The sequence below is a fragment of the Mercenaria mercenaria genome, chromosome 19, assembly GCF_021730395.1.
Source record: "Mercenaria mercenaria strain notata chromosome 19, MADL_Memer_1, whole genome shotgun sequence".
Lineage (NCBI taxonomy): Eukaryota > Metazoa > Mollusca > Bivalvia > Venerida > Veneridae > Mercenaria > Mercenaria mercenaria.
In genome coordinates this window covers 3,077,458-3,201,052 of record NC_069379.1, presented here as the reverse complement: position 1 = coordinate 3,201,052, position 123,595 = coordinate 3,077,458, and the positions used below count along the sequence as shown (strand labels likewise).

The window sequence follows — 123,595 nt, the reverse complement described above, 5'->3', positions numbered from 1 at the left end:
TATGCCCCGCCGAGTGATCAAACTCGCAATCCGTAGACGCGCTCTCCCTACTGAGCTAAGCTGGCTGAATTAAATTGCATAAGCTTTGCTGTAATCGGTATCTTATTTGTACTAAAAAGGAAAGAATAAAATAGCTATACAGCTAAACAGACTAACCAAGTCCGTTTTTAGTCCCCTACTGTTGGAACACCAGAAGGGACTATAGGAATGCACTCCATCTGTCCATCCATCGGGATCCTGCGATAACTCCAAAAATATTGAAGCCAGGTTCATAAAACTTTGTATGTGTATAGATGGCAATATGTAGATTATGCAAGTACATGACTTAAGCTTGTAGGTCAACGGTTAAGGCCACTATGGAAGGTCAAATGAAAGTTGTTTCTGCTCCATAACTTCAGTATGCATGGATGGATGATCTTCTTGTTACACACAAACGTTCCCCATGATAGAACAATGTGTTGGCCCATGGTCTATACTTGTTGGTTAAAGGTCAAGGTCACAGTTCAAGGTCAAGTACAAATTTCTTTATGCTACAGTTACTTTTAATTGCATTAAAAGATCTTTTTGGTACTACACAAATGTTCCCCATGATTTGACTATGTGTCACGCACATGACCAACGGTTGTCGGTCAAGGTCATTGAGGTCGGGTAGGGGACTTCCGTTTTGCCACTGCAATATTTGTTCACTTGTTCGTTTTTTTGATTGGTTGTGTTTTATACTTTAAATTATATTATCCTAACAGCAGTAATGTGTGGTGTGGTGGTTGTAAAGTCTCCCGGTAATTGGGTTTGGTGGTTCAAGGTGGGTTGTGGACTAGCCAGTAGTTCTATCCACATGCTCATCCTTGCCTGAAATTGATGACATTGCCCTCTTCTACAAATTAATCTTTACCCTGCTAAATTTCTACAATGGACCAGTCTATCATTCCATTTGGGCAGTACAATTTCTTATTCAAAGGGGTGTTTACTGAAAATTTACTGACTGAATACTGTGAAATCATGGAATTTCGTGGTTTTGCTCAAAATGGCAATTTGTGGGGATATGAATTTGTGGATTACAACTTTTGAACATAAAGTGAATGGGAATTTTACTTGTTTGTTTGGATTGACTCATCCACAAAAATTAGTCCCCCACAAATATTAATGATTTCACAGTAGTGAACAAGATGTGCATCTGCATTGGTTGCAAAGGCAGAATCACTTGCCGCCAGAAGGCTTAAGGTTAAACTTTGACCTGAACTATATCTAACCGACTTCAAAACAAAATGGATGATAAACAAAACAAACTATGTACACTGGTAATTTTTTACTAGTAATCTAGCTATATGTTACACAATACTGAGACATGAAATTCCTATACATCACAACCTGAAGTTATCACAAATCATGTCAAAAATTTGCATAGGTCATAACCTAAAGTTACAACTGAATTAAGTAACAAGAGCTGTCGGAGGACAGCAACGCTCGACTATTCAACAGCCTTGTCAATTTAATTAATACGAAAGTCGAAAAAGGGGCATAATTTTGTAAAAATGGGAAAAAGGGTTATGGAACCTTCACAGTGCTTATCAGCTCATAAAGTGAACAAGTGCGTGAAGTTTCAATCCATTCCCATTAGTGGGTACTGAGATACCAGCTTACATACAAAACCTTAACCAAGAATTTCTAAGTTGAAAAAGGGGCATAATTTTGTAAAAAAGCAAATAGAGTTATGGAACCTGTGCAATGTAGGTCAGTTTATCACAGTGAATAAGTGTGTGAAGTTTCAATCCATTCCCACCACTGGTTACTGAGATACCAGCTTACATACAAAACCTTAACCAACAATTTCCAAGTTGAAAAGGGGCATAATTTTGTAAAAAAGCAAAAAGAGTTATGGAACCTTTGCAATGTAGGTCAGTTTATCACAGTGAATAAGTGTGTGAAGTTTCAATCCATTCCCACAAGTGGTTACTGAGATATCAGCTTACATACAAAACCTTAACCAAATCGGGACGCCGACGCATGGGTGAGTCCAATAGCTCTACTATCCTTTGAACAGACGAGCTAAAAATGCAAATGGCTATATATAGATTATGTAGGGAATCCTTACATAACTTAAATCCTAACTTGCTTAATAAATTCAATATGAAAAGACACTCGTGTAATATCCTCTATAACCCATTTATAAGACGACCTTTCTATAAGTCAGGGTCCTTTTAATTACTCTAAAATCAGCAGTTCTTTGCACTCTTATATGAAATATTGGCTCGCATACTACACTAGGCAACACAAAAAAAAACAGTTCAAACTCAATATCTTAAACTTACTTGTCTGAAATTTCGGCTATTTCGACAGTTCCATGTTCGGTCCCGAAAAAACATGCTCAAAGTACATTTTAAGTCTAATTTTGATTATCTACAAAGTGAAATGTTGGATCCCTTGGAACTGAGATTGTTACAACTGTAAATATAGGTATAGTGTAGTCATTATTAACTAAATTGATTTGGAGTTGATTATTAAAGTGATTTGCTTCCATAATACAGACTGAAATTTAAATCTCCTCAAAATTACACTCTTTTTTTTTTTTTTTTTTTTTTTTTTTTTTTCCCCCATGAGATGGATTTTATTTATCTTCATGATTTGAGCCACGCCATGAGAAAACCAACATAGTGCTTTTGCGGCCAGCATGGATCCAGACTAGCCTGTGCATCTGCACAGTCTGGTCAGGATCCATACAGTTTCTCTAATTGCAATAGGCTTTGAAAGAGAACAGCATGGATCCTGACCAGACTGTGCGGATGCACTAATGTTGGTATTCTCATGGCGCGGCTCATTTTACTGATTTAATAAAAAAACAATTTCTAATTTTCAAATTAAAAGTACAAATTTGAACATTCCCAAAAAAAAAGGCTTTAGATGAGAAAATGAAAGAGTTAAAAGTAAAAATATCCAAACAAAACCCTCAGCATAATTAACAATAATGTTTGGACTAAACTAGCTGATTCATAGTTGCATGTATCTATTCTCTCTCTCTCTATATATATATGGCAACCAAAAAGAACAACAGACACAAAATATGAAAACAATGACCGCCATGCCTCTAATAAGCAAGTTAAGTACAAAAATGAGAATTTCACTTGTTTTTCTTTGTATTTTATGTTTTTGAAATGTTGGCAAAACGAAGACAATTTATCAAAGGAGCTACCTTTATTTATTTATTTATTTTATTTGGGTTTTATGGCGCACCTACACAGTATAGGTTACATGGCGCTAAACAGGACTACAAATTTTGGTTTCATATCTCATTTACATCGAAATAAAAACATGAGGTATTGAATCCAAATCTGCATACCTGCTGGAATCACCAAGTTACAGCAAAACCAAATGTTAAGACCCTGTAAGTCGCCTCTTACGATCATGCAAGGGTAAGACAGTGGTTCCAATTCTTTTCATACACGGAACCACATGGGGGAATGGAGCTACCTAATTCCACTAGTCAATTTGATTACGTTTTAACAAGAAATAGTTTAAAATCAAACAAGACTTGACCCTTGACAGTTTCTAATGCTTTAAAAGGCATAGTAGGGGACGTACAAGATGTGTATCATATTTTCACTGCATTCTATAATTTACTGTCCATTCTCACACAATAAATACATGATTACACAAGTGAACAATAAATATAGTTTAAACATTCAATAGTTACACATATCACAGTTAGTTAACCAAACTAAATCACCTTCAGAATAATATTCATGTCATCTTGACCAGCTTAAGGTTCTAGTGGGGGATATTTTTGGAAAGTCTGATTTGTTCACTACAAGAAAGACCATAGGATGTCAAAGCATTTGAGCCACACCATGAGAAAACCAACATAGTGGCTTTGCGACCAGGAACCATGCTGTTCACTTTCAAAGCCTAATGGAAGTAAAGAAGCCTTTAGCGAACAGCATGGATCCTGACCAGACTGCACGGATGCGCTGGCTGGTCTGGATCCTAGATCTATAGATACAGATCTGAATTCGGCTACCCCAATCGGTCCTCAGTCAGAGCTGTCAAATGGCAGCAAGTCAGTACATGCGATCAGCTGTTTAGATGGAATAGATGCTATGACTAGTCTGGATCCATGCTTGTCGTATAGCCACTATGTTGGTTTTCTCATGGCGCGGCTCATTTGTCTAAATCGCACTGTCAGATACCCAAGAGGGGCATTCATACATGGTAATGTTTTGAGTTTTCACAGAGTATGGGAAGAAATCAAAAGCACCCCTGCCCCAGCCCCCACTATCAATCATCAACAGAAACAAGGTATGGTGCAATTAAAACAGTGACAGATGCCCAAAAGAAGCAAAAAAAAAAAAAAAAGAAAACAAAGAATACTTTTGATTTGAAATTAGATAAAAATACAAATCACAGATATAAAATATGCACCCTTAAGTTTATCTACATTGTAAGTTATATAAAACATGAAAATAAACCCTACATAACAGAGATTCTATGCAATGTAACACAAACAAATGAGCTACAATTTGAAATACTAGATTAGAGATGGCTTGTTTAATACCATCAAATCATTAAATTTCCATGATATAAAAATTTCATGGTTTCAACTAAATGGCTATTTTGTGAGGAAATACATTTGTAGATGTCAAATCTTTACCCTTAAAAAGCTGGACATGATTGATTCTGCCTTTGTGACCACTGTAGATCATGAACAGCCTGCACCTCCGTGCAATCTAATCATGACTTACACTGTTCACCATTCAGTCAGTATCTTTTTGGTATGCATCCAATTTATAACAGTCAATGATACTGTCCAAATCAATGATACTGTCCAAATTGAAAAATGGACAAGTTCATTATAGAAATTTAGCAGGGTAAGAGTTAAAGGTACTATAATGTAAAATCATTTTTTTTTTTTTTTTTGGCACAAATTTGTGGTTTCGATCAAAACAGCTACTTTTTGGGGTAATAAATTTGTGATTTTAAATTTTGACCTTACCTCAACCCTTAATCTGCTAAATTTCTGAAATGAACTTGTCCATCTTTCAATTTGGGCAGTACCATTTATTATTCAAAGGGGTGTTCACTGCAAATTTACTGACGGAATAGGGATCTTGACCTGCACTCGTCGCAAAGACAAAATAACTTGCCGCCAGCTGGCGAAATGTTAAATGAATGTAGTCTTTACCTGTTTGTTGAGACTGAATTTCAGATTAACTCGGCCACGAAAAAAAATTCCCCCCCCCCCCCCACCACCCCCGCTATTATTTGGTCTTTTGTTACTGATTTTGTGGAATGACATCATGAAAATATGTTCTCAAATAATAATTTGACAGTATAATCACAGCCACACACCAATAGTAAGGAATTTCAGTATGTTTACCTAGTCTGTCATGACTTAATCAAGTCATAAATCCACTTTCCTACGGCAGCAAGTTTGACATTACATTATTAAATCTTAAAATAACATAAAAATCAAGCACTGAATTGGAAGTATTTGTCAATCTTTCTAAAAAGTAAAAGAAATCTAGTAGGTTACTGTTATATTTAGTAATAAATACGATCGTTGAATACCTCAGCAAGTAAAATTATATATTAAAAATCCTCATTATCACTGTCCATCCGAATCGGTGACGGACTTTCAGGATAATCCATCTCATCTCCCAAATGTACAACTTCTCCACGTTCGCTAACATACGACTGTTCAAAACTGTCCATTCCATAACTAAAATCACTGACACGTGACGTCTGCCCGCCTCTCTCTGGTGAAGCATCTTCTTCCTGTTTCGGAGACTGTCTTCCTGTATCATCGTCGTCAAAAGGTGACAGTGACATAATTATCTCACCACCTGGACCTTTCAAATTATCTAATTTGTCTGATACGAGCGACCGATCCTGATCGGTATCAGAATCGGTCCCTCTTTTCTTAGATCCCAATCTCGGAATTCTTGATCGAGGGGCTTTTTCTGGCGACTTTAGTGACGGTTTCAAATCACTGTCATCTCGAGAGTCATCAACGTATTTGTCGTCTGCTTGCGTCCCTGTGGTATCAGCTGAAATATTGAACGATACGTTTTGTTCTCCAATTCTATTAAATGCGTTACTAGTATCTCTTAAAATTCTCTCGTACAATTCATCTCTTCGTTTTTGTGCCTCATCATGTGAATCATTGATGTAGCCGCTCTGATCATGCGAGTCGTTCATCACCGGGTCTTGACTGTAGGAATTACTTAAATACGGTTTTGGTCGTATGTTTCCATTTATGGGCTTCTCTGAAAGTCCAAATGAACCGTTCACATGTCCGTTTGACGAAATGTCGCCAGAAAAGCCGTTAGATTTTGAGAAAGATTTCTGGAAGCTCTGAATGTGATCTCGTGCGTTGCTGTTGAATGGTGAACCCTCTGAATCAAGCCCCGCCATTGTTATCAACTTCCCAAGTCTGTAATAATACACATATAATACAATAATATGTAATATTTATGTGTAATAATACATATATTATACAATAACATTTAATAGTAATGTATAATATACATAATTATTATACAGGGGTGTAACTGTTTCAAGTTATTGCTTATATTTTCATAACTTGTTTCAGTTATCATAAAATATTACAAAGCCCTCCTGTGCCAATTCCTCATTTTGAATGTGACTAATGCAATTATTTCCTGAATCCTTGAACTCTTATCTTTCCAGCTATGCAGTAAGTTTTTTTACCCAAGGCTGATAAAGTTTTATGCAAAAGGTTTAAAGCTATAAAACTCTTAGCATCCCATTATGCTTATCAGGTCATGATCAGACTAAAAGAGAATTTGATTAACCACATATTGCTACTTATTTCACTGTATAGGTCACTTTGTGAGAACAGCAAAAAGACATTTTTTGAATAACTTACCTGAGTTAACTTATATTTTATAACTAATACAGGTTATAAAATGCTTGAAAAAATAACTGGAATAGGTTACATAACTTAAAACAGTTACACCCCTGACTGATAATGTATGAATCTATCTGTTAAAATGTATGGTGGCAATATACTAACAATAGGTTTATTCCTAGAACTCTGCATTAACCCACTATACAATATATGCAAGATACATGTAGGAAGCCACAAAATCTTCATGCACAGAAAAATAAAGAAGTTCACAACTTCACAGTATTAAATATAAAAGTAAAAAAAAAAAAAAAAATATCATTGACAAAGCAAGAGCATTGTTTTTTTCCTGTCTGTTGCGTCTCCATTGTGGCAAAGTGAGCATTTCTAAAGAAAAAATGATTTGATGAAAGTACCTTAAATATTTGTATAAAGTGTATCATTACACAGTATTATTGCATACTTCTGTATAATATTTGTATTTTTCTATTTTAGTCTTACGCATGTTTCAAGATCCGCTGTTTCCATTACACATTGGGGCAAATTTTGTACATTAAACAAGTACATGTAAAACAAGAGCTGTCACAGGAGACAGCACGCTCGACTATATCGATGCTGGATAGTGAAACTGGGCACATCTGAGGAAGCTGGAGCTGTCACTAGAGTGTTTAATGACTCCAATAAGAATGAAGATATTGGACAATAGCTTGAGTCTGTGTCAAAAGTATTAAGTGATAAGAGAGATAAAGAACATTAAATAAGTATAATTCTAAGCAAAAAATGGGATAATTCATGAAATATTGGTGCAAGAGTGATTTTTGCACCTTGTCTCATATGGTGTGGGTGACGATGTGGTATAATAACTTCAAGTTGCAATCAAATCCATTTAGTAATAACTGAAATATAGTGAAAGTGAATCAAAATTAACCTGAAAGTCTAAGTAAAAGGGGGCATAATTCATGAAACATTGGTACCAGAGTTATGGACCTTGTGTCATATGATGTAGGTGATGGAACAACTATTTTAAGTTTGAATCAAATCCATTTAGTAATAACTGAGATAGAGTGAAAGTGCATCAAAACTTTAACCTGAAATTCTAAATAAAAAGGGGAGATAATTCATGAAATATTGGTGCAAGAGTTATGGCCCTTGTGTCATATGATGTGAGTGATGATGTTGAATAACTGTTTTAAGTTTGAATCAAATCCATTTAGTAACAAGAGCTCGTAGAACACGAAATGCCCCCTTTGATGCATCCAGTAATTGCACAAAAAACAGAAATTATTTAGTCACTGTACACAAAAGTTCTACTGTTTTGGGTCAATGTGACCTTGACCTTTGACTTATTGACCATAAAATCAATAGGGGTCATCTGCTGGTCATGATCCACCTCTTATTAATTTTCGTGATCCTATGACCAAGCGATCTCAAGTAATCATCCGGAAATGGTTCAACTGTTCCGGGTCAATGTGACCTTGACCTTTGGCCTACTGACCCAAGATCAATAGGGGTCATCTACTGGATATGACCAACTCACCTACTGGATATGACCAACCTCCCTATCAACTTTCATGATCCTAGACTGAAGCGTTCTTGAGTAATTATCCGGGAACCGTTGTTCCGGGTCACTGTGACCTTGACTTTTGACTTCAAAATCAATAGGGGTCATCTGCTGATCATGACCAACCTCCTATCAACTTTCATGATCCTAAGCCCAAGCATTCTTGAGTTATCATCCAAAATCCGTTTAATAGTTCTGGGTCATCGTGACCATGACCTTTGATCTCAAAATCAATAGGGGTCATCCGCTGGTCATGACCAACCTCCCTATCAAGTTTCATGATCCTAGGCCCAAGCATTCTTGAGTTATCATCTGGAAACGGTTTAATTGTTCTGGGTCACTCTGACCTTGACCTTTGACCTACTGATCTCAAAATCAATTTGGGTCATCCGCTGGTCATGACCAACCTCCGTGTCAACTTTCATGATCCTAGACCCAAGCATTCTTGAGTTATCATCCGGAAACCATTTAACTGTTCTGGGTCACTGTGACCTTGACCTTTGACCTACAGATCTCAAAATCATCTGCTGGTTATGACCAACCTCCCTATCAACTTTCATGACCCTAGGCCTAAGCGTTCTTGAGTTATCATCCGGAAACGGATTGGTCTACATACATACAGACCGACCGACCAACATCTGCAAAACAATGTACCCCTCCTTCTTCGAAGGGGGGCATAATAACTGAAATCAGAGTGAAAGTGCATGAAAACTTTAACCTGAAATTCTAAGTAAAAGGGGGCATAATTCATGAAACATTGGTACCAGAGTTATGGACCTTGTGTCATATGATGTGGGTGATGGAACAACTATTTTAAGTTTGAATCAAATCCATTTAGTAATAACTGAGATACAGTGAAAGTGCATCAAAACTTTAACCTGAAATTCTAAGTAAAAAGGGGAGATAATTCATGAAATATTGGTGCAAGAGTTATGGCCCTTGTGTCATATGATGTGAGTGATGATGTTGAATAACTGTTTTAAGTTTGAATCAAATCCATTTAGTAACAAGAGCTCGTAGAACACGAAATGCCCCCTTTGATGCATCCAGTAATTGCACAAGAAACAGAAATTATTTAGTCACTGTACACAACAGTTCTACTGTTTTGGGTCAATGTGACCTTGACCTTTGACTTATTGACCATAAAATCAATAGGGGTCATCTGCTGGTCATGATCCACCTCTTATTAATTTTCGTGATCCTATGACCAAGCGATCTCAAGTAATCATCCGGAAATGGTTCAATTGTTCCGGGTCAATGTGACCTTGACCTTTGGCCTACTGACCCAAGATCAATAGGGGTCATCTACTGGATACGACCAACTCACCTACTGGATATGACCAACCTCCCTATCAACTTTCATGATCCTAGACTGAAGCATTCTTGAGTAATTATCCAGGAACCGTTGTTCCGGGTCACTGTGACCTTGACTTTTGACTTCAAAATCAATAGGGGGCATCTGCTGATCATGACCAACCTCCTATCAACTTTCATGATCCTAAGCCCAAGCATTCTTGAGTTATCATCCAAAGTCCGTTTAATAGTTCTGGGTCATCGTGACCATGACCTTTGATCTCAAAATCAATAGGGGTCATCCGCTGGTCATGACCAACCTCCCTATCAAGTTTCATGATCCTAGGCCCAAGCATTCTTGAGTTATCATCTGGAAACGGTTTAATTGTTCTGGGTCACTCTGACCTTGACCTTTGACCTACTGATCTCAAAATTAATTTGGGTCATCCGCTGGTCATGACCAACCTCCGTGTCAACTTTCATGATCCTAGACCCAAGCATTCTTGAGTTATCATCCGGAAACCATTTAACTGTTCTGGGTCACTGTGACCTTGACCTTTGACCTACAGATCTCAAAATCATCTGCTGGTTATGACCAACCTCCCTATCAACTTTCATGACCCTAGGCCTAAGCGTTCTTGAGTTATCATCCGGAAACGGATTGGTCTACATACCGACAGACCAACATCTGCAAAACAATATACCCCTCCTTCTTCGAAGGGGGGCATAATAACTGAAATCAGAGTGAAAGTGCATGAAAACTTTAACCTGAAATTCTAAGTAAAAGGGGGCATAATTCATGAAATATTGGTACCAGAGTTATGGACCTGGTGTCATATGATGTGGGTGGTAAGGTGGAACAATTTGAATTTTAAGTCTGAAAAAAATCCATTAAGTAATAACTGAGGTAGAGTGAAAGTGCATCAAAACTTTAACCTGAAATTTTAAGTAAAGAGGGGGATAATTCATGAAATATTGGTGTGAGAGTTATAGCCCTTGTGCCATATGATGTGGATCACGATGAGGAATAACTATTTTAAGTTTGAAACAAATCCATCAAGTAATTACAGAGATGAAGTGAAAGTGCATCAAAACTTTAACCAAAGTGCGGACGCGGAAGGACGCAGATGCCGGATCGAGGAGGACAGCTCCCCATACTTTGTATAGTCGAGCTAAAAACTGTTTAAACTAAGATAATGGCCCAGTTGTTCAAAACTTTCGTTAAATATTTAACGATGATATTTTCGTTAAATAGCTTATGGCTCATTAATTATTTTGTTAAATTTTTCAGTTAAACTGTTTAGTTGTTCAGAATTTTTAACAATAAAAATTTTGTTAAACTAGCAAAGCTTCGTTAAATACTTTGTTAAATTTTTTCGTTAAAAAAATCTGTTGTTGGTGAAATGTTAGTACAATAATTCTGTTAAACTATGAGGTTTAACAATAAATTTAACGCAAATCTTAATTCACCTAAGGAGGTACTTTAAAATGTTTGTTAAGACTTAACGAAGAAATTCAAGAGGCTACCATGTCAAGATATTTTCATAACTGTCAAGTTATGTGTAACTGAAATTGTTATACATGTATATTCACCCAGTCTATGTACGAGTTACGTTAAAAAAATCTGTCTTACCCAGCATCCCTTAGCAAGTCAAGGAATTCGTGAAATTGTTTGAAGGAAGCTTCAATACTCTCAAGGACCGAGTCGTCATCCAGTATGCTGCCACGGGAACGCTTCAATCGGCTGTTTTCTTCACGTAGTTTCTTATTGTCCAATGTCAGCTATAGAAAACACAATATTATTTTTGTACTGTAATAAACCCCAAATTGACAATATAAAATAATAAGCATTCTAAAAATTATTCTGCAAGGTTTTCCTTGAAATGGATCTATTTTCACTGCTGTCAATTCTATAAGTAGGGTAATGGTTGAAAGCAAAAATATTTTAAATGTTAACAGTGTGATACTTGTTGTCTATATACCTAGAACTGTGCAACACTTGTTTTCTACATACCTAGAGCTCATCGACTATGTGACACTTGTTTTCTAAATACCTAGAACTCGACGACTGTGTAACACTTCTTTACTATATATCTAGAACTTATCGACTGTGTGACACTTGTTTTCTACATACCTAGAACTCGTTTTCTACATACCTAGAACTCACCGACTGTGTGACACTTGTTTTCTACATACCTAGAACTCACTGACAGTGTGACACTTGTTTTCTACATACCTAGAATTCACGGACTGTGTGACACTTGTTTTCTACATACCTAGAACTCACCAACTGTGTGAAACTTGTTTCCTACATACCTAGAACTCACCGACTGTGTGACACTTGTTTTCTACAAACCTAGATCTCACCGACTGTGTGACACTTGTTTTCTACATACCTAGAACTCACCGACTGTGTGACACTTGTTTTCTACATACCTAGAACTCACCGACTGTGTGACACTTGTTTTCTACATACCTAGAACTCACCCACTGTGTGACACTTGTTTTCTACATACCTAGAACTCACCCACTGTTTGACACTTGTTCTCTACATACCTAGATCTCACTAACTGCATGATAGACTTTATATCTACATAGTTTAAACAAACTGACTGTGTTATGAAGTTTTTTTACATATCAGAACTCACTCACTGCGTGCCCACAGTTTTCTACTTGGTAGTTTTCTACATAATCTAGCTCACTGACTGCACGACCATAGTTTTTTACATTATCTAGGTCTCATAGACTACAAGAACTTTGTTTTCTTCCTATCCTGAACTCATTATCTACAATCACTAGCGATTTTATTTCCAATTTTGAAAAAGCCTCGCATAAATCTGCAGACATACCCCTTTAAACCAGGTAATTCAATAAGCAGACAACTGGTACTCTGGTTGTGTGTGTGTGTAGGGGGGGTGAAGTTATAACTTCTTGACAACAAGCTACTCTCCGAAACCTAATTTACACCAGCTATAATGTTGAATTACAAGACTGGGCTTGAACACTTTCCAGACGCCATGTCTGGTTTTTCTCTTAAGACTATTTTATCTACAAGTCATTGTTCAGATTAACTCTATTCATTTCTTGTTAAGCGTGTACCAATATTGCTGCAAAATAACCATTCCACATCCTTCAATACTTCTCAAAGCTGCAGACACATTATTAATTCCCTTTAGGAAATGAACAGTCTATTAAAGAATCATGATATTATTCAAATGAAATTACCTCGACAACTTTCTGTTCGGCTTTGTGTCTCGCCAGCCTTTCCTCGTTGATCTGTCTGCGTAACTGTACAATCTCAACCTTAAAATATAGAGCCGAAAATTCATTTCTCAATTCTAAAACACCCAAGATTGAAATTATTTTTCATTTAAGAATGAATTTTTTTTTTACATGGTTCCCTGCAAATTATCAGACAAATACTTAATTTCCTTTTTCCTCACACTTACTACTTTTCCCTGATAATCTTATCAAATAGTTTTCTTAAGAAATTAATTTTTTTCTTGCTTAATTCCAAATTCAAAGCAAACAGAAAAGATAAATATAAGAAAATATTAAAATCTCTTATCATTACAATAGTTTTACCGGTTTCCCAGGGTTTTTTTTCGGCCGTTTTTATAGCCGTTATTGGGCTATATTCCCAATGCCAAAAAGTATGTATTTTTCCCAAAATGAGTGCAAAAATTCCCAATCTACATTCTGAAAAAAATTTCATCAAAATTGCACAACATTGACCAGATTATGGACAATTTTGTAATGGCAGTATGTTAAAGAGGTTGTACAATGTGAAACAAGTGTATGAGAAAGTACTTAAACACATCCTTACCATATCCTATGGGACTAAATATTTCCCAATTTGGAACATTTACACGTCAAAATTCCCAATATTGGGAGTATAGGCTATGTTCCCAGAACAGGAAGAAAAAACCCTGGTTTCCCATTGTTGACCTTAATCCACCCCGTCAACCAGATTTCAGAAAAACCGACAACTGATAGCAAGACAAAATTAAATTCCTTCACATTTTCCAAATTTCCCTGATAAATTTTCAAATTTCCCTGACAATTCTGAAACCTTGAAAACATCTAACATCTAAATTCCCTGACTTTTCTGTTGAGATTTAACCCTGTTTTAATGTAGCTTTTACCACTTCCTAAAACAAGACGGCCCTGAAGACCCTGTATCGCTCACCTGACAATAGTTCTTAGCCCAATAATCTAGTACTTAACTTGGCCTAGATTTTATACTTTTAAACATTTTGACAAAATTACATAAAGGTGAGGTAGAAAGTGTTGCCTCTTGAGTGTTAACAAGGTTTTCCTATTAATCAACCTTAAGTGCAGCAGTTCTTGACCACAGTTGATCCAGTAAAGAATTTGTTTGAGATTTTCTTTAGGGTAATGTTCTAGCCAAGTTTCTAATTAAGATCAGGCTAATACTGTGACCTTTAGAGTGTCAACAGTCAAACTATAGATGCACGAAGATGACAGACACTGGATGATCACAATACCTCAGCGCACATTTTGTGTTCAAATGAGCTAAACAGTCTTAAATTATGTTCCTACTAATAATGAAATCATTTGCAACAGAAAAATGAACTCTTTACCTCCCTCTGAGAGGCAAGTGATTCAAGGTCTGCAACCACTTGGCCATGGGGACCACTACTGCAGGGAATACTGCAAAATCTTTTAAATTCGTGGGCATGAAATTTTGTGGTTTTGGTCTAAACGGCAATTTTGTGGGGATATAAATTCGTGGATTTCAACTTTTGAACATAAAATGAATGGGAATTTTACTTGTTTGTTGGGATTAATTTTCATTGATTGACTAAACCATGAAATCCACGAAAATTAGTCCCCCACGAATATTAATGATTTCACAGTAAGTGATAAGTTTTTACAGAATCCAGGAAGACTGGTTACGTTTATCGACTCCTGTTAACAGGTAATAGTACCTTAATTCCTTTGCCTGTAACAGCTGTCGACAGCCCACTATCGTCAAGCTTCAATCTTTCAAATTCTTCTTGCATCGAGGATTCCGTTTCTTCTGTCTCGTCATCGTCGTGGTGAGTAATGTTGATAGAGGAATAGTTGAGAGAATTCTGTGGAGCATAGTTCTCACTTTTCTCCATCAAGCTGGTGTGTCCAGGAACATGTTCCGGTGGATAACCTCTGAAATAAAAGGATTAAATTCAATTACTTGACAACAGTCAAACGTCTATAAAAACTGTCTTTGGGAAATGAAAATGGTGGTCTTTGGTTTATACTAATTTATTTTAGGTCTATTGTGAAGCAATTTCTACAACTAATATTAATCTTGGCATGTAATTCTTGATGGAATCCATCGCCACAAGGGTTTGAGATAAACCAGTTTCCCTTTAAATGCTGAGCGTCAAGCAAGGGAGCTACTGGTACCATTTTTCACGTCTTTGGTATGATGCGGCTGGGTTTCAAATCCACTACCTTCTGCCCTTGAAGCAAGCACTCTACCACAAGCCTATTGAAGCCGTCTTTGTTGACAGGGGGTCTCTTAACACAGGTAAAATTTACTTTTTTTTGGTTTAACGAGAATAGGAAATTGTGACCTTTATATGCAAATTTATATCAGTGGCCCTTTTTCAGAGAAGGTCTATATCGATAACAGGAATGACTGTACATACATTTCATAATGCAGAAATTATTTTAACCTTTACCCTGCTAAATTTCTATATTGAACTTGTCCATCTTTCAATTTGGACTGTACCATTATCTGTTAAAAGGGGTGCTTACCAAAAAGATACTGACTGAATGGCGAACAGTGCAGATCATGATCAGACTGCATGGATGTGCAGGCTGGTTATGATCTACACTGGTTGCAAAGGCAGAATAAATTGTGTCCAACAAGATAAGGGTTAACAGTTATTTAGTACTTCAAACATGGCATCAATAATGATAATGAATCATACTGCTTTACAAAATCATTTGAGCCGCGCCATGAGAAAACCAACATAGTGGGTTTGCGACCAGCATGGATCCAGACCAGCCTGCACATCCGCGCAGTCTGGTCAGGATCCATGCTGTTCGCTAACAGTTTCTCTAATTGCAATAGGCTTTGAAAGCGAACAGCATGGATCCTGACCAGACTGCGCGGATGTGCAGGCTGGTCTGGATCCATGCTGGTCGCAAACCCACTATGTTGGTTTTCTCGTGGCATGGCTCATTTGAGCATTTGTATCGAGGTAAAACCTTGCTTCCTCAAAGCATATTAGTCCATAAGAATTGAACATTTATATAAACATCCAGGTTGTGGCCTATCAGGTAACCATTAAGACTAGAATTTAATGTAATGTGTTTTTTAGTTTACACCTTTTTATTTCAACTCGACCGGAATTGAAAATTGACAATTCCTTGAAAAAAAGAGCTGGTATTGATGACCACGCTACATAAAACATTTGTTTGGTTTTAAGTCAAATGTCGACTTTCCAGCTTTGATGCTGGAGAAAGATTAAAGAAGCCCTCCGTCTGTTATCTGGGGCATACGTGCACACTTGAGTAGAACCATTGACCTTATGTAAGCCACTTAATGACTTTCTTATATGACCACCAGAGCAGGGCTGATCAAACAGGTGACAGGCAAGTGGTTAAAATTCAGCTACCTGAACTACTTGCAGGCTTTTCAGCATGGCCTTGCGAAAAAGTAGGAAATAAGTAGGAGGTTATTAACATAACCAAAGAGCTATAAAAATAAATAGATTGGCAACTTGAAAGGCATATAGAGCAAATCTCGCCAACCTCCCGTGCCAAAGAACGAGATCTCGTTTACCGGAAGTGGCGCTTTCTCCACGCGCCATTTTGTATGCGAAAGCAATTATTCATCGGTAAAATAATTATCACCATATGACCACGCTTCTTTTGATGGCAAAAAAAAAACGTGTACTTCGTGTCTTAAGACCATTTCAAATTAAACTAATTTTGTTTTAGAAGCAAACATGTATTTTAAATGTAGTTTTAAAGGTACAAATTGTAACTCCATGCTCGCCGATGTTTGTTTTTAGTAAGATAACGCCGAATCACGCTCTGACACGAGCTCACGCGAGATTACAGCCAGTTGCCATTCTGTGTATTTTATACTTCTTTGACATAACATAGTAGTCCAAACCTAAACCAAAACACTAATAAAATGTGCAATCTAAGCACTCAAATGCAACCACTCAGCAGAGCATTAAAGGATAAAACAACTATGCTTATCGAGTTTCCAAAGGTTAAGATATGATTTGGTAGGATTATATTTATTTATTTATTTTGTTGGGTTTGTCCTACTAAAAATGCCTCATATATATTGACAGCTATATTTGTTTTGTTTTGTTGGGTTTAACATCGTACTGACACAATTATAGGTCATATGGCAACTTTCCAGCTTTGATGGTGGAGGAAGACCCAAGGTGCCCCTCTGTGCATTATTTTGTCACGAGCGGGTACCTGGGTAGAACCACCGACCTTCCGTAAGCCAGCTGGATGACTTCCTAACATGCAGAATTCAACGCCCCAAGTGAGGCTCGAACCCACATCAATGAGGGGCAAGTGATTTGAAGTTAGCGACCTTAACCACACAGCCACGGAGGTAGGATTATAGGTATCTTGATATGAGGCAAGGTATTGCAGGAGGCACCAAATGGCCCCAGAAACTGACAGCAACACATCAAGAGACCATCATCTGCAAATCAAATATAACTACTGAAAAGGCTGTTTATTTTTTTCCTATTTATGTAAAGCAAGAAAGTAGGAAAAGCAGGAGGTTTTCATCAAAAAGTAGGAAAAAATGGGAGGCATTTAAAAAAGTAGGAATGCCGGAAGGCCTGTACTTGACCAGGGGAGAGTCTCACCTACATTACACAAAGACTTCATATGCAGATTCAAGCAAATAGTCTGTGACACAACTCTTGACCCTGATAACCAACCTGTATCTGTTAGCACGTGCAGCAGTTCTCCAAGGCAGACCTGGCCCACTTTTTACGTCCTCGGAACTGATTGGTTTCATACGTCTACTCACTCCGATAGATTCTGCTGACCTTGTCCTTCTTCTGGCAGCACCTGGTGTTATCTGTAGAAAAATTCCAAACATATTTCATTTCGTACCCTCAGACGTCTATAAGAAATGTAATTGGTTTCACACTTTTATTGAGACAAATTATTAATGTGTACAATATTAATGGTACTCTCTGAATAGTATTTTATTTTTCTTTCGTTGGGTTTAACAATACTGTAAAAGCAGAACTGTTAGCGATGGTTTAATTTCCGCTATATTCGTGAGGCCTAAATCTTGCAAAAATTAATCATTGAATTAATATTCACCATTAGTATAATTCAAATTCAAGAAGGATACGATTTCTATAATTTCGCAAATATTTAACTGCTTTTACAGTATACTGAAACAATTGCAAAATGTATGGCAACTTTCCATGTTGAAAAAAGACCCCAGGTGCCCTTTGGTACATTATTTCAGACATGGGTGCACACCTGGACAGTACCACCTACCTTCTGCAAGCCAGCCAGATTGTCTTCCTTACATAAACAAATTCTACATCCTTAAACCTGGAATCAAACCTATAGCAGTAAGGGGTGTGAAGAAAACGTATAGCCATACCCTGGATAAAGAATAAATCCATCCCTGGACAAAATTTTTCCTGCTAAAGCTGACCAGGGCAGACAAAATCCTACCTTTCATTTTCTCAGTTATATCTAAATTTTCACTTAATTTCATTTAGAAATTGATAATTGTCATCTTAAAAATTTCAGTTTTTCAATTCCTTTTTTTTTTCTTCTCCATTTTCTTCCACAAAATCAAAGACGGTTTTTTGTCTGTCTTGGTCAAACTGAGCAATCATTTTCCTAATTCAACCTTACCCTGATAGTAGTCTTCCTGCCGAAACTGCTGTTCAGTGTTTTAGTTCTTTTCTTCTTCCCCTGGCTACCTTTGTCGGACGGTTCATCAGCTTTTATCCATTTGTACTGAAAATAGAAATTACAGCTGCAACAATTTTTCTTAAAGGAATACTGTGCTAATTTTTTAAGCAATATTTTTTGTGCATGTGCAAATTTGTACATTTTTGCTAGTCTCTGAAAAGGTTTTGTTTAAATCAAAAATTTCAACTTGTTTGTGATCGATTAAGCAAAGCATGTCTACTAGACTTGAACAAATTTGATAATCTATGTTTTTGTTTTGTTTTGTTGGGGTTAACGTCTCTGCGACACAATTATAGGTCATATCGCGACAATTCCAGCTTTGATGGTGGAGGAAGACCCCAGTTGCTCCTCCATGCATTATTTCATCACTAGCGGGCACCTGGGTAGAACCACCGACCTTCTGTAATCCAGCTGGATGGCTTCCTCACATGAAGAATTTAATGCCCCTAGTGAGACTCATACCTACATTGTTGTCCGGCAAGTGATTTCAAGTCAGTGACATTAACCACTAGGCCATGGAGGCCCCCCGACCCCCACCCCACCATTAAACAAATTATATCTACTAGAGTTAAATAATTTTATGATATCTATTGTCAGCATTTTGTACCTCTGTATCTTGTCCATTACAATTTATCATCAACTGTTCCATAATGGCATGTACCAAGTCACGATCTGTAACATATAGAGAACATAACATATAAAACAAGTCCTTGCTCTATAAATTTGATATATCAACTTTTTCATTTCAAAATGTAAATTTTCCAGATAAAGACTTTCTTTTTTATTCAAAAGTTGATAATGACACAGAACAAAATAATGGAGTCATACATCGCAGTGAAATCATTAAATTTTGAGGCTTGAAATTACACGGTTTACGTAAAAATGAATTTTTCGAGGGGATATGAATTTGTTTTGCGTAAAAAAAAATTGTTTGTTTCCGGTATCCCAACCTACCCTAAATTTTTGGCCCAGCCCTAAATGTTTTTGGAGAATTTTTTTTCAACAAAAAGTTGCAAAACTGCACTTTTTATGCTTTAAACATGGCCAGTGATGTTAGAAATCAACTTACTGATGCTCTAAAGGCATAACCCCCTTATTTGTATTCATTTTTGACACAAAAATAAATTATAAAAAGTCTCCCTTAATAAAAAAAAAAAATCCAAATTTTTTTTTATAAATTTCCGACCTACCTACCCTAATTTTTTTGAGCATGTTACCGGAAACAAAGAATTTTTTATTAGGGCTTGGTAAATTCTGAACATAAACTTTTTGGATAAGATTGATATTTTCATATATCATAGTCATTTCATTGTTTACAGCTTACTATGTGCTTCTTAACAGGATATTTTAAATTATCAAAATGAACTTACAAGAATCTTTTTACAAAAAAAAAATCTGTAACAAAGTTATTACTTTCACACATTCTAGAATGACATCTAACGTTAAGATTAGATGAAGCACACAAATATTCACCACCCTTCGCTCGAACTCATTGTCGGGTCCCAGCAAAATTCCTGTACAATATTATATTGTTCAAATTTGGAGGGCTCTAATTCGAACAAATTTTGCCAGTCATGTTAAGTTCGAGTGAAAAGAGTTTGTATGAACATAATAACATTAAGTACATAGCTTCTACACATTTTTTACATCTTAGCAAATACTATTTAAAATTTCTATCAATTCACTCTCTTAACAGTCAGAAAGTGTTTTTTTCCATGAGACAAAATAAAAAACAACAACAAACAAGAGGGTCATGATGACCCTGGATCGCTCACCTGAGCTCAATATTAGCTACATGTTTCAAATGTTGAAAGGGGACCACCCAAGGATCATTTCTGTGAAGTTTGGTGTAATTCTGCCCAGTGGTTTTCAAGAAGAAGATTTTTTTAGAAGATGTTGACGGACACACAACGCACGACAGACGACGGACATTGACAGGTCACAAAAGCTCACCATGAGCCTTTGGCTCAGGTGAGCTAAAAACAGTTCAACAGAGTTTCTGACTGCCATTTAAACATTTGTTAACATTAATTCTTGTTTTGTAACATGCAGCTAAACAGTAATAAAATAAAAAATTAATTAGCATATAATAATTATGACTGTTTAAATGACGTAAAGTTTAACAAAATTGTAACTTTTAAAGTAAAGTTTCATAGTTATAAAGTTTTCCAGACCTTGTAATTCAATCCTTAACCCTTAGCCTGCTAAATTTCTAAAATGGACTGATCCATCATTCAATTTGGGCAATACCATTTATTATTCAAAGGGGTGTTCACTGAAAATTTACTAACTGAATAGCGAACAGTGCAGACCATGATCAGACTGCACGGATGTGCAGGCTGATCTTGGTCTGCACTGGTCGCAAAGGCAGAATCACTTGCCGCCAGCAGGCTAAGGATTAACGAAACTCTACACTTTGCTAACAAATACAACCTTTATTTCGTTGTTGTGTCAAAAATAAACCCTAAAGTTATAAAAGAGGCCAGCAGAGAGAGCTTCACATGTATCGGTACTATACACCCGGCATGTTAAAGAACCAGGCTGTATATTCGCAAAGAGCAAGGCTAAGTTAGCCATAAAGGCTTATTTCTAATAGATTTCTTTGTCTCTATTCTGGGGGCTATGCCTAACTCTGTGCCTGCCTATCTCCAGATTGCTGTGTCAGTACTAGCAGATGCGATTTGCTGCCTGTGGTGAGTGGATGCCTGTGGTGAGTGGATGCCTGTGGTAAGTGGCTGCCTGTGGTGAGTGGCTGCCTGTGGTGAGTGGCTGCCTGTGGTGAGTGGCTGCCTGTGGTGAGTGGATGCCTGTGGTGAGTGGCTGCCTGTGGTGAGTGGCTGCCTGTGGTGAGTGGATGCCTGTGGTGAGTGGCTGCCTGTGGTGAGTGGCTGGTGAGTGGCTGCCTGTGGTGAGTGGATGCCTGTGGTGAGTGGCTGCCTGTGGTGAGTGGTTGCCTTGCCATTAAAGCACCTATAACGGTGTTTTCGTTAAAAGGGTGGAATTCCAGTCTGGTATACTATACAACATAATTATATAAAGTATATTAATCCTGGAAAAGCTGTCTTGTGAAAAGCATATCCGTCCATAATTTATTGAAGTCAAACTTCATTTACTCAAACTCAACGGGACCGGCAAAATATGTTCAAGCCATCAAACAAATTACATTATACAGGGATTTTGCCGGGAACAGATGAGGAGTTCCACCGATGGGCGGTGTTTGATTTTATCAGAGTCTGAGCAAACGAAGTTTGATTGCAATTATTTTGACTAAATTTAGGTTTGAAGATTTGTGGTCAATACAAACACATGATCCAGATGTTTCAAAACAGTAACAGTCTGAAAAACTTTATCATTACATGCAAAATGTAAATGTATGAATATTCAATAACTTATATACCCAATAACGGATTCGTCTTTTTCTCTACAAAGGAAATGTACAAAAACCAAATTTATGAACAACTTATTGTAACAACTGTATGCCTTACCAACTTTAACAAATTAACATTTTTTGTTAGGAAATGACATTCAACTTTTTTTCTTTATTTTTTGCATTCTGGCTGGGTTTAACATCACCCCATCACAAATATAGGTCATCTGGTATTTTTTCTAGAATAGCAAGGTGAAGGACAATCTCAGGTGCCCTTCCAAGAATCATTTCAAGCACTGCTGGGCACAAGAAACACTGACCTTCTGTAAGCCAACTTACTGAATATTTTTTCACGTGAAAGAATTCTACTTACTAATCCAGGTATACTATGGAGGTCACTCTCTCAAAAGAAAGGAGAAATACATAAAATGAAGGCGATGATTTTGCAGATATACAACATTTCAGAACATAAATTAGGCCATGTTTACAATGCCTTACTAAGGCTCTATGATAGCTTTTCTACAGTCACAAATTTTCCATGAAGTTTCATCCAGTTCTATGTACTGCAAATCATTTCAGTTATTATTATAACACATTTATATAGCACTCTTTTCATGCACATGTACACATTCAAAAGTGCTGTTGACAATTACGTTTGTGTCAACAGTGATGCTGCAAAGAAATTATTTCAGTCTGATTTAGCGTGCTAATAAATACTGAGTAACAGTTATTGTTGAATGTCATGAGAGTGACAAAATTAAGTTAAGGTTTTATTTGAAGGGAGGTAATAATTTAAATTATACGCCCTGGTTATTCTGACAGTAATATCTTGCTGTTTACACTGAACCTCGTTAGCAAGCAAACAATTTCACATTTCTGCATAGCGACAGCATTTATTAATTCAATTTTTCAAGGAATAATTGTTATAAAATTCCCCAGGGTGATGGACTGAAAAATACAGCCATTAAAAATAATTGCTAACAGTGTGTCACAAACACAAATTACAAATTACACTTTTTCAAAACATGACATTTCCTCCCCTGGGTTAAAATCGGATAAATGTAATTATGCAAGGGTTCCATTATATTCTACTCTTTATACTAGAACATCTATTAAGTGATTCCTCAGACACACATTTGAAATTTGTCTACAAATTGTTTGTCTGGTTATGGTTTAATGCCTCTTTTCTACAGTAATTATCTGCCGATGGAGGAGGGATATAGTTTTAGCATCGTTGCTTGTCTTTCCGTCCATCTGCAGCCATATCTAGAAAGTCACCAGGTTTGGAATATTTAAATAGAACTTCATATATACATGTTCACCACTATAGGGAAATGCAGCCTGTCAAGTTTCAGAGTGCCCAAGTAACACCAGAGCTATGGCCCTTAATAGTTTCTAGTGTTAACTATATAGGGTACTATAATAAACATGGCAATTTCTGCTTCATAACTTGTGACGTATTTGACCTAAAACTATGAAACTTGTATTAACATTAGATCACCACAATATGGAAGTGCACACTTAATTTCGTAACTTCAGAGTTACTGTCCTTTAACTGTTTAAAAATTCCACATATATTATTTGTACATTTGTACATCACCTTTTCCTATTTTCCATCAATATAAATTTTATTTATTCATTATCAACATGTGTAGATTTATACTCTCATCTGCCCCCCACCCCCTCACCCCCCAAATGTTTTTTCATTCCTTTTTTTTTCAAACTTTCTATGAATATTTATCAACATGCAAATTTTACCCCCCACCCCACCCCCTTGTTAACGACCCCTCCCAGGGGAAAATACTGTATAACAGTTATTTTTTACCTGCTGCTAATTTTTACTCTTTTTTTTTTTAAAACTAAATCAGATTCGTCAATATTGGCCTCGTATAAATTCACCAAATAAATTCGCCACATAAAGACAAGTAAACTGGTAGATCTTGTGATTTTGTAAATTTTAAGTCATTTAAAATAAAATAATGTGTTTTTACCCGTTATATGGTATCTTCTTACAAGGACAAGATTATACAAAACACATAGTAAATTAAACTCTTCAAAGTCTTAACAATAAAAAACATTTCAGTTTTTCGCCGATGGTGTTTGCACCAGAAATTTGCACTGTATTTAGTGCGTTTTATTTGACCTGGCTTATGCAATTAATGGTAATCACAAAAAAACGAGCAAAACAGGTAGAGCTACATTGGTTACAGTGTAAGGTAGATGGCCAGTGAATAAGAAATCAGGTTGCCAAGTATACTACATATCCTGCACAATAATGCAGTGGACCATCGCGAAACTTCGCCCCGCCAGATTGATTAAAATGGACTATTATATAAAACAACAAAAATATGTTACACAACAGCATGTTATACACAAACACACTCTGTTGATCATATTCCTAGCAATTATTTACACTATAAAAACACATTACTGCACATAACATATAAAGATTTTTCTTTTTTTTTCGGACAAAATAACATGTAACTGCACTTAGCTTTTACTATTTTCAACATTTTGTAATAAAAGTTAACCTCCCTTAAAAAGCCACCAAAACAAGAGGAAAAGTAATTCAGATTATTTAATTTGGAATCTCTAGCAATTACATTTCTATTCAATTCAACATTTTAGTATAGACAGAATTTTTTTCTCTCAGGTTTACCCATTTATCACTTAAACCTTGTTCCACAGACATTTCCTGAATTCATAATATTTGTTTGATTCTTGCATTACACCGATTTTTATTTAAAGAAATAATTCATAGCAAAACCGTGTTTTAAAACTACTGATACACAATGGGCAGTAATAGATGTTAGGCATATTAATTTCACAAGGAAGCAGCCAGAGTGAAATCATTCTACATGACATATAACCACCTGAGTTATGACGTTCATTTTGTATGAACAGCAAAAGGAAAGGCGACAAAGTTATGACAATGTTGCTTTGTGATAACGGGCCCCTGCTTTTTCGACATCTACATTTAGTAAGGAAGAACCTTCCTTAGATGACATGACAGTTGTTCCATTTGATGAACAGACTTGCCAGGAAGCTAATTTTAATGTTAAATGCAACAAAATGCAATTGATAATATAACAATGTTTACAAATGGAAAAAGAACTATAATGTAAATTTTAAATATTTTAAGGACGTATGCTAGAATTTGGTGTGAAAATTTTCCCAATAACAGAATTTCTTCAAACTTTGGATATTGAAGGACAATCATCTAAGAAACAAAAAAATGCAATAAAAATCATAGGTCACCGGTATCGAAAAAGAGTTATCTGCCCTTGAAAACGTCATTTCCCCCAAAAAATATTATTGGGAAAATTTTCGCCCATCTCATATACAGGGAATTCTAGCATACGCCTTTAAGTACTCTCTGTAGGTGATTTCATTATTTTCTGTTCTTTTTTTTTTCTAGAAAGCTATGCTCACGTTTAGCTACATTTACATCCGTAAAACGCAGAACTGTATAACTAGAGTATTCAAACATACAGAAATTGTTTATCACTACCTTAACCCTCACCATGACGGACATGACTGATTCTGCCTTTGCGACCAGTGTAGATCATGATCAGCCTGCACATCCATGCAGTCTGATCATGGTCTGCACTGTTTGCCATTAAGCCAGTATATTTTTTGGTAAACATTCCTTTTAACAGTTAATGGTACTGTCCAAATTGGAAGATGAGCAAGTTCATTGGGTAAGGTTTAATATATTAATTTTTCAATTTTTCTCTATACCATTCTTGTTTTAAGGAGTGGCTATTAAGAGAGTTTAACCGTACTATTTATTCTCTGACAACAAAACACAGATTATACACCATTTCACCTGACCACTTACTCATAACATCTAAAATATCAAAACAAAACCTCAATTATAACTGCTTATATTGCAGCTAAAACATTTTTTTTTATGTGAACAAAAACTGTACTAATTTCCTGTTAAATCCTATTTATGATAATACATTTTTAACATATTTGTCAAAGAATCGAAAATTATTCAGTATAGCAGAAAATATTATTAAATCCACTGTTTCTGATTACCTCCCTTTATGGCTCTAACTGTTCAAGTTTTGCTTTTCCAATCATATACTTAAGCATAATATCTGTAACAGCTGCTTTATCTGTTTTCAGCAAAAAAAAAACCCTCTAAATGTCTGAAAGTGTATTCCAATACATATCTGTCACTTCTTTAACAATGTTATCCCGTCAGTGAAACCTTTAAGTCAATATTCTGCGTTTCAAAATTTTGTGGTTTCTGTATTCAAAGGTAAAAAAAAAATATTCCTAATTAAATTGGTATTTTGGTGATGACACTGAAGAATATTTCTCAATTACATCGATTTCTTTTTTTCTTTTTTGGATAAAATTTGGAAGTAACCTAGAAATCTTCCTTTTCTTTTGCTACATGTAATATTGTTTCTATTAATACCTTATGAAATTTATATAACACTAATTCACCGTGTCAGAAAAGAAAACTTAATTAATGAGAATTTATTTATATGAGGAAAAAGGTGACTGACGTTGATTCTGACATTGGTCTGTACAAATTCTTTCTGCCAAATTACAATTCATTTGTGTTACTAACAAAACCCTTGTCTAGTTGACTGATTCACAACATTTCAATAACCTCACAGGAAACTGTAAACCAGACACATTTTATTATTCCCGATTCAAATTTGTCGGGAAATCATTGGTTTCGAATTACATACAATTCAGTCTCCACATTTTATTTACCAATCACTGTTATTAGGAAAAGCAATAATTATCTCTCCTCAATCAATCAAGAATAAGACAAAATGTCGGATATTTTTCTAACATAAAATCACCCACCATTATTCCAACCGCTTTTCTATATTAACTTACACATTTTTCTAGAAAACCCAGACCTATAAATTTTGCTTCTTCATTTTTTTCCCATCAACAGCATCTATAAAGCTAGACATAAAGATGTCTGTTTTTAAAGACACTTGCTGCAGTTTCTTGTATGAGAGATGGGGCAAAAATTTCCCAATAACAGAATTTGTTCAAACATTGTATACATATGAACACAGTTTCATGTTAAAATGAAAAATGCAAAAACAAACATAGGTCACCATGTTTGTTTAAGAGTTATCTGCCCTTAAAACGATTTTTCTTCAAATTTGCATATTCAAGGGCAGATAACTCCTGAACAAGCATGGTGACTTTCAATTTTTTCCCCGCATAATTCTGTTTCTAACGTAACACTGTGTTCATATACCGAGTTTGAACAAATTCTATTATCTGGAACTTTTTTATCCAAAAACTGCAGCAGACATTTGTACGTCCTTAAGTTTGGTTCAATGTCATTTTTGGACTGGATTTCACTTATATTATGACGGGAGATAAACATGACCAATGTTCCTGGATTCTGTCACCCACTACTGACTTTGATCTCTGCAAGTACTGGAAATATTCCTACCAGATCAGAAGATTTTAGGATATTAAATCTTATCATATTTGAGAAAAGAATTTACCAATTAAAGGGTTTCTCCTCACATCGAGAACCACCAATGTTGTGTTGTACTTGAGAACATCTAGCAGTGCTTTAGCACCATTGGAAGAAATACCATTGCCCTGCATGTCAAGTGCTGTAAAAGAAAGATATGTAAGAGATACTATTGCCATAAAATGCTGAAATGAGCCAAGCCATGGGAAAACCAACATAGTGGCTTTGCGACCAGCATGGATCCAGACCAGCTTGCACATCAGGATTCATGCTGTTCGCTGACGATTTCTATAATTGCAATAGGCTTTGAAAGCAAACAGCATGGATCCTGACCAGACTGCACGGATGTACAGGCTGGTCTGGATCTATGCTGGTTGCAAATGCACTATGTTGGTTTTCTCATGGCGTGGCTCAAATAAAAGTTGCACAAGGGAAATAATTATGCCGTTATAAATTAGTTTTGCTGGGTACTAAGCAGTATGCACCAAGATTTTCTAGCTTTTATGGTGGGAGATTTCCAGCCATCTTGATGGCTTCTTTACATGATGAACTGAGTGAAGTCTGAAAACACAACAGTGAGGGGGAAACGATTCCACATATGCATCACTAACTGCTTGGTTAGGAAGGCCACTCAGTCAAGGACAGGCAGGAATTTCCTGAGAGAGAAATAATGTTACTAGCAAAATTTAATGTTGAAAAAGAGGAAAAGAATGTTGCTCAAAGGTATGACCTTTGACTCCTTAGTGTGACCTTGACCTTGAAGCAAGCCATCCGTAATATGCGCTCTGCATGTAGTATTGATGTGGTGACAATTTCTGTCAAGTTTCTTCGAAATCCTTCAAGGGGTTCAAGAGTTACAGAGAAATTGCTAATGAACGGACGGATGGACACTGGCATCATAACATAAAACGTCTTTGGGCGTATAAAAATGTACTATAGGGAAGAGGTACCTTTTAACCAGAGATCATCTTTGAGTGCTTCTGCCAAGAGTGCTGCCCCCTGATCACCCATCATAGGATTGTTGTTGATCGTAATTCTCCTGATACCTGGCATTCTGTCGAGGTCCGGCCTCCTGTACCGTAGACTGTCACGCCAAGCTTCATTGTGTCTCCTGGTTCCCTGGTGCTGAAATAAACAATAAACAGTGTGAATCTTAATACAGATGGTTCTTTTTTTGTGGGGGGAGGGAACATTAAAGATTTTATTCCCTTGAGAAGAAAAAAAAAAATTATGTACATATCTGATTAAAACAATTCTTCTTCTCATGATTTAATGTCAATTTCCCTAAGAAAGCAGACCATTGGTATTCGAAGGCAAAATTAACATACAGTTGAACCTGCTTATGTGACCACCTGTATTAAGCAGCTGCTTGCCTCAAGCAGACAGTTGACTTATTTTCCACATTGATTTTAGTTCTATTTTTAACTTGTCTTAGCAGCAATCTACATTTAGTAGCTAGATTGTGTTGCTCGCTTGACTGAGGCTGCTTTATAAATGTTTTGCCTGCATCTCCAAATACAGTAGCGCTTTTGAAAGCCTCTAACCTGCGTGTTTCTTTTTCTTTGTATGGTTTAACCTTGCACTAACACAAGTATCGGTCACATGGCGACATTCCAGCTTTGATGGTTTTTTGATGGCACCTGGGTAGAACCACCGACCTTCCGTAAGCCAGCTGTAACTCCAGGAATCATTTCATCACAGGCTGGCACCTGGATAGAACCACCAACCATCTGTAAGCCAGCTGGATGGCTTCCTCACATGAAGATCTCAACGTCCTAAGTGAGGCTCGAACCCACATTGGTGAGGGGCAAATGATTTGAAGTCAACGACCTTAACCACTTGGCCAAAGAGGCGCCCAGACCTGCTTGTATTATCCAAATTTGTATGATCATTTTGAAAAATAACAGTCTCTTCGATATAAATAAAAAAAATATATTTATTCAGGGGAGGTTACCATGAACCTTAACTCCCATTGAGAAATCTAAACTTGTTGTTGTGAAATTTCACAGAACCCAACAAATGAACAGACCAATCTAATAAAGTGCAGACATCCTTTTTTATATGCAGATCACTCCCTGGGTAACAGTTCTGACAGATCAACACTAATTGCCTAACTCTAGGAAAACAGTTCTGACAGACATATACTAATTGGCTAACTGCAGGCTATCAAGTGGGACAGAAGAAATAATTGCCTCTTTTGCAACCAGACACATAGACTGTGTGTGACAATGTCATGATCAAAGCATATAACAAACTAAAGCAGAAAACAAATAAACTTTTCTTTTTCTTCAAGAGCATGCATAACTAAGCCCAGTATGTGTTGAGTCCACAGACAGTCATATTGGGTTACAAGGCAATATGTAACCAGTCTATGGACAGCCTTATTAGGTCATAACTAACTATTCCAGTAAGTACAGAGTCTACTGACAGCCATATTAGCTAGGTCATGAATAACTAGCCAAATAAGTAACTAGTCTATGGACAGCCATAATTATCAGGTCATGAATAACTGGTCCAATACGTAACTAGTCTATGGACAGCCATATTAGGTCATGAATAACTAGCCCAATAGGTCATGAATAACTAGTCCAATACATAACTTGTCTATGGACAGCCATATTAGGTCATGAATAACTAGTCCAATACGTAACCAGTCTATGGACAGCCATATTAGGTCATGAATAACTAGTCCAATACGTAACCAGTCTATAGACAGCCATATTTGGTCATGAATAACTAGTCCAATACGTAACTTGTCTATGGACAGCCATATTAGGTCATGAATAACTAGTCCAATACGTAACCAGTCTATGGACAGCCATATCAGGTCATGAATAACTAGTCCAATACGTAACTTGTCTATCGACAGCCAAATCAGGTCATGAATAACTAGTCCAATACGTAACTTGTCTATCGACAGCCATATCAGGCCATGAATAACTAGTCCAATACGTAACCAGTCTATAGGGCAGCCATTTCAGGTCATGAATAACTAGTCCAATACGTAACTAGTCTATGGACAGCCATATCAGGTCATGAATAACTAGTCCAATACATAACTTGTCTATGGACAGCCATATTAGGTCATGAATAACTAGTCCAATATGTAACCAGTCTATGGACAGACATATTAGGTCATGAATAACTTGTCCAATACGTAACCAGTCTATGGACACATATTAGGTCATGAATAACTAGCCCAATACATAATGGCTAATTATCATGACTGAACTCAAAGTCTAAGGCAAAATGCTCTTTATGAAAATCTGATTAAAAGCATCATTTGTTATTATTTCTGGGTATTTGTCACAAATGTTAATTAGGGCTTAGTTTGGTGACACAGTTTTTATCTCAGTATAAACTCATCAATAATGGCAACTATCCAGTTTGGCCTGCCATAAACTACCACTGCTGCCTTCAATTATATAAGCCCAAAATGCTTCTAAGATTTCAGCTTTTATAAATACAGTAAAAATCAACTTCACTCTAATCTACAAGATGATCAAAATTCTCACGTTATTCAGAGAAAATATTATTATGGAAAAGAGCTGAGGATCACATAATTTTTATACTTTTTATACCAGATTTATATAGTGCCCAATTCAAAGGTGCTTTACATATAGCAAATGCAGCCACACCCGAGGCATCTTCACTTGAGTCAGCAGCATTTGCTGAATCTACATTTCCAGCAGGACGTTTTTTCTGTAATTTTCTTGCATAGAACAAGTTAGCATCCAGGAGCAGTATTGACTTATACCATGAATCAAACACTCCAATTACCCCTTCATTTAAACAAGCTCTCATCATTCCAGTTTTATCAATATTTTCTTTCCCATTGCAATGCCATATTTTGAAGTAATACTTTCGTCAATAAAATCCATTAGTTGTTCAAAGTAAACAGGGCATTCGTATCAATTACGTCCAATCGGACCACAGTTGAAAACCATTTATTTGATTTTTACCAATTTATTTTCAATTACAGCGATGCATTCAATTTAAACTTTGATTAGAGAGCCTTTCATAAAAGGGATTGTTTTATAACTGAGATAGCATTATCAAAACACAATGAAAATATTCCGCCATAAGAGCATTCATTTAAAGTAATTGGATCTGTATAGACAGTCGGAAGTTTCCTTGCATGCACTTATTATCATTTTGATATGGCTATTAAAGAACAGGGCTTTCTGAACTAGTTGGTGTAATGAGCAAAATGTCCAACTGTATAGTGCTGTCAGACTGGAATATCATGCCGTAGACATGCGACATGATACCCCACTCAGACTCATTATACTGTCACTTGGCTGACCAGTCCTAGTTCTATGCTGCACACCAAGCGAGGAAGCTACCATTTTTTTAAGTCTTTGGTATGACATGGCCACTGAGGTGAAAAGACTGACTTCACATACTCGAAGCAGGTGGTCTACCACTGGGCTACCAAGGTGGCTAACAGGTACATGGCACATACACAACTTACATGGCACGTACACTATTTACATGGCACTCACACTTACTTACATGGCACATACACAACTTACATGGCACGTACACTACTTACATGGCACTCACACTTACTTACATGGCACATACACAACTTACATGGCACTCACACTTACTTACATGGCACATACACAACTTACATGGCACGTACACTACTTACATGGCACTCACACTTACTTACATGGCACATACACAACTTACATGGCACTCACACTTACTTACATGGCACATACACAACTTACATGGCACGTACACTACTTACATGGCACTCACACTTACTTACATGGCACATACACAACTTACATGGCACTCACACTTACTTACATGGCACATACACAACTTACATGGCATGTACACTACTTACATGGCACATACACAACTTACATGGCACTCACACTTACTTACATGGCACATACACAACTTACATGGCACTCACACTTACTTACATGGCACGTACACTACTTACATGGCACTCACACTTACTTACATGGCACATACACAACTTACATGGCACTCACACTTACTTACATGGCACGTACACTACTTACATGGCACTCACACTTACTTACATGGCACATACACAACTTACATGGCACTCACACATACTTACATGGCACGTACACTTACTTACATGGCACTCACACATACTTACATGGCACATACACAACTTACATGGCACGTACACCACTTACATGGCACTCACACTTACTTACATGTTAGGAAAAAGAGACCACACTCCCTAGCAGCATGTTTTTTCATAAATCAAAATCAAATGAACATTACTGATTGAGCTTTGTTAAAAGAACATTTTCAATGAACTTATTTTGAAACCTGGTCAATAGTACTGTTTCTGATCAAGGTTAAACTTTCTGTTACAATAGCAACCAGAGTTAAAAATTGTAAAGGATCGACTTCTTAAAACACTTTGAAAGCGGACCACCAAAGAGTTCCTCCAACTTTCATTAAAAGCAGTATCAAAAATGGTGTTCAAAGAAACAGTTGACATCCACTGATGACAGATGAATAGTAGACTATGAATGGTGAGAGATGAATGGCGAGAGATAAATGCAAAACTCTGCCCTGGAATTTTATCACTTCTGTTTAACAAGTTTAATTAATCTAATGCAGAAAGACACACTATTATGATTTGTTTTTACAAGGTGTTATGTTTTTTTCTGTTGAAATATCTAAATTTCTTGTGTTTTTTTCCAAATACAGACAAAGTCAGACCAACAAAATGTCTTCTATACTTTCTTCATGATGTGAAATTCACCAGTCTATTAAGGTGATGTCACTTTTTGAATTTCCGGTGAATAACAAAAAACCAAAGAATATTCAGTTCTTTCCAAAAACTGTTATATTATGATTCAACCAAATAGTTTCCATTGTCTACCAGAAAGGAACAATTCTTATATCTTAATACTGAGATTTTGATACCTTTATAACAGACAGTAAACTAAAATAATAGACATTCATATGTGACGTCGGTGAGCTCAACAAAGCAATTTCAAGCACATATATTAATGTGGAATGTAAAGTAAGTTACACACTACAATATCCGTCCAAGATACTTTCAAAAACAATGCATTTGCAGAATAGAGAGATAAAAGTAATTTTGACAGCTCGTGAAAACTAATGACAAATTTTGACAGGTATATGATGACTCATGACCTAATTAATTTTTTTCTGTTATTTCTAACTTCCAGTTTGATTTTCATAAAATGGGTATTCTTTATTGTAGCTTACATCTCGTACATTAAAACAATAAAAGAATATATTTTTACCTCACTGTCGTTTTGTCTATCCATCTCTCGTAAGAATTCCTATTGTTTCAGTCATTTGTCAGTAATTAGAGCAACTCACAGTGTTGCAATCATACAAAACACATCCCTTATTTTCACATAGATATTGAGGATTTATCTAATGAGCACATGTATTGGAAACACAATTTCAATACCGACTGTGTATTGTAATAATGCTAAACTATCTCAGCCGTGACATCTCCTTAACTTAGCTACACAAACAGAGCAGCATGATCAGTCACTTTTGACAATAAACGGAACATTCTGTCATTAAAATATAATGGAATCAAATTGTCTACTGGTATATGTCTAGCATTCCTCACAGAGCTGTTGCTTCAACCATACAAGATTGTTATACTCAGTTAAGAGTTAGGTCCACGTTTCAGAGAAAAAAGTTTGAACATAACACAAAATCATAGAAAGAATTGTTTTACATGAAAACAAAACAGCAAAATTAAACGGTATATAAAACATGTATATTATTCTACAAAACCATTTACTCATATTATGTATTGAATTCCGGAAAGGGCCTGCATGAAGGGGCCATACTTCTAGACAGTTCAGCGCCTTTAAAAACTCAACATTTTTAAAAATTTGTTACAGTCCATAAAATAAACAAACGTGTTTGTAAACATGGATGGATCCAAATGGAAGGGGAAGAAGCATTTTATAGAAATATACTGATGATGCAAAATGCAATACATATCCGTAGCCCTGACCAACCTAATAGACCGGGCCAGTCTATTTTATAAGTATAAAAATTTCTTTACAAATGGCATTATCTTTTAGATCATTAATTTTTTAGTTGGACAGATAAGTTGTTTGTCAAAATGTTGTTCGTTAACTAATAATACCTGTTGTTTTGTGGTGTACTGCTAATTTACCTCAACAATGCCAAATGAAGACAAATGTTTTATTTTAAACTAGAACTGTTCAGTTTCTTGGCATATTAATCTTTCTCAAGACCAAAACCATCTCTAAAACATACATTTTAGTGTACTCCAGGTGTCACTGTCTCCAGACTGCACTGTACTTGTGATGCTAACTTGTCATTATAACCATCTATGAGTGGGTGGGCTGTTGTTAGCCATATATAGTCAAGATTCATTTATCTATAACTGAGAGAGATACAAATACCAATATTTCACTTCATATCAAACAATGACCATCTTTAGATAATGAAGTTTTCATGACAACATCACTTGTGTATTGAACTTATAGCTTACAAGAGGATTTTATTGGATTACTATAATTTCCTTCTGAGTAATGGTCAAATGTGTGTGTGCTTGGGTTTAATCATTCAGTCTTTTACAGCAATTTTTCAGTCATATAAATGAAATGACCTGTATCTACTTGTAGCTGCCAGCACAATGCCCAACTTTCGAGAGCTGCCTAACTGGAATATCACGCCGTAGGCACGTGACAATTGATACCCCACCCAGTCATATTATATTGACATCAAGCTGACAAGTCCAAGTGTATGACATGGCCAGGGATCAAACCCACAACCTCCTGCACTTGAAGAAGACACACTATCCATACATGTGATAAGTTCAGAATCCCAAAACTGGAGGTTTGCCATTTTTCAGCTGGAGTTGGGGTCTCAAAACTGGAGGTTTTTTTAACGACATAATTTAAGCGCGCGGACACATAACTTCAAGGCAAAATCCAACATTTTTGGCCACACAATAATGTATATAAGTCTACACCAGAAGAAACAATCCTCATAACTCTTGATTTGAATTTTGACAGTTATGCCACTTTTTTACTTCATTTTTTTTTTTTTGTTAAAGTTTTATATAATGTCTAATATCTCTGTTACATTCAAAGCTATTGACTATTATGCTCCTTTTACTGGCAAAGCTTTAATTGCCCCTTCTACTGGCAAAGCTTTAATTCAGAGTCAATCACTGAGAAAAGTCGAGCATGCTATCTTACAGAAGCTCCCTCTTGTTCTAACTTTAATTTTTTTTAACAGATTAAATTTGTAGAAACAAAGTCTCAATTTAGGTCTGAAATGAAGGTGAACATGCATTTACATTATCCTACTCGAGGACTTAAAAAAACGAAGCTCTAAATTGGTCTGAACACAACTCATAAATTAAGTAAATTCCTTACCCTACCCACTTTCGTATAAAAATACTGACGATTTTGACATGAAAAATATAAAACAGAAATGCATCAACATGTATTTACTCTTACCAAGATAATGCAGATTGATGTTATCAAATAAATGAGTGTGTGTTTTCATCCAATTTTCAATGAAATAAGTCCGATTTAGTAGCAAATAATTTGGTAAACATTGGAAGAAAATGGCGTAACTCCATAAGGGGAAATAAAACTCCTGTTCTAAAAATAGTAATGGGTTGGTTTTTCCAACAATTATTTAGATCTATGTGATTTTATTACCAAGCAAAATTTTTCTTTGAATAATCAAAATTCATTTCAGTTAAGAATTATTTCTTATGACTGAGAGTTTTTTGCTTCAAACTGGTAAAAAATGGAGCTTAATTGGCATTGAGAATGGGCAGATATTCGGCCCAGTGAGACAGGTGGAAAAGGCCCTGCTTGTCTATAATCCCTTATCAAAACAAACAATTAATAATTCACCTGTGAAAAACAACTCTTTCCTCCAGCTACATGTGTGTCAAACATAATACACAACAGTCGGTGACACTTTGATTTACTGTGTAAACATGTTTGGCACTCCTCGGTAATTATCAACCCAGTCATAATATTGGTTTTTTTTTTTTTTTATTTTTTTTTTTTGTTTTGAAAAGCGGGAGAAATATGGTTTTGGTCGGGAGACGGGAGGCAAGGTGAAAAAATCGGGATTTTGACCCTCCCGCACGGGAGATCACATGTATGCACTATCACTACGCTAATGAGGTGGAAAAAACTCTTGTTTTAAAAATAACTAATATCATATAAGCCCAGTTTTGTCTTTTAAAGCTTTTTCTCAGTAAAAATTGCTGTCGACTGAAAATTTATACTTCTGGATACTCACTAAGTCAGCCAATAGCTATTCATAGCTAATGCTGCAATGTTGACACCGGACTACAAAGTTGTATTTGTATTTTGTATCAATTTTTATACATGTTATTGTCATTTTATACTTCTAAATTATTCTTATATCATGAGCTACTTTCTAATCATTGACAATCTGACAAATAAGGCCACTTTATAGCATCAAAATACAGGCAGTTGATCAACAATAGCTGTTCTCTTTGCTCAAGACTGGCAATAAAATCCAATAAAATAGTAATGCATCAACAGTGGCTTCTAATGGAAGAATAATCCTTGTATGTGATACATGACTGACAAGTAAAGTCACAGAGTTTCACAATAACTAATTTCATATCACAGTGCAACAGAACAGTCAGACAGAACACAGTCAAACAGAACAATCGTCAGTTACATGGACACAGAGAATGAGTAAACAGGACATTTAGTGTAGGAAACGAAGACCAGTTTGTTGGACCCTACCAGTCTACGTCAGTAAACAGTGACTTTTATACACCAACATATCCGTCAAGGACTGTAGTATATTAATCTGAAATTCATTTTGGCCAAAATGGTCGGAGTCTCCAGAAATCCAAGATGGCGTCCAAGATGGCCGCCAGTTTTGAGACAAGGCTTTAATATATATCTTTCATCGATATCTCTCACAGATTAAAAGATAGAAGTACCAATCTTCTTTTGTGTACATTGTCACTATTATGCCCTTTATTTTGATGTATAAAGATATTAGTTATAGTTCCAAGGTCAAGGTCAAATTCAAGGTCAAACTTAATTTTTGGGAAAATATGCGACTGTGATCTGGGTATTTTCTTTTTTATGCGAAAGCTTCCATGCTAAATTGGTGAAACTTTACACTAAAATGTAGACTGAAGTATGTTGTTTACAAAAATGTATTAGTAATGTACAAATTTTAGTTTCTATGGAGATATCCCAGATGGCGGACTACATGTCTGTAGCAAAAAATAACCACATTTATACCAATTGTTTAGTAAAAAGCTCTTGAGTAACACCATCTTAGTATTTATTATAGATTTTATGTTTTCATTTTGTAAGACAGCAAAATTAATGATTGTTCTACAGTAACTGCTAATTGGAAAGTGCGTTTGTTAAGAAAGAAATGCTTTGAATGCTTTTAGTTAAATTTGAGGACCTAAGCTCGAATGAAGACTAGGTATACAAGGTCGGAACGGAAAAACAATGTATAATCAGAGACCTAATTAGGTAATTCAGTACCTTATAAAGTGTGTTTGGACATGTACTACAATAAATTCTAATATTTAATGTGTTGATAGATATATACTTGTTCACAGTTTCATGATAATTTTATGTAATCAGCTACAGTTCATTAAGGATAATGCGGCAGTCACGCAACGCAATATTTACTTGTTTTATAGTTAAATTTAGGTAACAAAACATTCTGTATATCCATTGTATAATATATTTATGTCATACAATGTATATCCAGCATGTTCTACAATCTAACTCTAGCATTAAAATTTTGTCAAAACGAGAATACAATGAATGACGTGACTGTCACATTATCCTTAATGGTATGTACATCGAGCATTGTTTAACAGTTCTGAAATGTTGTAAAGCTGCAAAACATTAAAAGTGAGAATACGTTAGTGATTTTAAATTTCTTTCTATCGTTTAGTTCAAATTTACCAACACAATACAGAATTTAGTATGTGATGTTTTGTTTCTATTTTAGTACATGAGTTGTAATACACATATCAAATGCTTTTACTCGTCAACAGATACCGGGTAAATTTTTCGAAATGCAATAAGCTATTTTCGGGCTGATAATCAACATTTATTTACCCAAAATATTATATCCGGATACGATTACACTTTTCTCCAGTTTCAACAATATATTTTACAAATTGTGATGATACGGAGACATTTAGCAGCAATTGGCAGTATCTGACATTGAAGTTTACGGTTAAATTACCTCTTATTTAAATCTTTTCATAAAAAAGTTGTTTCGTTTCGTGAAAGCAGCCAAACATAGACGATCTACTTTCAATTTCAAAAACTACAAGGAAATACAATTTAATGTTTCGCCGATTTGTTTATTTCTCGAAAAATAAGAATTAAAATCATTTTTTATATCAGTAGTAACTAAACAAACCAGTAAGAGCTTCTTCTTCCGATAATTTATCCATTTACTCCACTGCAAAATTCAACCCACGCAAAGTTTATAGAAATCATACGATGCGTGTATACGTTCAATGTGGGAGAATTAAGGCTGATCGGCTATGTTACCTAACGCATCCAGACGATTCAGATTTTGTTTTTAAAAAAAGCATTGTGTGCGTTTCTGTAATTTTATATACGTTTTTATACGCTTAGAAATTATTAGACATGCGTATTTGCATTATTTCTATACGTAATTTACGCTAATACGCATCTTATCTGGAGCCCTGTGGAACTATTTTTTGTCTTTCGCTGGATGTTACGCAAGCTTTGTAAGCCTGCGCAATTCTTAAAATGCACATTTATGCTTAATGAGTTACATTCGAGTATTGCACAATTACAAGTCATAAATATGACAGATTACATCGTATATTGGTCATAGCAAAGGGAATTGACACAACTTAACTTCATTCATGCAGTGAACTGTTTGAAATTTGAGAAATCTAATGGAACTACATCCCTTCACGTGTTATCCGGTCCATTTAGAGAATCGCTGAACAGCAAGGACTCGTCAAAAGGCTTTCAGCCTTTAGCCGACTCAAAAATGCCTCTCATACTGTGATAGAACAGTAATCACACAACTTCATTAAGGCACGTGGAAAAGTCAACCAAAGGCTTGATCAATAAAAATCTATTTATATAGCGTATCGATCTATTGTGAAAAAGACAAACATAACTCTGATAATCCGTTTTTATCGTTACGTTTATAAAACAAATACTTCTACAGCAAAATTAAGTAACCGTGCAAGCGAAAATACACGCAAATAATGCCTTAAACTTTATTCTGCTGGCTATTATCAAATGTTACAAATAAAATCTGGAAAGTAGATCCCTCGGAAGCACCGAAAACAAGGCAAACAGTGAAAATTGCAGACTCGGTTTGATTGAGTCTGTTCATGAGCAGTAATAATATATATGGAAAATGCAACACTGCCCACGCCCCCTAGCACCGGCTTAAGCAGTATTCAATCTTCAAATCTAAATGGGTTGAAACCAATGATCCCGAAGGACCAGAAAATATAACAACACTGAGATGAAGTCGGGGCGACTTTTTACGGCCGCCACACAGCACTTTACACCCACTGTTGTGAAGTAAATAAAATCTGGAAAGTAGATCCCTCGGAAGCACCGAAAACAAGGCAAACAGTGAAAATTGCAGACAAGCCACACCCCACTACAGAAATTTTGTATCAATATGTAAAATATTTATTTAAAAATATAATCATTAAATGTTTCCATGTCAGTTACAATTACTTTTATCAGTACTGTATGTTCTCACCAAAATACTGTCGCTAATGTCCAGTCTTAGTCTTAAGTTTTAAATATGTATACATTTACATGAAAGTATGTAACAAATGATATGTACAAAATTTTGTGAGTAACATGAAAAATAATGGTAATAAGATGAGTTCTTAGTTATTTTATGTCAATTTGCTAACTAAAATTGTCACGTGTAAAATTTATCATCATGTACCCCTAATACAAATTTAGTGGCGTGTATACACCTTCTAGCTAATAATTAAAATCTTAAATGTATATTTTATGACCAGTATTTCAAAATATTCTAGGTATACAACCTCGACATATTTCAGTTTAATTTGTAAATGCAATGTACCGGTAGTAACTTGTCTGTGACTGTGACGTAAAGTAAACATATCTAATTAACGTACATGTTGATTTTCGTGACCTCGTAGGTTGGTGGATACCACTTCGAATTTACCATATCTGTATCCCCCTACCAGCAGTGGACAACCTTATTGATGTTTAATATTGATATAATTGTTTTCTTTCAATTAGGAGTTTTTATAGGGTGAACAATCGAAAAAAAGGGTATTAAAATGCAAATATTACACGCTTTTAATAATATTTTTGACATAAAGGTGACCTTTGACCTTGAAATTGACCTTGACCTGGAATATTTTTTATATGTATGGATACGATTGTCAAGTGATGTTCGATATACACACATTTAAGATAAATTTATTTACAATATTTAGACAAATAAATAACCAGTTACAACACGTATATTTGACTACTTTCCTCATATTTTGGCGGCCATCTTGGACGCCATCTTGAATTTCTGGATTATCCGACCATTTTGATTGAAATGAAATTTTGTTTCGTATTCTGCAGACCCTGACAAACATTTTGGTATATAAAAGTTACTGTTTACAGACGTAGACCAGTTGACCCCCAAAATAAGCATGATATGCTGGTTCATTTCCTACACTAATTACATTTCAAGAAGACATGGACTTTTAAAGAGGAAATCATTACATGATATAGTGACAAAAATTTCCTCTTAAACTATTAATGCATTTCAGAAAACACTGCAATTATCTAAAAGGTAAGTCTTTTCTACCTTTAATATGACAATAAAAGTTATATGTAAAAAGTATAACAGGTGTAGTAGTACAAAAATATTTTCTTTTTCATTAAATATCACCACCTTCTTTTTCCATTAAATCTCACCCCCATCCCCCATCCCCACAAAAAAGAAGAAACAAACACAAAACACATACAAAATGAAACAAAGAATATGCAATGTTTTGTTTCCTTTTAAACTATCAGTAGTAGTACTTTGTATATATACAGTCAGACTGGTGTTAAAGACCACCTCTGAACAGAAACCACCAGGCTCTAAAGACCGCGTATTTTGTTTCCGATCTTAACATTTACAGTGTATTTTAACCTGTGAATAAAGACCACCTCCCAATAAAGACCATATTTTGGCTCTCCCAAGGGTGGTCTTTATAGACAGGTTTGGCTGTATTATAAAATACATCATTAACGTATATATTGCCTAAGAGAAATTTAACAGGATTATTCATGACCCTTAAATTTGATTTAATGCCCATTAAATGTTCAGGTTCTGTACGATTTCATCTAAAATTTGCCAAATGAATCTGCCAAAAATTTATTGGGAGATAAAATCTAATACTGGGCATAAAAACATCAACCAGTAATTAAATGACAGTATCTGAATGATTTTTCTAATTTACAATGCAAGGGATATATCAAAGATTCAGAAAAGTACTATCAATGCTACAAAGATAAATCACAATTTTTTCAGATTAATATAGTGGGAATATAGAGAAACAGAAATTTCCTGTATGCAGCCAGTCAAGGAAGCAACACAAGCTGGCTGCTTAAGACAAGTTACCTGAAATTAAAACAAAATTCAATTAAGGAAGTGAGCTTACTGACTGCTTCATGCAGATGCTGCTTAATAGAGATGCTGCTTAAGCAGGTTCTGCTGTATACAGAAATACATTCATCTAATATGGTAATGCATTTTTAGACTAAATTACTTGAAGCTATGATCTGAAATTTGACTTATCACTGAAAATGACTGAAGTGACAATTTTACACATTTTTCACTCTTTTAAAATGTGTTCATGTTACCACAATAGCAGTTCACTTTTGAAGCCAAAAAAACCCCCCACACACACCCAAAAAAAAGACAAAAGTTCAACAAGGAAAATAACATTGAAGGAACACAGCTACCCATACAGTGCAAATAAAATAATTTCACATAATATTGACTGTCCATGAACATTAATACAACAAAAAGTTCCTTTAATTTTTCAAAGTTTAAAGAATACATAATGTTTTGCTATATTATTATCAGCAATTATCATTACCCATCTAAAATTTTCAAATATTAAAAAGCCCTCACAGCATTAACAAAGGAATATCTATATCATCAAAAACCAGCCAATTGATTCTGCAATTGTTGTTTTCTTTACTCACAACTCTGGCGATAAAATCCAATAACAAGTATCAACAGTGCTTTCTGATGGACAACCAATACTTGTATGTGATACTTGATTACAAAATGACAAGTAAGGTCTCGGAGTATCACAATAATAACTCTTATCCACAGAGCGATGGACATACTGAATGGTTAAACAATACAAGCAGATCAATCACAACAATTGTGTAGTGGACAAATATTTACAAAATAAGAGTATAATCTATTAACAAGAATACACTTAGTTTATTTTATGTCAAGATACTGAATTTTAAAGTAAAAACATTTATTAGGTATTTTGTTAAAGGAATTACATTTACCTGACTTCAAAATAACATTCTTACATATCGGAATTATCATCAACCAAAAAAGGTAAGCTGTGTTAATAATATAATTTTTTTTATAAATCTCATTTTTTTTTTTCAAAACATTTTCTAGTCTCTTTCTTTTTTCAAACTACACCTTAAAATTCAAAAAAAAGATTTTTTTTTATAAAAAATCATGTTTAAATAATATGACAACTAGGTGTGAATCATTTTGCAGGAAGAAGTTCTTTTTACTTAGGAGTTTATATCCAACACTTTATCAGAATTGTTACTAAAATATAAAAAACATAAAAAACTGGTAATGTTTAAAGTCATTTTTAAGTTACATGGCAATCACCATGTAAAGACAAATCATCATGTAAAGACATGGCAATCACCATGTAAAGGCTTTATTCATCATTTAGTTCGAAACACTACATACTAATTTTTTTTTTTCAAATGACTAACCCCCCCCCCCACCCCACTCCCCCAACACCCCAATTCCCCATACACACACTTCCGCTTCAATTTAAGAGGTAAGGTTGAAAGACGAATGTAACTGGCAAAGACTTCTGCAATATTTGTATGATATATTAAAATAACTGGAATGCTCCTGTAAACTAGGTTTTGCTCTACCATTTTTGAGATATTATTACATACAGTTCTCACTTTTGAATATTTTCTTCATAATAAAAAATAAAATTTCTTTAAAATTGAAATTTTACTACAGTCAAACATGTATTAAGCAGCCACCCACTGACTTAGCAACATAATCTGGCAGCTTAAGGCAGGTTCAATTTAGAATAGGAAGTCAGTTAAGGAAGTTAGTATACTGACTGTTTAAAACAAGTGGCTGCATAATACAGATGGCAGATTAGACAGGTTCAACTATAATTTTTTTCAAAATGTACTTATCGAAGAGCTGCCCTTTTCTGCTTCTGTTCCGTCTTAAGTTTGTGTAAAGTGAGTCTAGCGCTTCTTATATATAAATACATTATATAATATATATTCATAATTTTATCATGACATCACAGTACATTAGGGGTTCCAACTGACCAATCAGAGAGCTGCATTTTCGAGTACCTGCCAGTTTCCGCTTGGGTATATCAAAGTATATTTACAATGAACATAATAGTCACTTTAGAAATAAATATCACATTATTTTAGAAATCAAATTAAGATTTTTCACTGCACATGCCCCAGATGATGCTACAAACAACAAAATTTTGAAGATTCATTGAAATATTATTTCGATCTAAAACCTTTATTTTAGTTAAAATTTTGAGATTTTACACAAGGTGTCAATGATAAAGTCCGAGTAAAATGTAATCAATGCCCAAGTAAAATAAGTATCATTCCGCAATGTTTTTGACATGTTAAAATTATGAATAGATAAATACATTATATATAGTGCAATATGCATAGAAAACATCAACTTTATTTTTTACCCTTAATTTCTTTATTGATTTACAATTACATGTAGTGATAATACAGAAACAGTCTTATAATTAAAGTTTGTTGCTTTTATATACCGGTAGTGCTTTCTATTCAGTATTTTCAATATTATTCAGTAACCGTCCCCTGAGTGAAATAATGCCAATAAATGGAAAACATGAGTGTCCACAACTGTTTCTTTCATTATAGGAAAAATCCCTTATCGAATCACAGAAATAAATTGTCTTGGCGAGAAACAATTCTACAAAACATGATGCTCTTTCTCGGATAATTAACACTTGACTACCCTCTGGGAGAAAAAAACAATTTAACTGGAACTGAACAATCAAAGATGACAGAACCAGTTAAACAAGGCTGTAAATGATTGTGTTCCACTATACACAGCGGAATAAAAGAAGCCTTCCTGAGTCATATCATGGTTCATAATAAGAGCACCACCATGCGGAGCATTATAAGCCCAAAGGTATGACTTCTGACCCTTAAGTGTGACCTTGACCTTGAAGCAAGCCATCCGAAACTCTGCACTTCATCTCAATATGGTGAACATTTGTGCCAAGTATCTTTAAAATCCTTCAAGCATTTCAAGAGTTACAGAGTGGACATGAAACAAAGTCGTATGACCTTTGACCCCTAAGTGTGACCTTGAACCTAAAGAAAGCCATCCAAAATATGCGCACTGCACATTAACTGGATATTGTGAATATTTGTGTCAAGTTTTTTCGAAATCCTTCAAGGGGTTCAAAAGTTACAGAGCGGACATGAAATTGCTAACAGACGGACGGACTGATGGACACAATCGTTATAATATATAATACGCCCCCTTCTGGTGTATACAATCATTCCCCACCAAAAATCAAGCACTTTTTAAGGTTCAAAATCTCCAACTTAAGCACTTTTTTCTAGCATTATATTTCATCCAACATAGGTGGAAGCTGATCAGAGTACATGCCCCTGAAAACTCTTCACAGGCAATTTTTTTACCCAAAGAGAATCGTTCTCAGGACAAAAATGTGACAATTTTACTTGAAAGATGATTGTGTGATATTTTTTGTTTGCAATTTTTTCTTTTAGACTCCTTTGATAAACAAAAAAACACATAAAGCACTTTTCAAGTTTAAGAACACAAAATCTAATAAGCACTTTTTAAGCATTTCAACAGTTCTTTCGACACTTTTCAAGGATCTGGCCTGTGCTGAAAACAACAGCTGCCAAAGGTCAGCAACTCTTGACTATTTAACAGCCTTATTAACATGTTCAACATATGTCAGATAATGAAGGAGATTGTAAAGTTTAATCTGTTTCTTTAAAGCATACTGAGATACTAACCTACCTACAAAAACATGAACAAAAATTGCCAAGTTGAAACAGGGGCAGAACACTACAAGAGAGTACATTTTTGAAATTTCAGTTCATTCCCACAATGCTGATGAATGGATGAGTACAATAGCTCCACCCATTCTTTGAATAGTCCAGGGAATAAATGAAAGTACATCAGTCTCATTTCTTAAATAGGTCTAAAAACAAACTTCACGGACACATTCTGTCTTGATACTGTTTAAGTGTTACCATCAATTCTAGGCATTGTCGTTATTTATTCAGACGTGTTTAATTTTTTCCTTACTTTTTCTGCTTTTTAATTTCCTGTTTTGTCGGGATCTGTTGATGAGATTACAAGAACGTTTTCCGTTCAATCTGTACAAATGTTTTCATCATGCGCTTGATTAATAAAATACCAGGCATTATTTTGAAAACCTCGTACAAGAGACCTGAGACTTAATGCTAATGTGGATGACACAGACAACAAGCTTGACTATCTGAAGTCCTTCCTCCTAATACAGTTTATATACAAAAGCTTTAACAAAATTTTGTAGCATAATAATTTGCTCAAATGTAAGCTTTATGAAACTTGCCATATAACATCATCCCATGAAGCAAACGACACATGGATAATCTGAAAACGTTTGAGCCGTATAGTGCGTTTGCGACCAGTTTAAGCCAGTGCTAGAGTGTGTGAGAGGTGGTGCACATTTCATTACCTCTCATGAACAGACTCAATCAAACCGAGTCTGCTATTATTCTTCTTAGTTGTGTTCTATGCTTCCAAAGGATCTTTTTACAGATTTTATTGCTTTTTTTACCAATCTCAACACAAATTTCAATCACTGTTTCACTGTGCTGAGTCATTATATCCATTCTATGCCAATCTTGGTGGAAATGAACATGCTGAAATATTTCATCCAAACTATGGGTGAGTAGCTTTAAATGTGAATATTTTGCCAATAAACTAAGAGTGGGACTAGAACAATCTCATTAGGCAGAATACGTCTGCTTCTGAATAAGACAGTTTTGGACTGATTCCGTAATTTGTAGGTATCACGCAATGTCTGTCAGTGCCAGTCTGGGATTTTAAGTCACAATAATAATGCATAAAATTCTGATTCACACTGCTTTTTATACCACCACAAATGAAGTTATATAGGTATATAGGAGTGAGCTTGTCTTCGGTCAATCGGTCTGTCTGTCGGTCAGTCCGTTGGTTTTCATGGTTTCCAGAAAAACTCGTGAAAGGCTTGACAGATCTGAATAATTTTTGGTACACAGGCGTAACATCATAAGATACAGGTCAAGTTCGACTTTGGCTATAAACCACCAATTTTTTAAATTTTTTATGTCCCCTCTCCAACTTAAAATTTGCCATATTTCTGTGACAATGCAGTATCGTGGGGGTATTATTTGTCACTCCTGTGTCAGTTCTAGTTTTTCTTACTGTTGGTATGTTACATTTTATAAACTAAACTGCAAATTAGTTTCAAATTTCTAATTAATAGGAAATATAAAACTTTCAAAAAATACATTATATATTATAACCAAAACTACATTCAAACATATTTAGCATGAAGTACTTCCCAAACTCCAATTTTATATTAAACAAGAGTGGCATACTGTCACAAAATATGCCCGTCATCGAACTTGGCCTAATTCAAGGGCAATAATCCAAGAAAGCCTGTGGCGATTTAGCTGGTTATCAAACTTGGCCGAGATATTATGCCCACAAATATTGTCAGCAAGTTTAGTGGAGATCAGATGTAAACTGTTCGACTTACAGACGGACATGCCTAAAATCACAGATTTTGAGTAATTTAAGGGCCATAATCCAAGTCTGCCTGGGGCTTGGCTGGTTATCGAACTTGGCTGAAACATTATGCCCACAAACATTAGCTGCAAGTTTGTGGAAGATCGGATGAAAACTGTTTGACTTACAGAGCAGATAAGGCTAAATTTGCAGATTTCGCGTTAATAATCCAAGAGTGCCTGGGTTGATTTGGCTGGTTATCGAACTTGGCTGAGACATTAATTAATTATGCCCACAAACATTATCTGCAAGTTTGTGGAAGATCAGATGAAAATTGTTCGACTTTGAGAGTGGACAAGGCTAAATTTGCAGTTTTTCGAGTAATTCAAGGGCCATAATCCAAGAGTGCCTGGGGCAATTTCGCTGGTTATCAAACTTGGCCAAGAACTTATTAATGCTCAAACTAGCAAATGGTTTTCCATACCAGCTGTAAAAAGCTTAAAATGACTGAACTGAGAATGTGATTACTGGAAAAGCCAAAATTGCAGACTGAGGCATAAAACATGTAATCAGTTGAAAATGTGGAGTTTTAGCATGCCTTTACTACCTGAAAGAGAAAACAGCACTGACTACATTAATAAATAACAAATTAGCAACAGAATTTTTGACAATTTGCTGATTAGAAATTGACGAAATTTGAACTAATGGGTACCTTATATGCTACAGGCATATAAAATATGCATTATTTCATACCATATTCTGCTGGTGCAGCAGAAATTCAAGAAGAAAATTAAGTGATGATTAATTACACTGCGTTTGTTCCACCGGCTTCATTTCATTCAATTAGGCAGGAAACAAAGTGAAATGAGTCACGCCATGAGAAAACCAACATAGTGCATTTGCAACCAGTATGGATCCAGACCAGCCTGGTCAGGATCCATGCTGTTCGCTTTCAAAGCCTAGTGCAATTAGAGAAACAGCATGGATCCGGACCAGGCTGCGTAGATGCGCAGGCTGGTCTGGGTCCATGCTGGTCGAAAAGGCACTACGTTCGTTTTCTCATGGCGCAGCTCAAATGTTCCTGAAATGTTATATTTCTTCAAGGCATTGATGAAAAATATATAAAGAAGAATACATTTTTACTAGCTTAAGAATTTTCTATGCATTTCTTCTGACAAGCCAGTTCAGTTTTTAGTGTCACTACAATTAAGTTGACATGCTACAAGGAAAACTGTTTCCATGGCAACAGAGTCACTGTCCTTTCTGGGTGAAGTTTTAATTTGTTTTTTGTTTTTTTCTCTTTTATTGTTCAGAAAACCGATTATAGGCCCATCACAATGTATTACATGGCATATCTTATTTCTCCACTGACAGTTAAATAGCTTTGCACTGCCATTTAGCCAATGATTTATATCTTTTTCTTAATTAAGAAAATTAAATGTAAGCTCACTGTACAGGTATTTTAACCCTTACCTGATGCAAAGCTTCTATAATGAACTAGTCCATCTTTCAATTTGGACAGTACCATTAACTGTTAAAAGGGGTGCTTACTAATAAAGATACTTTCTGAGTAGTGAACTGCGCCGACCATTGATCAGACTGCATGGATGTGCAGGCTGATCTTGGTCAGCACTGGTCGCAAAGGCAGAATCACTTGCCGCCAACAGAACAAGGATTAATATTCCGGCTTTCTGTTTCAATATTTTAGGAAGTTGATTTGTTATCAGAGATTTGATAATTATAATAAAATAAATAGGAATTAATATAAAAAAAGCCTTTAATTCAATTTTAAATTTCAATTTTATGGGGAATTTTGTTGAAAAACTGCACAAACGAAAGTACCACTACCATGACCCATGCTTTCATAAAGGCAGCAAAGCTTTTGTTCTCTCTTGTTTGTATGTAAGCTTATTTATAGTCGCCATCGGTAACCCATGCTGGCGACTTCTCCAGAAGACTTAAGTAATGTATTAGTATGAGGATAGTGCAAGATACAGAACACACTCCAATTCCAGAAACTTCCCTGGTTCTTTAGGGTGCCAAGACTGGTGTAAAGCACATGATATAGATGGGACTCTTATCCAAATGTTAGTAATTTTTTGTTGGAGGAGCAGGGGCTCGAACTAATGATCCCTGATTTCATAGTCAAACAGTGTTACAACTGGACCACTGTGTCCATTCTATTTTTTCCTCTCTATACTTGCAAGGGAGCAGTTTATAGTCCCCTTCCCCTCTTTTTTTTTAAATCATGCGTTTTTTTCCCATAAAATTGACTTACATTACAATTTTATTCCCTTTTGCCCCAAATTTTACTGTGAAATCATTTAATTTGATAAGCATTAAAATTTATGGGCCACTTGTGGGGATAAAAAGTGATGGATTTAAGCGCTTTAATTGAACATAAAATGAACTGGAATTTTACTACTTTAATTAATTGGGAAAAAACATTCTTGATTTAACTCAACCAAAAAATTACATGAAAATGATTCCCACACATCTTTCCATAAGTAACATGTACAAGCCCCTTCCCTTCTTAGCAATGAAAGAAGAAAAAAAACAAGAACCTGCAAATGTTAATCATCGCAGCAAGGAAGGAACTCCTAATTTCCCATCAAGGAATGCAAATCAATTTTTTCATTCAATCATATTTCACAGTAACTAACTGTGAGCCATCTGTTCACAAGACATTGACAACCTGACAAATTTGGCATCACTTAAAGACAAACTTCTCCAAATTATTAATAGTCTTGATATTTTGGTAGCAATTTTCAACCACAAATAAGTTACCTAATATTGTCTCAATATGCTTGACAAGAGAGTAAATCATTATGTAGGGTGCACTTTATAAAACACAAAACTGCTAACATCTATTATTCACAAAAAGTTGGAAATGAATTTGCATGGCTCTTGTTGCATTTGGTGGGTTCATTCTTTCCAGATAGTCTACATTCTGAAATCATGAATATTTCAGGGGAGCTTAACTGTGAAATCATGATTTTAAAGTGAAATAATGAATATTTCAGGGATGAATATTTTGGGGGAGCTTACTGAGAAATCATGAATATTTCAGGGGAGCTTACTGTGAAATCATAAATATTTAAGTGAAATCATGAATATTTCAGGGATGAATATTTCCAGGGAGCTTACTGAGAAACCATGAATATTTCAGGGGAGGTTACTGTGAAATCATGAATATTTCAGGGGCGCTTACTGTGAAATCATGAATATTTCAGGGGCACTTACTGTGAAATCATGAATATTTCAGGGGAGCTTACCGTGAAATCATGAATATTTCAGGGGAGCTTATCTTCTGCCAATCTATTAAACAAAGTTCCAAAAAATGAAAACAAATTTTTATTTCTTTATTTTTCAGAAATTCCTCATGAAATAGCAGTTGCAGCAAGAACAAAGAAAGTTTATGGCATTAAATGATTTCGCAGTAACTAAAGAATTATGATTTTCTCCATATCTACATTTGAATTTTATAGACAGTTCACAAAGCCCCAAGTAAAAAATCCATAGGCATATTTATATAAATTTATCACAATTATCTAACAACTGTTTTTGTATTCGCATCTACATTCTTTTCCTTCTGTCCTCCCCGCATCGCTCAGTTAAGGACAGGGCTAAGAGGCAGCACACATTTCCAAGAGAACACTTTTTATGTTTTATTTTTTCTGCTTGAAACATCTCAAAGACCCAAAATATTTCTTGGATAGTTATGAGTGCTTTAGGTCATATTCTCTGGCAATCTTAACAACAACATAATTTTAAAGATTCAACTGATAACATTTTAAGCCAACTCTCATCAACTTAAAATCCAATCATGATTGAAAGTCACAACTAACTTTTCCCCCAGCGGATATTCAAGTGGCGCCACGAAACAAAACATTGTCATTTTAAGATTACAAATTATTTCAACATTATGACAACAATGATGTGCAGCTCTGAAAAGCTATATTGGTACTCCATCTAATATATTTCGCACAAATAAATTTTCATTTTGCTTTGTGAAAATGGAACCAGATTGCCTGAAATAAAGCTTTCAGATTTATGTGTTTCAGTCAATTTTCGATCAAGTCAACACTTTTTTATACAGGCTGTTGTGCACATAACAACAGGCTATTTTGTTGTTGTTTCTACTGCCGCACAGTCATCTTTACTTCAACAGTAACTGACACTTAATTTAATTTGACCATTTTCAAATATTACAGAGTCCTCAAACTCATTTAGCTGGGTTATTTATGCTCTTTAAACTCACTTATCTGGGTTATTTATGCTCTTTAAACTCACAAAGCTGGGCCAATAATTTTATGCTCATTAAACTCACTTAGTTGGGCCATTCATGCTCTAAACTTACTTAGCTGGGCCATTCATACTCTAAACTCACTTAGCTGGGCCATTCATGCTCTAAACTCACCTAGCTGGGTTATTTATGCTCTTTAAACTCACTTATCTGGGTTATTTATGCTCTTTAAACTCACAAAGCTGGGCCAATAATTTTATGCTCATTAAACTCACTTAGCTGGGCCATTCATGCTCTAAACTCACTTAGCTGGGCCATTCATACTCTAAACTCACTTAGCTGGGCCATTCATGCTCTAAACTCACCTAGCTGGGTTATTTATGCTCTTTAAACTCACTTATCTGGGTTATTTATGCTCTTTAAACTCACAAAGCTGGGCCAATAATTTTATGCTCATTAAACTCACTTAGTTGGGCCATTCATGCTCTAAACTCACTTAGCTGGGCCATTCATGCTCTAAACCCATTTAGCTGGGTTATTTATGCTCTCTAAACTCACCTAGCTGAGTAATTTATGCTCTCTAAACCCATTTAGCTGGGTTATTTATGCTCTTTAAACTCACTTAGCTAGGTTATTTATGCTCTTTAAACTCATTTAGCTGGGTTATTTATGCTCTTTAAACTCACTTAGCTGGGTTATTTATGCTCTTTAAACTCACTTAGCTGGGTTATTTATGCTCTCTAAACTCACCTAGCTGGGTTATTTATGCTCTCTAAACTCACTTAGCTGGGTTATTTATGCTCTCTAAACTCACCTAGCTGGGTTATTTATGCTCTTTAAACTCACAAAGCTGGGCCAATAATTTTATGCTCATTAAACTCACTTAGCTGGGCCATTCATGCTCTAAACTCACTTAGCTGGGCCATTCATGTATTAAACTCACTTAGCTGGGTTATTTATGCTCTTTAAACTCAGTTAGCTGGGTGATCTATGCTCTTTAAACTCACAAAGCTGGGCCTTTAATTTTATGCTCATTAAACTCACTTAGTTGGGTCATTCATGCTCTAAACTCACTTAGCTGGGTTATTTATGCTCTTTAAACTCATTTAGCTGGGTGATCTATGCTCTTTAAACTCACAAAGCCGGGTCATTGATTTTATGCTCATTAAACTCACTTAGTTGGGCCATTCATGCTCTAAACTCACTTAGTTGGGCCATTCATGCTCTAAACTCACTTAGCTGGGTTATTTATGCTCTTTAAACTCACAAAGCTGGGCCATTATTTTTATGCTCATTAAACTCACTTAGTTGGGCCATTCATGCTCTAAACTCACTTAGTTGGGCCATTCATGCTCAAAACTCACATAGCTGGGTCACTTATGCTCATTAAAGTCACTTAGCTGGGTCATTTATGTTTAAACTCACTTTAATAGCTGGGCCATTCATGCTCATTAAAGTCACTTAGCTGGGTCATTTAGGTTTAAACTCACTTTAATAGCTGGGCCATATATGCCCATTAAACTCACTTAGCAGGCTTAATTTATGCCCATTAAACTCACTTAGCTAGCTTAATTTATGCCCATTAAACTCACTTAGCTGGGCCATCCCTGTTCTTCAACCTCACAATGCTGTAAATTTCAACTAAAGGATTTACTGTCAATTTCCTTTAGATCAAAATCCATTGGAGAGTAATAAAACTAGGAAGCTGAAAATGTTAAAATTACAATTCCAAACTATCTTTAGCAACATTTTACCTAGCTGTGAATCAAAATATCTTGAGTCATACTGAATTTGCAAAACTGATTTCTGTTAGGAAATTTAAGCAATGTCAAGTCATTTTCATTGTTTTGCTTGTTTAAAGAAAATCCAAGTTTCCTACTTCAATCGTCTCTTTCAAAATCAAAGATTTTTTTCCAAAAGCAGCTCTTTTTGGAATAACATCACTTTTCCATCAAGTTTATAATAAAACTCATTAACTTCAGATTACAACAAAAATGGGAAAATGAGGAGACTTTTAAAATTTAGCTTTCACAGATCTCTCCACTGACTAGAATTACACTTCTGTTCTCATTTTTTTCCATTGAACCTTATGGCAAAATCAGCTTTCCCTAATAAATGTAACAGGTCTGTATGTATATGATAATGGAACAGAACTAAGCCCTAAAGAAATCTTCAGTTTTATTTTTTCTTCTTCCACTTTTAGCTTATGACTGGTAATAAAGTTTAAATTACCCTTTTCTTTGGACGATTTACATGTTTCCAGTTTATACTTTCAATTCACATTTACCTGCAAACAATTTACATGTTTCCAGTTTATACTTTCAATTAACACTTACCTGCTGACAATTTACATGTTTCCAGTTTATACTTCCAATTAACATTGACCTGCTGACATTTTACATGTTTCCAGTTAATATTTCCAATTAACATTTACCTGCTGACAATTTACATGTTTCCAGTTTATACTTTAAATTAACATTTACCTGCTGACAATTTACATGTTTCCAGTTTATACTTTCAATTAACATTTACCTGTAGACAGTTTACATGTTTCCAGTTTATACTTTCAATTAACATTTACCTGCACACAATTTACATGTTTCCAGTTTATACTTTCAATTAACATTTACCTGTAGACAGTTTACATGTTTCCAGGTAAATTCAATTTCAATTAACATTTATATCAAGTCAATATTTACCTGCTCAACTTCAATGAACATTCACATAAAGCCAGTTTTTCAATTGACATTTACCTGCTTATAGTTTATATGTTTCCTGTACCTTCAATGAACATTTACCTGCAGCCAGTTAATACAGTTCCCTTTTTCAATTGACATTTAGGCTAAAAAAAAAAATATGTGTGGTTCAGGTAACCCGACCGACCCTATTTTTTCATCGCCGACCCTAACACTTTTTTATAGTTTTTTGTGGTTTTTAACCTGGTACGAAAAATATTGAGTACGAAAATATACGAATCAATGCAAGCGTCTTATCGATTACGATTTCAACATGGCAGCGGCTAGTGTTCTCGCCGTGACAGTGGAAAAATGTATTCACGGCGACCAGAAACGCATTATGAAGGCAATGCTTCACTCGTCCCTCGTCGGAGATGTATTTATGGAAATTCATAATCAATCAGACAACTCGAAAACTGGCCATGTAGTAGCCTATTTATAACAGAATGCCACTTAGAATTGCATATATTGTTGAGATGCTTTCCATGTGCATATCTCACAGAATTGTGACCAACTATGTCTGTACCAACTGGCGTCGAAGGGAAAAAAAAAAAAAAAAAAAAAAAAAAAAAAAAAAAAAAAGCCTACCTACCTACCCTATTTTTTTTACCAATGTTACCTGAACCACACATATTTTTTTTTTTAGCCTTACCTGCAGGCACTTTATAATACCTGCAGGTAATTTATGGGTTTCCCTTATTTTAAATGACATTTACCTGCTAGATTTCCTTTATTTACAAATGACATTTACCTAGCCGCAGTTTATAGGTTTCCTTTATTTTTGAATTACATCAAATTTTACCTGCAGGCAGTTTACAGGTTTTATCTATTTTCAAAATGCCATCAAATTTTACCTGCAGGCAGTTTATAGGTTTCCTTTATTTTCAAATGACATCAAATTTTACATACAGGCAGTTTATAGGTTTTCTTTATTTTTAAATGACATCAAATTTTACCTGCAAGCAGTTTATAGGTGTCCTTTATTTTTGAATGACATTTACCTGCAGGCAGTTTATAGGTTTCCTTTATTTTTTGAATGACATTTACCTGCAGGCAGTTTATATGTTTCCATTATTTTTTAAATGACATTTACCTGCAGACAGTTTATAGGTTTCCTTTATTTTTGAATGATATTCAACTGCATTCAGTTTATAGGTTTCCTTCATTTTTGATGACATTTGTGTGGGAAAAAAAGAACTTTTGTGAGTTTTTTGTTTATTCTTTTATTTCAGATAATGCAGCCTTTTAATGATATGCTTCTTTACTCTAAAATACTTTTTTTCTACTTTCAGACATTAATCTACAGCAATTGAGACCATTCTTAAAGACTGGAAAGTACAGAAAACTTTTATAAAGGATGAAATTCTGAAGGAAGTTAATATAACTGCAAATCATTAATTATCAAAGTTCTTGGTGAATATAGAATTTAACACCCACAAAGGGGTAGAAATATCAATTCTCTGCAGTTCTTGAATAATTAATTCTACAGTATATCAGATTCTGCGAAGTACCAGATAGATTTATAGAACCATGTGACCAAATGTTTCCTATGATTCATTTTCATTACCTGAAATAAAAATTGCTAAATTCAATGTTAATGTAACTGACATCAGGAATATTCTTTATTGTCAAATCAGCGCATTAAATTGGTTTGCTTAAAGACACGGACATCCATTCATCAAGTAATAGATACGACTTCTTGGCACTTGTTAATTAACCGCATGTCGTAAATGGGAAAGCAAACTAACACTATAGAAGCATGACTTATTTATGTAGCACTGTGTTAAATTAGTGGAGATTCACAGGAAGAGAGTATGCCGCAAGAGCAGGCAAAGACAAATTGACACTTGTATAACGAATTGGAAAATAACACATTTTGGATAACTGATTAAGGCAACAATACCATAAATGGTATTTGTTATTCGTATCTCAGCAGATTTTTATAATATTGATTTTGAAGAAGTGGAATCATTCATAGAAAAGTGCTCGAAGTGTTTTCCTAAAGATGCTACAACACAAACAGCTTTCAAAACGACAGAACATTATTTACGGAATTTAAATAAAGACTTAAAGAGAACATAAGCTGACAGGTAAAATAATGCTCTGTAAATTTATGGATTTTGATACCAGAATTAGCTCTTTTGCCATGGAGATCTCAACTTGCGGAATGAAAATTTCCAACCAATAACATTTACAGAGAATAACTGAAGTGATATATAACTTGCATGCTAAAGAGCCATTTTGTGATATTAAGATTTCTTTGGGAGAAAATGTTCATAGTCAATATCAGGTAATTCAGTAGAGTATTCCTGAAAAGAGATTCAATACACTTTTAAAAGGCTCAGGAAGACAAATCCAGCAAGTGTTTACTCTTTCTGAAAGATGAAAAAAACAACAAAATTTAATATTGAAATGATATCAAGTTGATGAAAAAACTAAGCCAGCAAGAGATGTTTCAAAGTATACAGAAACTGTATGATGGTTTCAAAGACATTCAAACACTTGCTTAAAGGAATACACTCAACGTTGAATGAAACATCAGACAAAATTACCAACAAACTTGATAGCGAAAATACTGCCAATTTAACAAATCAAGCTATATACCTTGCAGCAGACAACAATCAAACAAGCGTCTTTACAACCCAGATCAAGACTGATGTTTATCAGATCCTCTCGACGACCCTGATTGCATCAGAAGCAGACAACAGCACACAGTCTACAATGACGCGCAACATTGTTTCCGCTTTTACAATTAACAGTGCCGATGTTTTCGACAAACCTCATCACAATATCATGGTTGCGATTTTACTCGGAATTTTCACGTGTATCAGCATAACAATCACCATTTCCATATTTGTCTTCTGCAGGAAAAAGAATTCCGTGTTTATGCTACAAAAATGCGAACAAGATTCTGACATTGACCTTGAAATGAATGACATGAATACAGAAGTTGAAACGTCCGATTCCGAATACGAGTTCATTGAATCAACGTCTCCGCAACATTCTCGGCAGCGATCACAAACATGTCCAAATTTGTCTAAGTATGCCGATGTGGAAAGTACAAAAGAAGAAAATCAACAGTTGAATTTTGAAAAATATTCCAACAGCAGAAGATCGTTTAATAACACCGGTAGAAGCAACCATCATATGTCTGGATCGCCGACGTCAACCCCGCTGCTGAACTCGACCTCTCAAACTAGCCTAAATATAAGTAATGGAGAGTTTAAACGTGACAGTAAATTTTCTCCGCACAGTCTTTCATTAAATTTTACAAATGCATCAGGTGCTACTGCTGCTGAAATATCAGGAAGAAAACTAAACCAAAGTAAGAAACAAACCAAAGAAAATAAATTAAACCAAAGTATAAAAGGAAAAGATGATACTAAATCATGTGTAAAGTCTTCTCATCAGCAAACCAAACCTGGAAAATCTAAATATCTCAATACAAAACAAAACTCCAACACTCACAAAATTAGAAATTCAGAACATGGGTTCTTTGAAATTAAAGTTAAATATTCTAGCGGAAGGACAAAGAAAAAGCATCACTTTTGTGTTCAGGATAATGATATATCTTGTCGAAACGAACCACAAGTGGATTCAAGTATTCTCCGAATGGAAAGTATTGAAGATGATAATGCCGATTTAACTGACGGTGACTTACATGATGAAACTGATGACCTTAGCGATGTAAAGGGAGAACTTGAAATTTTATGATCGCTTGTGTTTATTTTAACATATCTGATGCCTTTAAAATGCAAGTAAAAAGATATTACACAAGAAACACAGAAATTACGTTGGTGAGAAATCTGTGATGGACTTCACTTGGAATGACCAGATCAACTATTAACCTTGTGTTTTTGGAAAAAAAAATTCTTCTATGTACCTACAATTATCATTTCTCCTAATTTATCTAAAAGTAATGTCACAAAAAAAGAATCTGACACTTTCAAATTTTGTTAAAACTGTCTTTACATCATCACAATTTGTCAAACATATTCTTTAAATTGGAGATTTTTATGAAAGTAAAAACGATTTTAGATATCCAGATTTCCGACCAATAAAAGATTCTATTGCCTCACAGCCACAAAATAAACCCTTACCCTGCTAAATTTCTATAATGAACTTGTCCACCTTTCAATTTGGACAGTACCATTAACTGTTAAAAGGGATACATGCTTACCAAAAAGATACTGACTGAATGGCGAACAGCCCAGATTATGATCAGCACCATGATATACACTGGTCGCAAACAAAGACTCAGTTGTGTCCAGCATGCTATGGGTTAAACACCACAAAGCAAAAAAAAACAAAAAAACAATACTTCTTGTGGTTTTAGCTGTTTAAACTTTACTTATAACAAAGAGTATATAAGGAATTTCCGTTAAATGGAACAAATTATTACAAATGTCTTAAATTCATTACTGAACCCTTCTACTATCAAACCCGTGTCACTGACACCTCTAATTCTGTTGCAGCTACTTATCTAGAGTACTATTTTCACTGCAACAGACAGACTTTTCTGCAGTTATAGAAGAATCAACAGAAAAAAATATGTAAGACTTGTATTAGAAAGAAATCTGAATTTCTGATGTTAGCATTTTTCACACAACAATATTGCAACTCAAGCTTTATTTCAGGCCTTTTTCCATCATTTTGGGAATGCCACCAACACAGCAGGAATTGGGCAAATGCTCTTGGAAATTGGAAAAAAAATACAAGTTACCAAAATCTATATAAAGATGTTTTTGTTTGTGATATTTACAAATGCGGGATTGTATGTTAATAACTGTTAAACAGTATATTATAACTGTTATTTAAATAATCAAAATAAACGTACAACAAAGCAAAACTATTTTAAAACAGCAAAACTTTAAAAGTTCTATCAAGTTCTAAGGTAAGAATTAGGGATTGTTTTTTTTACTTCAGGACTACCTCTTTTTATCCAAGGCAAAGTTCAGAATCAGGAAAAAAAAACATACTTTTTTTTTGCTTTGAGACTACCCACTTTTATCCGAGGCAAAGCTCAGAATCGGGGGGGGGGGGACATTTTTTGCTTTAGAACTACCACAGATTTATAAGGGGAATTGATATATTGAAAGGCCTGTATTTTAACAAGCTTGCATTAGGAAAACAAATCAACAGCTGAACAAACATAGCATCACTTCCAGCAAAACTTTTCCAAATAATATTAATATTCCCAGAATGTTTCAGACAAATTAAAATACCGTATTTGTCCTACTAAAAATGCCTCATATAAATTGACAGCTACATCAGCTTTGTTTTGTTGGGTTTAACGTCGCACCTACACATTTCATGTCATTGGTGACATTCCAGCTTTGACGGTGGAGGAATACCCCAGGTGCCCCTCCGTGCATTATTTCATCACAAGCACTATTGTGGGTAGAACCAACGACCTTCCTTAAGCCAGCTGGATGGCTTCTCCTCATGAAAAATTCAACGCCTCCAGTGAGGCTCGAACCCACATCTGCCAGCGAACTTAACCACTCAGCCACGGAGGCCCCTATTGACAGCTATAGGCATGATAGAACAGAAGGTCAGTGGAAATCTAATGAAATATGCACGCAGGGGCCCCTAGGATCTTCTTCCACCATTTGAAGCTGGAAAGTCACCATACATGTGTCAGTCCCGCATAAAAACTACTTTTTTTAACTGCATCCTCCCATTTGTTAACAGGAGAAAAATTGTGTGCAAAAAAGACAATACAGATACTGCTTTGCTAGGGACATATATGTATTACTGCTCAGATCATGACAGACTGACATCTGGTATCTGCATGCATCTTGTTTCTTTCATATAAATAACCTCTTTTTGCAGCATAAAAGATAAAATCTATCCATGGTATGTTTTGCTTTATTAGTTATCAACCCCAAAAGCACTGCTCTCTCTCTTTCTCCAACATAGAACATAATAACAATGTACCTCTATTTACTCCATTTTCAACTGCACATTGGTTCAATTTTTGTCCATAACCCTCAATGTTTTTTAATTGCATGTAACATGTGCAATTGTTCAAAAAACAAGAGCTGTCACTAATGGTGACAAATGCCCCCCCCCCCGCACATGACCTTTGACCTGGTGACCTTGACCTTTGACCTCTTTGACCTGGTGACCTCTTTGACCTGGTGACCCCAAAGTCAGTAGGGGTCTTGTACTCAATAAGTACTAACAACATGTGAAGTTTGAAGGTCCTGGGTGCAGTGGTTCGCGAGTAAAGTGCCTGCATGCAAAAAGTTTACGTTGTGACGAACGAACGAACGAACTAACGAACGGACGGACAGATGAAAACTAATATGCCTCCCTTTGGGGGGCATAAAAAAAAGGCACAATACCATAAAGAACACCTTAATGAAAATAAGTGAAACAGTCGCAACAACTTGCAGGCAATCTATCCTTTTTATAACAGATTAATGTCGGACAATCAATTTATACAAGGCACTGGTAATACTCCCACAAGAGCAATTTCCGCCCTCAATGGCAAGTTTTATCACCCTAACAAGGATTTAGTGGTTTTCATTAACTCCAGGATACAGTCCAAGGCAGTTTTTATCAAACTTTATTAACTTACATGGCTATAGAGAGTGGTTAAGTGTTGTTTATAACTTGTGTTATGCTAGTAATTTAACCCTTACCATGCTGGACATGATTGGTTCTGCCTTTGCGACCAGTGTAGATCATGATCAGCCTGCACATCCCTGCAGTCAGATCATGATCTGCACTGTTCGCTTTTCTGTCAGTATATTTTTGGTAAGCACCCCTTTTAACAGTGAATGGTACCAATGACACATGGCAATTTCCATGACATTGTGATTTCTTACTTTCCTACGTATTCTTGTTACTGGCAATACGGCATTCTTCGGACATATTCAACTTGCACATGGCTTTCTGTATAATATGAAGAATGACAAAGCTGCATTCGGAGACATCGTAATTTTTGTTTTTTTTGTTTTTGGATTTAACGTTGCACCGACACATGAAAGGTCATAATTATGGCAACTTTCCAGCTTTTAATGATGGAGGAAGACCCCAGGTGCCCCTCTGTGCATTATTTCATCACGAGCGGGCACCTGGGTAGAACCACCGACCTTCCGTTAGCTAGCTGGATGGCTTCCTCACATGAAGAATTCAACACCCCGAGTGAGGCTCGAACCCACATCGATGAGGGGCAAGTGATTTGGAGTCAGCGACCTTAACCACTCGGCCATGGGGGCCCCCAAATCGTAATTTACCTACTGTTATTAGAGGTCAACTACCTTAAAGGAACTGTGAAAACATTATTATTTAAGGGAAGCTTACTGTGGAATCATTAATATTCAATGGGAACTTACTGAGAAATGATTAATATAATATTATAAGGGGAGCTTACTGTGGAATAGTAAATATTTAAGGGGAGATTACTGTTAACACATTGATATTTAAGGGGAGCTCACAGTGAAATAATTACTATTTAAGGGGAGCTTACTGTGAAAACATTATTATTTAAAGGGGAGCTTACTGTGAAATCATTACTATTTAAAGAAACAAGAGGACCATGATGGTCCTGAATCGCTCACCTCTTCCCACATGACCCAGTTTTGAGTATGACGTCGTTTTTTCTATTATTTGACATAGTGACCTAGTTTTTGAGCTCATGTGACCCAGTTCTGAACTTGACCTAGATATTATCAAGATAAAAATTCTGACCAATTTTCATGAAGATCCATTGAAAAATACGGTCTCTAGAGAGGTCACAAGGTTTTTCTATCATCTGACCTATTGACCTAGTTTTCGAAGGTACGTGACCCTGTTTTGAACTTTAACTAGATATCATCAAGGTGAACATTCTCACTAATTTTCATGAAGACCTCAATTTTTATACCTACTGGCCTAGTTTTTGACCGTACGTGACCCAGTTTCGAAACTTGACCTAGATATCATCAAGGTGAACATTCAGATCAATTTTCATGAAGATCCATTGAAAAATATGGCCTCTAGAGAGGTCAAAAGATTTTTCTAATTTTAGACCTACTGACCTAGTTTTTGGCCGCAGTTGACCCAGTTTCAAACTTGACCTAGATATCATCAAGATGAACATTCAGACCAACTTTCATACAGATCCCATGAAAAATATGGCCTCTAGAGAGGTCAGAACGTTTTTTCATTATTTGACCTACTGACCTACTTTTTGAAGGCACGTGACCCACTTTCGAACTCGACCTAGATATCATCAAGATGAACATTCTGACCAATTTTTATGGAGATCCATTCACAAGTATGGCCTCTAGAGAGGTCACTAGGTTTTTCTATTTTTAGACCTACTGACCTAGTTTTTGACCGCACATGACCCAGTTTCAAACTTGACCTAGATATCATCAAGATGAACACTCAGACCAACTTTCATACAGATCCCATGAAAAATATGGCCTTTAGAGAGGTCACAAGGTTTTTCTATTATTTGACCTACTGACCTAGTTTTTGATGGCACGTGACCCAGTTTCGAACCTGACCTAGATATCATCAAGGCGAATGTTCTGACCAATTTTCATGAAGATCTTTGAAATATATGGCTTCTAGAGAGGTCACAAGGTTTTTCTATTTTTAGACCTACTGACCTAGTTTTTGATGGCACGTGACCCAGTTTCGAACTTGACCTAGATATCATCAAGTTGAACATTGTGACTAATTTTCATGAAGATCTTATGAAATATATGGCCTCTAGAGAGGTCACAAGGTTTTTCTATTTTTAGACCTACTGACCTAGTTTTTGATGGCACGTGACCCAGTTTCAAACTTGACCTAGATATCATCAAGATGAACATTCTGACCAACTTTCATAAAGATCCCACAAAAAATGTGACCTCTAGAGTGGTCACAAGCAAAAGTTTACGGACGCACGCACGGACGACGGACACCGCCCGATCACAAAAGCTAACCTTGTCACTTTGTGACAGGTGAACTAAAAAGGGGTCCCTTTAGCTTACTGTGAAAAAAATAATATTCAAGCAGAGCTTACTGTGAAATAATTAATATTTAAGGGGAGCTTACTGTGAAATAATCAATATTTATGGGGAGCTTACTGAGAAAACATTAATATTTCAGGGGAGCATACTGCAAATTGCTTTGTATTTCTTATGCTTTCTTTGTATTTAATTTAATCCACTTTAATCATCCCAAAGAACCAAAATATTTCTGGGAAAACACTATAGCGAGATATTTATGACCACTTTAGGCATAATTCCCTGGCATTTTTCAACCCAAGAAAAATTCAAATGAGAAAAATTTCAGCCAACGCTCATCAACCTAAAACCCAATCATTATTAAAAGTTATGACGAACTTCTCCCCCAGCGGACTCTCAAATGGCGCCAGAAAGCCAAACCTTGTCATTTTAAGATTACAAATTATTTTAACATCATGCGAGCTGTAGCTCATCTTTCTAATGGAAGTCATAACTGCATGAAACACGATAAAATATTCCACACGAAAAAATATTGCTTTTACTTTATGTAAATGAATTCAAACTGCATGATTAAACTGAGCGCAAAACTATTTTTAGTTTTTCAGATTTACAGTAATTTTGAACTTATCTGTTTCAGTTATGTAACAATTTAGTATTAAGTTGCACGAACACAATTTAACTCTTAAGGATGACTTTCTAAATTTTGATGTTGGAGGAAGACCGTAAGTGCATCTTCAGGCATTATTTCAGAAATGGTCAGGCACCTTGACAGAATCCCAGCAAGATAAATAGCTTCCTCACTTGGAGATATTCTACGTCCTCTTAATGGTTTCAAACCCAAAAGTTGTAAGGGCAAGTCAGCTACCACTCAGCCACATAGGCCCCCATTCTTTCAGTTTTAAATGAAGTGAACATCCACTTAAAAACACTTAAAAAGCAAAACTGAGATATTGGTTAAAAAAACAAAAACAGACCAGAACATTTAACTGCATAATCTCTCTTGAAATTTTACCATTTTCTCCTTCAAGTGGAAATCAAGGGAGGCAACACTGTTTAGTTTTTGTGACAAAACGTTGACTCCATCAGACTGTTACTTTTGACTTCTATGCACTTTTGACATAGTGATTAAGGAGTTCAGTCAGTTTGTTTTTATTATGGCCTTGAAAATCTTATAGCCCGTTGTACTTAGAATGTGACAGCAAGTGATAGAACAGGGGAGGTAATTTAGACATTTTCTTTGCATTGATCAAATTGATAAATACATAATGCTGAGATCTCGCACAATAAAACAAGAGCACCCTGCGAGTGCTGACGTACGATTTTTTTTGATAATAAAAATTCTACCATGATTCAATCAAAAAGGCCATCCTCTGAAAGATAGAGTTATGTTCTGATGTACGTGTCCACTAGATGTAAAACTGTTGAATTTAAAGCATACTTTGAAGTTAGAAAAATTGACTTAAATATTTCAACAAGAAAATTTTCCTAAGTCCAAAGGGAATAATTGCAAAGCAGATGGATTATTTGCTTCTGAAGGTCACTTTATGTGACAAGAGTTCAAGTTTAAAGCAATAGCTTGATAGTTTAAGAGAAAAAGATACCTAACATAAGACTTAACCAGAATCTGATATTTTCTAAGTCCAAAAGGGGCCATAAATCTTGCAAAAAGCAGGATGGAGTTATGTTTTTTGCTGTACAGGGTCAGCTTATGATGGTGAACAAGTGTTGCAAGTTTTAAAGGAATAGCTTTGATAGTTTAGGATAAAAGCTGACCTAAACATAAAACTTAACCAAGAAAACTGATTTTCTAAGTCCAAAAGGGGCAATAATTCTTGCAAAAAGCAAGATGGAGTTATGTTTCTTGATGTACAGGGTCTGCTTATGATGGTGAACAAGTATTCCAAGTTTCAAAGCAAAAGCTTTGATAGTTTAGGAGAAAAGTTGACCTAAACATAAAACTTAACCAAGAAATCTGATATTTTCTAAGTACCAAAGGGGCCATAAATCTTGCAAAAAGCAAGATGGAGTTATGTTTCTTGCTATACAGGGTCAGCTAATGATGGTGAACAAGTATTCCAAGTTTCAAAGCAATAGCTTTGATAGTTTAGGAGAAAAGCTGACCTAAACATAAAACTTAACCAGGCAACGCCGACGCAGACGCCGACGCCGACGCCGACGCCGACAACCGCTCAAGTGATGACAATAACTCATCATTTTTTTTCAAAAAATCAGATGAGCTAAAAATTGTTTCAAAAATAAATTTTCTGTTGATATCGCTACATTATTTAACAATGTTTTTGCAATGTGTATAAAACAACAATGATTCCACCTGTTGGAAGGAATATTACAATACTTCTCGCAAGGTCATGCATTTATTTTATAGCAATCTGGCATAAGTAGCCAGCAAATTAAAAGTGAGTATGGACAAATAAATAGTTTGGTGTTTGAAAGGAACAACAAAAGTTATTTCTAATATTACGTGTTCAGTTGAAAAAAAAAATGACCAAAATATATATATATATATATATATTTTTTTTTTTAATTTATATTATTGTTCGTAACAGAATAAATTTTTATCTATCTCATGACACCACAATTATTATTGCTATTGCTTTAGATTTTCTTTCATTTATCAAACACTGACTATATATCAGTCATGGAATCTAAACTGGAAATGATGGGCCCTTTGTAATACAGTACAGTACGAAAAACAAATTTCTCTACAAATCTATAAACAAGCAAACTCCATGCTCCATTTATCCCACACAATGCCAATCAAGCAACACCTCAGAACTATTTTCTTTAAGGGAACTGTTTTTTATAAGGTAACTATTCTTTTATAGCTATACTACCTGTTAACGCATACCAAACCAATCAAAAAGCACCTCGGAACTATTTTTTCTAAGGCAACTATTTTTTTATAGCTATACTACTTGTGGATGCATACCAAACCAATCAAACAGCACCCCGGAACTATTTTTTCTAAGGGAACTTTATTTTTTATAGCTTTACTACTTGTGGATGCATACAAATTTAAACCAATCAAACAGCACCTCGGAACTGTTTTCTCTAAGGGAACTATTTTTTATACAACCCCTTGATGTATACCAAACCAATCAAACAGCACCTCAAAACTATTTTCTATAAGGGAACTATTTTCATAGCTATACTACCTGTTAACGCATACCAAACCAATCAAACAGCACCTCGAAACTATTTTTTCTCAGGGCACTATCTTTTATAGCTATACTACCAGTCCTGTTGATGCATACCAAACCAATGAAACAGCACCTTGGAACCATTTTCTCTTCGGGAACTATTTTCTATAGTGCTGATGCAGTATCAGCTTATCTTCTTTACAATTTCTTCTCTAATTACAACACTTTATTATTGATACTGCTGATTAAATTATGAGATATATCATATCCACTTTTGGTCAGGGATTACTTTATCTGTGATATAAACACAATTTTTAATCTCTGCTCTTACCAATTAATCAAATGTTCCCCTGAATCTGACAGAGGATGTGATTGATTTTAGCTTTTTTTTATTTCTCTTTTGACAGCGCAATGTTCTACAGAGGAAGTTCATAGAATGCTTACTGTGAAATCACTAATATTTGGAGGTGATTAATTTTAGTGAATTCATGGTTGAGTCAACCCACGAAATGAAATCCTAAGCCCTCATTCAGTTTAATATGTTCAAAGTACTCTGCAGATGGACATACAGTAAATAATATTATATGATAAGAATAAGACAAGGTAGTTCTCATGTCATTTTTCCAACCAACGGCATTGAATTGAGTCTGGCTTGGCAATGAAAAGGAAAACATCTACATTACAGGTGAGGTTTCCAGAGCCCATTTGACGTTTTCATTGCTAAGCCGGTATAAATCCACTTCCATTGGTTGAAAAAATGGTGTAAGAACTACCTTGTCATTTTTTTTATCATAGGCAAATTCTGAATATTTTAGAGAAGCATTTAAATCAGAAGTTGTAGGTTATTTGGTGACTTATCATATATGTAAAGAATCTTCAGGGGTCTAGCTAGGTCCAATTTTTTGGGAGAAGTCACTTCTCCCTCAAGCTGATTTAGGGAGAAGTGAGGAGACTTTAGGGAGAAGTGGGAAGACTTTTCCTACTGCAATGATGTTGAGTGATTTGAAAGGTGGCTGTAATGTTCTTGATAAAAAGTATTGATGTGACCATTCATTTTCTTAGTTAGATCATTTCCCATACAGTGGTTATTGTTTCGTTAAAAAATTCTGAAAAAAGTCGTTTTCAAAATTCAAGCCGATTCTGTAAATGTAACCCGCCGAATTTTGGTTATATCTTGTATGAAGTGTTTATTATTAACACCGAGTCATTCACCGAGGAATGTCAGTATCTCACTCGAATAAAACTGAAAGTAAACTGAGTAATCTAGAAATACATATTCAAATAAATTCATCGATGGAAGTCAATTTTAAACATAGTTTATACATTACATGTCGTTCTTTTATCATAGATAACAAATAATTGTGTACCAAATTCCAATTAATCGCATGGTTAATCAGCAGATTCTTTAAAAAAACTTTGCTTTTTGCACTCAAACATGTTGACAATTAAGAACGAAGTGTCAAAGATGTAAACGCGACGCTAATTGGCTGAACACAATCAACGAGGTGTATCGGATAATTTGATTCGCTTTCACACTTCTCGGGGAAAATCTCGCAAGTACCTGAAGTAGGCGGAGCTTAAATTATGCTCCCGGCGTGTGTTTGTGTATTCGGCACTCGATATGACACCGTGCAAATTGTCAACAGTCCGGGTAGCACTAATTAGTGAGTGCGGAAATCAAAGAAAATCGGGCGACTTGCATTTCGCTTTGAGGTTAGATTTGAGCGAAGTTTGAAGTTCTAGAGCGCCTATTTCGCTCAAGTCGCCCGCTCGCGAGAGCCCTGATCTTAAATAGCAAAAAGATCATTCAAATCACTGCGGGTAGTCAACACGGCAGCTGTATGTCCAGCTGCTGAGTATGTGTGCTCACTGACATGAAGTCACAGACCATATCTAGATGACCAAAGATGTTGTTTTTTTGAGGTTTTAAGATTAAAGGTGAAGATCAAATGAAGGTCAAGGTCATTTTTATATAGGTAGTTTGTAGGTCTTGCAACAAGGTTTGTTGTGTGTGAATATGAACTAACTTGGGTCATTTACGTGGGCTGTAGGACCAAATATGTTGTTTATTATTGTTTATAAAGGTTTGAAGTTTGAAGGTGAAGGTCATATGATGGTCAAGGACATTCATATATTGGTAAGTTTGTAAGTCTTGCCACAAGGATTGTTAAGTGAGAGTAGGAACTAAATCAGGTCATTAATGTGGGCTGTAGGCAATCTGGTTTGTATGGACAGATTTAATTTACTGTAGTCCAACCATTGATACTCTTTAAACCAACACTCCTGTAATTTTGGGTCAGTTTTCTTTTTGGCTTTATCCAAATTTTCTGCACCCTCTGTGGTTTAATTTTTTAATATGGGCTAATTAAGCAATCTGGTTCTACGGATGGATGGATGGATGGATGGACGGATCAATCGATGGACAAATGGACAGTTCAATCGCTATATGCTCAGGGGCATAAAAAATTCTGGAGTTCCTTTAGCCTAATTCATAGATTTGCCGACCATATACTGTCATTCATTTCGCATGAATGCTGAAAAAATATTAATTAATTTGCATTAAATGTCTTATTTATGAAATTTGTTTAATACATGCAGTATATAAATAAGGAAGCTTTTAAAGACGCTGTGAAACATGATTTTCACGTAATTTAAACAGCATTCCCTCGGGACACGCAAAGTTTCTGTCTCATTTATCAAGTTCCTGAAAGTAATCAATGGCTAAAACATGTTTCTGTCCATGTAAACATGATTTTATCACTAATTTCTATACAGACATATGAGCCGCGCCATGAGAAAACCAACATAGTGGCTTTGCGACCAGCATGGATCCAGATCAGCCTGCGCATCCGCGCAGTCTGGTCAGGATCCATGCTGTTCGCTTTCAAAGCCTATTGCCATTAGAGAAACCGTTAGCAAACAGCATGGATTTTGACCAGACTGCGCGGATCTGTGCTGGTCGCAAATGCACTTGCAGGCACCTGTGTAGAAACAGCCATCTGGATGGCTTCCTCACATGAAGAATTCAACACCAAGAGTGAGGTAGAATGACCTGCCATCAGTAGGCTTAAGGTTAAAACAAACCTAGATTACAGCAACAATGGAAAGATGTGAAAATCTTAACAAGCGAATCTCTTGGTTAATTAGGCTAAAGCTAAAGCTCTCATTTTATAAAAGGTTATTTTCCACTCAACCTTATGGCAAAATCAGCTTTCACTAATTCATGTAACAGGACTTTTAGTAAAAGATAATTGGACGTAAACTAGGAGTGCCTTCAAGACATCTTCATTTTCGTTAAATGGTATTTTCCTTTGGCCTTACCATTTTTTGCTAATGATTGGAAATAAGCATTGATAATATGGCTCCAAATAGCTCTAATGGTTATTTCACAGTAAGCTCCCCTTAAATATTAATGTGTTGGCAGTAAGATCCCCTTAAATATTAACTATTTAACAGTAAGCTCCCCTTAATGTTGGTTTCACAGCTCATTTTATATTGAAATAAAAATATCAAGTAAGAAATCATAACTTTAACTGTAAAGGCACATATTTTCACTGGGTAAAAATTTCGTGATATATTTAAAATTTTGAGCATGTTCGCAAGGTTTAATATTCGCGAGTAGGATATAGCTCCCATATTCTTCGAATAGTGGAGCTAAACATAATCTAGCCGATAGCCACAGAGGTGGTTTGTTTCAGGGATTCATTGATCAAGTAATAGATACCACTCTTGACATCTGTTAATTAGCCAAATGTTGTTAACGACTTCTTGACACTTCTTGACACTTATTAACATAATGCCATGAACAGGGAAAGCAAAAACTGTAAAAGCCTGACTTATTCATGTACAACTTACATATAAGCCGCAACATTGGAAAACCAACATAGTACGTTTGCGACAAGCATGGATCCAGACCAGCCTGCGCATCTGTGCAGTCTGGTCAGGATCCATGCTGTTTACGGTTTCTCTAATTGCAAAGGGCTTTGAAAGCGAACAGCATGGATGTGCAGGCTGATCATGATCTAAAACTGGTCGCAAAGGCAGAATCAATCATGTCCAGCATGATAAGGGTTAAGGAAGCAATTGCATTTCTTATTTATACCTAAGCAGGTTTTTTATGTAATGATTTTCCAAGAAGTGGATTCATTCACAGGAAAATGCTCAAACTGTTTTCTGAAGAAGATCATATCACAAAAGATCCATACACTGTGAAATTTTCGTGGGGGACTAATTTTTGTTGATTTCGTGGTTGAGTCAATCCACGAAATTCAATCCCAACAAACAAGTAAAATTCCCATTCATTTTATGTTCAAAGTTGAAATCCACGAATTCATATCCCCAAGAAATTGCTGTTTTGACCAAAACCACGAAATTTCATGCCCACGAAATTAAATGATTTCACAGTATATAATAATGAACAGAACAAAAATTTTGACCAAATCTAAATCAAGGCCAAGGCAGATACAGTTCAACAACCTTCTCACTTCAGAAACTTACATGAACAAATGAAAAAGTAAAAAAGAAAAGTGAATAATTTTCCAAAATGCAAAGTGGAGTTGTGGAGCCTATTCAATGCAAGTCTGATTATCACAAGTATGTGATGTTTCAATGCATTTCCATTAGTTGGAACTGGGATACCAGCTTATATACAAGAACATAACCAAAAGTCGCTAATTTGAAAAAGGGGCATAAATGTGTAAAAAAGTGAAGTAGAGTTATGGAACTTGTGCATTGCATAACAATCACATGGAATAAGTGCATTCCCACAAGAAGTAACTGAGATTTCAGCATGTAAAAACTTACCAACATTTGGATGGTAACCTCTCCCCCCCCCCCCCCCCCCAACCCCCCAGCCCACTCCCTCCGGGCGCTAACACGTAGGTGAATGCAGCTCTACCTATTCTCTGAAGTCAAGTTGATAATGTGACTTCCGCAAAATGTATTCAGATTTCTATATTGAATCAGCTTCTGCTTTGGAGAGATCTGATTTAAGGAAATTTGCAGCAGCAATAATGTTTACACAGAATAATTGAAGAGATCTCAAACTTGCATGCCAGAGGGCCATTTAGAGTCATTAAGGTTTCTTAGAGAGAAACCATTCACAGACATTTAGAGCAATCAAACAGAGATAACTCAATAAAGCATTATGGGAAAAAAAAATTAATTGAAATTTCTTAAAAGCACTGGAAGACATTTATTTTCTTTCTAATCCAGCAAGTATCTGATTTATTTGAAGGAAAATGAAAAATCGAATATTTAAATGATGTTGATTTAATGAAACAGAGCTTTTAGCTTGGTCGACTATTTGAAAAAGCTTGCCACTACAGAAGTGAAAATGATGACAAGAGGACCATGATGGTCCTGAATCACTCACCTCTTCCCACATGACCCAGTTTTGAGTATGACGTCGTTTTTTCTATTATTTGACATAGTGACCTAGTTTTTCAGCTCATGTGACCCAGTTCTGAACTTGACCTAGATATTATCAAGATAAACATTCTGACCAATTTTCATGAAGATCCATTGAAAAATATGGTCTCTAGAGAGGTCACAAGGTTTTTCTATTATTTGACCTAATGACCTAGTTTTCGAAGGTACGTGACCCTGTTTTGACCTTTACCAAGGTATCATCAAGGTGAACATTCTCACTAATTTTCATGAAGACCTCATGAAAAATATGGCCTCTAGAGAGGTCACAAGGTTTTCCTATTTTTATACCTACTGGCCTAGTTTTTGACCGCACGTGACCCAGTTTCGAAACTGACCTAGATATCATCAAGGTGAACATTCAGATCAATTTTCATGAAGATCCATTAAAAAATATGGCCTCTAGAGAGGTCAAAAGATTTTAATAATTTTAGACCTACTGACCTAGTTTTTGACCGCAGTTGACCCAGTTTCAAACTTGACCTAGATATCATCAAGATGAACATTCAGACCAACTTTCATACAGATCCCATGAAAAGTATGGCCTCTAGAGAGGTCACAAGGTTTTTTTATTATTTGACCTACTGACCTAGTTTTTTAAGGCACCTGACCCAGTTTCAATCTTGACCTAGATATCATCAAGATGAACATTCTGACCAATTTTTATGGAGATCCATTCAGAAGTATGGCCTCTAGAGAGGTCACTAGGTTTTTCTATTTATAGACCTACTGACCTAGTTTTTGACCGCACATGACCCTGTTTCGAACTTGACCTAGATACCATCAAGATGAACATTCAGACCAATTTTCATACAGATCCCATGAAAAATATGGCCTTTAGAGAGGTCACAAGGTTTTTCCATTATTTGACCTCCTGACCTAGTTTTTGATGGCACGTGACCCACTTTAGAACTTGACCTAGATATCATCAAGACGAACATTCAGACCAACTTTCATACAGATCCCATGAAAAATATGGCCTTTAGAGAGGTCACAAGGTTTTTCTATTATTTGACCTACTGACCTAGTTTTTGACGGCACGTGACCCAGTTTCGAACTTGACCTAGATATCATCAAGGTGAATGTTCTGACCAATTTTCATGAAGATCTTGCGAAATATATGGCCTCTAGAGAGGTCACAAGGTTTTTCTATTTTTAGACCTACTGACCTAGTTTTTGATGGCACGTGTCCCAGTTTCGAACTTGACCTAGATATCATCAAGGTGCATGTTCTGACCAATTTTCACGAAGATTTTGTGAAATATATGGCCTCTAGAGAGGTCACAAGGTTTTTCTATTTTTAGACCTACTGACGTAGTTTTTGAAGGCACGTGACCCAGTTTTGAACTTGACCTAGATATCATCAAGGTGAACAATCTGACCAATTTTCATGAAGATCTTGTGAAATATATGGCCTCTAGAGAGGTCACAAGGTTTTTCTATTTTTAGACCTACTGACCTTGTTTTTGATGGCACATGACCCAGTTTCGAACTTGACCTAGATATCATCAAGATGAACATTCTGACCAACTTTCATAAAGATCCCATGAAAAATGTGACCTCTAGAGTGGTCACAAGCAAAAGTTTACGGACGGACGCACGGACGCACGACGGACACCGCGCGATCACAAAAGCTCACCTTGTCCTTTTGTGCGCGCAGTCTGGTCAGGATCCTTGCCGTTCGCTTTCAAAGCCTATTGTTATTAGTGAAACTGTTAGCGAACAGCATGGATCCTGACCAGACTGCGCGGATGCGCAGGCTGGTCTGGATCCATGCTGGTCGCAAAGCCACTATGTTGGTTTTCCCATGGCACGGCTCATATATAGCTTAATATTCCTACATTTTCAGTATATTATTTCTGTCAGGGTGGCCTGACCAGGGAACTTATATTAATTAAACAGTAACCTAATTTGCATTATATATTAATTAACAAAACTCAATTATCATAATTAACCAAGTTAACCACTAGCTTGCTGGCACCAAGTGAGTCTGTCTTTGTGACTCGTACAGTCCAAGATCAGGGTCTGCACTGCTGTTCGCTATTCATTCAGTAAATTTTCAGTGAACACCCTTTGAACAATCAATGGTATTGCCCAAATTGAATAATGGATCATCAATTTTAGAAATTTAGCAGGCTAAAAGATGACACTCGCAACGCAAGTACATCAAACATGTCTGAAGCTTCCGAGACAAAAATAGTATCCGCAACCCCCACCCATCTACATCTGTATCTGAAGGAAAACAAACAAACAACTCTGAAAATATATGAGCCGCACCATGAGAAAACTAACATAGTGCATCTGTGACGAGCATGGATCCAAACCAGCCTGTGCATCAGCGCACTCTGGTCAGGATCCATGCTGTTCGCTTACAGTTTCTCTAATTGCAATAGGCTTTGAAAGCCAACAGCATGGATACTGACCAGACTGCACGGATGCGCAGGCTGGTCTGGATCCATGCTGGTCGCAAACGCACTATGTTGGTTTTCTCATGGCTCGGCTCATATGACATTAATTACAACTTGTCTATTTCTTCTCTCTATCAATTAAACCAACTATAAAGTTCAAAATAAACTATGATTGTGTTAAGTGTAAATTTTCCCAGACAACTTTAAGGTTAGTTTACTCTATCTTTTATTTCCTATTTAAGTCACATCAAAGAAAGTAATCCATCTAAGGATTGATTCTGGAAATGTTAAATGTCATTTACGACCCTTTTCTGCAAGTCTTATTACTTTCTGTCTGAACTGATGAATCCAATATGGCAAACAAATTATCTAAAAAGGATGCTGAAGGATGGAACAATGGCATTGTATTTTAAAACTTGTAAGATATTGAAAACCGAAATCTAAAATGTTTTTTTTCTCAGAGCCTCAGCGCAAGTACAGCTAAACCTAACACATAGTCACTATTTGTACAGAGTTCCACATGGTCCATAGTCACTATTTGTACAGAGTTACACAAACTCACTATATGTACAGAGTTACCCATAGTCACTATTTGTACAGAGATATCATTAGTCACTATCTGTGCAGTGTTACACAAAGTCACTATTTGTACAGAGTTACCCATATTCACTATCTGTGCAGAGTTAAACATAGTCACTATTAGTACAGAGTTGCACATAGTAACTATTTGTACAGAGTTACACATAGTCACTATTTGTACAGAGTTACACATAGTCACTATCTGTACAGAGTTACCCATATTCACTATCTGTGCAGAGTTACACATAGGCACTTTGTACAGAGTTACACATAGTCACTATTTGTGCAGAGTTGCACATAGTCCATGGTCACTATTTGTACAGAGTTACACATAGTCACTATTTGTGCAGGATTACACATAGTTCATAGTCACTATTTGTACAGAGTTACACAGTCACTATTTGTGCAGAGTTACACACAGTCACTATTTGTACAGAGTTACACATAGTCACTATTTGTGCAGAGTTACACATAGTCAGTTACACAAAGTCACTATTTGTGCAGAGTTACACATAGTCACTATTTGTACAGAGTTGTACAAGAAGACTGGAGATACCAACTAAGTTTTGACAACCTTGTGTGTTTTACTAACTACACTTGCATTTCTCTTGACAAACTGAAGTTCAGCAAAGACAGGGCAACTGTGGTGCAAGAGATACTGTCCACTGTAACAAAATGAGCAGCATCATGAGAAAACCAACATAGTGCATTATCCAGACCAGCCTGCACATCCGTGCAGTCTGGTCAGGATCCATGCTGTTCGCTAATGGTTTCTCTAATTGCAGCAGGCTTTGAAAGCAAATTGCATGGATCCTGACCAGACTGTACAGATGTGCAGGCTGGTCTGGATCCATGCTGGTCACAAACGCACTACGTTGGTTTTCTAATGGCACAGCTCTGGCCAAATGTTGTCTTCTGTGAATTAAGAAAGACAATAACCACAGTTGACAGGTCTTATTAGTAACATGTCTAATACCTGTCAATGTTTAAGAACAATCACGCAGACCCCAAATTAATTTGAGCCGTGCCATGAGAAAACAAACATAGTGGGTTTGCGACCAGCATGGATCCAGACCAGCCTGCGCATCCGCGCAGTCTGGTCAGGATCCATGCTGTTCGCTTTCAAAGCCTATTGCAATTAGAGAAACCTTTAGTGAACAGCATGGATCCTCACCAGTCTGTGCGGATGCGCAGGCTGGTCTGGATCCATGCTGGTCGCAAACCCACTATGTTGGTTTTCTCATGGCGCGGCTCATATTTTACTCTCATGCTTCAGCAGAAACAACTTTTCACAGACTGCTCACAATGATTTATTTTGTGATACAATTCCAGGCTGATTTCCTGTGGCCAGAAGTTGTACAGACCAGAAATTGTTATTTGTTATGGATGTTTGTGCGACCACTACGCCCAAAAAGTAACTTATGGGTGAATAAAGTGCTTGGTTTTTTTTTTTATTAATGTGAAATCATTTTTATTCGCGTTGGACGAATTTTTGCGTATTTCGCGCTAGGACCGAAGCGCGAATTTAATCCGCGCTATTATTATTTTTTAATATTATTTTTTCATTTCTAAAATTGAAAATTAAAATTGAAGCCTGGCGAAACAGTTCTTTTTCCTGTTTGCGCGAAATTTCATGCCAGCGAATTTAAATGATTTCACAGTATACCATTATGCTTTAATCTGGCGAGTAGAGTATTTCTTAATTCTGAGAGTTATTGTTTTGAGTAAGTAAAAATAACTATATATTTCCCTTTCATGTATAACATAATGTTTGATACCTCACTTGAATGAGGGGGCACATTTCTATCATTGTAGAGTAAACTAGAGCTGCTTTTGAGAAAAAGTCTCCCACAACTGCCTAATCCTCTAAATTGGCATTTCTTCTCCAGTATGTATCTGAGTTAACCATGCACCAAGACCTGTATCACTGGTGTCAGTATTTTTGGTAAATCAAGGGCCATAATTCCGAAATGCCTGGGATAATATAATACTAATTGGAATATTAATTGACCAGTTATCGAACTTGGCTGAGGACTTATTGGCAAACATATTTTGTTCAAGTTTGGTGGAGATCAGATGAGAAATGTTTGACTTGACAGACTGACTGACTGTCACACACAGAGACAGGAGTAAATCAATATGTCTCCCACCACAGTAGTGTGGGAGACATAAATAACCTTTATTAAGCAACAACCTGTCTTAAAAGGCCGATATTGCTCCTTCTTGTGACTGGCTACTTAACACAGGTTTGTCTGTCATAATATCATGACCTTTTAAAATTTCTAAAAAAACAATGGTGCAGATTTCTTAAAATATTTATTCCAAGACTGGCATCTCTGTACATCACAAAATGTCCCAATACACATTCAATTTGACAGAGAAACTCTCTTATTTTCTGATAGCATCATTGTAAGTCCTCTGTTCCATTATGGGTTAATCCATCGGAAAATCGTGACTGGTTGTTGTGAACAATCGTGACTGGAATCAAATGTTACAACTTTAACCCCAGTGTGCTGTCCATTTAGTAATTAAAGAGAAGTGCCTGGAAGCAGTTGATAAAGTCAGATGATGTCCGGTTAATTAACCCGGAGAAAATAGAATAGGGCATTGTTGTTTTCTACGTTTTCAGCTCAGAATAAAAAAAGATTTTTTTTTGTATCGTCTTTTGAACAATACAGATTTCAACATAATTATTTATATATAAATTGTATAGTAAAAAAAAGAAAAAAATTATCTCAAGGTCACTTTTTTCAGTTTTAGGGAAATGGTGGCAGGGCCTATTAGGACCCGAGGGGAAAATAGTGCCGTAATAACTCAAATGGGAAAATTAATCAAAATAAATCAAAATCGAAATAAATCAAATGACATTGTCATATTCCAAGAGGTACAAATTATTACATTAACTTACTACTTTAAATTGATTGAAGTTAAAAATGGAAAATATCAGTATTCGTTATAAGTGCATAAAAAAATTCATGTGCAATTCGTTTCATTTTTAGAGAAAGTATCAAGCATGAATTGACCTCAAGCCAGACAACTGCATGTTTTCTGAAAGAAATAAAAGGTATCTCAGAAAAAGCTGTTCCAGTACATTTTTTACAGGAAGATTTAGAAACACAGCTCACAGTTCAATCAAGTGTTACTGTAAAAGCAGAAATTTTCTAGAGGGTTTAATTTACGCTATATTCGCGAGGCCCTACATCTCGCGAAACTTAATCCTCACCTAAATATTCACTTTTAGTATAATTCTAATTCAAGAAGGATATCATTTTTACAATTTCGCGAATATTAAACCTTGCGAACATACTCAAAGTTTCAAATTCGTAAAATTCTGACCCCCACGAAAATATGAGTGTTTACAGTACATTGCAAAAATACTTGTCATTCACATGGACCAGTAGCTGAGAATAAATGAAATGTCAGATTCAGTAGCTATATAACAATGATTTATTATTAACGCTGTGACATTTAATTGATTTCCAGGGTCAAAATAGAAAATATCAAAACAATTGACAATAAAACAAGACCAGTGCTCCATGTGAAGCGCCATCTATCTGATTTATCAAATGTATTTTCTAAGAGAACTTGGATCAGAATTGAGCCACACCATGAGAAAACCAACATAGTACATCTGCGACCAGCGTGGATCTAGACCAGCCTGTGCATCCATGCAGCCTGGTCAGGATCAATACTGTTCACTTTATAATTTATCTATGTAACGTCATAATATGTATTATTTCCAATCTGATTAAGTTCACCAATGTTATTTGTTTTAAATTGCCATGTTATGTACACTTGTTCCAAATAAAACTACTACTACTAAACCCTATTACAATTTGAGAAACCGTTAGCAAACAGTATGGATCCTGACCAGACTGCGCAGATGCGCAGCTGGTCTCAATCCATGCTGCTCACAAACCCACTATGTTGGTTTTCTCATGGTGTGGCTCAGATACATTTTCTAAGAGAACTCGTCTAGGACCTGAAGCACTGCCTCTAGTAAAAAGAACTTCTCACAAATAAAAACTTGTATGATTGATTTTTAGGGAAGTAATTAAACCACTGGTTTGCTTTTTCCATAAAACATGCATTTCTCAAACAGAAGTTGCAGTTCACTACTCCAAGTACCAAATATTCTAACTAGATCTCTTTCCAACGAACACTCTTAATAAAATTGCATTTAAATTGCAGACATTTGTCAACTGAAGCCCTCATCAAATTGTGAGTTTACAATCTGCTTTCATTCCATGGCAAATTGCATGACAGGAGAGACAGCGAAATCACTAAAGCTTCTCGTGTGTTTGCAATTTTCATCAAATTGAGACAAAATTTCACTTCCAGCTAATTTATTTCAGATTGATCACGATCAAAACAAGAGCACCACAATGCGAAGCAATATACGCACGAAGGTATGACCTTTGATCCCTAACTGTGACCTTGACCTTGAGGCAAGCCATTTGAAACATGCGCTCTACATGTCGTCTCGATGTGGTGAACAGTTGTGCCATGTTTCTCTGAAATCCTTCGAGCAGTTCAAGAGCTACAGAGCAGACACGAAACATGTTTATTTTGTTAAGTAATTATCTCCCCTGATTTCTTGTCATTACCAAAATCATAACAAAGGAAATGACTACACATAAAGAACAGTGCCTGTCAACAGACTTATAAAAAACCAAGTCCTAACATTTTTTTCAGGAAGCAGAATTAGTAGAAATTAAAAATAAGCTAAAAGTTTTCTTCAAAGCCAAAATACAAAATAATAATTATTATAGACGATGTCTGCCAGACAACAGCCTCTCCAGCAACCCCATTAACAGTAAGTTTAACAGGGATTTAAGTGTCTGTTTATAGTCTGTAATCATGACACATGAACAGTCAATGTTATCTTACATCTTCACACAAATTAACTTCATTCTCCTCTAAATCAACTTTGGTATCTCCACTCGAGAGACTATAAAAGAACATATATGTATTTCCTTTAGCTTCTCAAACATTCTGCACATAAAGCGAGTCAAACTGTTGATGATGAACAATGCATGTCTCATGGTGGATGATGAATAAAGCATGTCTCACGGTGGATGAGGAACAACGCATGTCTCAAGGTGGATGACGAACAATGCATGTCTCATGGTGGATGAGGAACAATGCATGTCTCATGGTGGATGACGAACAACGCATGTCTCATGGTGGATGATGAACAACGCATGTCTCATGGTGGATGATTAACACTGCATGTCTCATGGTGGATGATGAACAACGTGTGTCTCATGGTGAATGATGAACAATGCATGTCTCATGGTGGATGATGAACAACGCGTGTCTCATGGTGGATGATGAACAACGCGTGTCTCATGGTGAATGATGAACAACGCATGTCTCATGGTGAATGATGAACAATGCATGTCTCATGGTGGATGATGAACAACGTGTGTCTCATGGTGGATGATGAACAATGCGTGTCTCATGGTGGATGACGAACAATGCATGTCTCATGGTGGATGATGAACAATGCATGTCTCATGGTGGATGATGAACAACGCGTGTCTCATGTTGGATGATGAACAATGCATGTCTCATGGTGGATGATGAACAATGCATGTCTCATGGTGGATGATGAGGGACATGGTGATCAAAATAGCTCACCATGAGCACTGTAAGCTCAAGTGAACTATAATTATAATATGAGGTTTTAACTTTGAATCTTGTAGAATCAAGTCCTATATTTTTATACAATCAACTTTCAGCAAAAGAGGCAAAACAGACCAGCTATTGACCATTCCCAAACTATTACAAACATACCATTATCTCTGCCAACCCGTAGGATCTGAACTCCAAAATTTATTAAAATTTTTCTAAAATATTCCTGCTAGGACATCAAATACTACTAGAATAATAGGAAAGACGACCTAATACTTCAATATCAAACTGGCCGAAAAAGAAAAGACTTTATGACTTTATGTCAGTATCAACTGTTCCTCCAACAAAAATTACTTATTAATCAAAGAAGTGTGAAAACCTATGGTGTTGTAACTTAATGCTGTTTATTTTCACAGACGCTAGCTTATTTCATTAAGGAGGAATGTATTGTTGCAACTAAACCTACTTCTAGGGCTTATAATTATAAAGTTACTCTGTCCCATGTAGTTCTTGGACAACTTGCTTATGAAAGAGAATTGGAACCACTGTCTTTGACCTTTGCATGATTATAATAGGCAACTGACTAAGACTTGACATTCTGTGTTTTGTGTCTCTGTGATTCAACAGGTATAAAAGACCTCGTATTTTTATCTACATTTAAATGCCCAAAGTTTTTTTCTGCCTTTTTGGAAGCATATAACTTACATGCTGTAAAACCCAAATAAACATAATACACAATCCTCTAAAAATAATTCCATATTTTGAACAAGAGCACCGTCTTGCGGGTGCAGATGCTCATCTGATTTTTTTGTCTCTGTATATTGTCCTAACATGATTTTTTAAGTCCAAACAGGGCCATAATTCTTGTAAAAAGCAATGCAGAGTTATGGTACTTGTTGTACAGAATCAGCTTTTAATGGCAAATAACTGCTCCAAGTTTTTAACCAATAGCTTTGGTAGTTAAGGAGAAAAATTGACCTAAACATAAAATAAGAAATCCGATATATTCTAAGTCCAAAAGGGGCCATAATTCTTGTGAAAAGCAGAATGGAGTTATGTTTCTTGCTGTACAGAGTCAGCTGTCGATGGTGAACAAGTGTTACAAGTTTTAAAGTAATAGCTTTGATAGTTTAGGAGAAAAGTTGACCTTAACACAAAACTTAACCAGGTAACCCCAATGCCTATCCCGATCAAGAGATGACAGTAACTCTCTTCTTTTTTTTTCAAAAAATCAGATGAGCTAAAAAAGAAAGAAGTGTTTTGAATCTAGATTCCTACATCGTCTACCAGTGACTACAAGTTCATGCTAGCTACTAGTCCTTGCTGGCTACCAGTCAATGCAGACTACCAGTCCTTGCTGGCTACCAGTCAATGCAGACTACCAGTCCTTGCTGGCTACCAGTCAATACAGACTACCAGTCCTTGCTGACTACCAGTCAATGCAGACTATCAGTCCTTGCTGGCTACCAGTCCTTGCTGACTTCCAGTCCTGGCAAACAGTCCCAGGAATGTACTGTCAAAAGTTTTACATGCACATACAATAATTTTGCAAATTTTATGGCATTAAATACATTTTGATTTAGCGTTTTCTGGAATTATTTTACTGTTGATTCACTATTCATATGAAGACTGAAGCATCAGAATCCAGTAATTCAAATCAATCGTTCCCAGAGGATACATAATTTACATATCTGAGAATTTTACTGTTTGAACAGAAGTTACAATTTCTCTAAATATGATAACTTGAGGACGATTTCCCTACAATAGATTTTCAATATAACAATTGGCTAAGGACCAGTTCCCTACAACAGAATTAATCATTAAATAGTTTTTAATAGATATAAGTATAGCACAATATGAGAAACGTACCAGAATACGTAATCATCTGCAATGATTCAACTACTATTTACACGAAAAATTGTCTTAAATATAGTTAATCTGTAACATAACCCTTAAAAAAGCTAGAAAGTGGCTTGCTTATAACTTGATAGCTCAGTGGTGGTAGTGCATCCTCTTTGAGTGTGCAAAGACGTGGGTTCAATCCCTTTCTGTGTCATACCAAATTTAAGACATAAGCAGGTACCAGAAATTTCCTTGCTTGGCGCTCAGCATTAAAGAGGAAACAGGCTTCCCCTCTCTCATACACTCACAGCGGTGGATATCATCAGGAATGAGGTGTCGAGAGTGATTTACCTTAAGTTAAAATAACTTGTTTCACAATGGACCAGCCCTAATGGCATTCGTTTCAAATAGGCAAGCTCCTAAGTGTTCACCCAAAGTTTCCCTAACTGTAAAGCTGATTTCAGCAATTAAGGAGAAGCAATTGATGCAGTATTCTACTTGCGATAGATTGGTCCTTTGCTTGTCATTGAGCTCTTTTGGTTCATTAAAGATGGCTGTGGGCTTATGGGGCAAAATGGCTTTTGTAAGTCAGCTTTCAACTGGTCACTTTTCATAAATGAACCACCATACTGTTTTAGATTCCTCGCTTGCAGAAATTGGAGATGTTCTGCATTTTAGGTAGTTTTCATTGTGAATCTTGTATGTACTCAGACAGACTTCTGTGCACCACCAATGATACACAACTGATAAGACAGAGAAACTATCTTATTTTCTGATAGCATCGCTGAATTTTGTCTCTTTCATTACCATTAATCTGCCGCTGTTAGGAATATCTTTGACTGGTATCGTGACGCCGCTGATAGGAATATCTTTGACTAGTATCGTGACACCGCTGATAGGAATATCTTTGACTGGTATTGTGACGCTGCTGATAGGAATATCTTTGACTGGTATCGTGACGCCACTGATAGGAATATCTTTGACTGGTATCGTGACCAGAATCAAATGTTATGACTTTAACCCCAGTGTGCTGTCAGCAGATGAGGCTGGAGGCTGTTGATAGTCATTTCAGGATGATTAACTTGGAGAATATAGAATGGAACCTTGATATCTTTCAGGTTTTCACCTCTGCATACGCTTGCCTTTTCCACTGTATCAATTTTAAAGGATGAACATTTTAACATAATATTCATAAAATGTTCAGTCAAAAAAAAAAAAAAAAAAAAAAAAGATCCCCGCAGTGACATAGTGAAAAAAAACCACACAACCGTAAAAAGAAGAATTTTGTAAACAAATACCAAGTCCTTTCTCATGAGAAACCCATGCAGATATTGAAGAGCTCATTTTTGCAAAAATCACTGCCATGCCTGGAAAGACCAGTAAATCAAAATAAATGAAAATGTCAGATTTAACGAGGTGAAAATATCTCAATGAGTTATTATTGGCACATATTCTTTGACAGTTAATTAAGTGCAAAATCAGTATTTTTTTTTTTTTTTTAGGGGTTGGGGGGGGGGGAGATATTTTTTTAATGAAGAAATTTTATATGCATAATTATGGAGTACCAGATATTTTGGTGGAAATCATAAACTTTCAAGCCTAAGTAATTAAATTACTTCACGGTATTGACATGTTCAAATGGAAAAGAAAAATAAAGTACAAATCCACAGAATACAATTCAGATATCACTCTATTACCTCCCTTGGCAATAATGTAATTCATTCGGTTCATGTGTAAGGGACACTCTGTGTATAAGTTTATGCAAAGTTTTTTTTATCTTTTGCTAATGGGGAGTCCGTTTTTAGCTCCTTCTTCAGTTTGAAAATATCAGGGGTTGGGCAACTGACATGTCAAAAAAATCCCAAAGGGGTCCATATGGAACAAGGGTACATGGAGATATTTCCAACCTCATCAAATTCTTTTTCAGTGTCTTAAAGTGTCAGTATATGCCTCAGGTGTCAGATATTTCTGTATTGGAGAGCTGCAGACCTTGAAATTTTTCAGCCATATTTTCAAAATGACTTTCTTGAAATAAATCTTGATTCTACAGAATTTTTTGTTGAAAGAGTGTGTGTGCCTTAAATACAAGATCAGGAATTGACAACATATTTTTGTTTTATATTTAAAGTAAGTACTGGAATTTACATTAAAAAATTCTGATGCTTCTCCTGCAAGTTTGATCCCGAACCTTTTTGAAAACCTATGAACCAAGGATGTCTCAAACACATTGCCATGGGCCCCTGTCACATCAAAGGTACTAACAAATTGGACTATAACTTTCATAATAAGTGATTTGTTTTGTTTGTTTGTTGGGTTTAATGTTGCACCATCACAATTATAGGTCATATGACGACTTTCCAGCTTTGTAGGCAGAGGAGGAAAACCCCAGGTGCCCCTCCGTGCATTATAGTATCATGAGCGGGCACCTGGGTAGAACCACCGACCTTCCGTAAGCCAGCTGGATGGCTTGCTCACATGAAGAATTCAATGCCCCGAGTGAGGCTCGAACCCACAAGTGAGGGGCAAGTGATTTGAAGTCAGCGACCTTAACCTTTATGTTTGATGTCATGGAAATAAAAGAAAGCCATTACATAAAGTTTGAATTCAAATAAGCTTTTCTTCAAAACCAAAATATTAAATTAATGATTACAGACAATGTCTGGAAGATAATCGTTTCTGTAGCAACCCCATTAAAGGGGTGTTTAACACTGATTTAAGTATCTGTTTAAAGTCTGTAATCATGACACATGAACAGTCAATGTTATCTTACATTTTCTCACATATTAACTGCATTTTCCATTACTGCCCATGAACAGACTCAATCAAACCAAGTCTGCAATTTTCACTGTTTGCCTTGTTCTCGGTGCTTCCGAGGGATCTATTTTCCAGATTTTATTCATTCTTGTCTAAGACAACTTTGGTAACTTCATTCAAGAGACTGACAGTACTGCAAGAAATATTTAAGGTGACTGACCCATAATGGCCATGTGATTATGTGTATATTCCGGTATAGTACACATCATCAAATAAAAAATTTCAAATTGTCATTACAGGCCTGCTACCTTAAGACATAATTTGTGGACTGAAGACATAATTTGTGAAGACATAATTTTTGAACTGAAGACATAATTTGTGAAGACATAATTTGTGAACTGAAGACGTAATTTGTGAACTGAAGAGATAATTTGTGAACTGAAGACGTAATTTGTGAACTGAAGAGATACTTTGTGCACTGAAGACATAATTTTTGAAATGAAGACATAATTTGTGAACTGAAGACATAATTTGTGAAATGAAGACGTAATTTGTGAAATGAAGATGTAATTTGTGAACTGACGACATAAATTGTGAACTGAAGACATAATTTGTGAACTGAAGACATAATTTGTGGACTGAAGAGATAATCTGTGAACTGAAGACGTAATTTGTGAAGACATATTTGTGAACTGAAGACAAAATTTGTGAACTGAAACATAATTTGTGAACTGAAGACATAATTTGTGAACTGAAAAAATAATCTGCGAACTGGAGATATACATGCCACAGTCAATGTGACAGTTTTGAGATATCAACTTGGAAACACATAAACAGCGGATGATCAACAGTTATACCAGTACACATTTCAAGGAGCTTTTTAGGCTCCCTAAACTGTTTCTGGTTCCTGTACTTGCGGGCCTCAATAAACTCCATGAAACTGGCTCTGGGTGAGGGCAAACTGCTCTGTGACTATAATGTTTGAGGTGCTCTGTGCTTCCGGGAAATCTACCCTTACCTTTTATTTTTTGACCAAAAATATATATAATCAGCTAGTCCAATTACAACAGGGTGGTGCAGAAGCTGGATCGGCTAAAGGATCTTAAACAGCAGCTGATATATTATTGTTTGTAACTCTTAAATGAGTCCCGTTTTATTATGGTACAGCAAATAATTGAGCCGTGCCATGAGAAAACCAACATAGTGGCTTAACGAACATCATGGATCCAGACCAGCCTGCCCATCCGTGCAGTCTGGTCAGGATCCATGCTGTTCGCTAATGGTTTCTCTAATTGCAATAGGCTTTGAAAGCGAACAGCTTGGATCAGGACCAGACTGCACGGATGCGCAGGCTGGTCTGGATCCATGCTGGTCGCAAAGCCACTATGTTGGTTTTCTCATGGCGCGGCTCATATTATAATGCTGACATTAGCCAGAAACTCCATAATACATGTACTATATCCCCATTTTGTCCCATTTGTTCAAGAGATTCTTTTTCGGCAGCAGGGGCTCTGTCCATCTTGGATTTTTAAAGCAGCAGGAGTTTTTGTCCTGTATGCAACTAAATCAGTGCAATGTCCTCATCACCATCACACTGATATAACCTGGTAGTTCAATTACCTTTCCTTCATGTTCACAGTGCCATCAATTTTTCAACATTTTGTCAGAACAAATTATGTGACAATATTTCATACAGAGGCAAAACTGTATGTTCTCAGCACCGTTATGGATGTAAATCAAATATTTCTGGCCGCTCCTAAATATTACAGCAAGCATCAACTCCAATCAGTTTAAGCATCCTAGACAGATTACAATCTTCAAGCAAATTGCCAGAAACCACTGTTCCCAAGGAGTCTGCTAACAAACATTACTTACCAGTCAAAGAAGTGTAAAAACCCAATCATATCCTTGAGAAACACTGTTTATTTTCACTTGAATATTGGCTTATTTCATTAAGGCAAAGTGTGGCTCAATTTCTTATTACCAATTCTACACTGTTCCCCATGTTGTCAGGACGTAACCTAATTACGCCTTTCTTCATATAAAGTAGTCTACCAAATAAACATGATCAGAATAGCCTCTGAGGAAAACAATTAAATATATTTCAACTGGTAAATGCAAAAGAAATCTAACTGCTTCTGTATCTGTACACACTTAGACCATTTTTGCACTCACCCACGATTTGTGTAATAACTCTCTAAAGCAAAGCCATATATTTTTTTGAGGATTTTGTTCCTTTTAAAATTTGTAATAATTCTGCTTCTAAATAAATGATGGACATTTATGCCTGGCTTGGCAGTAAAAGTAAATGAAAAAGGAACAAAGATCTAGTGGTTTAGGTGTCTACCACTCATCTGAGAAACTGAATTCCAAACAGTGCAGACCATGACCAGACTGCATTAATGTGTGGGCTGATCTTGGTCTGCACTGGTCGCAAAAGCAAAATCACTTGCAGGCAGCAGACTAAAGGTTATTAGCTGTATGTTTATAAATTAAATTCTAAAGTCCAATTGCAAAAATGACCTTAATATTCTACAACTCTAAAATTAAAATCACCTGACAAACAAGAGCACCGCCTTGCGGGTGCTGACGCTCATCTGATTTTTTTTTGTGTAATAGAAATATTGTCCTACCCATGATTTTCTAAGTCTAAAAAGGGCCATCATTCTTGCAAAAAGCAGGATAGAGTTATGTTTCTTGATGTACAGTGTCCACTTATGATGGTGAAAAACTGTTGCAAGTTTTAAAGCAATAGCTTTGATAGTTTATGAGAAAAGTTTACTTAAACATAATACTCAACCAAGAAAATGATTTTCTAAGTCCAAAAGGGGCAATAATTATTGCAAAAAGCAGGATGGAGTTACGTTGCTTGCTGTACAGGGTCAGCTTATGATGGTGAACAAGTGTTGCAAGTTTCAAAGCAATAGCTTTGATAGTTTAAGAGAAAAAGTAGACCTAAACATAAAACTTAACCAAGAAATCTAATATTTTCTCAGTCCAAAAGGGGCCATAAATCTTGCAAAAAGCAGGACAGAGTTATGTTTCTTGCTGTACAGGGTCAACTTATGATGGTGAACAAGTGTTGCAAGTTTAAAAGCAATAGCTTTGATAGTTTAGGATAAAAGCTGACCTAAACATAAAACTTAACCAAGAAAACTGATTTTCTAAGTCCAAAAGGGGCAATAAATCTTGCAAAAAGCAAGATGGAGTTATGTTTCTTGATGTACAGGGTCTGCTTATGATGGTGAACAAGTATTCCAAGTTTAAAAGCAATAGCTTTGATAGTTTAGGAGAAAAGTTGACCTAAACATAAAACTTAACCAAGAAATCTGATATTTTCTAAGTACAAAAGGGGCCATAAATCTTGCAAAAAGCAAGATGGAGTTATGTTTCTTGCTATACAGGGTCAGCTTATGATGGTGAACAAGTATTCCAAGTTTCAAAGCAATAGCTTTGATAGTTTAGGAGAAAAGCTGACCTTAACATAAAACTTAACCAGGCAACGCCGACGCCGACAACCGCTCAAGTGATGACAATAACTCATCATTTTTTTTCAAAAAATCAGATGAGCTAAAAATAATGTCAGGACAATCGCAACATTTTCACAAAATTTAATGAACATTACTTATTAGTCCTCTACTGGTTGAAAACCAGTTTCGGGGACTATAGGAATGCGCTTTTCCGTCATTCCGTCCGTCTGTCCGTCCGCAATTTCGTGTCCGGTCCATAACTCTGTCATCCATGAATGGATTTTAATAATACTTGGCACAAATGTTCCCCATGATGAGATGACGTGTCACGCGCAAAAGCCGGACCCCTAGCTCAAAGGTCAAGGTTACAATTGGAGGTCAAAGGTCAACGGTCATCCATGAATGGATTTTAATAATACTTGGCACAAATGTTCCCCATGATGAGACGACGTGTCATGCGCAAAAGCCAGACCCCTAGCTCAAAGGTCAAGGTTACAATTGGAGGTCAAAGGTCAACAGGGCTTTTTTCCTGTCCGGTCCATAACTCTCCCATCCATGAAGGGATTTTAATATTACTTGGCACAAATGTTCCCCATGATGAGACGATGTGTCATGCGCAAAACCCGGACCCCTAGCTCAAAGGTCAAGATCACAGTTGGAGGTCAAAGGTCAACAGGGCTTTTTTCCTGTCTGGTCCATAACTCTCCCATCCATGAAGGGATTTTAATATTACTTGGCACAAATGTTCCCCATGATGAGACGACGTGTCATGCGCAAAACCTAGACACCTAGCTTAAAGGTCAAGGTCACAATTTGAGGTCAAAGGTCAACAGGGCTTTTTTCCTGTCCGGTCCATAACTCTGCCGTCCATGAAGGGATTTTAATATTACTTGGCACAAATGTACCTCATAATAAGACGATGTGTCATGCACAACTTTCAGACCCCTAGCTCAAAGGTCAAGGTCACACTTAGCAGTCAAATGTTAACATAGCATGAACAGGGTCTGTTTCGTGTCCGGTCCATAACTCTTGACATTCATGAAGGGATTTTAATATTACTTGGCACAAATGTTCCCCATGATGAGACGATGTGTCATGCGCAAATCCCGGACCCTTAGCTCAAAGGTCAAGGTCACAACTGGAGGTCAAAGGTCAATAATTTTTTTTTCCTGTCCGATCCAGAACTTGTCATCCATCAAGGGATTACAATATCACTTGGCATAATTGTTCCCAATGATGAGATGACATGTCGTGCGCAACACCCAGTACCCTAGCTTAAAAGTCAAGGTCACACTTTGAGATCAAAGGTCAGTAGGATTTTTTTCCTGTCCATTCTAAAACTTTGTCATGCAAAACAGGATTTAGATATCAGTTGGCACAAATATTCCCCTGGATGAGACAACATGTTATGCGCAAAACCCAAGCCCAGGGTCTAATGTCAAGGTCACACTTAGAGACCAAAGGTCAGACACAAGAATGACTTTGTCTGGAGCATTTCTTCTTCATGCATGGAGGGATTTTGATGTACCTTGGCACAAATGTTCACCAACATAAGACAGATTGTCATGCGCAAAAACCAGGTCCCTAGGTCTAAGGTCAAGGTCATATTTAGAGGTCAAAGGTCAAATTCAAGAATGACTTTGTCCGGAGCATTTCTTCTTCATGCATTGAAGCATTTTGATGTAACTTGGACCAAATGTTTACCACCATGAGGCACCCTTGTTTTTAGAATTACGTCCCTTTGTTTTACTATAAATAGATTTTATTGTAACTTTTTTATTATTGGCAGTAGAGAAAAATTGAGACCACTTTTCTGTGGTACAACATGCATGTTACATCCATTTTTTAGGTGTATTTTGACCTATCTCTACCTGGTAAAGAGTTTCTTGTGGACTTATATTATATAGATTTTTTTTTTTTTTTTTTTTTTTTTTTTTTAAAGATTAATTTCCCTTTGTTGGTACTATAAATAACTTAATGATAACTTTTTTATAATTGGCAAAAACATTTCAATATGAAAACAACTGTTGGTTTTTATATATGCACATTTTAATCCAGTTGTGTTGTCATAACATATTGTATATAATAGTACAATATTGTTTATACATCATTGACAGATATCAGTTCATGATGTTATACTGCAGTAGAGAAAATTAGGTGCATCCAGTAGGGGACTTTGTATTGCATGGCAATACTTCATTCACTTGTTTATCAATGAGGTGTGAAAACCAATCATGAAATTTGTTGACGATTCTTATTTTCACTTGGAATCTAGCTTATTAAATTAGGGTGATTAAGGGTGGCTCAATTTCCCACTTTTCCACAATTTCCCTATGTAAATTATTCTACCAAATAATCTGGGGGAAAAAAATCAGCAATCCTGATACAAGTTTCCGGCACTGGCTACCAGTCCTAGAAATTTACCACCATAAGTTTTATATGACCTTTAGCCTGCTAAATTTTTAAAATGGACTGGTCCATCACTGAATTTGGGCAGTACCACTTTTTATTCAAAGGGGTGTTCGCTGAAAATTTACTAACTGAATAGTGAACAGTGCAGACCATGATCAGACTGCAAAGACCTGCAGGTTGATCTTGGTCTACACTGGTCGCAAAGGCAGAATTACTTGCAGGCAGCAGTCTCAAGGTTAAAGAGTATAGTACCTACATTAATTTTTCAAATCATTTTCAAGAATAGAAATTCAATACCATATATTCACTATTCATATGCTGAAAGACAGTTTAAATATCAACTGAAGTGGTATATTCTAGTGATTTACAAATCATTCTCTCCCAAAGGAATAATAATTTACATATTTGACGCAGTATTTGAATAGTTAAGTTAGCATTTCTCTCTAAATATGATTACTACATTTTGAGTTCCCAACAACAGCGTTAATTGTACGTTTTATGAATGGTTTGATTTATAACGATTCGTATAAAATCATCTGTATTGATTCAAGTGGTATTAACGAGGAAAAGCGTCATTACAAAATATTCCGCATATAAATGAATTTCCTGCTATAAGAATGATTTGCATTGCAAACTTGATGATTTACGTCTGAACATCAATACAGATCTTTTTTCTGTTTGTGTACGCCAAACTGCTAGAATAAATGCATCAGAAACTTTGATAGCAATGTTTCTGTCATGTTTTTATGGCTTAGAAATTTGAAATGAAAGTTTGCTTAGATTATTTGAAGCCCTTCCACCTAATACTAGCTTATATATACAAAAGCATTTGCATAACTGTTCTTGAGAAACCTTCTTCCATCCAAAACTTGAACCCTTACTCTGCTAAGTTTCTAAAATGGAATGGTCCATCATTCAATTTGGACAGTACCATTTATTATTCGAAGGGTTGTTCAATCAAAACTTACTGACTGAATAGCGGTGCAGACCATGATCAGCCTGCACATTTTGGTCTGCACTGGTCACAAAGGCAAAATCACTTGCCACCAGCAGGCTAAAGGTTAACCATAATTTCTTAGTGAAAAAGGGTCCTAATTTTGCCAAAAGTAAGCCCGAGTTATTAAGAAACTGAAACTGAAACTGAAACTGGTTTATTTGCTTAAACGCCTATTTCTACATTTAAAACATATTCAATGGCGTTTTACAATACAAGTTGAAATAAAATATTAAATATAAAATATTTTAAATAAGATTAATTAAAATGAATCAAAATAGCAATTATTAATTTAAAGTCAATGATAATACTATATTTTAAAATATTACTAACATACAATTATCACAGACAAACATTAAATTTCTATCACTGTCACCAGCATCACTGTTTTAAAACTCAGTCAAAACTTAGAATAATGCAAAGTAGTCTCTGAAGAAATGCGTTTTCAACTTTTTCCTAAAGCAGTCAATTGAAGAACTTTGTCTGATGTTCAACGGCAAATTGTTCCAAAACTTTGGCCCTATAGTACTAAAGCTTCTATCACTAAAAGTTTTTCGCTTGTTGAAAGGGACGATGTAACAGTCAACTGATGACTCCGAGGATCTGAGGGAGCGCTGGGGGATTTTCGGTGTTAAGAGTTCAATCAAATATGCAGGCGCATTTCCAACATGGCAATTGAACATGTACGTCAAGATCTTAAAGTTTATTCTGGCTTTGATCGGCAGCCAGTGCAAATCGTAGAGTGCCTGCTTAGAACTGTCTCTTCTTCTACGATTCAGAACTAACTTCGCACACATATTTTGAATGCTTTGCAGTTTTGCGATGTCACAATCAGAAATACCGTATAAATAACATTACAGTAGTCTAAATGCGAAATAACCAGCGATAGCACTAAGGTTTCAGTTGCATCCTGAGTCAAATATTTGCGAATGTTTTTGATTCGGAAAAAATTCAACATTGCAGTTCTACACTTTATTTTTATATGCTCTTTGAAAGTTAAAGTTTCGTCCAAATAGGCCCCCAAATATCTGATGTTACTCTGTCTCTTGATTTTATCACCACAAATATCTATCTCGTGAATGTTTAACTTATTCAACTGAGGGGCACTTCCAAAGGCAATATGTTCAGTTTTTGAGGAATTCATTTTTAGTTTGTTACTGTTCATCCACTCATTTGAATCTGTAGCAAACTCCTCTAGTTCACCAATGGATTTAGCCTCGATGGATGGTTCGGGCTTAAAACGCGTGCTTGCGGTGTGGTCGTCGGCAAAGCCATAGACGGAAATGGACGGGGGAACAATGTCAAAAATCGTTCCTGCGTACGTGAGATAGAGCCACGGCCCTAAACAGCTTCCCTGGGGGACACTACACGTAAGCTCACGTGCTGATGACACTGTTTGATTCACACTCACGCGGCAGCTCCGTGGCCTCAGATATGAGTTCAACCAGTCCAATGCAACACCAGAGACACCATACTGACATTTCAAAACGTCCAAAAGAATATCGTGATCTACCGTATCAAAAGCTGCACTAAGGTCTAATGCTATCAATGCAGTCACTTCTTGATGTTCCATAGCGTCCAAGATGTCATTGATAAGTCTCAATAAAGCCGATTCGCACGAATGATGTTGCCTGTATGCGGACTGATTTTTCGGAAGGAGATTATGTTCATTTACATGTTTATTAAGTAAATACAGTGCTGATTTCTCTATCAATTTGGACAAGAATGATAAGTTGCTCACTGGCCTATAGTTTGAGAATATAAGTTCGAGACCAGCTTTCTTTAACAGAGGTCTAACTATTGCCTGTTTCCACTGCACTGGGAAGACTCCTTGAGTCAATGAAAGATTCACTAGTCTAGTTATAATTGGGAGGAGCTCGTTTAAATATGACTTCAACACTTTTGTTGGAATAACATCAATTTCACACGACTTTGTTTGTAACTGGTTAATGAGTTTTCTAACTTCATCCTCACTAAGTTCATCAAATTTTCCAAATTCCGGCACATTTCTCATTGATGGTTTATAGTTTTCAAAATCTTTTAAGCTGTCCCGTATTTTCTGAATCTTTTCCATGAAAAAGTCAGCAAATTTGTCAGCTAGCGTATTTTCATTTTCAACAACAGGCATTGGATTCTCCGACTTGCCGCCGGTGAGATCTGTCACAAATTTGTAAAGTTTTTTGGAATCACCTTTGTATTCGAGCACTTTTTGGCTAAGAGTTCTCTGTTTTTCTAGTTTCAGTTCATGGTGATATTTATTAAGAGCAGTCTTGAAAATTTCATAGTCCTGTGGATTTTGGTACCTCCTCCACAAACGTTCGGATTTGCGCAGAATTTGTTTTAAGTGGCGGATATCCTCATTAAACCACGGTTTCGGATTTCGACAAATAATAGTTTTCTCTTTTAAAGGAGCGTGCTTGTCAATGATATTTTTCATTTCATCTTGGAAAATAGATTAAGCCTGTGAGGTCAACTCTGATGTTGCCATTTAAGATGTGTGTAGAATTTAAAAACATATTTAGTCAAAAGGTTTCTGAAAAACATACTTACACGCAAAGCTTAAACAATATTTCTCAGATAAAAAGGGGCAAAATTTTAACAAAATAAAAGCTAGAAGAGTTATGTAACTTGCACTGTGAGCACATATTATGATGCTGGTTCAAAAGCACTTGGCCCTGTAGTTTCTGAGAAACATACTTACATGCAATTTCCAAGTTAAAAAGGGTTGCAATTTTGACAAAAGAAAAGCTAGTTACGAAACTTGTCCTGTGGGATCATCTTACAATGCCGAAATACACATGTGAATTTTGAAAGAATTTGGTGCAGCAGTTTTAGAGAAAACTTTGTTACATGCATATAATAGACTATGATCCTGACGACAAAAGGGTGACAACAAAGCTGTCATATATTTCGAAAATTTCAAATAATCAAGCTAAAAATTACAGAGAAGGACGGTAACACAGTTGCCTACTAAAGGAATCATGCATAATGCCAGTAATCAATTAGTGTCTAAAAAAGTTGCACAAGACTTTGGCAGAAATCATGAAATGTTACATGCAAATGGAATTTAATGATGTTTGTATAGGAAAATCATCTTCTCTAAATACCATTCCACTAGAATAAGTACCAAACAACAGATATGAAAATTATGAAAAATTTGTTCAAAACCACTATATTGATTTAAAATAGTATTAACAAGAGAAATGCCCATCATAAATATTCAGCTTATAAATAAATTTTCTGCTATAACAATGATTTGCATTGCAATCTCAGTGATTTTCTATGGAATATTAATGCAAACATTTTTGAAGTTACTCAGTAAAATGCCATGTTTTCTACCAAATATGCAGGCAGTGAAAGATTCAGAAAACACCACAGTGTCACATGGAAGCCATGTTGTTGGCTTGTTGCCAAACATGTATGCTACATTTTGGAGAGATTTCACTTGGGTCCCAATTTAGCTAGGCTTAACCAAAGGTTCTAGTTTAGAGGGTTTCCTTGGAGTTTCTGTTCAGAGGAGGGGGTTTCCCTGGGGTTCCAGTTTACAGGGAGTTTCCATTGGTTCCAGTTTAGAGGGGGTTTCTGTTTGTTCCAGTTTAGAAGGGGGTTTCCCTGGGTTTACAGAGAGTTCCCTTTGTTCCAGATTAGAGGGAGGGGAGTGTGTTCCCTGGGGTTCTGGTTTACAGGGAGTTTCCATTGGTTCCAGTTTAGAGGGAGTTTCCTTTTGTTCCAGTTCAGAGAGGGGTTTCCCTCAGTTCCAGTTTAGACGGGGGTTTCCCTTGGTTTCAGTTTAGAAGGGGGTTCCTTTGGTTCCAGTTTAGAAGGGGGGTTTCCCTTGGTTCCAGTTTAGAGGGAGTTTCCCTTGGATTCCAGTTTAGAGGGAGTTTCCCTTGGTTCCAGTTTAGAGGGGGTTTCCCTTGGTTCCAGTTTAGAAGGGGGTCTCCCTGGGTTTACAGAGAGTTCCCTTTGTTCCAGATTAGAGGGAGGGGAGTGTGTTCCCCGGGGTTCTGGTTTACAGGGAGTTTCCATTGGTTCCAGTTTAGAGGGGGGTTTCCTTTTGTTCCAGTTCAGAGAGGGGTTTCCCTCGGTTCCAGTTTAGACGGGTGTTTCCCTTGGTTTCAGTTTAGAAGGGGGTTTCCCTTGGATTCCAGTTTAGAGGGAGTTTCCCTTGGTTCCTGTTTAGAAGGGGTTTCCCTTGGGTTCCAGTTTAGTGGGGGTTTCCCTTGGGTTCCAGTTTAGAGGGAGGTTCCCTTGGGTTTCCAGTTTACAAGAAGTTTCCCTTGGTTCCAGTTTAGAGGGAGGTTCCCTTGGTTCCAGTTTAGAGGGAGGTTCCCTTGGTTCCATTTTAGAGGGAGTTTCCCTTGGTTCCAGTTTAGAGGGGGGGGGGGGGTTCCCTTGGGTTCCAGTTTAGAAGGATTTCTCTGTATTCAGATCATGGTGACAGGATGCAGAACAGCTTGTCACAAGAACAATGTTCCTGACAAATTACTAATCAAATGAAGCCTCAAATACTGCTATGTCAAATGCTGTGTCGCAATTACTTCTGCCTCAAGTTAAAACAAACAAAAAATACAACTTTTATAAGCCTTCATCCATAACTGAAAGTAATCTCAATTCTTTGAAGGAAGAAAATGCACTTGAGAAAATCAACTGGAGTCTGACAGTGAAGATTTATTGCCTACACACATAAAAGTCAGTCATTATAGACCAACAATGATTTTTATGTACTGGTGTTAATTAGAAATTAATTGCGAAGGATGCTTCACATCAGTAGTACATGTATGTAAGACAAGAATAGAAGACTGTGTCAAATAAGAAAATGCCAGTAATATGAGCTGGATTAAAGTAATCTGAAATACTCTATGGAAAAGGTTCTTCAAGATTTCCTGAGTTAAATTAAAAGCATTAGATACATAACAGTCAAAAAACTCTGGTTCAAGTACTTCTCAAGTACTATTTATTCTTTAAGGACATCAGTAATCAATTTTACAGTTTTATTTTCAATTGTTCCTTCCAATATTTTGGGGCAAGACCACCTACTTTTACCCAAATAAGGATTGAGCTCCTTCCAATTTCTGGGGGCAAGAGCACCTGCTTTTACCAGGGCTCCGGAAATTTTGATAACTCAATCGGTCCGAAACGAAAATCCTGACATCGGCGCTACCCCACCCACCACATTCCCAATACATGTATTACATATTTTGTAAAACGTGATAGGGTAAAGAAATAAGCATGTCATGCATTAAAACTGAGTTACCGGTCACCGCGCGTTACCATACAATGAAGACAGTTATTCAGTGTTATGTGTGATCGTTACTTTGTTTAAATTTCGATGTTTTTCCGAGATAATACGAGGCATTGACACCGTGTGCGTAACTAGTCTAAAAGCCAACGCACGTGACTTCGATACCGTATACACGGCAGATACTTTGTGATGTTTCCTCATTCTTTGACGGAATTCCATAAAATACAATGCGTCAAAGTGAGTTAAACGACACATATTCTCTGCTAAACAGCCTCAGTATTTAAGGAATACTCTGCCGCGGACCGAATGTGTACGTTATTTGAACGCTGAGATCGAATTTCCCGCATGTATAGTACCAAAATGTCACGCGGGTTGGCCACGGATATTTCATTTCACTTACGTTGTACTTCAATAAGCAACTACATTTTATTAAGTTATATGTTCTCTTCTGATGTAAACAAAATTTCATTTTGAAACGTTTTTTAAAAGACCGATTTGATAAACAGTGCCACTCCGGTTTTCTTTATCATTCGTGGTTGCCCGTCCATTTTTTTCTTTTTTGTACAGTCGGGTTGCAAAGACGATTTTCTGCATTTGTTTCAACTGGAGCCCCAACAAATGAATCATGTAATTTTTTCAAATCAAGTAATTATAAAAATTATTTTTATCGGTTTTCCGTGTGATGTCTCATTAAATCAAAGACCTATAATGTACAATTATAGCTCTTTGATTAAATGCAGCGACCATTTGTTTGTTACCGTGATCAAACATAGCCTTTTGAAATAAACCATCCGTCGGATTCTAAATAAAAGAAGTGGATCCCCGTCAAAATGATTTGGATCCAGTCAAAAATGTTTAATACACCGCAGTCGGCTGTCTGCAAACATTAAAGGATGTGCCGCGCGAGCACTGATTGCGTCACGCGCTAATTACGGACCGATTATCAAAGTGACAATCAGACCGATTGACACGTTTATTGATTATCTGAAGGTGCGACCAACAATTTCCTACTTGGCAGGTGATCGTGTATTGAGATGTCAGACCGAAATTTATACTTTTCTCCATTTTTACGGGACCGATTTTTTTCGTTTTTTCACTTCACGAATCGGTCTGAAAAGTCAAAAATCTGTCCAAAACCGACAAACCGGCAAATTTCCGAAGCCCTGGCTTTTACCCAAGTAAGAGCTGAACTCCTTTCAATAATTGGGGGCACAAGCAACTGTTTTTACCAAACTCCTTCCAATATCTGGGGGAAAGAAACTGTTTTTACCCAAATAAGGATTGAATTCCTTCCAATATTTTGGGGCAAGACCACCTGCTTTCACCCAAATAACAGTTGAACTCCATCTAATATCTGGGGCAATAACACCTGTTTCTTTTCCCAAATGAGGAATGAATTCCTTCCAATATCTGGGGGTAAGAGCAACTGTTTTTACCCAAATAAGGATTGAAGTTTTTCTATTATCTAAGGGCAAGAGTACCTGTTTTTATAAAAATACGGACTGAATTCCTTCAAATATCTGTGGGCAAGAGCACCTGTTTTTACCCAAATACGGACTGAATTCCTTCAAATATCTAGGGGCAAGAGCAACTGTTTTACCCAAATAAGAGACGAAACAATGAACTCCTTCCGAAGTGTCAATTACTATTTCTTCCATCACATGGCACATGGCACACAGAATTACTGCTGTTACAGAACAAAATATTTCAGCGCCCATATCATTATATCCAGCGTGTCACTTAATTAAGACTGCCAACAATTTTCTCAGAGCCTACTTAATCCTTGCAGACCATTGATCAATAACTCTACCTTGTTATATTTGCATAACTGAAAGCTCTGTGTCTGGAAAATTTCTCAAATGACACCTTAATTAGATTTTTTGTCAGCCTAAATTGGTGATTTATTTACTTCTGCGGGCTAAAGTTCTTATATCAGAAATGACACATGATACTGGATACCCCCTCAAATCAACATATAGTTTAGTGTGTCTTAAAACACAGGGAACCAAAAATATTTTAACTCACATTTTTTTTCACTTACACCCTCAAATTTTTGTTTTTTGTAGGGTTAAACATTGCACCGACACAATTATAGGTCATATGGCGAATTTTCAGCTTTGATAGTGTATTTCATCATGAGCGGGCACCTGGATAGAACCACCGACCTTCTGTAAGCAAGCTGGATGGCTCAACCCTCAAATGTATTTAAGCTTCAAAATTAAGTGAAAAAGAAGGATTTAGGTCAGTTAGAAATTCCATTTTAGACCCAAGCTTTTCAAAATCTACTTAAAAATTTACTATGAAATAAAATTACCCAAAAATCAGAAGGTGTTCTCCATTCTATAAAACACAGATACTGTAAAATCATTTAATTTCGTGGGCATGAAATTTCGTGGTTTTGGTCAAAATGGCAATTTCGTAGGGATATGAATTCATGGATTTCAACTTTTGAACATAAAATGAATGGGAATTTTACTTGTTCGTTAGGACTGAATTTCGTAGATTGACTCAACCACGAAAATCTGTCCCCCACGAATATTAATGATTTCACAGTAGATCTGCACACTCAGCCTATTGAGTTAAATGGTGGACTCACAACAGAAATAGTATTATCTAATTAGTACAGAAACTTTCCTAAAATGAAAACTATTTTTTGCTTTAAAAATGATAACCAACACTGGCAACAAATCATTTCCTGAGAAGAATTTGTTGCTAAAACCAGAACAATTAATTGGAAAAGTGTCGAATGATTTCTAAAAATAACTTTCTTGCACAGAATTCATCAAAAAAATAAAAACCCTCTCAACCTTATATTTCAATTTTTTATTGCTTAATTAATGCAAGCACTGCCACAGTTATCAGATCAGAACTTAATGCTAAGCCAGTTGCTGAAAGTGTTTTTGCTGCTGTCAGTTTTTCCAGTGGTGAGGTCAAGACATAAGTAAGGCCTTTAAAGCAACACTTACCTACAAAGGCAGTTACTTATTTTGTTAGGTTTTAGTCATAGCTTTAAGTAACACAGTTCAGGTCCAGTTTTGACCACAGGCGCCCCTGTTATGGTTGAGCTTTTGTCAGTCAGTCTTGGTCATATGGGGATTTTCCTTTCTTTTGATGGCAGTCAAAGAATGCTGGTGCCCTTTGAAACATTGATACAGGCACAAGCTGGCAACCAGGTAGAAATGCAAACCTTCTGTATGTCAAGATGTATGTTAGTGTGTGTGTTAGAAGTGTGCACATCTGCATGCTGAGAGTTTCATTTTGGGGAGGTTGCGTTTCTAGAACGTGGCAAAAGAAAGTTCCAAGAAAAAAATGCTCTTTTTATTGCACTGACACAATCAATTTTCACAATTTTGAGATATTCAAGGGCCGTAACTCCAGAGGTACTTGGACAAAATGGCTGGTTATCAAGCTTGGCTGAGATGCTATGCTTTGGCAAAGATGGTCAGCACTGGGAAAAGAAAGTGGACAAGTTTTGTGGACACTGTCCACCTATGGCACTGGTGTTCACATAATATACACTGTTTTACTGGCATATGAAAACAACCTTTTGTATTAATTTCAAACATATGCAAAACACTGCAGAGTGATACTAATTTCATTCACTATGGTAATGATTGTATTATACTCAGACTTCATCATAGACTCCCTGTGTAAGATCTAAAACTTTAGACTAAAATCAAGATATTAAATCCATACATTATTTCAATGAAACTTCAAAATTTTGTAGTCTGTAGCATCATCTGTGGCCTGGAGAGTCAAAAATCTAATTTCATTTCTGAAATAATGTGATATTTATTTCTAAAGTTACTATAATTCATTCTGAAAATACTTCGTTTTACCCAAGTGGAAACTGGCAGGTACTTTAAAATGCAGCTCTCTGATTGGTCAGTTAAAACTCCTGATAAATTATGAATATGCAGTGCTGGTCTTGAAACAATAAATTGTCTGCTGCTGAAAAAAAAAACTGTTGCTGGCCTGATCGTAAGAATGACAAATGTTTAACCAGTCTGAGACAAGACAAGCTCTCATGTCAAAATAATTGGACAAAGTAAGACAAATGAAACAAAAGCTAGACAAGGATAAAGCTTTTAGTGTTTCTCACCATTACTTGGCAGATATATCACCTTTGTGTTTTTAAGGTGACAAAACTTGTAAAATGATCTTATAGCAAAAATACTTTAATAAATGCAGCCGTTAAATGAAGTAAAATAAACAAAATCACGCCCTGCAGGTACCAATGCTAAATGTGAGACTAAACCCCCCACCCCACAAACAAACACAACCCCACCAAGAAACTTTTGCTGAATTAAAAAAAAACTTTCAAATTAACGAAAGATGAACAGAAATGGAACTTAATTAACTGATTGTACAAAGATTGTGAACAAATGTTTTGATATAACCTTTACCCTGCTAAATTTCTAAAATGGACTGGTCCATCATTCAATTTGGGCAGTACCATTTATTATTCGAAGGGGTGTTTGCTAAATATTTACTGACTGAACAGCGAACAGTGCAGATCATGATCAGACTGCACGGATGTGCAGGCTGATCTTGGTCTGCACTGGTTGCAAAGGCAGAAATATTCGCCACGAGCAGGCTAAAAGTTAAATACCTGTTAACTTTAAAACACAAGACTTTGTATCTATTTTCTCATGCAACTCCATTTTTTGAGCTCCATGTTCTATAGGGTTTTATCACTCATCCATAATTTTGGAAAAATCATATTTTAACATTATTAATACACGAAAAAGCTGTACTATGTCCAAACAATAAATTTCACAAGGGCATTTATAGCCAAATGAATTATTCTGGTGACAAAACGGATTTTGAGTGTTTTAATTGCAAAAAAGAAAAACATGAATTTGCAATACATTTTTTCTTTTCTGTTATGCCTTTAATCGAAATCAGAAGATAAAATATACTAGACATTATTTCAGTGTAAGTTTTTAAACAGAAACATGTACTGTAAAATCATTTAATTTTGTGGGCATGAAATTTTGTGGTTTTGGTCAAAACGACAATTTCGTGGAGATATGAATTCGTTGATTTCAACTTTTGAACATAAAATGAATGAGAATTTTACTTGATTGTTGGGATTAAATTCTGTGGATTGACTCAACGACGAAAATGACAAAAATTAGTCCCTCACAAATACGAATGATTTTGCTGTATATCAAAATAAAAACCGTACAAAAGTAAAAAGCTATGTTCAATGCAATGCAACAATGACAAATTGTGAATCAGTCTGAGAAAAAGCAACATCAAATGGTGAACCAGTCTGAGACAAGAACAGTCTCGGATTTCAAATAATTGGACAAAGTAAGATTAATGAAGTAACACCTAGACAAGTATACAGGCTTTTAAGTTTGTTGCCATTTCTTCATAGTCAAATATGTGACATTACTTATGGGATCTGAAAGTGACAATGACTGGGAAGAACAATTTTGTGTCATCAAACAAGGGACCACAAGTGACATATTGGAAAGGAAGATTTACGGCAATTCTTTGGAAGGGATTCTTAGCTCCAAGGTGACAAGTGCAAATTACTTTTCCAACTGGCAAACGTGGCAGCATTTTGGAATATCCCAGAAAAAATCATATTTAATACCAAAGTGTATACATCTGTATTCTATTAACCCTTACCATGCTGGACATGATTGATTCTGCCTTTGCAACCAGTGTAGACCATGATCTGAATTCAGACTGCACATCCATGCAGTCTGATCAAGATCTGCACTGTTTACCATTCAGTCAGTACATTTTTTGGTTAGCACCCCTTTTAACAGTTAATGGTACTGTCCAAATTGGAAGATGGACAAATTCACTATAGATATTTAGCAGGGTAAGGGTTAATACAGCAAGGTCTTATTTTGACCTCTGATCATGTTGTACTGAAAGGAAGTTACTCTGGCCAGTTTTCTTGGATTCTGCCTGCTTAAAACCTTAAATTCGTTGCTCTCATGTCAGAATGTAATTCCAGCAGAAAAACAAAAGGTTTTTTCCTTGTTCAATTATCTGTTTTAAGCAATGCGTAAGCCAAAATATTCCACATGGGGAACATAATTCTGTGGATGCCTATCAAGCTTAAGTTGAACAGTTTTCATCATTCATTTATTTGAGTACATTTGAAAAAAAAAAAGAAGAAATTAACTAGAATCAGCTATGCTACAGCCAAGCAAACTTCTGAGAATTTTTTATTTTTTGGGTTGGGTTTAACGTCGCACCGACACAATAATAGGTCATATGACGACTTTCCTGCTCTGATGGTGGAGGAAGACCCCAGGTGCCTTTATATGCACTATTTTATCACAGGCAGGCACCCGAGTTGGTACATCCACCGACCTTTCATAAGCCAGCTGAATGGCTTCCTCACATGAAGAATTCAATGTCACAAGTGAGGCTCAAACCCACATCGTTGAGGGGCAAGTGATTCTAAGTCAGCAACCATAACCACTCAGCTACAGAGGCCACCTTAAGGCAATGCGATAATGGACCGGTAATGACACTTAACAATTTTCGTACAATTACATAATATCCAATTTCGACTTCTTCGGCCGTTACTGTAGTAGCTTTCCGTATCAGCCAGGCAATGCAGATATATGCATACAAAAAATATGTAATCAACAGAAATTGCAGCTTACAGGTCCACTATCTCAATCTGACAAATTTGCAGTTTTCATTATAAAGGACATTTCTGACTTTGTATTTTGGATGTCTAGTTATTATAAAATTCTGCAAATTGTTGGATTAATTCCAAAATGCTGTAGGTCTGTTTTTCGCAATATTGAGATTTTGGTATCAAATTGTTTGTCTTGAAGAACTATCTGCTCAAAGTTCATCATTACACAACTAATTATTATGATAAAAAGGTAATTCCAAAAAAGATATATGTCTGTTTAACCATTAACATTTCAAAATTTAAAATTTGATTCTCTCAGAATGCCAGAAATGAAATTACGGCACTGTGAAATTAGGCAGATGAAATGTTCTTAAAACAAAACAAGAGCTGTCCATAAGACAGCCAAGCTCGACTATTCGAAATACTGTCCCAGAAGCAGGAAAATATTACCCAAAAAGGTTAAATATCAAAAGAATTTTAAGTTAAAAACAAGGCATAATTTGACCAAAATGCATATCAGTTATGCTACTTGCTGCCATCAACTAGTTTTATAACCCCGAAGACACATGTGAAGTTTCAATTGAATATCTGCATTAGTTTTGGAGATAGAAACTCGCATGTAAAACTTTAACCAGAATTTTCAAAGTCCAAAAGGGGGCATAATTTGCCAAAAATACATGCTAGAGTTATGGGACTTGACCTAGTGAGGTTGGTTATTGATCTAGAAAAAAAAAAAGTTTCAAATCTATATGCCTTTTTGAAATTGCTGTATGTACTTGCACGCAAAACTTTAACCAGGATTTTCTAAGTCCAAAAAGGGGAATAATTTGCTCAAAATACATGTAAGAGTTATGGGACTTGATCCAGTGAGGTTAGTAATTGATCTAGAAAAAGAAAAAATAAGTTTCAAATCTATATGCCTTTTAGTAACAGCTGTATGTACTTGCACGCAAAACTTTAACCAGAATTTGCTAAGTCCAAAAGGGGGCATAATTTGGCCAAAATGAAGGTCAGAGTTATGGGACTTGCTGCTATCAACTAGTTTTATAACCCCGAAGACACATGTGAAGTTTCAAATCAATATCTGCGTTTAGTTTTGGAGATAGTAACTTGCATGTAAAACTTTAACCAAAATTTTCTAAGTCCAAAAGGGGGCATAACTTAAGCAAAATACATGTCAGAGTTATGGGACTTGCTCCAGTTAGGTTCGTAATTAATCTAGAAAAAGAAAAAATAAGTTTCAAATCTATATGCCTTTTAGAAATAGCTGTATGTACTTGCACGCAAAACTTTAACCAGAATTTTCTAAGTCCAAAAGGGGGCATAATTTGGCCAAAATGAAGGTCAGAGTTATGGGACTTGCTGCTATCAACTAGTTTTATAACCCCGAAGACACATGTGAAGTTTCAAATCAATATCTGCATTAGTTTTGGAGATAGAATTTTGGTTAAAGTTTTACATGCGAGTTACTAAGTCCAAAAGGGGGCATAATTTGCTCAAAATACATGTCAGAGTTATGGGACTTGACCCAGTGAGGTTGGTAATTAATCTAGAAAAAGAAAAAATAAGTTTCAAATCTATATGCCTTTTAGAAATAGCTGTATGTACTTGCACACAAAACTTTAACCAGAATTTTCTAAGTCCAAAAGGGGGCATAATTTGGCCAAAATGAAGGTCAGTGTTATGGGACTTGTTGCTATCAACTAGTTTTATAACCCCGAAGACACATGTGAAGTTTCAAATCAATATCTGCATTAGTTTTGGAGATAGTAACTTGCATATAAAACTTTAACCAAAATTTTCTAAGTCCAAAAGGGGGCATAATTTGCTCAAAATACATGTCAGAGTTATGGGACTTGACCCAGAGAGGTTGGTTATTGACCTAGAAAAAGAAAAAATAAGTTTCAAAGCTATATGCCTTTAATTGATGGCTGTATGTACTTGCATGCAAAAACTTAACCAAGGTGTGACGCCGACGCCGACGCCAACGCCAGGGTGAGTAGAATAGCTAGACTATTCTTCGAATAGTCGAGCTAATAAAACTTGCATTACAATCCCTTAATTTTTTTGTCTTAAAGACAATTGAGCCTTGACATTGTAAATGCCTTGCCATCCATTCCTTGGTCACAAACATATGCAATACAAATTATCGAAATAACACTTCCTTTTTTCACTAAGTACTGTAAAATCTATTAATTTTGTGGGTATGAAATTTCATGTTTTTTTCCAAAACAACTATTTCACGGCGATATTAATTCATAGATTTCAACCTCTTAAGATAAAATGAATGCTGATTTTGTTCTTTGTTGGTATTTAATTTCATTGACTGGCACACACACACAAAAATTAGTTCCCCACAAATACTTATAATTTCGCAGTATGCTTGCCACAAATTCCCAACAATGACAAGCACAAAAAGCCATAAATGACCCATCAAGGTCTGTCACGTAACAAAAGATCAACACTTCTCAAGAAAAAAAAAACTTGGTCTAGTAGAATCGGGATCAGCCTTGCCCACTGTTGACAGAGTTAAAACAAAAAGCATGTTGGCTAATTCACTTAGAGTACTTCTGTTGTTCCTTATCAATATTTTCAAGATTTAAACACACTTGTAAATTACCAGAGCAGAAGATTGAGCACACACTTTAATGAACTGTCTACCTCATTACAACCAATCTGTTACAACATAACCAATATTTACAATTTTGTCAATATTTTTTTGGATAAGCCTGTTCCTTGTTACCAGACAAACAAAATTAAATAATGGCATTTTGTAAAACATATTGGAAGCCATAACAAATGACTGGAAGGGCAACTGACACAGGCAAGTCAGGCTACAAGTTGATAAAACAAGTTTGTGTACCAGTCAAAAAATGCTGCACTGCCATTGGTCAGTTTGTAACTAGAGCTCAGAATGAACCAGTCAGATAATAGAGTGTTGAGACCGGTCTCCAAACTCAGCTTGTCTTAAAAATATTCAATATTTGCTATCATTTTAATTCAGACAACATCAAAATTGATATACAGCTGTAAGGGAGGCAATCTTAATATGGTCTAATATCACCTTCAAGCAAAGTTACCTCTCTTAGCACACTGTTTAGTGTATACAAACCAACTAGGCGTAAAAAAAAACAAGAGCACCGCCTTGCGGGTGCTGACGCTCATCTGATTTTTTTTGTGTATTAGAAATATTGTCCTACCCATGATTTTCTAAGTCTAAAAAGGGCCATCATTCTTGCAAAAAGCAGAATAAAGTTATGTTTCTTGATGTACAGTGTCCACTTATGATGGTGAAAAACTATTGCAAGTTTTAAAGCAATAGCTTTGATAGTTTATGAGAAAAGTTGACTTAAACATAATACTCAACCAAGAAAATGATTTTCTAAGTCCAAAAGGGGCAATAATTATTGCAAAAAGCAGGATGGAGCTATGTTGCTTGCTGTACAGGGTCAGCTTATGATGGTGAACAAGTGTTGCAAGTTTCAAAGCAATAGCTTAGATAGTTTAAGAGAAAAAGTTGACCTAAACATAAAACTTAAACCAAGAAATCTGATATTTTCTAAGTCCAAAAGGGGCCATAAATCTTGCAAAAAGCAAGATGGAGTTATGTTTCTTGCTGTACAGAGTCAACTTATGATGGTAAACAAGTGTTGCAAGTTTTAAAGCAATAGCTTTGATAGTTTAGGATAAAAGCTGACCTAAACATAAAACTTAACCAAGAAAACTGATTTTCTAAGTCCAAAAGGGGCAATAAATCTTGCAAAAAGCAAGATGGAGTTATGTTTCTTGATGTACAGGGTCTGCTTATGATGGTGAACAAGTATTCCAAGTTTCAAAGCAATAGCTTTGATAGTTTAGGAGAAAAGTTGACCTAAACATAAAACTTAACCAAGAAATCTGATATTTTCTAAGTACAAAAGGGGCCATAAATCTTGCAAAAAGCAAGATGGAGTTATGTTTCTTGCTATACAGGGTAAGCTTATGATGGTGAACAAGTATTCAAAGTTTCAAAGCAATAGCTTTGATAGTTTAGGAGAAAAGCTGACCTAAACATAAAACTTAACCAGGCAACGCCGACGCAGACGCCGACGCCGACGCCGACGCCGACAACCGCTCAAGTGATGACAATAACTCATCATTTTTTTTCAAAAAATCAGATGAGCTAAAAATTGTTTGTTTCCGGTATCCCAACCAACCCTAAATTTTTGGCCCGACCCTAAATGTTTTTATTGCCTTGGAGAACAATTTTTTCAACTGCAAAACTGCACTTTTTCTGCTTTAAACATGGTCGGTGATGTTAGAAATCAACTTACTGATGCTCTAAAGGTATAACCCCCTTATTTGTATTCATTTTTTGACACAAAAATAATTTCCGAAAAGTCCCACTTAATAAAAAAAAATCCCCAAAAAAAAAATATTTTCCGACCTACCTACCCTAATTTTTTTAGCATGTTACCGGAAACAAAGAATTTTTTTTTAGGCCCTATCATGTTCTCTTGCCATGTCTATCAAAAGCAAAAGCTTGAAATTTCAGTCTCACGATAGGTAAACCATAGGATCAGTCCTTACACCAATGCTAAAGTCAAACCCAGTCTGTCATAACTATTTGTTTTAAGACCTATGATATAGCCTTACCTGATATACTGTAACTGCAGGTAACTGTGTACAACCAGCTCAATGAAGGCTATCCTGGGTTACATCACATGTACATATACAGCATTACTGTACAAAAACTGAATCAAGTGAGCTTATGGTATATGGATAAATGAATTTATTGATTTCACTTTAATTTCTGCATTGGTAAAAATATCCATTGACTGGTTCAACCTGTAGTTTCAACATTCGGGTACACACATACCTTAATCACTTTGGCCAGGGTAGATTCTAATCTGGTTAAGCACATACCTTAATAACTTTGGCCAGGGAGTCTGCTCCTTTCGATGTTAAACTACAGCCAGTGAAGTTTACAGAGTTGATTGATGTCGAATTCTTGATTCCTTTACACACAACTGAAATATATAACATGATCAAAATCAGTATGGTCACTGATTAACAAAATATCTCATAGTAACAAGTGCTGATGGAGGACATCAAAGCTCGACTAATCAACAGCCTTGTCAATTGAATGAATATAAAATTCGAAAAAGAGGTACATATCTGTTAAATTGCAACACAGAGTTATGGAACCTGTACACTGCATATCAGCTCAAGACAATGGATAATTGTGTGAAGTTTCAATCCATTCCCATAAGTGGGTACTGAGATACCAACTTACATGCAAAAACTTAACCAAAAACTGTTAAGTCAAAGAAGAGGGCATAATTTTGTGAAAATACAAAGTAGAGTTACGGAACCTGTGCACTACATGTCAGATCATGAAAGTGAACAAGTGTGTGAAGTTTCAATCCATTCCCATTAGTGGGTACTGAGAGACCAGCTTACATATAAAACCTTAACCAAAAATTTCTAAGTCGAAAAAGGGCAATAACTTTGTTAAAGTTTTTTTAACATCGTTCATGCAATTAAAAAGTTACAGAGCGGACACAAAACATAGTCATATGACCTTTGACCCCTAAGTGTGACCTTGAAGCGAGCCATCCAGAACATACACTCTGCATGTTGTCTCGATGTGAACATTTGTGTCAAGTTTCTTAGAAATCCTTAAAGGGGTTCATGAATGACCTTCAAAAAGTCAAGCTAAAAATGACACTCATGTATTGTTAAAACTTTATAAATCAGATTACAGCTAAATCCCTTCCATTCTATATCAAATTTCAACAGCACGACAAAAACTTTTTAAACATTTTCTTCATATTCTGTGGACAAAACTCATTTTACTGTAAAATCATTTAATTTTGTGGACATGAAATTTCATGGTTTTGGTAAAACGGCAATTTTGTGGGGATATGAATTTATGGATTTCAACTTTTAACATAAACTGAATGTGATTAAATTTCGTGGATTGACTCAAACATGTGTCCCTAAACGAATATTAATGATTTCACAGTAAAGTTCCTACAATGCAAGGAATCAACTTACTATCGAGTCCAGCATCACCTATTCTACAGTACTCTAGTGACAGATGGTTTAATGTGCTGTTCTTTACCAATCCCTGAAATCAAGCATAATATCACAACATGATCACGGTGTTCAACTTCTAACGCCAATTGATGTGAGTGTGTGTGTTCGGGTTTAACGTCTTTTTCAACAATTTTTCAGTCATATAAACGATGATGTCTATTGTAGCAGTGAGCACAATGCCCAACTTTATAGTGCTGCCTCACTGGAATATCACACTGTAGACACGTGGCATGATACCCAACACAGTCATATTATACTGACACCGGGCTGACCAGTCCTAGCACTATCCGCATTATAAATGCTGAGCACCAAGTGAGGAAGCTGCTAGTACAATATTTTACATCTGTGGTATGACGCGGCCCGAGATCGGATCCATGATCTCCCGCACTTGAAGCAGACGCTCTACCACTAGACTACCAAGGCGGTTTTTAACGCCAATGATGGTAATGATGTTGTGTTGTGTATGATAAATGTAAGGCTAAACAGCGGTAAATTAAATAGTGAAATCCACACTGAACGAGAGTAAATATCAAAGCTATTTTATAGGTTGAAAGGATATTAAATAATTATCACAGCATGTTACCAATGACAAAAAACCTTTTACAACACAGATCTCAATTTTATACCAAGCACTGCATATTATGATGAAATGTTCTTAACTTGTATGCACATTTTTTTGTTTGCTTTGTGTTTAAAGCCCTTTTTTGAAAGATTTCCGTTAAGCAACAGTAGTTCCTTAACTTTTAGCCAGCTGGTGGCAAGTAAATTTGCCTTTGCGACCAGTACAGACCAAGATGAGCCTGCACATACATGCAAGCTCATCTTGTTCTGCACTGTTCGCTATTCAGTCAGTAAATTTTTAGTGAATACCTCTTCAAATAATAAATGGTACTGCCCAAATTGAGATAGACAAGTTCATTATAGAAATTTAGCAGGATAAGGGTTAATCTGACCAGTGTTCCTGAATTCTCTGGCAGTGCCGAGTTGTTGTCAGTAAGTAACTGATAATTTCCCTCCACCAATCAAGGCAGGGCTTTCTTTTTCCCAATAAAGCTACCACCATTAAAAGGAGGCAATCCCAATGCAAACAAGGTGATGAATGTACCCCCTGCATGCACTGACACAGTACATTGCAATTTAACGCACACAAGACTGCATTATTATGTGGACTGTATGTATATAGACTGTTTGTACATGTATACAGTATAGTAACAAAAAACAAAGTCCTATAACTATGCAGAATATTTATCTAAAAGAACGTAACATGCACCATGCACAACTAGGGTTGGTACTGATCACTTGTGTGAAGTTTCATTAAATTGTGTGCAAGGGTTCGGAAGATTAGGTGTGCACAAGATTGCATATGCAGACTGTATGTACATAGTATGTTAACAAGAAACAAAGTCCCATAACTCTGCAATTTTTGTCGTTGAAAGAACCTAACATGCCCCATGAACAACTACTATTGTTACTGATCACTTGTGTGAAGTTTCATTAAATTGTGTCAAGGGGATGAGGAGAGATGGTGCGCACAAGATTGTGTCTATGGACAGACAGATAGACAGACAACCTGAAATCAGTATAGCCCCCTTACAACTTTGTTGTCGGGGGGTACAACAAGAATGCCAGACCGACACAAAATACCCCCGTCTAAACATTCAGTTATGTATCATAAAGGTAATAATGTTGATGTTGTATGCCTTGTTAACCCCACCCCCACCCCCTCCCCCAAAAAAGAGTAAGAAGGAATCAAGGTATTTGCCAGGTTGCATGTGGGATGAAATTGACACTCAGATCAAAACTGGTTGAATGGACAAGGCTAATTTCACAGATTTTGAGAAATTCAAGGACCATAATCCAAGAGAACCTCCGGCTTTTTGACTGGTTATCGAACTTGGCCGACATATTATGCCCACAAACATTGTCAGCAAGTTTGCTAAAGATCGGATTAAATCCTGTTTGACTTAATAGAGCGGACATGTGCTTTTGTACACCAACCGCCCAGGCAGGATGACCTTATACAGTCAGCTGGATCTTATCCGACACCCTGACTGGGCTAAAATCCACTCTGAGATGACTGGTGCAAAGTTCTTAACCTTACACTATACCGTATGTTTCTGGTTATAAGACGCACTCGCTTATAAGACGTCGGACATGTAATCTGGGGTTTCTTTTTCTTTTAATTTCCTTGTAGTACACGCCTATAAGATGCTCCCTACTCTCTTAACTGGAAATATGACTCATAATAATGCCTCTTATAAGCCAAAATATACAGTAATCACTTGGCCACAGAAGCCCTGCCCACAACCAATTTTAGAACCAACCTTCATCAATGTAGTGAGATCTCTCTCCCTGAGAGGAAGCCCCTGTAGCTCCAGGCACGTCAGGTTTGGGGTAACTCCAAGACACTCCTTTAAAGCTTTACACATTCTATACGTAATCTCTTTCGAGCGGACAGATGGTGTTTTCCGCTTCTCTATCAATGCTCTCTTTTCTGAAATTGATCATATGAATATTCAAATACAACGAAATTATTAATATTCATGGGAGAACAGTTTATTTTCTGTCTTTGCAACCTGTGCAGATCATGATCAGCCTGCACATCCATGCACATCATGATCTGCACTGTTAGCCATAAAGTCAGTACTTATAGGTATACACCATTTTTAACAGTTAATGGTCTTGCCCAAATTCAAAGATGGACAAGTTCATTATAAAAATTTAGTAGGATAAGGGTTAACAACTGAAATATATTGGAAACTAGAAATTTGTCCATGGGACACAGATGCCCCCACTACATGACAAAGGACACAAATTTTTTCCTAGGTCAGGGGCCATAACTCCTACAATACTGAATGAATCAGGATGCGAAACCCCAGGTGCACAACCGCAAATGCTGACCAACATTTCTTTAAACTTTGGTGACTCTAGGTCAAATACTTTTGGAGCTATGCCCGACACAACATTAAAATGACCATTTTTTTACTAAGTCAGGGGCCATAACTACTACATAACTGAAAGAATCCAGACGCAATACCCCAGGTGCACAACTACACATGCTGACCAACATTCCTGTAAAGTTTTGTGACTCAAAGTCAGTACTTTTGGAGCTAGGCGCGACACAACATTAAAATGTCCAATTTTTACAATGTCAGGGGCCATAACTCCTACATGACTGAATGCATCCGGACGCGAAACCCCAGGTGCACAACTACACATGCTGACCAACATTCCTGTAAAGTTTTGTGACTACGTCAAATACTTTTGGAGCTATGCGCGACACAACATTCTCGGAAGGACGGACGGACGGAAGGATGGACGGACGGACAAGGGCAAATCTATATGCCCCCCCCCAAAAGTGGGCGCAAAAAAAACACACAAAAAGACATAATTCGGAAAAAATACAATAATGTGCGAAATTTTAGTATTACTATTTAGCTGACTCGATGGTGTGAACAATTTTGACACTAAGCTCAAGTTTGACAGTGAAAACAAAGAACAGATTATTAATTATTTCACAAGCACCTTGTTATGAGTAAACCAGTTATTGATGCTTTTCTCACAACTGACAGGATGGAACGGGGAAAAGAAGTCCCCAAAGGCAACAATTACAACTTTTTTAACAAAAAAGTTTTACCATTTTCATCTGAAGGAGGCGTATAGTAACTCCTTACTGCCACAAACTCGAGACTTTTGTTGATTCTCAGTGTGTTCAATACAGGCATCCAGTCATTTGCTCTGTAATAAAACAACCAAAGGTAAGCTTGAATATCCAACGATCTAATTTCACTAATTTAAAAATAGTTAATATTCAGATACTACCTTAAAATACAGAAAGTCCTCATGAAATAATAAGTGTGACTAGATATGAGCCGTGCCATGAGAAAACCAACATAGTGGCTTTGCGACCAGCATGGATCCAGACCAGCCTGCGCATCCACGCAGTCTGGTCAGGATCCATGCTGTTCGCTTTTAAAACTTATTGGAATTAGAGATACTGTTAGCAAACAGCATGGATCCTGACCAGACTGCGCAGGCTGGTCTGGATCCAGGCAGGTCGCAAACACACTATGTTGGTTTTCTAATGGCATGGCTCATTAATATATAAATCAACTGTGTTTGCAGAGCTGCATTCACAAAAAAAAAAAAATTCCATGTTATTTTCATGTGCCAAAAAAAAAGTTCATTACGCAGGTATATCGTGATTAGCTATTATTTATATATACTAAGCTTGTAGTATTTTAAACATAACATATAGTACTGTTTATACATACAATTTCAAACATGCTAGTTGCATATTTTACATACAAAATTAATTGTTCTAGTGTTTAAACACGAATTTGGGTGTACTGATATTTTAGAAATAAAAAACATTTAATTCCTGTGAAATGGTTCAGTCTACATATTCATATTATTTAGAGTATTATTAGTTGAACACCATACAATTTATAAAATATACTTTTTAATGAAAATAAATTAAGTTAGATAAGAAAGCAACAGCTGTCCGTATGACAGCCAATGCTCGACTATTCGAACTGTTGTCCCAGAAGCAAGAATATTACCCTAATAAATATTAAAATATCTAAAGAGTGTCAATCCAATATCTTCATTAGTTTTGGAGATAGTAATTTGCATGCAAAACTTTAACCAGGATTTTCCAAGTCCTAAAGGGGGCATAATGATAATTTACGGGGGTATAATGGTAATTTGGCCAAAATACATGTCAGAAATATGGGACTCGACCCAGTGAGGTTGGTAATTGACCTAGAAAAAGAAAAAGTAAGTTTCAAAGCTATATGCCTCTAAACGATAGCTATACGTACTTGCATGCAAAACTTAAACCAAGGTGTGATACTGAAGCCAGGGTGAGTAGAATAGCTCAGACTAGTCTTCGAATAGTCAATCTAATAAAAGGAAAGGTCAGGTTCCTTGAAAAGAACTATTCTGAGGTTCTTACCTAATTCTATCACCATTAAGATCAAGTACACCCTGAGACAAGTGTGCCTTCACAGCTGGTAGAGGACACGAGTCTTGCAGCGCACAGAGGTTATCATAATGTGTCTCGAAGTCGTATGCACCCCGCTGGCGCACTTGCACACTTTCAATCATTGTTGTTCCAATTCTATCCACTTGTTCTGTAAAACGTAAGAAAGAAATTAATTAACTCAGAACATGAAACAAATATTGATTTATGTCATTTACTTTAGTCCGATTACCATATCAACCGTTCTGGCAAACACTATTAAACCTATCCCTAACCTTTCATCAGTATATTGTATCTGCCAAATAGATTGAAACTTTTTTTAAAGATTCATCGTCAAAATCACCTGTTACTTAGTACTGTCCCTTGAAAGAATATCAGTGTAAGATGTTTATAAAAGAACACGCTATACTTTTTTCTCTACTGGAGGGAGGTTCATTGTCAGTCAAGTCAAGCAGCTGGGGAAGCACGTAAAACTTATTCACAGAAAAACATGCATATTCTGAAACAAACACAATTTATAAATTAGGATTTTTATAAATAGCTCTCACTTGGGTTTGAGTCATATTCAGTTTGAAATTTTAATGATTTCCATTAGCTGTTATTTGTTTAAAGATTTATGAGAACAATGCAAGTGCAAAATACTTCAGAAATCAAAATATCAGAATTCTAATCCTTAATCTTGGTAACAAGAGCTGTCACTAATGGTAACAAATGCCCCCGCAGCACCTTGACCTTTGACCTGGTGACCTTTGACCTGGTGAACCCAAAGTCAGTAGGGGTCGTGTACTCAATAAATACTATCAGCATGTGAAGTTTGAAGGTCCTGGGTGCAGTGGTTCGCGAGTAAAGTGCCTTCATGCAAAAAGTTAATGTTGTGACGAACGAACTAACGGACGGACAGTTGAAAACAAATATGCCTCCTTTCGGGAGCATAAAAACACGAATTTGACAAAAATTTTCATAATGACACAAAAATTGTAAATCTGTTGCTGTTGAGTTCACGTTAATTTGTCTTGGGTTTAAGTAATATACTTCTGTTTCCTGTCACTTGCAATATATTTAAATCTTGAATTCCTAAACACAAGCCAATTTACATCATCCCTTATTTCAGTTTGCTTAACTGCAATTATAGTATGCTCTCTGGACATACATGTTCAGTATTTAGGTTGATTACTGGACCTCTACTACAGCTCTGAGCCAATATACTGGTTGCCTTGATATCTAGTAACTTGACCCAGCCTTAGCCAAACTAATTGTGTGCAAAGGGCTCTATGATATATACAGACTATAATGCCCTCCGCTCACAACCCACTTTAAATACCATTCAAAACAATGCCGAAAGTTTTCCTTCTATGTGTATATAACCAGCGACGCAAATCGTGTCACTAATTCTGGAGGCTTCAGATACATATCTAAACCCAATTTTTCACACTAAAAAATAAATTACATGTTTGGAAAGCTAATTCCAAATACAATCATTATATGTCTTAACTAATGAGAAAACCTCCATTTTGTAGACAAAACACTTTTAAACTCCATGTATGTCAGCGTGTTTTCCGCTTACACCGTTGAATTTCTACTTTAGTCATGTAAAGCTATATCGATCCAAAGAAGTATAAAATACACAGAATGGCAACAGGAGATAATCGCGCGTAAGCTAATGTCAGCGTGTTATGATACTGAAGAGTTTGCCGACTTGATTCAGTCATGATCAAATCAACAGACGCTTATTAAAGTATTACACTAGCAATACATCTGGTATGTAATAAACCAAATCTGGTCCAATTTTCAAACGACAACTGATGATTTCTCAGACTTCCAATCATAAATTCCTTCCTTCCACATGTAGAAAATACTAATAACATTAAAAAACACCATTATCATTATAAACGATCTGATATAAGAAGTTTTTCACGACACAAAGTTTTATCCTTCTGCTGTCTGTTTCATTCATTGATAAAACTAGATCTCATTCAGTTCCCATGTGATGTTGGCGAGGTTTGCTCTATATGCCTTTCAAGTTGCTGATCTGTTTATTTTGGGTAAAATCCATTTTAGCTGTCCCCACTGACTTTGACTATTTATTCTAGGAGGGTTGTGTTCAAATTCTTGTTAAAATAACATGGCGTTTGTATGGGGCCAGTAGCACTAATGGAAACAGCAGGGGTGTGGGGGCGACAGCCCCCAAAGTAATGTGACATCCTGGCGTATTTCCGACCGGGGATCGCTAAACTGGAACTGTCCCATTTTTATAGCTCTTTGGTCGATCGGATTATTTTTAAACCTCACTCACTTGATGTGTATTAAAAACTTTAAATCATAATGATTTAATTGCATCAATTTCTGCAACAGTTTTGACCCTAACTACTTGAGACATTGAGGCAGATAAACGGTAAATGTCAGCCTTAGCCACAGCTTAAATCTTTACTGATCAGAAGTTTAAAAAAAGAAAAAAACACATTTACAGGAATTCAAAGCAAAATCAACGGACCCTCAACAAAGTTCAGGAACAAAGTTGTACAGATACAATCTATTTAGCAAGGTGGTTCAGATATGTTGACATTTTGACAACAGAAATAAACGAAAACATCCGAGTTTTCCGCATAGAAATTTCATGCTTGTGCTCGTTTTGAATGTTTTCATTAAGATTTAGTAAAGTTTGCAAGAGTTTATGGGCATCTGTGCACGGAACTTTGATAGCATATGAAAGACAAAAGAATAACTGAGCATTTAAGTTCATGTTATCGTGGAATTACATGAGAAACTGATGGTAACTATGCCTTAGTTTCTTGTAAACTATCTTTGAAATCCCAGGAAATGGCGCCCTTGGCGGAAGTACAACTACAGAAATGGAACGAACTGGAAAAAAGCGAAACGAAGTGTAATAAACGAATCGGGACAAAATTCCCTTTTGAAATCTCTCGCGCGTTTATTAATGTAGCTGAAATATAAGAAAATGAACTTCTTTTGATAGATAATGTAATCGCTCATGATGAAAAGATCAATATTGTTTAAAATAAAAATTTAAAGGCAGTGGCTAGGATTACGGTACTCCTAACCTCCGATTCTAGGATGAGGACAGGCAGGTTACGGATTATTAAGACATCAATTAGGATGTAGGACATGCTACGAGTACTTAACTATCTCACTTTAAATTAGCGATTTTTCATGGCTGCCGATTATTCGTGATGAAAAACGTAAGGATGAAAGTGGGATTACATCAGTTACATACCTACGATCGATGTTATGGATGGTGAAATTTGCCCCACATGGTTCGTATAAAACAAAAGTTTATTCATCTAACTACTCGTTTACTAGGATTTGGCACTAAATGTCGGTCATTCTAAGTACAAATGTTTCAACATTTGAAAATAGTTTGCGGCACTCACTTCAGGTGTATAAACAAAGTAAAACTGTATAAAATACTGTAGTCAAATGTCTAAAAAGTAATAGACAAGAAAAAGAAGAAGAAAGAAGAAGAAGCAAATTAAAAAAGAATCAAGAAAAGAAAGATTTTAAAAAAAAAAAAAAAAGGAAGAAAGAGAATTGAAAAAATTGAGAACAAACAATTAAAAAAATGAAAGAAAAAATGCAAAATCATGAATATGAAATAATAACATACTCTTAAGAAAAACAAAATTACAACAATAGCTTTTTTAGAATGAATACTTTTGATGGAAATTGGAAAGAAAAAAAAAATGGGCTATGAAGTGTGCGCCTCCTCGTGGTTTGGCCTGAATGTAGTTGGACAATTATGTAAACATTGAAACATTACCTTTTTCATTAAGAAGATTTTAACGTTCATCATTCATAATTATTCATCAACAGCGCATAAATAATTGTCCATCTATTACTGAACGTTCACGTATAATACCAAGCAGGTATTGTCTGACAACTATATTTCCGCTCGCCGACATTAATATATTATTTAAGGTTATACGAACCCAAAATGGTGGATCGATAACATGAAATAATAAGACAGGCATGAAAAAATCACTAACTTTGTCGAGCTCACTTGCGGTGAGCTCGATATAGTCACCTCTTTCGGTGTATGTGCGTGTGTGCGTATGTGCGTCCGTCCGATTTTGTCCGGACCATAACTTTGACATGCATGGACCAATCTTGTATATATTTGGCATGAATGTTTACCTCAATGAGAAGGCGTGTCATGCGCAAACCCCATGTTCCTATCTCAAAGGTCAAGGTCCCAGTTGGAGGTCAAAGGTCAAATTGAAGTTTGTCCAGAGCATTTCTTCTTCATGCATGGTGGGATTTTGATGTAACTTGGCATGAATGTTCACCGGTATGAGACGAAGGTCATGCGCAAGAAGCAGGTCCCTAGGTCCAAAGTCAAGGTCACACTTAGAAGTCAAAGGTGCTGGCGGGCTCGACATTCTGCCCGTGGGCATACTTGTAAGTGAAATAAGTAAGCTTTAAACATCATTTCTGCATGTCCTTACATATATTTGATGCCTTTCAAATACTTCCGTAACCCTAGCCTATCCTCATATGGTTGTCTAGGAATACAAAACTTACTTAATCCTAGAATCAGAGGATTACCTTACCGCAATATTACAAATGACACAGAATAAGGTTGTAAGGTTTATTCAGAATTTAAGCCCAAGAACTTCGGTGACAGTCTAACAATTTCAGCAGTTAAATGTATTGGTTGTAGAAAATAGAGTCAAACAATTAAGACTTAATCACATATACAAAATATTTTACAAAAAATATCCATCGTATCTTTGTGCCAATTTTGTATGTAGTAATGTAGTCAGAACACACAACACTAGATAGTACTTTAAGATTCTTATTCCTGAAAATAATTCTGTCATTAAACAGTTATTCTTTTATAATTATACCAAGGACTGAAATGCTTAACCAGATTGTATTAAATCTGTTAAGAACATTGTTCAATACAAAAAGAACAGTTTCAAAGTCTCTGATAGTAGTCTGTTTGCATTGTCTTTTAGTGAAGAGCATACTTTTACATAATCCCTTTTTCAGCCTGACATAAGATTCAATCAGCAAGAGCAGAATTATTGCTCTTGCATTTAATAAAATGGCATTGATTTTGCTAGTAATGAAATAGTTGAAATATTTAACAGTAATCAAGTACTCTGAAAACTTGTATTTTGAGTTTCAGTCAATTCTGTTAACTATGATTTAACCTGTAAACGATAAAAAGAGGCAAAATTGGCAGGAATCACTGATAATCTTTATTTATACACACCATAAGTAAGACAATAAATTTCACAGGACAAACGATATTCTAGCTAATTCTACAAAAGAAAAAAAACAACAAGACAATTGATTTCCATGAACAAACTTAATTCTAGCTGATTCCGTACCATAAGCAAGAAAATTAATTTCACCGGACAAGCGTGATTCTAGCTGATTCAATACCATATGAAAGACAAATAATTTCACTGGACAAACGATATTCTAGCTGATTCCATACCATAAGCAAGGCAATTAATTTCACTGGACAAACGTGATTCTAGCTGATTCCATATCGTATGAAAGAAAATTAATTTCACTGGACAAACGTTATTCTAGCTGATTCTATACCATAAGCAAGGCAATTAATTTCACTGGACAAACGTGATTCTAGCTGATTCCATACCGTATGAAAGACAAATAATTTCACTGGACAAACGATATTCTAGCTGATTCCATACCATAAGCAAGGCAATTAATTTCACTGGACAAACGTAATTCTAACTGATTCCATACCATAAGAAAAACAATTAATTTCAATGGACAAACGTAATTCTAGTTGATTCCATACCATAAGCAAGGCAATTAATTTCACAGGACAAACGTAATTCTAGTTGATTCCATACCATAAGCAAGACAATTAATTTCACTGGACAAACGTGATTCTAACTGATTCCATACCATAAGAAAAACAATTAATTTCACTGGACAAACGTAATTCTAGCTGATTCCATACCATAAGCAAGGCAATTAATTTCACTGGACAAACGTGTTTCTAACTGATTCCATACCATAAGAAAAACAATTAATTTCACTGGACAAACGTAATTCTAGTTGATTACATTCCATAAGCAAGACAATTAATTTCACTGGACAAACGTGTTTCTAACTGATTCCATACCATAAGAAAAACAATTAATTTCACTGGACAAACGTAATTCTAACTGATTCCATACCATAAGAAAAACAATTAATTTCACTGGACAAACGTGATTCTAACTGATTCCATACCATAAGAAAAACAATTAATTTCACTGGACAAACGTAATTCTAGCTGATTCCATACCATAAGCAAGGCAGTTAATTTCACTGGACAAACGTGATTCTAACTGATTCCATACCATAAGAAAAACAATTAATTTCACTGGACAAACGTAATTCTAGCTGATTCCATACCATAAGCAAGGCAATTAATTTCACTGACAAACGTGATTCTACTGATTCCATACCATAAGAAAGACAAATAATTTCACTGGACAAACGTAATTCTACTGATTCCATACCATAAGAAGCAATTAATTTCACTGGACAAACGTGATTCTACTGATTCCATACCATAAGAAAAACAATTAATTTATGAAAACTATTCTGTGACAAATAAACAGTTAATTTCACTGAAAAGTGATTCTAACTGATTCTCCATAAGAAAACAATTAATTTCACTGGACAAACGTAATTCTAGTCTGATTCCATACCATAAGCAGACAATTAATTTCACTGGACAAACGTATTCTAACTGATTCCATACCATAAGAAAAACAATTAATTCACTGGACAAACGTAATTCTAGTGATTCCATACCATAAGCAAGGCATTAATTTCACTGGACAAACGTGTTTCTAACTGATTCCATACCATAAGAAAAACAATTAATTTCACTGGACAAACGTAATTCTAACTGATTCCATACCATAAGAAAAACAATTAATTTCACTGGACAAACGTAATTCTAACTGATTCCATACCATAAGCAAAACAATTAATTTCACTGGACAAACGTAATTCTAACTGATTCCATACCATAAGCAAGACAATTAATTTCACTGGACAAACGTAATTCTAGCTGATTTCATATCATAAGCAAGACAATTATTTTCGCCGGACAAACGTAATTCTAGCTGATTCCATACATAAGCAAGACAATTAATTTCGCCGGACAAACGTAATTCTAACTGATTCCATACCATAAGCAAGACAATTTATTTCGCCGGACAAACGTAATTCTAGCTGATTCCATACCATAAGCAAGGCAATTAATTTCACTGGACAAACGTGTTTCTAACTGATTCCATACCATAAGCAAGACAATTAATTTCGCCGGACAAACGTAATTCTAACTGATTCCATACCATAAGCAAGACAATTAATTTCACCGGACAAACGTAATTCTAACTGATTCCATACCATAAGCAAGACAATTAATTTCACTAGACAAACGTAATTCTAGCTGATTCCATATCATAAGCAAGACAATTTATTTCGCCGGACAAACGTAATTCTAGCTGATTCCATACCATAAGCAAGGCAGTTAATTTCACAGGACAAACGTAATTCTAGCTGATTCCATACCATAAGAAAAACAATTAATTTCACAGGACAAACGTAATTCTAGCTGATTGCATACCACAAGCAACACAATTAATTTCACTAGACAAACATAATTCTAGCTGATTCCATAACATAAGCAAGACAATTAATTTCGCCGGACAAACGTAATTCTAGCTGATTCCATACCAAAAGCAAGACTATTATTCCACTGGACAAACGTAATTCTAGCTGATTCCATACCAAAAGCAAGGCAATTAATTTCACTGGACAAATGTAATTGTAACTGATTCCATACCATAAGCATGGCAATTAATTTCACTGGACAAACGTTATTCTAACTGATTCCATACCATAAGCAAGAAATTATTTTTTTTTCTTTTTCAAATTTATTCATAAAACAGCATGTTTATTGACAAAGTCCACAATATTACACAAGTGAAGTTCACAATATAACATACAAATGAGTAAGATTAGTAATATAGAAGATGTTTTATGGTTCAAACAAAGTGATAAGCATTTCATATAATTTCTTTAGCAATAGTATTCTAATGCATTCAGAAATTTATTAAGAAATAGTAACTTATAATCTTTATTTCTTGACAAATATTTAACCACAGTTAATATATCAGTGTGCAATATTTCGATCATATTAATAAATTTCTTTCTTCGTTCGCTGAAGAGATACGTCTTGTAAATACAGTATGTTATTATACTGAGTAAAATATTAATATCCTGGTATTCTTTATAATCAATTTTGTAACCAATTACTATGTTATTCATATTTTTCACCGATTTATTTAAACCACACTTACTAAGTGCTTCATGAACGATCTTCCAGAAATCTGATAAATAACTGCAATTAATGAAGAAATGACAACTGTCTTCAATGCAATTACAATGATGGCAGTT

General features: G+C 35.9%; 2 protein-coding genes across 2 annotated transcripts; one reads left to right on the top strand and one right to left on the bottom strand.

Moving 5' to 3' along the window:
* Positions 1 to 3,106: 3,106 nt before the first annotated feature.
* On the bottom strand, positions 3,107 to 117,707 carry LOC128551275 (centrosomal protein of 78 kDa-like). Its single transcript, XM_053532043.1, has 15 exons — positions 117,630 to 117,707; positions 115,112 to 115,289; positions 113,792 to 113,892; positions 112,479 to 112,648; positions 110,113 to 110,185; positions 108,979 to 109,082; positions 28,441 to 28,615; positions 27,519 to 27,632; positions 19,261 to 19,325; positions 18,594 to 18,698; positions 17,648 to 17,790; positions 14,666 to 14,882; positions 12,939 to 13,016; positions 11,347 to 11,495; positions 3,107 to 6,424 (listed from the first exon to the last, which is right to left on the bottom strand). Exons 2-15 carry the CDS (start codon positions 115,261 to 115,263, stop codon positions 5,581 to 5,583), a joined length of 2,490 nt encoding a protein of 829 aa, XP_053388018.1. The 5' UTR covers positions 115,264 to 115,289; positions 117,630 to 117,707; the 3' UTR covers positions 3,107 to 5,580.
* LOC128551273 (uncharacterized) lies at positions 42,912 to 58,968 on the top strand. The gene is made up of 2 exons (XM_053532040.1): positions 42,912 to 43,132; positions 55,867 to 58,968. Exon 2 carries the CDS (start codon positions 57,050 to 57,052, stop codon positions 58,286 to 58,288), a length of 1,239 nt encoding a protein of 412 aa, XP_053388015.1. The 5' UTR covers positions 42,912 to 43,132; positions 55,867 to 57,049; the 3' UTR covers positions 58,289 to 58,968.
* Positions 117,708 to 123,595: the final 5,888 nt, after the last annotated feature.

Coding starts and splice junctions, on each gene's coding strand:
- LOC128551273 (XM_053532040.1), top strand. CDS start 57,050: ATGATGGTTTCAAAGACATTCAAACACTTGCTTAAAGGAATACACTCA.
- LOC128551275 (XM_053532043.1), bottom strand. CDS start 115,263: ATGATTGAAAGTGTGCAAGTGCGCCAGCGGGGTGCATACGACTTCGAG. Junction 19,326..27,518: donor GAGGAGAAACCCTTTAATTG/GTAAATTCTTTT, acceptor TATATGTTACAG/ATCGTGACTTGGTACATGCC. Junction 14,883..17,647: donor GCACGTGCTAACAGATACAG/GTTGGTTATCAG, acceptor CTTTTATTTCAG/AGGTTATCCACCGGAACATG.